The sequence below is a fragment of the Arvicola amphibius genome, chromosome 4 (assembly GCF_903992535.2).
Source record: "Arvicola amphibius chromosome 4, mArvAmp1.2, whole genome shotgun sequence".
Classification (NCBI taxonomy): Eukaryota; Metazoa; Chordata; class Mammalia; order Rodentia; family Cricetidae; genus Arvicola; species Arvicola amphibius.
In genome coordinates this window covers 67240437-67371963 of record NC_052050.1, presented here as the reverse complement: position 1 = coordinate 67371963, position 131527 = coordinate 67240437, and the positions used below count along the sequence as shown (strand labels likewise).

Below are 131527 nucleotides of genomic sequence, written 5' to 3'. Positions count from 1 at the left end.
AAGGCTGCATTTCTCCGATTGTAGCTAAGAATTTAACTGGGACTTTACAACTGAATAAAATTTTCTCAGAGTCTGATACCAATCTGAACAAAGAGGATATTGCCTAACCCAACCTAAAAGTGCCAGAGAGGCTGCAGAAGTCCTATGCTGGCCTCAACTTCTGATCTCCACCTAGAGTCTTGCCCCCACCCTCCACCCCCCACTGGCCAGAGGGCCTCCTGTTCTGTTAAGTTACCATACAGAATGGTTGGTTTCATTGTAGCATCCTGATGCTCAAACACCATCATGATGTGATTAATTAGCACTCCTCGCCTTCTCTCCTCCTTCATCCTTCCTCCAAATAGTCCTGGCTTGTGCTTCTCACAGGTCACCCCACCCCTGGAAGTCCCCCCTCCCTTAATTCCCTTTCACTTTACACATGTGCACACACTCTGAATACTCACAGATTTAAATCCAGATTATGCACAAAACGGAAAAATTTGTATCTGGCTTTATTTTGCTTAACATAATCTCGGGCTACATCTGCTTTCTGTAAACACCATGATTTCATTCTTCATGCCTAAGCATGGTCCCACTGTGTGTACGAACAGCATATCCTCATCTGTTTATCTGTCAGTAGATATCTTGGTTCCATATCTCCATGCTTGCACAGAGCTACAACGATCGTGAATGTACAGGCGTCCCTGTGGTGTGCTCACTCACAACCCTCCCGGCTCACAGTGAGTAACCAAAGCACGCGGGAGACCTGCGTCTAGTTCTTTGGGCACCTCCACACCAGTTTCCACAGTAGTGTCTAAGTGTCCTGGTTAAGTGTACCCTGGGACTGGGGAGATGGCGTAGTGGGTAAGGACACTTACGGGGTAGGCATGCTGACCTGAGTTCCCATCACCAGCACCCACACAGAAGCTGGGTATGGCAGCTCAAACCTGCCCAGAGCTAGGTGGAGACAGGTGGATCTGCACTCGCTAGCCAGACAATCTACCCTATAGGGTGAGCTTCAGGTTAAGTAAGATCCTGTTTCAAGAAGCAAGGTAGTCGGGGCGATGGTTCAGAGGGTAAAGGGGTTTGCTGTGCAAACCTGACAACCTGAGGTCAGTGTCTGGTACTGACCTAAAGGAGGGAGAGAGAACTGACTGTTCTTCAGCATGTATGCCATGCCACACAGGTACACACACACAGGCATGCACTCACACACTCGCATGCACACACATTCAGAAAAAGAAAGTGATTGAGAAAGACACATGAAATTGTCTGGCCTTCACATTGCAATGTAAAGTCACATGCCCATATGTACTTGTGTGTATGTGTGTGCACGCACACACACAGAGGCAGTCTGGAGAGCTAAGGTGGGAATGTCATGGTCTCAGGGTGGAAGACCAAGAGGGCTGGGGGTGCACCTCACAGTAAAGTACTCTACACAAGGCCCTGGGTTCAATTCCTAGTACAGCAGGAGGAGGACTCTTTTAAGCCTTTCTTTTCTATTTTAAGAGAGGCCAGTTCAAGAGATGTCAGCCATGACAGTTACTTAAGGGACTACAGTGCCCAAGAGTGGAACCCTACTTTGTGTTGAATAAATTAAACCTGCAAGTTAAGACATTGGGCCCCAAGACACGAGACAGCCCCTACCTGCCCTGGGTCGAGGTTGACAGAGCTGAGCCCCTGACCTGTGTGTTGAAGGCGCATGACATGCCTCTTCCACAAGGAAGCTGCATTTTGCTTTGAGCTGCCCCATCCTCGGAGAATCTTGATACTGTGGGATGCCACCTGAGAGGACAGGTGCAGGCAGACAAAGAAAAACCAAGGTCACAGGCAATGGTGCAAAGAGATCAGCGACAAAAAGAATTCCTCGACCATTTTTTAGATAACATTTATTTATTTGCATGTGCGCATGTGTGTGCGTGAGCACTTAGGGACACGTGTATGCAGCAGCACCTGTGGCAACCAGAGGACAGCTTGTGGAAGTCAGTTCTCCCCTCCTACCATGTCGATCCTGGGGACCAAACTCAGGTGTTGAAGCTGGGCCGTCTTGACTGGCACATCCCATGGCATTCTTATTAGAGGTCAACATTTCTTAACGCACCCCCAAAAATGCTGCACACAAGACACAGCTGTGTGGTTCTGTCAGGCATTTATCCACCAGGTACCGATTACCCACTGCCAAGAGCCAGTTAGAAATAACCTATCCAGTGGTTGAGGGCAAAGCAGCGATGATAGGGACGATGGGAGACAGCCGATGGCACCGTCTTCGCTGAGCAGGCGCTGGCTGTGGCTAGGTGGCCTTCGTATCTTCTCTGATCACAAGCCCCAAGGCTGGCACTTAATCCTGAAGTTTCTGCTCGCGTGCGTTTTATGTCTGTCCTTAGCTTGTGTTCTCCTCTTCTCTTGGTCCCATTGGAGGATCCAGAGTCCAGCCCCTCTGTCCGAATGCAAACAAGAATGTTAGTATGCCCTGACCATCTGAGCTCCCTGTGTGAGCGACTGGCCTAGAGCCGGTGTGTGTCCTGTGGTCTGATTTAGGTCTTTCCTTTATCATCCTGGCCTCATAGACCAAGTACAAACCCACAACTCATATCCTGTGGCAGACACGGCTCACGTTAGGTAGCACATGCAAATGAGTTTCAATCAAAGGAGTAAGGAAATTAAAATTGTCAGCGCGCATCTTCCCCGATTGGCCTTAGAAGCTTTTATTGCCCTTGGCACATTGGTATTTTATGTGGGCAGGGTGAAACTGACTGTGGTCAGGGTGAGATTTTAAGCTTTTGATTTGTTTCCCCTTATTTTGAAGGGGTTAAAAAGTTGGTATGTATTTTTGGTGTGATTTTAGTGCTGGTGTTAATTGTCGTCACATGCGTGTGACTGAGGGCCAAAAGAGTGCCAAGTCACTGTTACTAGACTCCTCTTCTTTCACAGAGTATCTTCCCAGGGGCAAGTTGGACGCCAGGGGCCTTAGCTAGTTTCCCTCCTCTCGCTTCCATTCCTTTAAAATAACAACGTTATTAAGATATGACCCTTGAGCCGGGCGGTGGTGGCGCACACCTTTAATCCCAGCACTCGGGAGGCAGAGGCAGGCGGATCTCTGAGTTCGAGGCCAGCCTGGTCTAATTCCAGGACAGGCTCTAGAAACTACAGGGAAACCCTGTCTCGAAAAACCAAAAAAAAAAAAAAAAAAAAAAAAAAAAAAAAAAAAAAAAAAAAAAAAAAAAGATATAACCCTTGCTCTTTTAAAAAATATATTTTACTGGGTGGTGGTGCACACACCTTTAATCCCAGAACTCAGAAGGCAGAGGCAGGTGGATCTCTGTGAGTTCGAGGCCAGCCTGGTCTACAGAGTGAGTTCCAGGACAGCCAGGGCTGTTACACAGAGAAACCCTGTCTTGAAAAAAAAAAGTGTGTGTGTTTGTGTATGTGTATGCACACACACATTTTATTCTGATTTTATGTGTGTTTTGCCTTCATGTATGTCTGCACAATGTGAAGGAGGCAATGTCTGTGAGTCCCTTAGAACTGAAGTTTCAGATGGTTGTGTGCTGCCACACATGTGCTAGGAATCAAACCTGGGTCACCAGAACGAAACACAGTATTGTCTCTTATGCACATGGGCAGGGTGTGCGCATGCGCGTGCGCACACACATATATATATATACACACACACACACACACACACACAGACTTAAAATGCACTGGCTGCCAGTAGCCACTCCAGCTCTGCTTCATCCCTCCTTAGCCTGATCACGGGTCCATCTTTCCCTTGTTTTTATTCTTCCGGTGGCCATCATCATAAATTCCAAGATCTCCTAACTCATTCTTTACTTTTCTTCTAGTTCTATAAAGAAAGCTCCACATGGAGCAAGGCAGTCCACCCTGTGGCCTCTCACAGCCATCACCAGCTCAGGACTAATCTCTAAATTTTTTTGAGATTTGTTCATTTTTATTTTGCATGTGTGAGTGTATGGTCCGCGTGCATGTTTGTGTTCTGCATGCAGTGCCAACAAATGTCAGAAAGGGCATCAGATGCCTTGAAACTGGAATTTTGGACAGTTGTGAGTCCCCATGTGGTGCTGGGACTTGAACCTGGGTCCTTTGGAAAAGGAGTCAGCACTCTTAACCACTGAGCCATCTCTCCAGCCCTCAATCATGACTACAATTTTCTCAATTATCAATTTTAGATGTTACATGTTTATTTCTTTATTGAAAAATTAAGACTTATTTCATGTTTTTGGAGGGTGCAGAGTTGAGGCAAAATCTCATTTATTCATGTTGGTCATAACTCACATTCTTTTAAAAAATATACTTTGCTTCTATTAAATTATGTGTAAATGTGTGTGTGTGCATGTGGATGTGTGCTTGTGAGTTCAGTGCCCCCAGAGACCAGAGCTGTCAGATCCCCTGGAGTTAGATAATTGTCATCCACCTTGTGGGTGCTGGGAGCCAACTTGGTCCCTATTCAAGAGCAGCAAGTGCTCTAACCACTGGGCAACCTCTTCTGCCCAGTAACATTTTATTTTTTATTTTTAGTTTTCTTTTCTTGCAACAGGGTTTCACTTTGTAGCTCTGGCTGGCCTGCAGCTCCTGTATGGGCCAGGCTGGCCTCAGGCTCACTGAGGTCACAGAGTCTCCTGTTTTTCTTTGTTATGATTGTGTACATACGATGCACTTGTAGAGGTCAGAGGGCAACTTTGCAGAGCTGGTTTTTTTCTCCTTCTGCTTTGATATGGGTTCTGGGGGTCGATTCTGGCCTGCCTCAGACTGGATTGTAGGTATGTGCTACCAATTTCCTGCCCTTTAAAAAAATTTTTTTTTAAATTTCTGGTTCTTGTTTGGTCAGCTGCAGGCTCTGCTGTCTCAGTGATTCCTCCTCTGGAAGGTGGAGTGTGGTGCCTCTTTGTTTCTGCTGCTTTATTTACTCTCTCTCTCTCTCTCTCTCTCTCTCTCTCTCTCTCTCTCTCTGTGTGTGTGTGTGTGTGTGTGTGAGGGGGGTTGAGTGTGAGTGTGTGTGTGGTAGGGGGGTTGAGTGTGTGTGTGGTAGGGAGTTTGAGTGTGTGAGCGTTGGGGGAGTAGGGGGTTTGTATGTGGGGGGGTAGGGGGTTTGAGTGTGTGTGTAGGACTTAGAGGATAATCCCATGGAGTCAATTCTTTCCTGCCTATGGATTCATCTTCCTGGCTATTCTATACTTATTTTATTATTTATTTATTTAATTAATTTATTTGTTTTTGTTTTTGTTTTTTTTCAAGACAGGGTTTCTCTGTAGCTTTGGAGCCTGTCCTGGAACCAGCTCTTGTAGACCAGTAAGGCCTTGAACTCACAGAGATCCGCCTGCTTCTGCCTCCTGAGTCCTGGGATTAAAGGCATGGACCACCACCGCCCGGCTATTTTATTTTATTTTTTATTTTATTTTGTTTTTATGTGTATGGGTATTTTGTCTACATACATGTAGTCTGTGTACCACATGCATGCCTCCAATAGGAGGCCAGAAGAGGGCATCAGATCCTCTGGGACTATAGTTACTGTTTTAAGGCCCCATGTGTGTGCTGGAGATGGAACCTGAGTCCTCTGGAAGAGCAACAAATACTCTTAGCCAGTGGACCATCTCTCCAGCCTCCTTTCTAATTATTTATTTATTTTTATTTTATGTGCATTGGTGTTTTGCCTGCATGTATGTCTGTGTGTGAGTGTCCGATCTTGGAGTTACAGACCATGTCAGCTGCCGTGTGAGTGCTGGGAATTGAACCCTGGTCCTCTGGAAGAGTAGTCAGTGCTCTTAACCGCTAAGCCATCCCTTCGGCCTCCTCCCGCCCCCCCCCACCCCACTGCTATCCTTTTTTTTTGTTTTGTTTTGTTTTGTTTTGTTTTGTTTTGTTTTGATTTTTCGAGACAGGGTTTCTCTGCAGCTTTTTTAGAGCCTGTCCTGGAACTAGCTCTTGTAGACCAGGCTGGCCTCGAACTCACAGAGATCCGCCTGCCTCTGCCTCCCGAGTGCTGGGATTAAAGGCGTGCGCCACCACTGACCGGCCCCACTGCTATCCTTTAATGATTTTGTATATTATGTCCTTGGCACAAGTGGAAACTCCTTGAGAAGGAAGCAGGCTTTCTGTGGTGTCCTCACACAAACTGTAGCGACTGTCAGTTAAACCAGCTTCTGTAACAGTATGAACTATGACCTCATTGCCAAATGAAGTGCTGCTAATTGTCATTGCTGTTAGATTATACATATTTTATTAATTATAAATATATAAATATTAAAAATAAAACCATTAAAAATTTATAAGTTAGGACGTGGAGCTCCCACACTGCCAGTATTTCCATTGCATGATCCTTTTTAGGCTTCCCAAGAAGTCTGTCAGTGTTGTGTGCGTGGACTCATTCACAGTGCAGTTTTTCTACAAAAGAAACGTTCATCGTGTGAGTACATGGGGTCTCCCTGGCAGGCCTGCGTGTTCGGTCAAGCCGACTCTGGTGTCCTCCAAAACAATGTTCAGACCAGGGCTTCCAGACTATCATGGAGCCAGCAAGATCTGGCCTGCGTTTTGGTATGCTCTATGGTCACTACTGGTCTGCCTTCGGGGTGCCACAGCCTCTGGAGTGGCGTGTCACCGACGGGATGCTGGAGGGGGTAACAGGACATGCAGGCTCAGATCTGGCTGTGTTATCACTCAGCCTAGGAAGCAAGATGCAAGTCTCGCTGCCCTCCTACCCCTCCAGCCGGTACATTTCATAGCGGGGGCAGTGACGTAACAAGGAGTCGCTGCAGTTTGGGTATCAGTGCCACCATTGTTACGTAGCTTGGACCAGCCACCTTGCTCATGAAAGCTTCAGTTCCCTCCCCTAGGGACTGTGAGGTGGCAGTGCTGAGTTTATCCATCAGTGACGATCCCTGTCCTGGCTGTGTGACAATGGCCCTCCATCGGGCTCTCTTTTTCTCCACTTGCTTCCATGTCCCCCTCCACCCAGGGGCCAGCGTGAACAAGTGTCACTTGGAGCACACCTGGGCTCCATCCTGACGGCAATTCTAGCTGCTTCCCTCCATCCCTGGGACAACATCCCAAGACTTATATGAGCCTAGCTGCTAAGCCTACTCCTTTGTTTTTGTTGGGTTTTTGGAGACAGGGTTTCTCTGTGTAGCCCTGACTATCCTGGAACTCACTCTGTAGATCAGGCTGGCCTCAAATTCGGAGACCTACCTGCCTCTGCCTCCCTAGTGCTGGGATTAAAAGCATGCGCCACCACCGCCTGGTTTAAACCTGCTTTCCTAACCTGATCCAGCCACACTAGAACACACGCGTTTCATTTGGGCATTTGTCCGTTAATCTCATAGCCTGCTTCCTCACTTAATTCAAATATCTGCTCAGAGAATCAGCCCCCTTCCCAGCCACCCACTCTGTTTAGCCCTATGTCTTTCTTCATAGCATGAACTCAACTGGGCATTCTAACCACTTCACTAGAACATTCCATGAGAGCCAAGAGCTCTCTGTCTGCTGGTCTTTCACGCTGCTTCCACAGCGCCAGGTCTTTTGCGAGCTGTTGTCCTGCCCTGCTTACCGGTGATGGAGACAGGCCGCGGATGCTCCTGATGAGTCTTTTCATGTCTTTGAGAAGCCCAGGATTGTTCGCCAAGCACAAAGTCTCATGTGGGATATAGAACTTGCGAAGCACCTGGGAAGCCTTGCAGATAAGTTCCGTCTCCATGGTGTTCTGCTAAGAGAAATGATACAGGAAGCTGTTGGCTGCTTGGCTTGGAACTTGAGCGGGAGATTTTCCTACCCCAGGGGTGGGTCTGCTAAGCTCGGGGTTTCTATGCAAGTGTTTCTGCAGAATTTCCCAGGTTCTTTTCCATGGAGGGCTTCATTGAAAGGGTTCCTTCAGTAAAGTCACCCACCTAGGTCAATGGCAGAGTGTGGAGCACCCGTCTGCATCCTCCGTCCCCATCTTTCTACCGTGTGGGCTCTCCTGTCTGCCCAAGGTGCCCACATGAGCTCTTAGCCAGCTGTGGCTCTTATTCCTCCATGGTCCTGGAGACTTCCATGTTTGCTGATGACTGAATGCCTGCTGGGAGCATATGGCCCTACCCAAGGAAAAAGCAGTATCTGGACAGGCTCATAGTCTCGATGGAGGGCTAAGGCATGTCCCCCAGAAAGCCAGAGATAGGAACCCAGTCGGTGGCCGGGAAGGGCTCCTGGGAGAGGTGCCATTGTCTTGGGCCTTGGTTGGGGCTTCTGAGAGGAGCCTTTGTTTGTCATTGGTAGACATAAGAGCTCTCGGCTCTTCCCAAGGACTCGGGTCTCAGAAGACAGAAGGCACCAGTGGGAAACCTGGGGGTGGGATGGGCTCTGTCCTTCCAGGCCTCATGTTTCCTCTGGCTTCCCCTGAAGCTCACACAGATCATGGAGAGTGTCAGCGTGAGTCAGTGTCTGTATCCCACCGAGAGAAACTGCCGCTACCTACACCGTGATGTGTGCACAACCCTGGCTACTCCGCAGCTTGCACCATGGTCTGACATCACCAGGAGCCTGGCAGTGATGCTCACGGCCCACTCTCAGCCCACTGAGTCAGGATGTACCCTGAGGACACCAGGCCATGCACTGCCCAGGCAGCTTCTAGCTGTTTTCACTTCTCACAGTTGCCTAATTTTTTCCCTGACTATTATGGTATACTTAACAAAAATGTATTCACTTATCCCACTAGCCAAAAGTAACTCTTCTACTGCTAATTTTTGGGAAATATCAGAAATGGGGATGAACTCAGTGGTAGGGTACTTGCCTAGTGTGTGTGAGGGCCAGGTTCAGTCTCCAATACAGAAAAAGAAAATACCAAATATCTTACTAGAGTTTTGTTGGGTTTGAGACAGGATCTCACTATGCACTCCTGGCTGGCCTAGAACTCACAGAGATGCATCTGCCTCTTCCTCCCGCACTGGGATTTAAAGGCGTGCACCACCACACCGGCTCATCAGTATGTAGTCTCTAAAAATAACTAAATTCAAAATGGAAAGAGACTGTGCAAGTGGGGGCAACTTCAAAAGCGCTGGTCTCAAAGGCAGCTTAGCCAGGGACCTTCGAGTTTTAGTTCCATCGATTTTGCATCCAAAGATGACACCCCACCCCACCTGCCTATTGTGTGTGTTTGCCTGAGAAAGTCCTGCCTGGCAGGTGTAGCTTCAGCTCAGGGAACACATGGTGACAGGCAGCCAGCCTTGCACCTTGCTCCTTACCACAAGTGAGTCTGTGGCTCACAAGAATGGCAGGAAACGGCTACCAAGGAGGCGTCTTTTGTGGCAGCAACTGTTTCAGGGTCCCCACCAGGTCTCCACCAGCCTTGGTTAGGCCCAAGAAAATCGAATCCTATCCCTGTTGCGTTCCTTTATCTCTAGCTGGGCCCAGATCTAATCAGCCAGCGCTTTAGATGAGGTAACCCTTTAAAGCAAACAAGTGGGACAGGAGGAGATGGCCCCAGTGGCTAGAGAGCTTGCCTGGCAAGTGTGAGGTCCCGGGTTCAGTCCTCAGAACCCATGCACTTTTTTAAAAGGCTGGATGTGGTAGTGTAGCTTAGTCATCCCAGGGCTGGAGAGCCAGGGACAGGAGGATCCCTGAGGTTCAGTGGGCAGCCAGTCTAGCCTACTTGCCAAGCTCCAGGCCAATGAGAATCTGTCTTTGAAAAAATGAAAAAGCAGCAATATTGAGGGTACTACATGCACGAACACACACATGCATCCACATGCATATATGCGAACACACACATGCATCCACATGCACATATGCGAACACACACATGCATCCACATGCATATATGTGAACACACACATGCATCCACATGCATATATGTGAACACACACGTGCATCCACATGCATATATGTGAACACACACGTGCATCCACATGCACATATGCGAACACACACATGCATCCACATGCACATATGCGAACACACACATGCATCCACGTGCGTATATGTGAACACACACATGCATCCACATGCGTATATGTGAACACACATGCATCCACATGCACATATGCGAACACACACATGCATCCACATGCAAATATGTGAACACACACATGCATCCACATGCATATATGTGAACACACACATGCTTGAATACACACACACACACACACATACACACTTTCAGAGCATCTCAAGGCCTTCTGTCTTTAATTTTGTTTTGTAAAGAAGAAATACCCAGCAGGGCGGTGGTGGCACACACCTTTAATCCCAGCACTTGGGAGGCAGAGGCAGACGGATCTCTGTGAGTTCGAGGCCAGCCTGGTCTATAAGAGCTAGTTCCAGGACAGGCACCAAAGCTACAGAGAAACCTTGCCTCAAAAAAAATAAAAAAGCAAAAAAGCAAAACAAAACAAGAAGAAATACCCCAGCCGCTGATGGGCCACCCAGAGGCCCTTCACAGAACACAGCTTGGTGCTGGTCTCTTGCTTTTCCCCAGGTGACCATCAGTGTTGTAGCCTTCAGTGGTGTCTGTGACACCAGGGGTCTATCTCGGAGCGGTCTCCCTACCACCAGCCACATGCTGCCCAGCTTAAAGAGGCTGCGAGCTTTGTTTCCCCCCAAAAGTTAAATTACTAGATTTTAGAAAGGTAGTCTCTTTGGGAACCCCAAAGAAGTAGTTCCCCTCAAACCGATTTTGTGAACTCTAGAGAATAACCTTTTCCTGATCAGAAATACCATACTCTAAAAGTAAGCAAGGCTGAGTCTTCAGGGGACAGACAAGAACGGGAGGAAGGGGAGCAAAACCAGGAGGCCTGAAGCATTTTGGGAAAGCCTATGAGACAGGCGTGCGACAGAAGTCAGGGAAGGCACTGAAGCATTTGGGGGGAGCCCATGAGGCAGGTGTGCGACCGAAGTCAGGGAAGGCTTGTTTTCAAGCACACAGAAGTGTGGGGCAGACTGAGGAAGAGCAAAGCCAGCATGAGGGTAGGGGTTGGAGCGGGGCACACAGTGGTCTAGGTGTGGCCTACAATGAGTAGGCCCAGCCTTGGAGCCATGGAGACTCGGCCGGCTGACAGCCTTCCTTAGACTTGTTGCTTCTCTGCAGCTGGGCTGTGCGCTTGGTCACACAAACACTTTCAGCTAAATTCCTAGAACTAGCCTCCACCCGGCCCTCATATGACCTTCAGAATCAACCTTTGTATCTCCACATGTGGATAGTGAGACTCCAACATATATGAAGATCTCCCAAAAGCCAAATGGCGAGTGAATGGCAGAACCGCAGCCGAAACCAAAGGTTCTCACACCCAGGCCTGGCACTCCCTTTAGGTCCAGTTCCTGGGAGCCCGTCCCTGCCCTGGGCTTCGCTAGGACAGTAGATTTGGCTCCTGGCTGGAAGGACTCAGAGAATCAATAAATACTTAAGGTTACGTAGCTACCAAACAATGAGATATATATGCACGCACACATATATAGATAGATAGACATGTAGATCACACATATATGCATGTGAATGTTTACATATATACATACATGTACATCTGTCCTTCAGAAACATCCTGGAGTAATCCTGAATAAAATGAGATTATCCAGACAAAGTTTCCTCGTGTGAATCAGGAGGAACCCTGGTCACGGCCTGGGTGCTGGCCCATGACCCTGACTACCCCAGAGCTGTGCTCCTGACCTCGCCCCCGTCCGGCACACGTGGGAAGCAGGCAGTAGGGAGACCACCGGTAAATCAAGGCTTTTGGGGCTTTCATTCTCACTTGTGTGTTTCCATGAAAACAGGAACTGAAGAGCACAGAGCTATTGATATGGAGGTAGCCAGTCATGTGTTTGTCAGAGAAAATGCACTATCAGCTGTCACATCTGTCCCCTCCCACTACAGATGGAGGGGTGGGGGTGAGGCAGTGAGGGAGGCAGAAAGGGGAGCTAGATGCCCAAGCAGAGCTGGGATGGTCAGACTCCAGCCAGTGGGCAGTTCCAGACTAGGCTGAGGGGGACTGGGGTGGGGCAGAGTGAGCTGAGGATCCACACAGAGGGCCACCGTCCCAGCTGGCTGTTAGGTGACCAGGCTGAGAAAGAGGAGATCTAGTGGTACCATAGGAAGTCTCTTAGACAAAGTGAAAAAGCCTTCTCAACCTGTAATCTCCCTATCTGTTTTTGAGAGAGTATTTGGTTTTTCAGAAATGCATGGGCCAAAGAAAGGGACAGAGAGAGAGAGGGAGGGAGAGAAAAAAAGAGAGAGGGAGAGAGAGAGAATTCTCAACATACACAGTTGTGAGCCTCCTATATTATAGATACTGCCCAAGACTGGGTAGGGCACTCCTGCACCCTGAGTTAGGAAGACATATCCACTCGTTCTATGACACTTTCAAAGTCTAGTCAAATCCGAAACTGCAAACTACACTGGAGCAAGAGCCTCCACGGTGTCTGTCTAAAAGTCCCTCCTTTGGGCCTGCCAGTTTTCTGTCACCGAAGTTTCTCATTCAGACTTGTGGGAAACCCTCCTCTCCCACCTCCCACAGATGCCGAAGCAGACCCCATGGCTCCACTCACCGTCCTCGCTGTAAGGACGTCTGATACGTTCATTCTGTCGGTGCATGGCGTCTTGACACAGACAAGATGGAAAGACAAGCGTTAAATCCAAGCAGGACAGAGAAATCATCCCTACACCTCTCACTCCCCTACCCCGAGGAAACTCCCCACTGCCTCGCAGGTGGAAGTAGCAGGATCTCCTGAAGTCTGGCTGTGTCCTTAGTCCTGCCCCAGCCACCAGCCACTGGCCTCTCTATCAACTCGGTTCTCCTAGCTTAGAACAGCCGGCAGCATCACCTGATCGTCTGGGGAGATGGTGCCAGATAGATACTCACCCCCTTTTCTGTGACCTGGTTCAAAATGTGGATGATCTCTTTCAAGGCTCTGCCGTTGCATCCGTGGGTAGAGTTCCCAGTACATGCTAGAAGGCAGAGCAAGATAGCAACTCCCTGGGGGCTGAGACCCATCAATAGATCTCCACTGTCAGTGATGGGAGACAATTAAGTTTATCAAGCGACGCTAACAATGCAATTCTGACAGAGATATCTCTATATATAGAGTTAAAGTTGCTGAAACCAAGGGAAAATGAGTTTACATTGGAAATTTTTGTACACCAGATTGTCAGTTATTGTGGGCCAATCAGCACCTCTCTTCCAGGAGAAAAAATGCCTCAGAGAAAACAGGTAAATTTTCCTGTGAAATCAGACCAATTGGAAAATGAAACCCTTTAAAAAAAAATCTACAAAGTTTCAGCATAGGAAATTACACCATCCTCGGCCCTGTAGATTAATCTTATCAGCGTGGGGTTGCCACTGGCTTTGCTTTTGCACAGAAGGAAGAGGTCGCAGGTGTCCAAGCGTGCTGGTGCCGTCCTGGGGAAAAGACATAGTAATATCAAGAAAGTCTGGCGTGCGTGGCATCTGGGTTTGGCTGCTTCCTGCTACGGGGGCACCTTGGAAACTCTGGTGTCTTGGGAAGGCTGACTCTGGGTTCTTCGCTGATAGAAGGGTGACCGAGGCTGAACTTCTCCTCTTCTAGTTCAGCTGGTCTTAAAAGTTTGAGGTCTTTGGGGACAGACAGGTGACATCAAGTAGGACCTTGTTTGGAACGAGCAGGACCATGAGGTCATTAACAATAAGGAGGTCCTGGGAAAGACTGACAATTACCCCTCCCGAGATAGAAGCTTGAGGAATGGTTGCTTTAGAAGAAAAAGTTTTAAGGAGGTACAGAGATGGCTAAATGATTAAGAGCACTGACTTGCTCTTCCCGAGGACCTAGGTTCAATTCCCAACACCTACATGGCAGCTCACAAGCATCTATAATTTTAAATTAAAACAAAACTAAAAAAACAATGATTGTTAAAATAAAAAAGTTGGGCTGGAGAGATGGCTCAGAGGTTAAGAGAACTGACTGCTGTTCCAGAGGTCCTGAGTTCAATTCCCAGCAACCACATGATGGCTCACACCCATCTGTAATAAGATCTGGTGCCCGGAACACTATATACATAATAAATAAATTTTTAAAAAAATTTAAAAAAGGAAAAAAAATTAAAAAGTTTAAGAAATAAAAACAAAAATAAAAATTTAAACACAGAGACACCCTGTCTCAAAAAAGAAAGTTTTAAAAATTAAGCATTTATTTTGTGTGCCTGCGTATCTGTGCATCCTACAGTGTGAGTGTGCAGGTCAGAGGGCGGCCTGGGGGGTAGTTTTCTCCTTCCACTGTGCAGGTCCTGGGAAGTGAATTCCCGTTTGCAGGCTTGGCGGCAAGTGCCTTTCCCTACTAAGCCGTCTCACTGGCCTGAGAATGGCTGGCTGCTTTTCAGGGAACTTAAACAAACACGTCCCGGCTAATCAGAAAACAGCCAGCTATGTCTCCCCACTTTCCCAGCTGTCTCCCACACCTCTGTCTTAATCTAATGCGTCTGGGCCCTGGTGAGGTGCCCATGGCCCACACCAGCAGTAAACACACTGACCCTGCAGTGTGTCTAGAAGTGAAGGTCTCTTTGCAGTGACCCCTTGGCTCCCATCTGCCGTAGAAGGGGCTCTTCCTACTCCCGTGCAGCGTCCCCCCAGTTCCTTACTCTGGGATTCCTGCCTCGGTTCAGAATTCCTGACTTCTAGAAGAGCATCTGGAAACATATGTTGCTGCAGTTGTTACTGCTGGGTTACTTTCCCATTATTTTTATTTAATTAATAAAAATTGAATATGTTTATAGTACACAAACCTTCCTATTTCTTCCCTTCCTTCTTTCTTTTTTTCTTTTCTTTTTTTTTAATTTTTAAAATAAAAATGTTTAAAGAGATCACACTGAAGCCCAGGCTAGCTTGGAAGTCATGTAGGTAAGGCTGGCCTCAGATTCATGGAAATTCTCCTGCTTCTACCTCCCAAGCATTGGGATTATCGGTATGAGCCACCACCACACCCATTGTTTAAAATGTACCTGTTGTTAAGCTGGACACAGCAACATGTTCCTGAAGTACTAAAGAAATATGGAAGGAGATCCATTAAAAAATAAAATAAATGCCAGGCAGCCGGGCAGTGCTGGCACATGCCTTTAATCCAAACACTCAGGAAGCAGAGGCAGGTGGATGGATCTCTGTGAGTTCAAGACCAGCTAGTTCCAGGACAGACTCCAAAGCTACAGAGAAACCCTGTCTCAAAAAAACAAATTAATAATAATAATAATAATAATAATAATAATAATAATAATAATAATAATGGCTGGAGAGATGGCTCAGAGGTTAAGAGCACTGGCTGTTCTTCCAGAGGTCCTGAGTTCAATTCTCAGCAACCACATGGTGGCTCACAACCATCTGTACTGAGATCTGGTGCCCTCCTCTGGTGTGCAGGCATACATCGAGGCAGAATGTTGAATACATAATAAATAAATAAATCTTTAAAAAAATAAAAAAAGAGAAAGAAAAAAGAAATGCCAGGCAGTGTTGGCACAGGCCTTTAACCCTAGCTCTCGGTGGCAGAGGCAGGTGGACAGCCAGGACTACACAGAGAAACCCTGTCTCAAAAAAGCCCAACCAAATAAATGAATTATTGCTCAGCACTGGTGTTTTTCCCTCCCACTTCTCTGTGCGTCCTAAGGCTACGCTCAGCCTCGTGGAGGCAAACCTGTCCCTGCTGAGCGTCCTGGCAGCTCTGAAGTTGATCGTCCACTGTGCAGATAGAGACGGGATCATCTCTGCTTCATTTTGTTTTTAGAATAATTCTTATGTTTTACGTGTCTGAGTATTTTGCTTTCATGTGTGTATGAAATGCATGCCTGGTGCCTGTTGGGACTTGAAGAGGGTGTTGGAACCCCTGGAACTGAAATTACAGATGGTTGTGAACCTCCTTGCTGGTGCCAGGAACTGAACCAGGGTCCTCTGGAAGAGCGGCGAGTGCTCTTAACCCAGGAGCCGTCACAAAAGGGTGGGGTTCTTTTTGTTTTATGTTTCGTTTTTCTAGACAGGGTTTCTCTGTGTATCAGTCCAAACAGTCCTGGAACTCACTTTGTAGACCAGGCTGGCCTCAAACGCACTGAGATCTGCCCGCCTCTGCCTCCCAGTGCTGGGATTAAAGGCGTGCGCCACCACCACCACCGCTAGGCCAAGAGTGGGATCCTTGAGAAGAGCATTTGGCAAGTTATCTCTAGGACAGCAGTTGTTCTGCTTGGGTTGAGGAGCTTGGCTGGGGTTGAACTTGCACGTGAACAGGGGTGGGGCATTGGGAAAATGGGACCCAGCAGGAGCTTGTCCTCCAGGACTGGAGGAACCCTGCTAAGGGATGCACTAGGACACTAGAAGGGCTATGAGAGAGCTGGATGGATCCCACAGTGTCCCTCTGAGCACTCGGCTGCTGTGGCCATGTGGGAAGGACAGGGAGTCAGAAAGGTACAATGTGGGAATTCTCCCCCCAGGAGCGAAGTTCATCTAGCTTGATTCAATGTTTGGATGAGGCCAGAGGGAAGAGGGTGAACTTCTCAAACACCAGCAAGTCTTCCCAAAGTCACCCCACGGTGACAGGTGGCTGTGAATGGAGCTGACAAGGTGGGAAAAGCTGGTGCTTGCCCTGTCTGGGACGAGGGAGAGTGGAAGATAGCAGCCTGCTGGAGTCGTGAGCACGACTGGACAGGGCAGGCAGGTGACTGTCATAGACCTTCTCCTGCCCTTCACATTAGCTGAGAGCCACTAAGCAAGACGTGCACCCTAGTGTGGAGTCCATCAGGCAGCTCCTTGTGACTGTGGCCATGGGAGAGCGTTGACTCTGGGCCTCAGTTTCCACAAAAGGGAGAGGAAGCTGCATGCCTCCTCCCTCCAGGGCTCCTTAGACCCTGTCATCCCATGAAGAGGTAGCCACAAGGGATGTGGCTAAGAAGGAAGACTCTGGGCTGGCTGCTCTGTGTCTTCACTTGTGGCCTTGGGCATACCCTCAGCCACGATCCCCAAACTGAAGAGCCGTACTTGGTTTTTGAGGTTGTCCGGAGTACTAAGTTCAGGTACTTAGATAAGCACCCAGGACACAGTGGGCTCTGAGTCAGGGTACTTTATAATTGATCATATTTTGATTGGGTGAATGACTATAGTACTCTTTATAGTACTCAAGTCTGGACATTCAAGCTTTGTCACCTGGACGTTGTCCACACCTGTCCCTCCCGCATGTATCCCCTTTTAAGTCTTTGAGCCCCTGTGCTTGTTTCTGAAGAGTTGGAGTGTCAACTCTTCAACTCCCAGATTTATGGACCTGCCTAGCGGAGGAAGCTGGTTCTGTCTTGCCATGGGCACTTCATTCAGTAAAGGGAGGTGGGTGCAGAGAAACCCTGTCTTGAAAAACAAAAACCAGAGAAATAAAAAAAGACCCAGAGTTGGGGGCTGGTGAGATAACTCAGTGGATCAGTCTGATGACCTGAGTTTAATCCCCAGGGCCCACACAGAAGAAGGAAACTGGCTCCCTGCAAGTTGTCCTCTGACTTCCACACACATCTATATGCACACACTTCTATACACACATGCATGTGCACACACATCTACACACATGCATATGCACACACATCTACACACATGCATATGCACACACATCTATAGACACGCATATGCATACACACCTATACACACATGCGTATGCACACACATCTATTCACACATGCATATGCACATACATCTATACACACGTGCATATGCACACACATATATACACACATGCGTATGCACACACATCTATATGCACATGCATGTATGTGCACACATATCTAAGAAAGACTCAAGTCAGCCTCCTCGGAATCCAGCTCCAGATGACTTTCTGAGTGATTTTGGGAAAGTTATTCTGTCTGGGTGTCCCGGTGAAGCCAGGCTGACAGTAGAGTAGGGTGTGGGAAAACTATATGTGGTAATAAAGTATCAAGAGTTGATGAGGTTCCTGACACATTAGGAGAAAAGCATACGCATAAACGCATATGAGAAGAAACCTAAAATAATCCCCAAGCCCAGCTGTGGTCATGCCGCAGCCGTGGTGGCAACATCACTTGAACTGAATGCACTTTGGTGTGAGCGAGGAGACAGCTGTAGGTGACCTGGGTTTCCGGCCCAGGGAACTGTCCTTCTGGGAGAGGATAGTTTAGAAGGTGCAAGATAGGGTCGGAGGTCGGCCATGCTAAACTGAGGGGCCTCTGTGGCTCTCCGATGGGGGAGTGTCCATCGACAGAGTTCTACTGGGTTGAGAAACGTGTGGGGATAAGAAGTGACCCACGAGTGACCTCCCAGTGATGCCGGAAGAGGGGTAGGAGTCCTGCACAGGCAGGGTCGGAAGCCCAGACCCAAGAAGCAGAAGTGAGGGGTCACGGTCACCATGGCCAGTGGAAGGTGATGGGAGATAAGAGCGAGGAACTGATAAAATGGTGACGGCAGCACGGTGGCTTCCCAGTGCAGGGGACAGAGGTAGAATGGAAGGGCCTAGATGGCATAGACGCTGTGGCGTGGCCTCACACCAGGAGGGCAGGCTGTGCCAGGCTCAGGCTTCAGGGAGGCACATGGCGTCCGTAATGCAGCTTTCATGGGATACACCTGAGCTCAGGACACACAGACTTCACCTGCTGCATCCAGCCCATCCCAGCCCCTGCTCGCACCTGGGTGGGTCATTGTCCATAGGGGAGTGAGGAGAACCGAGATGAGACCAAGATGGTGCCCACACGCTAACCACTGAGGTTGGTAATCGATACTAGAGTAGTACTTTCGTAAATATTTGAAATTTTCTATGTGTTCTTCTGTGTAGCCCTGGCTGTCCTAGAACTCTGTAGAGCTGGCTCCGTAGACCAGGCTGGCCTCAGACTCACAGAGATCCGCCTGCCTCTGCCTCCCAAGTGCTGGGATTAAAGGCGTGCACCACCACCACTCAGATTATAATACATTTCTTCGAGGGTGGAGAGGTGACTCAACAGTTGGTGACTCAGAGGTGTCTCAGCAGTTAAGAGCATGTACTGTGCTTTCAGAGAGGACCCAGTGAGGTTCCCAGCACCCACATCAGGTAACTTACAACCACCTGTAAGTAACTGCAGCCCCAGGGGATCAGATGCCCACTTCTGGCCTCCTGGGGGCAATGCATACACACACATTACATACATAACTTTTTAAAAGTTAAAGATTTAAAAAAAACTGATATGGGGTCCTGGACATGGTGGCTTATGCCTTTAATACCAATACTTGGGCAGTAGAGGCAGGAGGAGCTGAGAGTTCAAGGCCAGCTTAGTCTACACAGCAAACTCTAGGACAGCCAGGAGTATCTTGTCTCAGAAAACCAAACAAACAGACGCCAGAAACAAAACATGAATATGAGGCTCAGAGGTGTTGCTCCATGGTAGAACACTCGGTTAAAGTGTAAAGCCCTGGGTTTCACCTCTGGCTCTGCAGAAAAGTGTGTATGGATAATAATAAATTTAAATATATGAGGCTGGGGAGATGTCTCAAGGGTAAGAGAGTTTGCTGAGCAGGCATGAGGACCTGAGTTCAGCTCCCCAGAAGGTGTCCACCCCACACACAAATAGAAAATCATAAAAACCATATTTATGAGTCAGGCGGTAGTGGCACACACCTTTACTCCCAGCACTCAGGAGGCAAAGGCAGGCAAATCTCTGTGAGTTCAAGCCCAGTCTTGTCTACAGAGCGAATTCCAGGACAGGCTCCAAAGCTACACAGAGAAACCCTGTCTAGAAAAGCAAACAAACAAAAAGCCATATGTTTGTAGTAGCATGCAGTACATATTTTATGAATGTTTACTTTGTATAATATTGAGTATAACTATGTAATTTGCACACATATTGCTCACAAAACACGCCTCTCCAGAATTAGATCATCTCTTACTCCTCTGCTGATATTCTGCCTACCTTTCCCACCTGGGTCTCTACAGGAGCCGGGTAAGCAGTCTTCCTAGCCCCGCCCTCGTGCCCCCAATTTGCACAGCTGCCAGAATGGCTCTGTCAAAACCTGAATTAGAAAAACAAGCCTGAGTCAGGCCAGGCCACTGATGTGTACACCTTTGATTCCAGCATTTGGGGGGTAGAGGCAGGTGGGTCTGTGCATTTGAGGCCAGCCTGCTCTACAAAGCAAGTTCCAGAACACCCAGGACTACACAGAGAAACTCTATCTCAAACATACAAACACCAAAAACAAAACAAAACAAACAAATAAAGCCCCCAAAACTTGAATCAGATATTGCTGTGGGACAATGGTCTTGTCCCTGTAAAAGTTTATCAGTTGTTCTGGTTTAATAAAATGCTGATTGGCCAGTAGCCAGACAGGAAGTATAGGTGGGGCGACCAGAATAGGAGAATTGTGGGAAAAAGAAAGGTTCAGTTTGCAGTCTCATCCAGACACAGAGGAAGCAAAATGAGAACACCTCGCTGATAAAAGGTACCAAGCTACGTGGCTATCACAAACAAGAATTATGGGCTAATGTAGGGTGTAAGAATTAATAAGCCTGAGCTAATCGGCCAACCAGTTTATAATTAATGTAGACCTCTGTGTGTTTCTTTGAGACCGAATGGCTGTGGGACCAGACGGGACAGAAACCTCTGTCAACAAGATATGGCCTGGCCTGGAGCTCTTTCTCACAGCCCTCAAAATCCTGATCCTCCTTCCTCACCTCCTGAGTACCTGAGTTAGGTCTCAGCTTCATCTGGTTGAGACCTGGGCCCTTACAGTATCTCCTCCTAATGCAAAGAGTTTTTCTCACATGAACTCTGTCCAGCCAGACCTCTGTTTTCATCCTATTTCATGAGTGAGGTGCTCTTGGATTTCTGTGCTCTACCCCTGCTGCTGGGCTTCTCTCTGAGGCTTCAGAACTACCCCTGTGCTGTCTGCTTTGTTGTCTTCCTAGATTTGACCCTTGTTGTGCTCAGGAACCATATCAGTGGGAAGACTATGGTAAACCCTTGCTGACTGGATGGATGAATGGACAGATGGGTGGATGGATGGGTGGGTGGATGGATGAGTGGGTGGATGGATAGATAGATGGATGGATAATTGGATGGATAAATGGTTGGATGGATGGACAGTTGGACAGATGTATGTATGTATGTATGTATGTATGTATGGATGGATGGATAGGTAGGTGGGTGGGTGGATAGATGGATGGATGGATGGATGGATGGATGGATGGATGGATGGATGGATGGGTAGGTGGGTAGGTAGCTGGCTAGCTAATTGGCTGGGTAGGTGGATGGATGGATGGACAGATGGATGGTTGGGTGGTTGGATGGGATGGGTGGATGGGTGGGTGACTGAGTGGGTAGATGGATAGATGGACAGACAGATGGACAGATGGATGGATATGTGGGTGGATGAATGGATGGATGATTAGATGGGATAGATGAATGGATTGATGGGTGGATAGATGGACAGATGGATAGATGTTAGATGGTTGGATGGTTGGAAGGTTGGATTGTTGGTGGGTGGATGGATAGATGGGTGGATGGATATTTGGATGGATGGATGTATGGATAGGTAGATGTATGGATGTATGGATGATGGGTGGATGGATAAATGGTTGGATGGATGGGTGGGTGGGTGGAGCTCTGCTTTAGGGTGACACCTGAGACTTGGCCCAAGTAACAATTTATGTAATCAGGGACACCATGGAACTTGAAGTCAGAGTTAATTTAATCCTGAAGTCCTTGCCCTGAGCCCTTGGCTACATGTCTACCTATGTCCTCAAAAGGTCTGGATCAAAAGACCATGATCACAGACACAGAGGGGAATACCACCAAAGCGCAAAGCATGGGCACAAGAGAAGAGGGAAAGAAGGAACAACAGCAGCCACGTGTGTGGACAAGTGTCTGTGTGGGCTGTGGGCCCTGAGACAGCAGGGAAGAGTTCTCAAGAGAGAAAGCAAGGTTGTTGAAGCCAGCAGTGCTCCCCTCGGTCCTCAGGATCTTGGTGTCACTTCAGCGTCAGACTCAGCTAGGTGAGCGCCCCCTGGCACACTTTCCTTCTATGCCTTCACTACCCAACATGGATCTAAAGGCCTGGAGGCCTAGGAGAGCAGATGGCTCATCTGGCTAGGTTGCAGCCATGCCTTCCCAGACATGATCCCTCCTGAGAGAGCTTAGGGGACCAGGATGCTGTTAGTTCCTTCTCCAGCCCCAGTCCTGACTTGTCCCTTCCAGGAACCTCAGCAATGTTCTGCTTTCTATATGAGATGTGTCTTTGCCCCCGGCCCCACTAGGGAATGGATGTATGCTCATGATAAAAAGACATTTAGCAGACATGAGAAAACAGGCAAGTAAGTACATGAGAAGCTGCTTTATCTTCCTTGATGTCTCTTGAATTCCTCTAGTGTGAGTCTGAGTAGGGTCAGGGGTCACAGGCCTATGGGTCTAGGTAGCCGGTCCAGCAGGGGACAGCCTGGCTGTTTCCCCAAGAGGGTTTCAGGAAGAACTGTGCAGCCCCCACGCACTGGTCCACTATGATGCTCAGAGCAGAGATGACGAGATCTGCTATATTTAATTTTGGTGCCTGCGTCACCTCTGACCACACAACAGCCCAGGCAGGGCAGGACTGGGGGCGGGCATTTCTTCGGCAGTCACTCTGTGAGGGGGTCACTTTCCACTCGAGATGGCACTGTGGAGAGGAAGGGAGACAGAGAGCAACAGAAAGTGAGGTCGTAAGTAGAAAATTGGTTCTGGGATTTCGAACGGCTTCGTCACGTCACGGGGGGCCCTCCCTGGCTGCCGAGAAATCAGTTGATCTGAGAAAGTTCGTTGTAAGCCATACACTCTGTCACTTTTGGGTGGAGCTGAGAAATGAATGAAGATAGTGAAGCTTGGTGACTTTTAGTTTTCAGAGTAAGGGAGGGCAGTGTGGGGGAGGGGTGACCGTGGACACAGCATAAAGCATGGGACCATACAACCAGGGTGCCCCCAGCCAAGACACGACCAGCAGCACCTGTCACCATCCCATCAGGGAGAAGCAGGGCTAGCCGAGGTTGGTCTCCACTGACCAGCTCACTGCAGGATCAAAGCACTGACTGCCATATAAATGTGACAGCCGATGGCTGGACCAGCCCATCCTCCTAGCTGCCTTCAGTGCTAGGGGACAGACTCATCTTTTGCCTGGCTCCTCTTTGTCCTGAACACCTCAGGGACTGGCCCCAGAGAAGCCCTTGATGTGACTGTTTTCAACACCTTGCCTGAGTGGTACAAGTACTTGCTGTTGAGTTCAGCGGAAACAGAGTGCGTGTCTCACTTCTCATCTGAGCCCCTGTCCTGTCCCTCCCTCCTTCAGTGAAACCTCCTGAGGCTGGAGAGCTGAGGGGCCGCTTACCCCGTACCCTGACCAGCTCTGCCTCCCCCACTCCTCAAGGGCCCTTACCTCTTCTCAGCACCCTGTCTCTGGGCACTACTGAGAGTTGCCCTTATGTATGGGAGAAAGCTCCCAGCAGCTTTCCAGGAGTGCCATGGTCTCTCTAGGGCCTCGAGGTGATGCTCTCAAACTTACATTTCTCCTGCTTCTTCCTTCTTCTCTTGTTCCTGATTGGGCCATCTCCTTGCTGTCAGCTATGCCAGCTTCATTCTGTGGCAATGTAAGTCTCCTTTGTTCCCGAAGAGTCCAGTGTACCCTACTGAGGACCACAGGTCTGCCCTTGCCTGAGGCACACATCCCATCAGCCCATGTGAAGGATTTGGGCTGTGGTGGCTGAGGATGCAGCTAGCTGTGGACCCCTGGTGGCCAGAAAAGGCATGGAAGAGGGGAGAGGGGGGAGGGAGAAATGAAAGGGAGAGAGTGAGAAAGAGGCAGAGAGAGATACAGGAGAGAGACAGGGGAGAGAGGAGAGAGAGGGAGGGAGAAGAGAGAGGAAGGAGAGAGAAAGAGAAAGAGATTGATGTGTGTGTGTGTGTGTGTGTACATGTGAACACACATTTTTCTGTGCATGTGCACCTGTGCCACTGTGTACATGGAGGTCAAAGAACAATTTTTTGGTTCTTTCTTTCAACCTAAATTTTTTTTGAAGTTTTTCATTTTGTTTGTTTCTTGTGTTTTTTTCAAGACAGCATTTTTCTGTGTAGCTTTGGAGCCTGTTCTGGAACTTGCTCTGTAGATAAGGCTGGGCTTGAGCTCACAGAGATCCGCCTGCCTCTGCCTCCCGAATGCTGGGATTAAAGGTGTGCCTCACCATCCCCTACTGAGGTTTTATTTTTCTATTTTACGTGATACGGGCTTGTGTGTGTGCAGTGCCCACAGAGGCCAGAAGAGGGCATCAGATCTCCTGGTAATGGAGTTACAGTTGGTTGTGAGCCACTGTGTGAGTGGGGCCTAGGAATTGAACCTGGAGCTGCTGGAAGATCAGCCAGTGCTCTTAACCACGGACCATCTCTCCAGCCCTGTTATTCTGTCTCTTTTGGGAGTTTGCTGACCCATGAGCTTCTGGGCAATTCTCCTGTCTTCACCTCCCATATTACCATAAGAATCCTGGGGTTCCGGGTGCTACCACAGCGTCAGACCTTCTGCACAAGTTCCAGAGATGGAATTTAGGTCATCAGGATTGCATGGCAAGTTTTTTTTTTTTTTTTTTTTTGGTTTTTTTTTTTTTTTTTTTTTTTTTTCGAGACAGGGTTTTTCTGTAGCTTTAGAGCCTGTCCTGGAACTAGCTCTTGTAGACCAGGCTGGTCTCGAACTCACAGAGATCCGCCTGCCTCTGCCTCCCGAGTGCTGGGATTAAAGGCGTGCGCCACCGCCGCCCGGCTGGCAAGTTTTTTTTTTTTGTTTTTGTTTTTGTTTTGTTTGTTTGGTTTTTTGTTTTTTGAGACAAGGTTTCTTTGTAGCTTTAGAGGCTGTCCTGGGACTAGCTCTTGTAGACCAGGCTGGCCTCGAACTCACAGAGATCTGCCTACCTCTGCCTCCCGAGTGCTGGGATTAAAGGCGTGCGCCACCACTGCCCGGCACGGCGAGTGTTTTTATCCCCAGACCATCTCCCTTATTTTGGACAGACAGGCAACTCCTTGGTCAGTTAGAGAGGACCAGGGTAAAGCTGAAACCATATTGATGAGAGAATACACAGGAAATCATCATTCTTGGGGCCTGGGGAGAGGGATCAATGGGTAAATATTTGCTTTGGAAGCACGAGAAAGAGAGTGGAATGGGGCACACTTGTAACTTCAACTCTGGGAGACAGAGACCGAAGTATCTCTGGGGATTGTTGACCAGCCAGCATAGATAGCCTAACAGGCCAGTTCTAGACCAGTGAGTGAGAGACCTATATAGAAAAACAAGGTTCAGCCAGTGATGGTGGTACACACCTTTAATCACAACACTCAGGAAGCAGAGGCTGGAGGATCTCTGTGAGTTCAAGGCCAACCTGGTCTACAGGGTGAGTTTCAGGCAAACAAAAATACTAAGGTAGTTTACTCCTGAGGAACAACACCCAAAGTTGACTTCTAGCTTCTTATACACACACACACACACACAGAGAGTAATACACACATAAACATATACATATACACAGTCACACACATCATACAAATGTGTACACATGCACACTCATACATGCATACACATTTATACACATCTGTACACACACACACATACACGCACCACCCTTTTAAACAATCAACCAAGATGGTTGGTTGTAGCACACACCATTGATTCCAGCACTTGAGAGGCAGAGGCTGGTGAATCTCTGAGTTCGAGGCCAGCCTGGTCCACAGAGTGTTTTCCAGGACAGCCAGGGCTACACAGAGAAACCCTGTCTCAAAAAAAAAATCAACAAAACAAAACAATCCATCTATCTTTTTATTCTAGGTTATGGGTGGAGAAGGAGGCCAAGATCATTGCTCATGCCTGACTTTCCAGCAGTACCCTATCAGGGAGGATGGAGGAGAACATCCCCCCCAACACACACACCTTTGTAAGTCTGTCTCTTACTGCATCTTGCAGTCCCTGGTCTAGGTGGCTGGTACTGTGCCAGCCACAGATAGTCCCCAGGAAACATGATCCCTTTGGCACTACTGGGAGCCAGTCCTGCCCTGCTGCACACATCCCACACCCTCTGCAGGGATTCTCTCTCTCTCTTCCAGAGTGGCCGATTCCCAATGCTGCTGCTTGGCCTCTTCCCCTCTTTCCCTTGTTGGCAGTGAGGCGAGAAGGGAACACTGACTCCCCAAGAGTTGGCTGAGCTCCTGCCATGTCTTCTGGTGTTGCGTGGCTGACCCGTGGTTGTGAGCACCGGTTCCAGCCTGCCCCAGGAGGGTGCCTGCCTGCCTGCCTGTCAGAGTCTGAGTGGTCTCAACCCCACTTCACACCTGCTGCCAAAGTACCCTGCCCTTCTAGGCCCCTTTCTACTCTGGGTAGCATCTCCCAAGGATACTGCCAGACATCGTGTTAGCCAGGGCTTCCTGTTGCAGGTACTCTCACCAATCCAGCTTCTGGGCCAGCAAGGGGGAGGCAGTCCACCTGCCCTGGGGGTGCCGTCTTCCATGACCTTGTCTGTTTTCCTAGTCCCCCACATGTCAACTGATTCGTCCTGGCTTACAAAGCGGTAATGAGTGGGGTCCAGAAATTGAACAGGCTGTTGCTAAATGTAAGCAGTAAATGCCCTTTCAACAGTGGGCATCCACGTAGGCAGTATAGGGGAGAAGAGCCATGAATTTATGCAGGTGGCTTTTGAAAAGAGGCAGTGTGGGGCGTTCCCTCCTAGCATGTGCCTTGGGCAAGCCTCCGGCCCTCACCGTGTCTCAGACTCTTCTGTGACTCCCCCTGTGGCAAGGGAGACCTGAGACTGTGTGGGTGGTGCAGACACAGCTGGCCAGTCATCAGGAGATACCCAAGAGGTCCCCCGCCTGCTCTAGACATCCCCCCTGAACCCCAACTTCCTGGCCCAAGCTCCCTCTGTTCACCAACAGTAGACAGGGAGGGTACCCAATACTCCCCCTTCCCTCCAGCCCAGAGGGTTTGCTTTCAGTCTAGGTCTTTCCCTTTATCCCCCCTATTTCCTTTGAGAAGCCTGTCTTACACTGAGCTCCTCAGTTTGGAGCCCACACAGGTCAGCATCCCCAAGGATCAAAAGAGACAGCAAAAACAGACAGGGCTATCTGTCACCATCTTTATTTCTGGTTTCTAGTTTGACAGTCAATGAAAAAACATGTTCAATGACAACCCTTGCCCCATTCCCCACACATCACCTTAAGTGTAACAGACATTTCTTCTATATATTATTAACTCTTTGCTAACCTATTTAATATTTTAAATATAAGGATAAAACAATAAGTTACTTTATGACTGAGGGCTGGTTGCTGCCTGCTGGCAGACAGGAGTGTGGCTCTGGCCTTCCCTCCTGTCCCCAGCCTGAGGTGAGACCTGGAGGCCCCAGTGAGGTAGCAGAATTGTGTATACAGTGATTATTGCCAGGGACCCCAGAGCCCACTGGGGACAAAGGCAGCAAACCATTCCCCCACCCCAATACTGACAGACTCATTTAAATAACATACAACCATAATAAATAAGATCAAGAAGAAATGTGTCCAAGTTGCTCTCTGCCTCAGTTGGCCTGGGTGAAGCAGGGCCATAGGCACAGGGATGCGGGGACAGAGGAGGTTGCCAGGCTGAGCCCCCGGCACTAGGCAGGCAGCCTGAGGTCAAAGCTAAACCAATCTCATCCATTCCCAGCCCTCCTCCCGGCCTCCCCAAGAAAGGTCTGCTTTGAGCAAGCTCCACAACTGTGGCACCCAGGGCCTGCGTCTGTGCTTTTCTGTCTTCAGTGATAGGTGCCGTGGCGAAAACGTTCCCTGGAGTAGCTGAGCAGTTTTGTTATAAACTGGGCCACTTCAATTTTGGTGTCTGGAAGGTTGGAAATCTGTAAAACAGCAGAGAGGCCCACCCGTTAGCAGGACGTCAAGACCAGGGACTTTCCAAGGGCTGTGCCGAACAATGTTCCCAAAAGTCCCTGCCAGGTGGGTTCTGTTTTTGTCTCTGCTTTACAAATGTGGCTCAGGTAAAAGTTGGGAGCCCTTGAGCCCAGGACCTGTAAGTCCCCAAATCCGACACCCTGCTGCCATAGTGGTCCCGCTCCTGGGTGGACATATCCGTGGGATGCTCAGCAGGCTAGCAGGAGTGGGTGCCGGGGTGGAACAAGCCTTACCCCCGCTGAGGCCTTCCGGGTGCAGAGTCCATTCAGTATCCTCTGGGTCTTGTAGATGGGTTTGCAACTGGAGATGTTGGTCAGGGAATCCAGGGCTGCACAGAACTGTGGGAGAAGAGGGCAGGTGTTGGGCTGGCTCAGGTTACAGGAAAGCGGTTGGCTGGCCAGATGGGTATAGGGGGCAGGAGGAGCCTAGATTCTGAGGCGTGAGTGGGTAGCTCCTCAACCTGTGGGTCACGACCCCTTTGGGGTCCCATATCAGATATCCTGCAAATCAGATATTTACATTATGACTCATAACAGTAGCAAAGTTACAGTTATGGAATATCAACGAAAAGAATGTTCTGGCTGGCGGTCGCCACTCCGTGAGAAGCTGTATCACAGGGTCGCAGCATCAGGAAGGCTGAGAACCACTGAGCTAGAGTGTGCTTTTACCGTTGATTTCTGTGAGGCGGGATCTCACTCTGCAGCCCAGGCCAGCCTGGAACTTACTATATAGTAATATTCCTCATGGTAATCCTCCTGCCTCAACCTCTCAAATCCTGATAGTCCAGGTATGTCTTGCTCTGAATGTTGCTTGCAAAGCCCCGGCTGCATGAATAGGGTCTAGAGGAAAGGAACCCCAGGCTTCCAGCCGCCACCACATCCCTGAAGCCCAGGCTCCTTACCCCGCCAGTTCTCAGGTCCACGCTCCATACCATGCTGCCATTGCACAGGGGAGCCTGAGGAAGGAAAGACACCATGAGCAGATGGTAGAATAATCACTGGCCTGCCCCAGCCAGACCAGGTCCACAAGTACCCCTAGTGTAGCGTAGCATAGAGTCAGGCTTGACAATCCCCCAACACTGAGCGCCAATGTCTACTCAACAGAAGGACCTAGGGGCAGGGATTAGAGTCCTGGAGCTGAGAGAGGAACATTGAGTGGCTACTGGCTTCTTTGAAGCTTGCCACAGTCTGGGCAAGAGCAAGGGGGCCTATAGAGAAGGTCAGAGTGGGGTCAGGTAGAGGGATGGGAGAGGCTGCTGCTGGCCTGGTCAAGTCAGACCTGAGGCAGTAGGAGTCCGATGCATCCCTAGTTTGTTCTCTGAGTGGGGTGCTATGTTAGACACACACAAAGCTTCATACAATTCTTGCAAGGCCTGAGTCTAGACTCTGACATCGACTTCCCTGAACCTTGCCAAATGAAGCCACTGTGCTTGCCTGTAGAGGTACCAGCAGGGACAACACAGCATAACACCAGGCTTAGCAATCATCAACCGTCAGACAGTACAAGCAGAGACGGTGTAGGGATGCTACAAGTCCTGTCCAACTGCTTAACATCATGACTGGGACATCATGACTGGGACATGGCGCAGGAAACCCCATTGGGAGATGTCCTGTCCTGCTTTCCCCTGTGGAAGAATGTTGAGCTGGTGTGAGTGGAACCAGGCCCCTAGTGACCCTGCCAACATCTTCAAGGTCCATTTGTTAGCCATGGCACCGCCATTTTGAGAAATTCCTCCACTTTGGTTAAACAGGGACAGCTTCTGGAAACCACAGTAATCAGCCTTCCAGAGCTAAAGTCATCATCCCCCGGCCCCACTCCTACCCTTCCTCCTGCAGACCCCTGATGATGACTGGCTATCCCAGGGTTTTAAGGCTCCCCTGGCACTCTTTGGCTCACCGTTCTTTGATTATTCCTAGCAAGCTCTGGATCCACATCCCAACCCTTCCCTGTCCCCATCACTGCCCCTAGACTGTGAGAGTCGGAGAGCTGTCCGGTTTCCCAGCCAGAAACCTCTCTTCACCAGGCTTTCTTGGCATAAACCCGATCAGTTGTAAAGGTCTTTCTTTAAGGGTACACTTCACTAGCCACACTGCTGCCCCTCCCCAAGCTAGCTTCTCTTCTCCCTCACTTTTGAGCCTGGGGACTGGGGGCTTCTTCAGTCATACATGCAGGGCCAGCCTCAGCCTGTTCATGACATTTTCCAGGGAGGGGTGTGTGTGTTACTCACCCTCTGGTCTTGTGTGATGTTGATCAGCTCCTCAATAAGTTCCCTGAGGGGCACATCGGAAGGAGACCCGGGTCGCAGCACTGGGCCTGGGGCAGCGAGACCACCGAGGCAGGCGAGAGCCAGGACTGCCGTCAACCAGAGCGCCATGAAGCCCAGAGCCAACAAGAGAACCAAGGAGCAGAAGAAGCAAGCGTACGCTGACCTAAGCTGGTGGCTTGTGGCCTTAGCCTGTTGCAGCAGCTTTTATAGGCCCAAGGGGTGACGCCTCACCCCTGGTCGCTGCTTTATTGAGCATTATCTAAAAACCACATCTTTACTCATCTTGATTTTTTTTTTTCTTTTTGCTTTTTTGGAAAATCCAGTGCCGTCTAGAGTCTGATGTAGTGGATTGATTGAGAACGGTCTGGGGCAGAGTTTCCAAGATAGTGGTAGCTTATTTCCCAGGTGGGTATTAGAAAGCCGACTTCCGCCCCAGTAATTCTACCTGATGGCCGCCCTAAGCTTGTGGGCAGCTAGTCCAATACTGACCCCTTTGGGGCATTTAGTACCTGGCAGCCTCTGGGCACATGGCAATATCAGTCTACTGTGAGAATTGGGAATGTTTTCTTCCCTTTCTTTCCTTTCCTTCCTACTTAATTTCAACGAGCATATCTCATAAATCATCAAAGGCTACAGGATTCAAACAGGACTAAGAGAGTAAGGAAAATTCACTCCTGCCCACCCTGAGGCTCCTGGACTTCATAAGTAGGAGGGATTATAGAAGCTCAGAATGAGATGCAGTCAGCTCAGGTATTCCCCTGGCCTTTCTTTCTTTCTTTCTTTCTTTCTTTCTTTCTTTCTTCCTTCCTTCCTTTCTTTCTTTCTTTCTTCTTCCTCCTCCCTCTCTCTCTCTCTCTCTCTCTCTCTCTCTCTTTCTTTCTTCTCCCTCCCTCCCTCCCTCCCTCCCTCCCTCCCTCCCTCCCTCTCCCTCTCCCTCTTCTTTCCCCTCCCTCCCTCCCTCCCTCCCTCCCTCCTTCCCCCCCCCTCTCTCTCTCTCTCTCTCTTTCTTTCTTTCTTTCTTCTTTTTTTTTTCAGAGACAGGGTTTCTCTGTAGCTTTGGAGTCTATCCTGGAACTAGCTCTTGTAGACCAGGCTTGTCTCGAACTCACAGAGATTTGCCTTCCTCTGCCTCCTGAGTGCTGGGATTAAAGGCGTGCGCCACCACCGCCTGGCTCCCCTGACCTTTCAACTGTAAAATTGTTGTGATGCTAACCCTGCCAATGGGCAATCTCTCTTGGACATTCTCTGGGACACTAGAGCTCTCATGGGTGGGCAGGCTGCTCAGACTCCTGCCCAAGTCAGAGAGCGTGACGGCGCTGATATGGCGGAGACTGTGGCCCCCACACTTGCCTCCCAGTCTCCGCAGAAGCAGGGCTGACCCTCCGGGGCCTCAGATTTCCCAGAACGTTCAGATGATCCAAGGGCTCCTGGGCTGTCTCCTGCAGGCAGCCCTCAGAGGCAGGGGTGCCAGCACATGGCCTTTCCCCTACTCTTTCCTCATTCTCAACTACCCACCCTCTGCAGAGGCCACAGCATTTGCTTATTGGGTAGTGATGTCAAGATGCACCTTCACCCACTTCCTCCCTTAGGCCAACAGTGGCCCCTTCATGCCCCTCTCTTCTTCCTTAGACTCTTTCCCCACCCATTTCTTCCCCTCAGCCAGACTCCAATCTTCTCACAAGGGTCCTCAAGGGACTCTGGCGCCCTCACTCCTGCACCAGGCAGCCTCGCTCAGCTCTCTTCTCATTGGGAACAGCACTGGCAGCTCCCTGTCCACAATGGAGATGTCCCCGTCCCCCCCTCCCCTGTCCGTCTTCCAGCCCCCTCCAGTCTACAGACCTGGGAGCTATAAACCTGCCTCCGCCCCTGGCGGTCCTACAGGACTTGGGAGTGCTTTGTCTAGACAAGTGACCCCTGTAGGGCCTCAGTTTCTCAATCTGGACACACCATAGGACTTGGGAGTGCTTGCCTAGACTCGTGACCCCTATGGGGCTTCAGTTTCTTAATCTGGAGGGCAGGGTGGGTGGCAGATCCCTTGGAGGTCTCCTCCGTGGGGGAAGGCTAGGGGAAACACCTTAGGTGGTGCATGAATGAGTCAACGCGTCCTTGCCCCCTTAAGACACGCAGAAGGCTTGCGGGGAGCAGCGGGAGGCGCCCCCGCGCGTGGGAGAAGGCGCGCTGGCGCGGCGATGGCCCGCGGAGATAGCGGGCGCGGCCTTATGTAACGGGAGATGGGGTCGATAAGGGGACGCGCACGCCGCCTCCTCCGTGGTCTCCGGGAAGGCGCGGCCAAGAGCTGCCCCGCGGGGAAGCGGCCACCACCCTCCTTCCCCCGTGCGAAACAGAACGGGCCCGGCTGGACCAGGGTCCCCAGTGCCCTTGTGCACCCTGGAACATCGAGCGCCTGAGCCTGCCCCTGCCACCACCACCAGGAGAGGGGCCACGGCCCACAGGCCCGCTGCAGTGGAGGAAAACTGAGAACTTTTCTTGTTTTTTATTCCCCCGAGGCAGGGTTTCTCTGTGTAGCCCTGACTGTCCTGGAACTTACTATTTAGACCAGGCTGGCCTCGAATCTGGAAATTCTCCTCCCTCTGCCTCCTAAACGCTAGGATTAAAGGCGTGCACCACCGCCGCCCGACGCTTGCTTTATTTTTAACTTTTCATCTTTCAGTTTAAAGATGTGCGTTTGACTGCTTTCATAGTTGCAAGTTGCCGAAACTCCAGACCAGCCAGAGCTGCAAAACTAGACACTGTTTCAAAACACAGAAATCAAAAAAGCTGAGCAGTGGTGGCCTCGGCTTTATCCCAGCCGCTTGGGAGACAGAGGCAGGCAGATCTCTGAGTTCGAGGCCAGCATGGTCTGCAGAAGAGATACAGGACAACCAGGGCCACAAAAAGAAATCAATCAATAATTAAAAAAAAAAGTTACGTGTCTGTAACTTCATTGCTGTTCTTGAGTGTGAGCTTTGTAGACCACGATGTCAGACGGTTAGGTCCGTTTTAGACCAAGATGGCCGTGAAGTTGTGGCAAGTTTGCCTCTCTCTCCGGAGGGCTGGGATAAAGGCCAGGATTGGGCTTCATTTCCAGCCCGGTTCAATTACCCATTACACCATGAGAAACCAATTTACAGAGTGTGGCCTGTGCTTGGGGCCACTCAGGCCCATGGGCTGCAGCTGGGCGCTTTGCGGCTTCCCAGAAGTAACTTGGTGGGGGTAGGTTCCGGCCTGCCCCTCTGCTTGCTTTGGTACCAGCTGGAGTTTCAGGACCACGCTCAGTCTTTCTGGACTGCCGCAGGCTCTGGGTCTCTTTTGCAAAGAGTAGGTGACAGATTGGGAGAAGTGCGATTGTTGTGGTTGTTTTGGTAAGTACAACTGTTTATTTGATTCTTATGAAAGTTTTACTTGCCAGGAATTTCAGGAAAGATGTGGGGCAGTGTGGCTCTTGGTTCTCAACAGGGTCTCCCACACTTTCAAGTGAGCCCGTTGGGCTTAGCCTTTAAGGGCGTCTGCGCAGCACACGACACAAGAAGAGAGTCCATTATCCTCAGAGCAAAAGGCCAGGTCCTTAAACCAGGGCTTCCAGCTTCCCATTCCTCCCACGGTGTACTGGAGGGTCTGGCTCCCGGCACCCACCCTGCTTGGAGAAGCGGGGTGCCACCTGTTTGTGAGCAGGGAACACCTCTTCTGCTGGTATCTGCTAAACTGTGGCAGTGGCCCTCGATTTTGTAAGTAGTATAGAAATGTTGGGTGCTATAGGGCTTGTTGTTGTTACTATGTGTTTTTGGAGTCAAGGTCTCCCTGTGTAGACCTGGTTGACCTCAAACTGAGTGCCATCCTCCTGCCTCTGCCCCAAGTGATGGGGTTCTAGGTGTGGGGCACCAGGTAGTTTTCTCTGTTTTGTTTTATTTTCTCTCAGTGATTTAAGCCTAAATTCTCCTTCTCAGGAGTCTCCTATGGCCCTGATTGGGAACCGCTCTCTCTAACTTTCCAGACCACCTGGGACAGGGAGTTTGCTGTGCACACTCCACCCCCACCCCGTGCTCTCCTAATCCTTGTTCCCAGCTTTTCCTCTTTCTCAAGAAGATACCTGTAGTAACTTTCTTTTAGGTTGTGTTTTTTTAAACAGTTAATTTTAACTGATACACAAAATCATAGAAGTTGTGCATATTTTAATGGAGGAGCCATGTAATGTACGGTATGTGTGGACACCGTGGGATGCTTGAATCAGGTTGAACATTCATCTTGGTTTTGTCTTTTGTTGTCTAGTGTGTGTGTGTATGTGTGTGTGTGCATGGTCTTCTCTCTGTGTACGTATGTGAACATACAAGGCGTCTTGACTATAGATATCTACTCCTATCACTTGCTATTATTTCTTTGAGACAGGGTCTCTCACTGAAACGGGAGCTTGTTTCAGCCTGTCTGGTAAACCTGGGGCTATGGGTGTGCTCCACTGTGCCAGCCTTTATATGTGGATGTGGAGGATCCGAATCCGGGCCCTTATGCTTGCAGGGCAAGCATTTAACCCACATTAAGCCATCTCCCAAGCTCCTCCTGAGAGCATTCTATTGAAAGGCATGCAAGAAGTAAAGCTTTTGAGAACATGTGTATCTAAATATCCTTATTTTAATCTCAGATAAGTACACAGTTTAGCCAAGCATAAATTTTTATATTTGTAAACAGTTTCTTTTTTCTTTTTTTAAGATTTATTTACTTATTAAGTATACAGTTTTGCCTGCATGTACACCTGTAGGCACCAGATCTCATTACAGATGGTTATAAGCCACCATGTGGTTGCTAGGAATTGAACTCAGGACCTTTGGAAGAACAGTCAGTGCTCTTAACTGCTAGCCATCTCTCCAGCCTGGGAAACAGTTTCTTTCAGAATCTTAAAGGTTTGTCTGAGGCTGCAGAGCCCAAGTCCTTTTGAGCTTATGTCTTCTCTCAGCCTTTCTTTGGAAGGTGGATGGATTTTCTTAGTCATCATGCTCCAATTTCCAGTGATATGCTTTGGGTGGCCAATTTTATCTGTGATAGATATCCAGACCTCTGACAAAAACCAACCAAGCCCCCCTTTCTTTCTCTTTCTTTTGTCCTTCACAAGGCACATAGTTTAGAACCATTATGTGTGCATATAAACACACACACACACAATGAGAGCAGGAAGACTTTTCTTATTGGAACTGTTATAGATTTTCTTTGTGTTTTCTACTTCTTGGAGTCTGATCTTCAACTTTTTTTTCCATTGGACAAATTTCCCTCTGTTGGTGTATTTCCATAGCTTTACTTTTTTTTTTATTCCAAGAGTATTTTATTCTTTGGGACTAGGGGGAGGTGTGGGACTACCATGTTCTTTTTTCTTTAGTGAGTATCTTCTTGGCAATCCAAGAATTTGTGAATCGTTCATTTCCTTCTCCATACTTTATTAACTAAGTATTTCCTCCAGTATTGTTAGCTTGTTGACTAGTACTGGCCCTTGAACCAAGGCCTTTCTCATGCCAGGGAGGCACTCTGCCACTGAGCTGCACTCCAGGCCTCTTTTGTTTCGTTGTGTTAAAGGTTTCCCTTGGAGTGTAGGTAAGCATTCATTACTGGTTCCAATCGCTTCCCTCCCCACCCCCCCGAGTGTGTGTGTGTGTGGCTGTGTGTGTGTGTGTGTATGTGAGGTTTGCCTGTTTATATAGTGGTGTCTGAGTGCATGTGAGCTCACAGTTGTGAGTGGAGGGGTGGAGGCCAGAGGTTGATGACAGGAGTCTTCATCAAGCAATCTCTACCTTCGTTTTCTCAGGGTGGGCTTCCTTACTGAACCTGGGGCCAACTCCCTAGAATGGCTTCCAGCTAGCCCCAGAGGTAGTCCTGCTTCTGCCTCCCCAGTGCTTGATTACAGGCACACAGGGATGCGGCCAGTGTTTGATGTGGGTACTGTGGATCTCAACTCTAGTCCTTATGTTTGCATAGAAAGTACTTTACTAACTGAGCCATGCTCCAGCCCCTGGCCCAGTGTTAGGAATTATTGAAGGTTAGGTCCCTTTTTTTTTGGTTTGTTTGTTTGAGACAAAGTCTCAATGTGGAACCCTGGCTGACCTTGAACTCAACAGAGAACCACCTGCCTTCTATCTACCTCTGATGCACTAGAATCAAAGGTGTGTGCCACCACCCACAGAGAGGTCCTGTGATGATGATGACGATGACGATTTTGGATAAATTGAATGCTCTTTATTTAAAATTATTTTAATTTCCCAGCAGCAAGCCAGGTATAGGAGCCACACCTGTAACCTCGGCACTCAGATTTGAGTGAAGAACCATGAGTTTGAGGCTATCTTGTCCTACCTATACCTTTATTCTTTCCCCTCTGTCCTGAATCAGCTTCTTCAAGGTGCCTGGCTTGTTTCCTTGAAGGGATGTTCTGAGATCAAGACACAGCGCTCTGTGCATCATTACCAGCATGGGAGCACACCTTAGCCCTCAGCCGACAGAGCTGGGATGTAGGCACACTGAGCCACACTGACTGTACTTGTCTGCCTCTCCACTGCACTTCCATTAAACCGTGGCAACATACATATAAACCTTACCTTCTCCTATTATTTATTCAGTTTTGCCTTTATGAGACAGGATTTCTCTGTGTAGCTCTGGCTGTCCTGGAACTCAGAGATCCGTCTGTCTCTGCCACCCTGGGATTAAAGGCTTGAGCCACGGTTGCCTGGCTAATACCGTCTCCCATTTTAATGTGTTGAACTCAGGATTGCTAAGCATGCACTGCGCAGCTGAAGCCCAGACCTCTCCATCCTCAGAAACAGAGCCTGCGCTTTCCAGATCCCACTTTGCCCAGGCTCTGAGATCACTGTGGCTTTGATCTCTACAAACTTGACTGTTTTAGGTACCTCGTGCATGCGGACCAGTGCAGTAGTTTTCCTCTTGCGACTGGCTTTGTGCTTGGCCTATTGTCCCCAAGGCTCATCCATGCTGCTGTGTGCATCAGAACTTCCTTCCTTGGTAGGGCTACTATTTCACAGTATGAAGACCTTGTGAGTGTGTGGTTTACTGCCTCTTGGCTGCTGTGCCAATCATAGATCTTTGAGAGTGATTTCAGTTGCTTTGGGTATATTCCAGAAATGGAACCAATGAATCCTATGCTAATAAAAAGTTATTTGTATTTATGTGTCTCTCTCTGTGTGTGTGCCACATGCCTGTGGGCTACAAGGGGGTGTCAGATCCCCTGGAGCTGGAGTTACAAGTAGTTGTGAGGTGCCGTGTGGGTGCTGGGAACTGAATTTAGATCTAGATGAGCAGTACAGGTTCTTAACCACTGAGCCATCTCTCTCGCCCCTAGAATATAATTCCTAAGAATTTCTGCCTATAACTCCAGCTCCAGAGGGTCTGACACCTCTGGCCTCTTCTAAGTGAACTGCATTCATGTGCACATACCCACACACAAACATATGCACACACACATAATTGCAAATAAAATAGTGTTTAAATGGTTTAAAGGTTTCGCATTCCACTAATAGTACATGGGTATCTACACTCTCTAAATCTTGCTCACTGTATGTGCGGTGTGTGGTGTGTGTGTGTGTGTGTGTGTGACAGAGAGAGAGAGAGAGAGAGAAACAGAGACAGAGACAGAGACAGAGACAGAGTTAGCAGTCATCCTAACGGTTCTGAAAGTGTTGTGTTGTGGCTTTGCCTTCATATGTGGCTGTGTATCTTGCATACCTGGCTCCTATAGAGGTCAGAGAAAGCATCAGGTCTCACGAAACTGGAGTTACAGACAGTTGTGACCCTGCAGGTGGGTGCTGGGAACCAAACCTGGGTCCTCTGGAAGGGCAGCCAGTGCTGCTAACCACTGAGCCATCTCTCCAGAGATTTGCACATCTAGTATTTAAGGATGCTGAAAAATCACTTGTGGGTTTATTTGCCTATTTGGGTTTTTTGTTGTTGTTGTTTTTTTTTTTTTTTTTTTTTTTTTTTTTGGTTTTTCAAGACAGGATTTCTCTGTAGCTTTGGAGCCTGTCCTGAAACTAGCTCTTGTAGCCCAGATTGGCCTGGAACTCACAGAGATCCACCTGCCTCTGCCTCCTGAGTGCTGAGATTAAAGGCGTGCACCACCGCCTGGCTATTTGCCTATTTATTTAGACAGGGTCTCCTGTAGTCCAGCCTGCCCTTGAAATTACTATGTATCCCAGGCTGGCCCTGAATTACTACGAATCCTGCTGTTCCTATCTTCCAAGTGTTGGTGTTACAGGTATGAAGCACCTCGCGTGGTTTTTACCCACCCCCCCACACTTCTTTTGACAAATACATATTCAAGTTCTTTGCCTATTTTGAAATCGGTGTTTTTTTTTTATTCCACAGTGCTTTGTTTTCTTTCTTTCTTTCTCTTATTTATCTTTATCTTTATTTTATGTGCATTGGTGTGAAGGTGTCAGATCCCCTGGAACTGCATTTTCAGACAGTTGTGAGCTGCCATGTGGGTGCTGGGAATTGAACCCGGGTCCTCTGGAAGAGCAGTCAGTGCTCTTAACCACTGAGTCATTTCTCCAGCCCCTTGAAATCGGTTTTTACGAATTGCCACATTGTGGAGGCTAGAGATGGCTAAGCAGTTAAGAACACTAGGTGTTCTTGCAGAGGACCCAGCACCCGTAAGGAGGATTGCCATGGTCTGTAAGTTTAGTGCCGGTAGATCCAGTGCCTTCTGGTCTCCATGGGCACTTCATGGACATGGTGTACAGACATATAGAAAGACAAACACCCCTACCCATAAAGTAAAACTTCATTTAAAAATTTGCTGCATTGTAAGAGTTCTCTATCTACTTGGGCTATCACCTCCTATCATGTAGATGATTCACTGGTGTCTCTGTGTTACACATTCCCTTTCTGCCTGACTGACCGAGTCCTGCACTGCACTGATGCGGTTCAGTATACCTGCACTGTCTGTGGCTACCATGCTTCTGGTGCGTGTGCGCGTGCGTGTGTGTATTAGATATTTGTCTTGCTAGCCTGTTTGCATAAGATACTGCTCTGGAGGAGAAGAAAGGGTACTGGAATCTGAGATAAGAAAGCAGAAGTGGAGTGGCGGGGAAGGGAGGGGACCCTCCCCCAGGGCAAGGAACACAGGGGAGAGGATGGATTGAGGGGCAGTGCCACATGCAAAGTCCTGGCAACACCTTTACTGTTGGAGAGCCTGTAACTATAACAAAGAGTGATTGCTTTCTAGTTTCCTGGCTGCTATCAGTGTAATATTGACCTTGTAGAATGAACTCAGCTATATTCCTCTCTCCTTTCCTGTTCTTCAGAAGCAATTTAAAATGCTGAAATACTCTAAATGTCAGTCAGACATCACTCAGGAAGACATTGGCCCTGGGCCCTTCTTTGTGTGATGTGCTTAGCTATTTACTTTGAGACAGAGTCTCATGTATTCCAGGCTGCCCTAGAGCTATGTAGCTAAGGCTGACTTTGAATTTGTTGTTTTTTGAGACATGGTTTCTCTGTAGCTTAGGGTCTGTCTGGAACTCACTCTGTAGACCAGGCTGGCCTCAGACTCACAGAAATTCACCTGTCTCTGCCTCCTGAGTGCTGGGATTAAAGGTGTGTGCCACCACTGCCTGGCTCTGACTTTGAATTTCTGATCTTACCTCCACCACCTGAGGACTTAGAATACAGGCATGCACACACTGTCATGCCTGGTTTATTTATGGTGTTGAGGATGGAACCCAGGGCTCTATGAATGCTACGTAACATTCTACTGAGCGAGCTCTACCCCCAGCCATTTAACTCCCAGCTTAACATCATTACACGTTATAGGCTGTTCTATCTGCAGTGTGTTTGGCTTTCGCTTACATTAGCTGAGCACTGACTTGGGTTTTATAATTTTCTGACTTACTGATCATGCTAAAGCACTATAAGTATGTGAAGTAGAAGCCGTCCTTTTTAGATTTTATTTTTACATACTTACTGTGTGTGCATGCACACGCATGTGCCCATGTAGAGCTCAAAGATGACATTGTGGAGCTGATTCTCATCTACTTTTATGTGGATCTCAGGGATCGAACTCGGGCTGTCAGGCTTGTTGACAAGCGCCTTTGCCCACTGAGCCGTCTCACTGGCCCTAGAAATGACTTCTAATCTCGATTCTGAAGTTTTCCTAAGCCCAGCCACGCTATAAACTACGTTACAACGCTGGGCAGGGGCTCTGAGCCCACTCAGCTGCATGTCTAGATGTGGAAAGAGCTTTCACTGTGTGGCTGACCAGGACACCCGGTGGAGCAGGGGTACTTGTTGCCTCTCTGACTTCTATTTTCAGTTCCCGATGCGCTTATGGAGCTGCAAGTGCTGCCAGTTCAGGGCATTTGCATAGAAGCCATCTCAGAGCTGAGGCACACCTCCAAGATCTCTGGCTGCTGTGTGAACAGAACTGAGCTGGGCTCAGTCAATGTGGCAGCTAAGTGGTTCCTCAAACCATTCAGGCTAGAGATGCTGATGCTTGGACCAGAGCACTGCTGGCTTTGACAGTAAGGCATGGCCAGATCCTAGATTACTTTTTGGTTTGGTTTTTCGAGATAGGGTCTCTCTGTGTAGCCTTGGCTGTCCTGAAACTTACTCTGTAGACCAGGCTGGCTTTGAACTCAAAGATCTGCCTGCCTCTGTCTCCCAAGGGATGGCATTAAAGGTGCCCAGCTCTAGAGGACTTTTAAAAACACTTTAAAACCTAACTTGTAAAGCCGGGTGGTGGCGGCGCACGCCTTTAATCCCAGCACTAGGGAGGCAGAGGCAGGCGGATCTCTGAGTTCGAGGCCAGCCTGGTCTACAAGAGCTAGTTCCAGGACAGGCTCTAGAAACTACAGGGAAACCCTGTCTCGAAAAAACCAAAAAAAAAAAAAAAAAAAAAAAAAGTAAAATCTAACTTGTGGGAGTTGATTTTCTCTCTCCCACATGGGGCCCGGGGCCCAGCAGCAGACACCTCCACCAGCTGAGCCATCATGGTACTCTGGATCCCTTCTAAAGCTGAGCTTTAAGCTGAGGGGATGGATGTGAACTGTGAGTTAAACTGAAGGTGCCAGAGTTGCGGGAGGAATTGGAAGAATGTACTGTCATCATTTGGAGTTTCTGGAGGAGAAGTGGCCTGGGTCGTTTTAAGTTTCAGATGTTCGTTAGATAGCTGAATGTGTCTGGACGTCCAGCTGTCCGCAGGCTGCTGGGTGAGTCAGTTTAGAAGAGATCTGGACTGCAGACAAACACTGAGGGGCATCAGCATATAGGCCACTCTAGCAGGGGTTCTGGGCCTACCTACATGGGAGGATCTGCCCTGTGCCTGCTGCTGCCCAGTTAGGCTTGTTTGTAGCTTTTAACTGTGACTGCAGCTCTGGGGGTCCACAGAGCCAACTCCCCCTCTTCAGATAGCTTATTGATGTGCAATTTTACACCTCAAGTCTCTGTGGGATCAAGCTCCCACTGCCCACCGTGGTTAACTGCTTTACCAGGTGGCTCCCTACCCTGGTTGATTTCCACCTGAAAGTTTCAGGATGGGCTGGGGGAACACAACCCAAGAGACTAATTCTAAAGTTAGGAGGCTTGATGATATCAGGGGAGAAAGGAATGCAGAAAGGAGTTGCAGACAGGTTGAAGCCAGCAACAGCAGGTCTAGGGAACAAATAGCAAAGGGATCGGATGTTGGGGGACAGCTGGGCTTATCTAGGGCTAGGCAGCCAAGGGACAATGAGCATGGAGGACAGGCAACACAGCTAGGAGCTATGGCAGAGGGACCATGGAATATAAGCTGTTGTAAAGGGGGAAGTAAAGAGGATGGGAAGGTGGTAGAATCAATGGACCAAAACCGCAGTAGGATCTAGGACCGCTGGGGTCTCAGGGTACTCACTTAACTGGAAGCTAAAATCTTCACTGAGCAGGGGGTGGTACTGTTTTGTCTCTTTTGTCAGCTTTATACAAACTGAAGTCACCCAGCGCCTGGAAGAGAGGGCCTCCGTTGAGAGTGCCATCAGATTGGCTTATGGGGCATTTTCTGGATGATGGATATGGGAGAGTCCAGCCCACGTGGGTCGTGCCACCACTGGGCAGGTGGTCCTAGGTAGTGTAAGGAAGCAAAATGCACAAGCCAGTAAGCAGCACTCTTCCACGGTCTGTTTTAGTTCTTGCCTCAGGTTCGTGCCTCGAGCCCCTGCTCAGTTTCCCCCGATGATGGAAAGGCAAGCCAAAACCCCTTCCTTCCTAAAGTTGGTTTTGGTTAGTGTTTTAGCACAGCAGCAGCAGAGCAAGCTAAGACAGAGATTGGCACTGATGGTGCAGTACTCTGTGACAGAACCCACACCGTTTTAGAGAGGACTGTGGTGGCATCTGGGACTCTGGGCTGGAAAAATCCATCGAGTGTGCAGAGCTTTAGTGTGCTGAGAGTTTGGAAATGGAAATGTCAAGCAGTGCAGACAATGGAAGCAGACTACTGAGGCTGTTCATGTGATACTGTGAATTAAGAATCTGCTGTTCCAGGTCAGCTGAGGCTGAAGAACTGGCTGTGATAAGAAGCCAACACCTTTGAAGCAAAATCTTCTGGGTTCAACTGTGATTCAAAGAGGGCCTCAAGTTGGCAGTCAAATTTGGTTACCTTGTTTTCTTTTCTTCTTCATTTTATTTTTTGGTTTGTCAAGACAGGGTTTCCCTGTGTAAGTCCCAGCTGTCTTGAAACTAGCACTTGTAGACCAGGCTGGCCTTGAACTCACAGGGATTCACCTGCCTCTGCCTCCCGAGTGCTGGGATTTTAGGTGTGTGCCACCACCGCCTGGCCTCCTTTTCTTTTTTACTTTTTGCTTTTTGGTCTTTTTTGTTATTTTGCTGCCCCCCCCCCCCCCCACCTCCTGAGCTAAGGACGAAACCCAGGGCCTTTTATGCTTGCTAGGCAAGCACTCTATCACTGAGCTAAATCCCCAACCTCTGCGGCCAAATTTGGTAATGTGTAAGACTCTGGTGTGGCATTGGTTTTGAAGGCATGAGGGATATCGTTGAAGAGTTAGAGCATCTGCAAAGAGGCCTGTGAAGGTGGCCTCACTTGCAGGTGGAGACTCCAGCTTGCTGGACATACCAGGGCCGTGCAGCTTCTAAAAAGTTGGACTGATTTATATTGTGATATTGTGAGATTGTAGGAATAAAAAAGAAAAAGTTATAGCTTAATGGTGACAAGGTGACAAGGTATCTATTGTGCCTGTTGGTTCCCTCCCCCCAATACAAACCAATAATCAAGAGGGGTCCTCAGTTGAGAAACTACCTCCTTCAGATTGGCCCATGGGCAAGTCTGTGAGAGGCATTTTCTTGACTGATGATTGATGTGTAAGAACCCAGCTCACTGTGGGTGGTGCCATCCCTGGCAGGGAAAGCAAACTGAACAAGTCATGGGCCCAAGCCGGTAAACAGTGTTTGTTCCTCTGTGGCCTCTGCCTCAGCTCCAGTCTTGAGTTCCTGTTCCAGCTTCTCGATGACAGGCTGTGACTCTGAACGCTAAGTCAAAATAAACCCTTTCTTTTCCAAGTTGGTTGTGTCTTATCCCAAAAATAAAAAGGAACTAGGACAGACGGCCAAACTCTGCAAGACCAGACAGATGAACGAGGACTTCCATGCCAATGCACAGCTGGTACTGCCTATTTGTTCTGTGTATGCTTACAAATATGAAATCATTTATCCTTTGGAATGACCCTACAATACAAACATTATTCCTCCCTTCACAGGTGAGTGTCATAGGCCAGGGACCACCTCCCCAGGGATCCTCAGTCAGCAAATGGTGGTGTTGAGATTTAAGCCCAGGTACTCTGCCCCACTGTGATGCCTGTTTGTCACATGAGTGGGGAAGGGCAGCATTTAGTGAAAAATGGCTAAAAGCAGTGACGAGAAAGGCACCTACCTATCCCACTTCAAAGATTGCTAGTATGGGGGTTGAGTGAAAGCAGCTCTCAAAGCGGCTGAAAGGGAAGCCGTGTCCTGTGCGCGCCTACCAGATCTGAAACTGGGGCTGCTTCTCATTTCATACTTAGCTTGTACTGTCTTTTTTCTTTTAAGGCAGGTTTTTTTCTCTCTCTCCCTAGTCTTGGTTGTCCTGGAACTCACTATGTAGACCAGGCTGGCTCGAACTCAGAGACCTACCTGCCTCTGCCTTCTTAGCACTGGGATTAAAGGCGTGCGCCAGCACATCCGGCTTTTGCCTTTCCCTAGTCACTGCAGACAGGGCTCCACAGCTTACTGGTGGTCACTGCAGACAGGGCTCCACAGCTTACTGGTAGTCACTGCAGACGGGGCTCCACAGCTTACTGGTGGTCACTGCAGACGGGGCTCCACAGCTTACTGGTGGGCACCACCTGGTTTGTGCTCTATTATACGCCATTGTCTTTAAATTCCATCTTCATGACAAGAAAATATTTATGCTAGAGGTCTCCCCAGTGCATCTGCCTCTGACTTCGCTAAGGTGGTAAGGGGCAGGCTGACTTTCTGAACCCTCTTGTGTTCTTGGGATAGAAATCCTGGTCAGCAATTAGTGTAGCATGCAACTAGAATAGGAGTGCTCTTCTGGACTTCAGGAAGTGAATCTTTACTGAGAATGGCCTGCTGTTCTTTCCTCCTGAAACCTTTGTCAGTGTTACAAAGTTGAGTGGATGAACCTTGTCATGAGAGGCCTTGGAACAGAGAGGGCTCAGACAGCTAGAGGGGTGGCCCTGTTGTATGGCTCTCCTGGGCCTGGGTGAGGACTGGGACCCTATTTTCTCATCCAGGCTTGACTGGTTTAAGACACGTGCCATCAGGACCCATCCTTTTGTAGGCTCTGTGGAATGAAATGTTTCTTTGCCCTTTTTGGCTCCTAGCAGCTTTATCACCAAGGGCATGGTTCCACCCTGCATCCACACAAGGCTTTCTCTCCACATCCCACCTTCCCGCCACCATTTTATTAGGAGACTCAAAATCATACTGGGACCTTTCAGGGCAATCTCCCTAAGGTAGGATGTTTAACAGTCATCACTTCTGCAAAGACTCCTTTGCCATGCAAAGTAACTCAGCTCTGAGAATGATGATCTGAGTATCGTGGGGACTGAGACCTTACAGAAGGCAGTCTATACCTCAGCTGCCTCCCTCTCCCTCTCTCTCCCCCCTTTCTCTCTGAGACAGAGTTTCACTGTGTCCTGGAATTCACTCTGTAGATCAGGCTGGTCTTGAACTCAGAGAGACCTGCCTGCCTCTGCTTCCCAAGTGCTGAGATTAAACATGTGCCACTATGCCTAGCTTATAGCTCAGCTTCTTAAATATGGGCCACAACCCCAGAATATGAGGGTCACCAAAAATCTGACAACTTCAAGAGGATTTTGGACATGTGACAACCAAAAGTCCAGAATCTGATGTCTGACGAGCCCAGGGTGTTTTCAGCAGTGCTTGCCCACACGGCAGCCCCGGCTGTGAACACATCATATACATTCTGTAGGTGTGGAGCTACAGCACACATCAGCAACAGGCAGTGCATACAGCACACTGGCTCTGACTCAAGACTACTGCAGGGTAAGTATTAGCATTCTTACTCTACACACTTGCACTTTGCCGCTGAATTATAGAAAATAAAGATGTTCCTCCCATCATTCTTCAGTTGCTTCAAAGGTCTCCCACGATTCCCAGTGTACTCTCTGCCTCCTGGTTGAGATGTGAGCACTCAGCTGTTCCTGCTGCCATGCCTTTGCTCTGAAATCAGACTCTAATCCCCTGGAACTGTAAGCCCAACTAAATGTTTTCTGTTCTAACTCGCCTTGGTCATGGTGTCTTATCACAGCATTAGAAAAGTAGCTAAGGAAGCAAACATCAATTTGCTTTGGCCGTGCTTTCTTAGAATACTTGATTTTTAAAATTTTTGAGTTGTTGATTTCAGTTTCATAGAGTAATCAATCATTAAACAATTTGGGGCCAGTGATGTAGCCCAGTCAATAGAGTGCTTGCCTAGCAGGCATGAAAGCCTGGGTTCAATCCCCAGCACCACATAAACCAGGATCAGTGCATGCACATTGTAATCTAAGCACTTGGAAGGCAGAGGATCAGCAGCTCGAGGCCATCCTTGGCTACACTAAGTTCAAGATTAGCCTGGATTGGAGGCCCCTTTTCACAGTAAACGAATTTTGGTTTGGGAGTAACAGAATTTCCAAAAATGTTAAGAATGGATATAAACATTCCCCTGCATTTTATACCTGTATCTGTGAAAAGTATTTGTTTTCTGAGACAAGGTCTTGCTATGCATACGCAGCTGGCATTGAATTCACAGAGACCTTCCTGCCTCTGCTAGGAGATCACACCTGGCTATGAGAAGCAACTTTAAAAATTGATTATAAAATCAAACTACCAATCGACTATCAAAATGCTGAAGACGGCCGGGTAGTGGTGGTGCACGCCTTTAATCCTAACACTTGGGAGCAGAGGCAGGCGGATCTCTGTGAGTTCAAGGCCAACCTGGTCTACAGAGTGAGTGCCAGGACAGGCTCCAAAGCTACACAAAGAAATCCTATCTCGAAAAACAGAAGTTGAAGATGTTTCATGTCCTTCTGAAGTATCAAAATATTCCATCAAGATTTAACTACTTCCATATGCAAAACAAACAAGTACATCCATGCCATTAGTATACAATATTTGCTTTTTTCTTTAATAAATGATAAAGCTGTACATATACCGAAGAATTGTTTTAAACTAGTTTTCCTTATCTATTTTCAGTTGCATTTTATTTATGCATCTGTTTTATATACTTGAAGGAAAAGGTTGTGTGGAAGAAATGGCCCTGTTCTAAAGATCTGCAGACAGCGCAGAGCAGGCCTGAGCAAGCTCAGTGATAGAACTGGACCACTGCAAGCATGGGACTTTGCTGTACCTTGTCTACAGAAAATATCCACAGAAGGCTTCAGCTGGAAATCCCATGGAAATGTGGGCTGGACTTCAGCAGGATCGGCCTCTGGAGTGAAAATGAGGTTTGCCCTTGCCTGTTCATGGGGAGCAGGCCCCAGCTGTGGGCAAGCCTAGCTTCCCACCCACATGGGAACCTGCTGTTGGGATTAATGGCCAGGGTCAAGTGGACACATGACAGACAGAAGAGTGGCAGGCCAGGGCAGGAGTGGGGAGTTTCCTCTGGCAATCCACGGAGAGAACTGGGTATTTATTCTATCAGATGATCACCTCTGCTTCTGCCCCACAGCCAGCCTCCACTCAATGACTACAGTTTTAGTTAGGGAGACATAGGCTCAGATAGACAGTTTATATACATGGATTCATGTTAAAGCGGAGTCAGTCATTATTTCTCACTTCAAAGCTTCAGAGAAAATACTAACGTTTTTAAATGCTTACCGCATAAATCACCAAGGCAACAACCCCCCACCAAGTCAGCCCTGCTCTGAGAAGTGTCATTCATTTGGATGACCTTCAGTTGGCAGGATGAAGGGCTGAGCAGAACGGGGAGGTTGCTAAGCCTGTGGGGACTGTGTTCAGGCATCAGTTCAGTCTTCATTGAGACAGCCTCAACCTCCTCACGTGATTTACTTCCCTACCAAAACACGTTAGTGAACGTAAGAGACCAGGGAGTTAATGTTGCATGTCACAATCTCCGAGCACTGGTCCATGTTCTTCCTCACCCTGTAGAATTTCTCCACGTACTCAGATCGCCCTAAGAGCTCCACAAAATCTTCATCATGAGTGATTACCAGAAGCTGGAAGTTACGCTGCTGCGAGCGACTTTTTATGATCCTGAAACAATACATTGAGATTTGGAAAAACCACTGGAAATCTTGTCAGATAAAAAGAACAGCTGTGTGCCAACCAAGCTTTTCCTGTGCCACAAGTGACAGGGCCTTTGGCTGCCCTGCAGGAAAGGGGGGAGGGCTGGGGCCTTCAACGTAGGCAGGTAGGAGCCTATCTCCTTCCCACACAGTGGGATGCAGGGATGCATCGCCTCATTACCCACCCATCTGGCCAAGAACCAGGTCAAGAATTTGGACCAGTCCCCCAAGATCCTAAGTTGCTAATCATGCAGGAGAAAGTCTTCTAGGAAAAGCTAAACTATTCACAGCCAAAAGAGCCCAGCTCGTTCCTCCGCCTAGACTCTCCTGAGCTGCTGCTAGACTTCTCTGAAAGTCTAAAAGTAATTCAGGCAGACAACATGTAGGGGAATAACACTGCCTTCTGAAGAGCTGGGTCTACTTAGAATTCTGCCACCACCAGTCACTAGATGCATCAGTGCTGTGACACACAGAGGCCTGAGTGGGTGTACTGGGGACATTTTTGCTCATCAGCAGCTGAGGTATCAGCTCTGAGTGAGATGCAACAAGACTTTTAACTCACACTTGTTTATCACCTGCCTGGGGCTGGATGCACTTCATGTTTTGATACCACAACCCCCTCCTTCCTTGCTGGTCCCCCAGAACTATGAAGAGCTGGCTAGAGGAGATACCTGTGCTGTCAGAGTTCTTCTGAGGTCGCTCTGACATTGGGGAATGGGGCACACAAGGACAATTTAGCCTGTCATCATCTACTTACTTACCAGTATGCTTCTTCCATAAAATCTCACCCTCCACAGTAATCATGCGACATGTGACAGACAGTCCCAGCTCCACTACACCAGTTCTAAGTGTCTGGCCAGGGCACATATGGTCTCCTGTGCTTGCCATGGGGGCATTCACAGGAGACCTAGAGGAAGCCCAGAACTGCTCACCCTTTCCTGCCCTATGAACACCCGAGGAGAGGCAGATCATGCCTGTCTCAATACTCTCATTCCTTTTATTTTACATGCATTGGTGTTTTGTTTGCATGTATGTGATGGTGTCAGATCCCCTGGAACTGGAGTTAGACACAGCTATGAGCTGTCATGTGGGTACTGGGAATTGAACCCTGGTCCTCTGGAAAAACAGTCAAGTGTTCTTATCCCTTGAGCCATCTCTCCAAAGACATTAGTTTCTTTTCAAGAAAATCTGGAGAATTACTATTGAAAGGCAAAGTGCAAAGCCTGGTCTCAACTGAATTCTTTTTATTTTTTAAGGGTGTCCCACTGACTAGCCTGGAACTCACAATGTGACAAGGTTGGCCCTGAACTCACAGAGATCCGCCTGCCTCTGCCTTCAAGTGCTGGAATTAAAGGTGTGCATCATTACACCCAGCTCTGCTATTGGTATTTAGAAAAAAATTGCAATCTGCCCTGAACTTGAATTGAAATACTTACTCAACCAAAGCATGTGCAAGAGATTCAATGTTCTCTCGGTCAAGATTTGTCGTCGGCTCATCCAAGGCAAGGATGCCACAGTTCAGACAGAAGGTTTCAGCCAGCGCCAAGCGGATAATGAGAGAGGCTAGCACCTGGAGAAAAGTTGCACAGCAGACTTCTTTAGAAGGGTATGGGGAAATGAACTGAGTAGGGTGGCTGCACCTTTGTTCCCAGCAATCAAGAGGCAAAAGCAGGTAGATACCTGAGTTTTAGGCCAACCCAAGCTACACAGGAAGACTGTCACCAAAATCAAGAGGGTAGTAGAAGGTGAGAAAGGTCAGAGGTCACCGATGTTAGGGACAGTTCAGTGGAGACCACTGCTTTTCTGAAAGGTGGGCCATCACCTACATTCTCTCAGCCTATCATCTGCACTGACATAAAACACCGAGGAAGCTCTGCCAGCATTCCAGTGCTATTAAAAACTGACATCACAGGCTAAGGAGCAATGCATTACAATTTATCAATACAAGTCTAAGATTCACCTAGAACTCACTATGTAGACCAGGCTGGCACCAAACTCTGAGAGACCAGCCTGTCTCTGCCTTCTGAGCACTGGGACTAAAAGGTATGTGTCATCACACTTAACCTTAAGACTTTCTGATCTGGCCCTTATAGCTTCTCAGTGATGAAACTTGTTGAAAAACATTACATTTCCTTGAGCCTCACAGGGACTCTGACTGCATGTTCTCTGGCTCAAAAGAGAAACCAGGCAGTGTGTTCTACATCACACTGAAGAGTATGTTTTTGTAACTGACAATGAGAAAGAAAGTTAACAGAGCACAGCTCTATTTGTACTTACCTCTAGGAGGCCACTGAGTCCATTCATGGACTAAAAACCAAACATTCAAGCCCTCAGGCTCAGTCCTAGTCTTCTCAGGGCTGTGTCCTAGGGACACAGCAGCTACTCAGACTGTCCTGAGAGGGCAGAATGCTTTTGTGTGAGTGCTACTCTCAGGGCCTGCTGAAGTCCTGGGCTTCTGAGTGCAGGGCAGTGCACACCTTCCTTCTGATGTCCAGGGCAGGCCAGCAGATTGCAGAAGCTGGGTGCCCCTTTGGGGGACAGACATTTCCTTCCTGCCTTTGAACCCTACTCCTGCCAGTCTAGCAGCACCCACTTACATGCAGGCTGCAGGTTGGCCCACAACCACCAAACCATTCATCTGACACCTCTCCCTCCACTAGGAAGAAAGTACTGCCAGTTTTCACAATCTAAGAGCAGCTACAGGAAACTTGTCTTTTTGCTCAGAGACCATGTTTCAAATAATTATAATGAATATTACACATCGCCAAACAAGCAAGCAGGGATACTGTTTATAGAGCACAAACTAGTCATTTCTTCAGACTATGACTGTGATAGTAATCTGCATTGTCTGAAATTGGTGTTAGCTGTCTGGGCTAGCAATAACTGGGATAACTGTGTGACTAATGTGACATCCTTTCCTAAGCCTGTGAAATTTTATGAAAAATCTGCTTTACTATGAAGGCTCAGAATCTGCACTCTTGTGTATCAACACTCAGGACTTCCCAGTGCTCTGGGATGCAGGTCTCACGTTCCAGCCTTATTGAAACATTTCTCATTCTGATTTCCCCAGTGCTCCAAGCCTACCTCCTCCAGGAGCCTCATGTAGGGCCACTGGCCTGATCTAGCTATTGGTCTAGAGCCCAGCACAAAGGCTACGTGAGGTGCTGGTGATGGGAGTCAGTCCTGTGCAGAGTCTATATTCTTAACGACACAGACCAGAATCCCTCATTTGGTTCAACTCCGGCTCTAGTTTGCTAGTGTTCTTTGTTCATTTGAGATAGGGTCTTGTGTACCTCAGGCTGGCCTCAAACTCAGTCTATAGCCAAGGATGACTTTGAACTTCTGATTCTCTTGCCTACACCACCCCTAGTGCTGGGATGATAGGCATGTTTTGGTGGTGGTGAGGGGCAAGCACTCTACCAACTGAGCCACATTCCTCCCCCTGCTAGTATTATTTATGACTGGCAGTATATTTACTATTTTGAGATGTTCCTGCCCATTTTGATACCAGAATGCATCTCTGGGGGCCCATGAAGAACGTCCTTCCTCTGAGAAGGAGTGCTGTTGAAGTGAAATGGGTTTGAGTAACTTTGACCCTTTTTCTTGTTGTCTTCAGAGCGCTACGGGGCATATTAGCCAGCAGCAGGATGGGGCCATGATATAGCTATGTCTGTCTACTTCCCAAGGTGACAAGGAAGGTGTGAGGAGCTTCTCCTTCACTTAAGGGAGTCTAAGCCTTCCACAACACGGGGCCCATCTTCAGTTCTTTAGCTGGCTCCGTAGGTTGCTGAGATACCTGCCTTCTGTCCAGCACTACATCGTCCCCGCATGTCCAAGGCTGTATCGCCCTTCAGCATCACCACTCGGTAGTTGTAATTCCGCCTTTTGTCAGAAGCAGATACGTTTTCATCAGCATCTGATCGAATTTCTATGTATTCAATATCTGATACAGAAAGCAGAGTATTTTAGAGGACCCACACTGCACCTCTGTCACTTATATACATCGTTCACAAAGTCTGGGGACAACAGTGAGTCTGATGGCTTTGAACGCATTGGCTGCCTTGCAAGCTATCTGGCCAGGAGGACTTAGGAGCCACGTGGTCTACCAAGATGCAGCCTGGACGGCCCGCCCCTTTTCTGAGTTTCCTTTGGGTACTTTTCTTATCACATTTGGGCCTCTCCCTATCTGCGCTTTCACAGAAACCATTATGTCACCAGCTCATTGTGTCTGCTACAGACAGTAGGAGTCCTACAAGGCTCTGGAACAGAAACTTTGCGTTTTTGTTATAAGATATTTCAAAGATAAGAATTCTTAGAAAAATCTTAAAGAAATGCTCAGGAAGGGGTTTGAGAAGGTAACACTGACATGGTAAGGTCACACAAGAGAAGCTGTGGACAGAGCTTTGGAACAAGCATTTGGGACACACCATATTAATTACCTTGTCCACGATAAGTACTCCGCCAAAGATCACGAATAATTTTGTTGATTTCTTCCATTTTCATACTGTGAAATTTCATTATTGCTCTGGAAAAGGAAGCCACTTTTACTTGATACAATATATACTCTTTATATGAAAGACACGGCAGTGATGCAGTAGTTTATGCTAAATTGATTAAATATGTAATATAGTAATAATAAAAACATCATTGCCCCAGTACTTTCAATTATAAAAGCTGAATGAAAAGTGCTGCTTTCCTGGTACTAGACTGCTAGGCATATGCCAGGCCCAAGTCCTCATACGGCTCCGTTTTTACTGTGGGATCCAAGTACTTCTGTAAGTGCTCAGAAACTGCAGAGTTGAGTGTGGCAGCGCACACCTTTAATCCCACACCTTTAATCCTAGCACTCAGGAGGCAGAGGCAGGCAGATATCCATAAATTTGAGGTCAATTTGATCTACACACCAAGTTCCCCAAAGCTACACAGTAAGACTCTATCTCAAAACAAACAAACCCCAAAAAACTTTCAGAAAAGTTGTCTCTAACAGGCTTCTTTCTTAGGCCCTGAGAGCAAAGGGCCTGGAGAGGCAGCTTCCCCGGCACCAGCGGGAGGCTGCTGCAGAGAAGACCCAAGATGTGCTTAAGCTGAGGGCGCAGCTAAGCCAAGGGCCCTTGTTACACAGCAGAAGCAAGTCTCTAAAATTGTTGTCTGGCCCTGTTAGAATTTTTTTAATTTTTATTTTTTTGGAGATAGGGTCTCCACATAGCTCTGGGCTGTTCTGTAGACCAGGCTGGCCTCGGAGTCAGAGATCCACCTGCCTCTGCCTCCTGAGTGCTGGGACTAAAGGCGTGCGCCACCATTGCCCAACTCCTTCTAGAATTGTTCAAAAGCCATCCCCTTATGTTCTTTTATTCCTCAGATCAGTGAGAATATCTACCCAAAGGCAGCGTTGGCTCAAAAGGATAACTTAGTTAGAAGTCTGACCCTTTACTCCGTCACAGTCCTAGCCTAGTACGCTGACCTCCACATACATGCCCTTACTCCCAATTCTCTTGTAAGCAGCAGTCTCTAGACATTGAAGGACATGTTTGTGAAAGCCAGAGCTGCCTGTTAAAGTTGAATGCCATGTGTGCCCCAGCTACCTCAGATGTGGATGCAGGACCATGAGCACAAGTCGCTGCCACGGTAAGAAGGCAAGTTTCACGGCTACCACCATGCAAGGATGTGAGCGGACTCCCTTCCACTTACAGGCCTCTTATCTGATATATACAAAAAAAGAAACTAAACGTAATGCCGCTGCCTCTGTACAATCATTTTGTGATCTTCTGATCATCAGCTACAGAGAAAGAAATGACTCAACATAAATAAGTCTAAATATCAGATGGGGAGCTGCTGAAGTAGTGAAGCCTGGAAACACACTGCTCCACCAAGTCTCCATTTTCTAATTCATGCTCACCTCAGCCGAGCATTTTATGTTTGTTTCATAGAGTAGACAAACCAGCTATCATTTTCTTCAAAAAGGAAAACCACAACAAAATACTACCTCATACAATGTTCTGGGGACCAATCGTGTGAAGACTACCTTTTCATAGCTTTATACACTATGATCCTAATTTTATAAAAGACTTCTTAAAAATGTTATTTTTTTTCAAATTGGTAATATAAAGAGCACGTGAATGGAGAATATACACCAGGTGGGAAAGGACTGTGCAGTCTCTGCTGAGACCCAGAGCGGTGGGAGAGAGCTCCAGTCCACAACGCCAGTCCGCTCAGGGTGTCACAGAGAGCTGACTCCGGCTACTACAGGCTGGCCCAGCAGTTAAGATCTGTCTCTCTGGGAGTTACAGCACATCAGGCAACCTCTGGGGATGACAGAGGTGAGTAGTAGCCCACCTGAGGGAGTAGCACCGACATGAGTGGTTACCAATGAGCGTCACCTTCTGAAAGACAATCCACACGCAAAGTCACACATTCTCTCTCCAACCCCCAGTTACTATACAACAGATCCTATGGAAATTTGCCCGGGATACAGAAAGTGACTAGGATACTTTGGTTAGGATAGTTTTTTAAGGCTGTGAGCAGACAAGACGGTTTTCTGAGTATTATCAAATCCTCAAGGTGTACCCACCTTCTGGGTATACAAAGTATTATGGAGCAGGGAGAGACTGAACAGAGGGCAAAAACTTTTGGGCCTGTTTTACCTATCACGACAGAAATCAGCATCCTAAATAAAACTGAGTTTAGTTTAAGGGCACTGAACAGAATACATAACTGCTGGGTATAGAACCCAGGGTTGAGCACATCTTAGGCAAGCATACCATCTCAGGTTACTACTGACTGGTATTTGTCCCTAGAAAGCAAGAAGAGCACAACAGGAATAAAGTTGTCCAAGGTAACTTACTGCATACCAAGCTAAAGAAAAACAGATTGGGGGTGGGGGAGTCATGGTGCAAGCCTTTAATCCCAGCAGGTGGATCTGTTAGTCTGAGGCCTGCCTGGTCTACAAGATGAGTTCCAGGAGAGCCAGGGCTACGCAGAGAAATCCTGCCTTGAAAAATCTAAAACAGAGTAACCCTGTCTCAAAAAAAACAAAAGCAGGCCGGGCAGTGGTGGCTCATGCCTTTAATCTCAGCACTCAGGAGGCAGAGGCAGAGGCAGGCGGATCTCTGAGTTCGAGACCAGCCTGGTCTACAAGAGCTAGTTCCAGGACAGGCTCCAAAGCTTCAGAGAAACCCTGCATCAAAGCAAGGTCTTACAGACCAAGTGACCTCTGCGTGAGTGCTGTGACACATGTGTCTCTGTCTCCCTCACACAACCTGCTGTTCGGGAGGCTGGTCAGGAAGACCACGGAGAATATCCAGAAGAGAAGTATTTCTGTAGTCTCTGCACTGAGAAGCTCTGAATAAGGCACAGTGGATGGACGTGTGATGAACCAGATACTAAAATGATAGACAAGTGTCAATTTTAACCAGGGCATTTCCATGCAGCAGTGGTCATGATGACACAGACATGGAGATGTTATGTTCATACACTATAAGTGGAAATGCTTTATAAGTGCTTTTGGGAGCCAATCTAGCATTAACAAGTTAGAGATGATCATACCCTCTGACCTAGTAGCTTCATTTCTAAGAAGTTATCTTTCTGGTCTATCTGCATAAGCATACAAAGACATACATACAGCACCATCAGTGGTAACCAAATCTTAAAGCTTCCTAATATCAAAGGTTGAAATAGGCAAAATATTTTATGAATTATATAGACATTAAAAGTAATAAAGCACACACCTCTATTAACACAAAAGAATTAGTTACATGAAAAAAAAAAAAAAAACAGAGTAAGCCAGGCAGTGGTGGTGCACCCCTTCTAATCACAGTACTTTGGAGGCAGAGGCAGCTCCAGGACAGCTAGGGCTACACAGGGGTTAGTGATACAGGAGTACCTTGTTGAGTATTAGGCAATATCACCAGGTGAATCTTGGCCTGTCCTAACACGTGTTCTGTGACTTGTAGACGTGAAGTATGGAGAAGCAGAAATTACCTGTAACACATGTGGTACCAATAATATGGACTGAAAGGGAGGAACAATCATGTCTACTTGGGAAAGGCTTCAGGGAACATTTCAAAGAGGAAAAACAACACAGGAAAACTTGGTGTTAAGAGAACAAAAAGTGTTCAGCTTGGTGAGGGGCACTGTGGGATCAAATGGGGAAGGCAAGGATGGAAGTCTTTCCTATTATGACAACAGGAACCACTTATTAACCTAGCAGAGAAACAATGGGGCATGCAGGAGTGAGACTGATATGAGAGCAGAAGTGGGGACGGCCCCACAGTAGCAGGTGAGTGACAGGCTCAAGTTGATGGAAGGGAAGCCGCTCTGAAGCAGTCAGTGCAAACTGAAGCTGTCAATGGCCCGAGTCACACCACTCTCTCCAGCACTTGTTCCAGGTACTCAACACTAGGTATAAAGAACGACCCAGAGGAACTGGGGATGTGGCTCTATGGAAGAACACTTGCTTACCATGCACAAAACCCTGGGTTTGATTGCCAGCACTGCATAAAGCCATGAGTTGTAGTGTGTGTCTGTAATCCTGGCATGGGGGTGTGGTGGAAATAGGAGAATCAGTTCAAGACCAGCCTTGGCCACACAGCAAGTTGAAGGCCAGCTAGGGTTACAGCATACATGAAACCCTATCCCTAAAACAAATAAAAGGATGACCCTAAACATCCATGATTTCTCCTAAGGCAACAATTTAAATGTCACAGGCTTCAGACAGTTGAGGACAGTGGTTGTCTGGCAAATATATAGTCCTGCTGTGGCCTAGAGTGCTGTCTATCAGCTAAATCCACAATAACACATGTGAATCAGCACACGTTTTCTTGTAAAAATTGGTTCTCAAAAGATAAGAATTGCTAAGATCGAAGAAAACAACAAACAATTTATAAACTTAGTCTTATAATTAAATATTCACTAACAGCTTGAAAAGAATTCCTTAAGAATTCTCCAATACTCAATTGCATTTTGTGATGATGAATGGTAATTCTGGTGGTTCTGAGACTTGGAATGTGATCTTCCAAATTACAGATATTCCCATGTGAAAGGCAGTGTCACGTGGCCATAAAGCCAAGTCTTGTGCTAATGAAGCTACTGTGGCGGGAGGCATATCTTAAAGACCGTTCACGCTGCAGAATGCACAGCACCAACTGTGAATGGATGCACACCACACTCTGGATGGCAGTGCCATCAACACAGGCTCATGGCTAGCTCCAGGGGAGGAAGCAGATGGTGGACGCAGCTGTGCCTGGATGGGCGCTGTTGGGATGTAAGAAATCTCTGTAATGTAAGAAATCTTTCTGCTCAATTTTGTTACAGACCTAAAACTGTCCTAAAAAATAATTAAAGGAGAAAACGAACCAACCCCAGAGGTGTCAATGTAGCGTGTGGAGCTGTTCTTGCAAACGCCCCCTGCTTCTTCACAAAAGCAGACTTTAGGTGCCAGGGCTGTACTGCCTGCCACTCCAGCACCTGTGTTCCAGAGCTTCTGCCCCAGCAGGGAAAAGCCAGCCAACTGCCTCCCACACTCGCTCTTTCATCAAGGGGCTTCTGAGAGCCCGAGTTACCCTCTTCACTAGCACACACTGCTTCCAGCCTGATGCCACAAGTGGAGCAGCACACCAGGTCTCCTGCTGTTGCTTTAAAGGCTACTTTCCACCTCAGCATCTGACCAATAGCACAGAATCAAATGCTTAAGATGCAGCCATGAAAAACCAGGTGCCTAAGAGGTTAGAGCAGCAGCATCTATGAGGCCCAAGTTTCTCCTCCCTCAAGGCCCATTCAGTTCTTGCTTCCTTCCCTCTTCAACCCATCTACAGGATTCAAGCAAAGAAGACAAGCAATCAATGCAAAATCTGGATTACTGCTCAAAATAGCAAGTATACAAACAAAGGCAAGCCCTGACCCAGATTTCCCCATACCTCAAGCTGTCTCTCTGACTAATAACTAGAAAGACCAATACATACGGACTTTTTTGTAATTATTATTCTAATATGGAAGCATAAAAGCTAAGTTAATGAAAATTGAGCTTAAAAAAAGCAGTAAAGATACTTTCAAAGGCATTTTCCAAAATACACTATTTTCATCTTTGCATTTAAAACTGTGCTAAACTTGATACATAGGTTGCCAAAAACTGGCTAGGCTTTATTAGGCTTAAAAATACTTTTTATGTTTAATTATGTGTATATGTCTGTGTGAGCATATGTACATTAATGTAGGTGCCCAAGGAGCCCAGATGCATAGGATCTCCTGGAGCTGGAGTTACAGGCAGTTCTAAGTCTCCTGATATGGGTGCAGGGAACTGAACTCAGTTCTGCAGGAACAATACATGCTCTTAACTGCTGAACTGTCTCTCCAGCCTCCATGATTAGCTTTTTTTAATGCTGACTAATATTCCTACTGCCCCAGAACTCCATACCAGGAGAACTTCCTGCCTCCCTACATTTGGGCAGCAGAAGTCCTCTTGCCCAACAGAACAGTGTTGTGAGTGCTATGTTCCAAATGAATTAGGATTTCTTCTCGCTGAACTCAAAATTCTTAATTTGGAAAATTTAAGTGACTTTTTTCCAAGTTAAAATTATTATGACTTTATTAAACTCATTTCCTTTAGCCAGCCTCCTAAATCAGCTCTTAACATAGGCAATGGTTTAACCATTATCACAAGATGAACAAAACAACGACCCTGCAATAGATGTGAAATGCCATTGGCTATCTTTGGGTTTGTAATCAATCCCTTACAGGATGCTACTATATGAAACCATAATGCACTATGGTCAGCGCAGGATGAGTCCTGAATAAAGTTCTCAACCAGAGTTCCCCTTGAAGGCCCAGACCCATCCTCTCTACAGCCTGGCAAGGAGCTGGCTGCCTCAGATACAAAGCTATGGGAGTTGTATGCTTCATCAGTCTCAGAAGCAATATGATATAACACACAATGTTTCACACTTGGGAAACAGAATACCAAACAGCATTTTGGGCAAGTGACTTATGCCAGTTTCATTTAAACTGTGGTGCTGTGGCTGGATGGTGGTGGCGCACACCTTTAATCCCAGCACTTGGCAGGCAGATCTCTACGAGTTCAAGACCAGTGTATTCTACAAGAGCTAGTTCCAGGACAGGCTCCAAAGCTACTGAGAAACCCGTCTTGAAAAATGAAAAAACAAAAAACCAAACTGTGATGCTGTGTGTGGGGCCGCACATCCTAAGCCATGCATGTTTCCTACTAATGACCAGTGTTTCTGCCAAAGCCTCTGCTTACTGCTGCTTCAGATGATTACTAATAACAGATGTTAATCAGCTCTTCTCGAAAATGCACTGCTAGTTTCCTGTGTTACCTTAAATAGCCCACTGTGCAACAATGACACCGACAGCATTCTTGATCCTTTTTTTGGCAGGGGGAAAAGGCAAACTTAGGGATCACAACATAAATCTTGAGATCTCCTCTGTTTGCAGGACAAACCCCCAGACTCCACTTGGAGGGAATTTTACCACTACTTTTCGTATTCGGAAGACTACATCTGATGAGCAGATAAAGACCTTACTGAGCAGTCTGGCTTTGCTTCTGAAGGAGCTAAATTTACAGAAGGAAAGCACCCCTGCATCTCCTCACCTCCGCCTACTCCTGGCTGGCTTCATAGAGCTCCCAGCTCCTCCTGGCATACGCAGTGCAATACCTCACGTTCCTCTGCGGAAACGCCCTGCCTTCCCCAGGCCAGACAGCTTGGCAAACCTACCAAGACATCCATTCCGCTGGCTGACTCAGCAGTTTAGGGACAGGACAGGTTATGGCAGTCCTCTATGACCTTTTTAATGTACGTATAACCACGTGGTGCCTCACTGGGTGATGGCCAGAGGGCTCCTGGACAGAATAGTCTAACAGCACACACAAAACCCAGGTCTGTCAGCCACATACTGTAGGCAAGGACTGGGTTCACAGCAGCCCCTCCCACCCAGTTCCTCTAGATGTGATCCCAATGTGCTATTGAGCTATTGCCATCTCTTCCCTATCATTTTCTCCTCACTCAACTACAACTAGACTTTAGTTTCAACTGTTGGCTTTCCAGTCATAAACCTCCAATCTGTCAAACTCAAGGTCACCTTTCAGGTTGTCTTATTCTTATTCAACATCTTAGGAGTTAATGACTCTCATAATGTTTGCTTCACTTGGGCTGCAAGTTACTGCAACCTTTAACAACTTGTGGTGTAGGAGGTCCTTCTGTTTGTGTGTTACTTTCATTGGTTAATGAATAAAGAAACTGCCTTGGCCTTTTGATAGGACAAAACTTAGGTAGGTGGGGAAAACAGAACTGAATGCTGGGAGGAATAAGGGCAGGGTCAGAGAAGCCATGGATCCTCCACCTGAGATGGACGCTGGTTAGAATCTCCGGTAAGCCACTGCCACGTGGCAATACACAGATTAATGGAGATGGGTTAAACTAATATGTAAGAGTTAGCCAATAAGAAGTTAGAGCTAATGGCCAAGCAGTGTTTTAATTAATACAATTTCTGTGTGGTTATTTCGGGGCTAAGCTAGCCGGGCAGCAGGGATGGACAAGCGTCCCTCTCCCTTGCAACAAACTTGCCCACTGCACCGGCTTCTGATTCACTTGTAAACTAGTCTCTGTACCCTTCTCTGTAGCCACACCCTTTCCATATGCAACAAAAACCACAAGCATGCTCTAGACCCTGGATTCTGTATTTAACTCCCTGATTGAATTCTTTATTTGGAAGTCTACACAAGCATTAAAGTACCCAGTACAGAACTCTTCCTTTCCTCTCCCAAACCATGCATGTTTCAGGAATAGCACCTTGTTCCCTGAGAGCCTGCTGCATAAGTGAGAAAATACAGACGCACTCCTCAAGCCTTCTCTTCCCTCAGCTCCATCGGTATCGCTGTTCCCCATTTCCATAGCTACCCTCAAGTCTTCCACTGCTATCTCTTTGGTCACCATGTCAGTCTTTTCTCATTGGCCTTGTAGCTTCTGATCCTAAGTATTATAATCCATTCTCCACACACCAGGCAGTATGACTGTCATGCTTTGCAATGGACTTTCAGGAACCAAACTGTTCACCAGGACTATTGAGCACAGCATTCTTAGCCTGTCATCTGTTTCACCAGATGGCCTGCTTCTCCTGCTCTTGGGGCTATAGTATTCACTATTGTGTACCTGGTACGGCTGTCTCCCCACCGTGCACACCTTGCTCCCTCAGTTACTTACACTGCTCATTTTCACAGTAGCACCCACCAATACTTGCTATTTTCTTGCCTTCTTTTGTTTTTTTGTTTGTTTTTTTTTTTTTCTCGAATTCACAGCTATCCAGCTGCCTCTGCCTCCTAAATGCTGGGATATGTGTGCCACTACACCCAGCTGTTTCTTTTTCTTAATTTTTCTTTATTTGTATATACTTTATCTAAAATATATAGACAGATAAAGAATATCTATATCAGCAAACAAAAGCTTAATATAAATTAATATAAATGACAATTTTGTATTTCATGTAGACATCCACCTAAGGAGTTATAAAATAAAGCAAACTTAGTCAAGTATCATGGCTATTAGATTGAGTTAGGGCCACATTTATACAATATAAACATGTCTACAAGTACAAATTATGTAAGTGCAGGCTTTTCCTTTAAAGGTTTTAAAAGGGCTATCATGTTAGCAGCTTGGCAATACCGGAATAGAAAGTCCCTGTTTCTGAAGTCTAATCTTATCTCTGCTAGTTACTTAGGTAATCTTGGGCAGGCTGCTTAATCTCTCTAGTAAATACAGTATGTGATACTCTGTCTTTTACAGATGAACAAAAAGAATTTGATTATGGCCAACATAGTAAATACTCAGAATTTGGTCTCTCCTCTGCAAAGCTTCCAACGTTGGGACATTTAATCTCCAAAAGTACTAAAATAATAGCAATGGAAACCTATGTTTCCTTAACAGAGTTAATTTTTTTGGTGTGTGTGTGTGTGTTTCAGAACAGGGTTTCTCTGTAGTTTTGGAGCCTGTCCTGGAACTAGCTCTTATAGACCAGGCTGGCCTTGAACTCACAGAGATCTGCCTGCCTCTGCCACCTGAGTGCTGAGATTAAAGATGTGAGCCACCACAGCCTAGCTCAGAGTTAGGTCCTGAAAGTCAGCAGAGAACAGAGAGTTTAGGAACTTCAACACTGGAGCACAGAGCCAGAAATGGCTCAGACCCAGAATTCTTTGGGTCTTGAGAGATCCAGGGAGGAAGACTAGTATAAATTCCTGGGCTACATAGTGGAAGGTTCAAGAAAACCTGAGTATGTGTGAAATCCTGTCTCCAAACACACACACACACACACACACACACACACACACACACACACACACACACACACACACACAAAAGAGGAAGGGAAGGGAAGGACAGGAGAAAGAAAAATGCCGTGGAAGCTGGATTAATTCTACATTGTCTTGGAGTTTGTCCTGTAATTATCTCTATAGTGAATGTTAGTATATATTTTTAAATCCCCATTTTATAGATGAAGAAACAGAAGATTGTGGTAAATAGTTACCTAATACAACAGGGTTAAAATTCTTTTTCCAGAGACAGTACTTTTAGCTACATGTTATAGGTTTGGCAGGACTGGTGAAGACCAAGTTTGTCAACTTTTGGAGAACGTCTACCCTGCTAAGTTACCCCAGTTTTATGTTCCATGTTATCTTTGACTGTAATCCACATGGTAGCTTCTTATTGACAATCTGTCCTGAGCCGTTTCAACACCCTTGCCAGCAGAATCCTGTTCCTTACTGCAAAACGAAAGCTGGTGCGAGGGCTACTAGATCCACAGCACCTGTTGTTAAAGAACTAAACGAAACAAGCAGAAGAACACAACACCCTCCTAAGGCATACAGGAAGTAGCGGGGAGGACAGAGAATTATTCAAGGAAGCAGACAAATGAACATAGTCTACTGGGCAAGGGCTCTCTAATAGTTGGTCTGTTTAAAGACCTTAATGAGATTTTTTTTTAAAGATTTATTTATTTATTTTATGTACAATATTCTGCCTGCATGTATCCCTGCGGGCCAGAAGAGAGCACTAGACTCCATTACAGATGGTTGTGAGCCACCATGTGGTTGCTGGGAATTGAACTCAGGACCTTTGGAAGAGCAGCCAGTGCTCTTAACCTCTGAGCCATCTCTCCAGCCCCCTTAATTAGATTCTAATTAGAGTTGTGGCAGACAAGATTGTTTACTAAGTTTCTGTTGTGATCAAATCCCTGAGATAAAAAACTCAAGGGAGAAGTGATTATTTGGTTCAGTTTCACTCCATGGTCAGCTGACACCATGGTTTGTCAAGTCCACGGCAAGGCAGAAACACAGAGGCAAGGCATGAAGAAGCTAATTCACTTCGTGGTAGTCAGGCAGCAAAGAAAAGTAACGAGAGGAGGCCAGGCGCAGACACTGTCTTCCAAGGCATGCTCTTAGTGACCCACTTCCTTCAGGAAGGCCTTGAGTTCTATCACTTTCCAAAGATTCTTGAGTCAATGTCTCTTGAAGCTTAGGGTAGCCTTAAGTCACTATGTGGCTAGAGCTGATCCTCCTGCCTCCACCTCTTAAGTGCCGGGATTAATAGAGTGCACTATTATCTCTGGCTTCAAATTCTGAATGGATTAAACGAATGTTTATTAGAATAGAGCCTTGATATCTATCTGCCTGTAGAAATACTCTCACGGACACACTGGTGTGCTTTACCAATCTAGGTGCTTCTTTTGTATTTGTGTTCGTATTCCTGCACACATATGCGCACATGTGCATGTGTAGCCAAAGGTCAATGCTAGGTGTTTTCTCTATGAAACCATCTTTATCTTGGAAGGAGGTCTCTCCTGAACTCAGAGCTCATGGTTCTGTTAGACTGGCATATAGCAAGTCCCAGGGATATTCCTATGTCGCTCTCCCTAATGTTGGAGTTACAGACACATACTACTGTGTCAGCTTTTTTTTTTTTTTGGGGGGGGGGTTCTGATGATATGAACTCATATCCTCATGATTGCAAGATAAGTACTTTATCAACTGAACAATCTCTTGGCCTCCTCTTAGGTGCTTCTTTAAAAAAAATTTACGTGTGTGCGTGTGTACACATGTACATGTACACACGCTAGCTTGCTTGCCTGCCTATGCCACAGAGTATGTGGAGGACAGAGGATAACTTACGGGAGTTGGTGCTACCCTTCAACCATGAAGATTCTGGGGACTGAACTAAGATAGCCTTTTTATTTATTTATTTATTTTTAAAGATAGCGTCTATACATACCTGGCTGCCTCAAACTCACAGAGATGTGACTGCCTCCAAAATCTGGGATTAAAGGCATGAGCCACCACACCCAGCTCCAAGATTCCAAGATGCTTCTAAATGCAGTCAGGTTGACAAGATCACAGAGTATCATCAAAAGTATCAACATATCAGTTTTTCATATATTAACTACAAATTGTATGAAAACAACCTCATTTACAACAGCTATAGAAACAAAAACCTGGGAATATTTTTAAATAAAGAGGATGATCACTATGAAAAACTATAAACAACAACAACAGAACTCAAAGAGAACACAAGAGTAGAAAGACAGCCCATGTTCATATTCATAGACTGGGCGTAAGTATTGCTGAATTGTCCCCTTGCTTTTCCAACTGACACAGATTTAGTGCAGTTCAAAGCAAAGTATCAAAGACATCCTTCAGATAACTAGGGAAAAAGTCCTCGATTAATATGGACCTATAAAACAAGAAATCAAGCAGACAAAACCCAAGTAGTCAAAGCAATCTTGAACAAAACGGACAACAGAGAATAGTCTAAAAGCTACAGCAATCTGAATAGCACAGAAGTGACAGAGAGATAGATACCAGATCAGTAAAATGGAACAGAGAGTCTAGGAATATAATACACATGTCTCTACCGTTAGCTGGTCTTCAATGACAGTGCTAACAACAGACAGTGGGCAAAGGACCGGGAAAGCTGGGAATCGATGCAGAGTATGAACTAGACCTGTTTCTTCCTACATACGATAATCAACAACAGAAAACATTTAACACCTGAAACTCAGACTGCAGGAGGAAGCACAAGGGGCACTGCTTTACAACTCTGCAAAAGGCAAGGGTTTGTTTTTGGGACAAGATACTAAAAGTACCAAGAACAAAAACAAAATTAAGCAAAAATTACATCCAATCAAAAAGCCCAGCAAAGGAAAGAATCAATAAAGAGTCTACAGAATGGGAAAAAATTATGTTACCCATTCATCTGGCAGGGTAAACATCCAGAACATATGTGGAACTTAAAAACGAGCAGTCTGCTGAGTGGTGGGGATACACAGCTTTAATCCCAGCACTCAGGAGGCAGGGGAAGGCAGATTTCTGAGTTCAAGGTTATCCTGATTTACATAGTGAATTCCAGAAACAGTCAGAGCTGCACAGAAAAACCATTTCTCAAACAACAACAAAAATGAGTGATTCAATAAACTAAAGAAGGGGCAAATGGCAGAGGCAGGCGGATCTCTGTGAGTTCGAGACCAGTCTGGTCTACAAGAGCTAGTTCCAGGACAGGCTCTAAAGCTGCAGAGAAACCCTGTCTCGAAAACAAACAAACAAACAAACAAAAAAAAACAAAAAAACAAAAAAAGGGCAAATGAGCTACATACACACCTCTCAAAATACAAATGATCAGCAAACATGAAAACACACAGCTATCATTTGCCATCAGTGAAACACACGCGGTCCACACGTGAGAGACCGGCTCACTCCAGTTAGAATGACTCCCATAAAATGAGCACAGACGAGGATGCAGGAGATCAGTTTGAAGATTCTCCAAGACACACCTTTAATCCTAGAAGTCAATTCTCTGTTAGTCTAAGGATCACACACTGCACAAGCCTGATGGCCTGCACTCAGTCAGAGGAACCTGTGCAAAGATAGGCGAGAACCACTCCACAAAGGTGCTATGGCTCCTGCACGCGCGCACACACACACACATACAACAGAAATACGTATATTTGAAGTTTAAAAATAAAACCCCCAAACACACCAAGAGATAGACTGACCATACTACCAAGCTATGTCACTCCCAGGTGATAGCAGCAGAAAGGCAAGTATTACGTGCTCCCTCCTACACAGTGTTGAAGTGTCCTGAAGAGGTTGAGCATGGTGGCGCATGCATTTAATCTCAGACCTTGGAAGGCAGATCTCCGAATTTGAGGACAGTCTGGTCTACATATCAAAGTTCCAGGCTAGTCAGGAATGAGAGATCAACTCCCCATTAAATCCTGAAACTAGAACACTCATAACTAGAGGAGATATAACCCATGCATATCATATACATATGTGGAAATTATCATACTGACCCCATTAATGTCCACGATTAACCCTGTCTTGAAAAACCAAAACCAAAAACAATTTTAAATACTTTTTTTTTTTTTTTGAGGGGGATGGGGGTTAAGGTAGAAACGGTTTCTCTGTGTACCCCTGGCTGTCCCGAAACTCACTTTGTAGGCCAGGTTGGCCTCAAACTCAGAGATCCATCTACCTCAGCCTCCTGACTGCTGAAATTTGAAATTAAAGTCCCGGCCACAAAAATACTCTTATTCTTTTTTTTTTTTTTGGTTTTTCGAGACAGGGTTTCTCTGTAGCTTTGGAGCCTGTCCTGGAACTAGCTCTTGTAGACCAGGTTGGCCTCGAACTCACAAAGATTCGTCTGCCTCTGCCTCCCGAGTGCTGGGATTAAAGATGTGCGCCACCACCGCCCCGCCCAAAAATACTCTATTATTTAAAAAAATTAATAAACAGTAAAAAATAAATGAGAGGACTGTCCACAAGGTCACAACTGTTTCTCATTTTAAACCCATTACATTAAACTCAGAAATTCACTTGCTACAGCCTATTACCTACTGGGATTATAGGCAACTGAGCCACCATTTTGGGCTAGTAAAACCATAAAAAAGAAATACAGCGTTCTGTAAAAATCAAGCATATCCTACAACTCACTGCCACATGTATAGCTTTAGTCTATCTCTTTGTCAGAAAATGTCATAGAGTGTCCTACAGTGAGGTTTGTGTTAGGAAAGACCCCAAGATATAAGCCTGGGAGACGGGACACAGCAGTGATTCATGGCAGGACTCTGTACACGACAGCATGGATGAACTACAGCCGTATCAAAACGGACAAAACCAAAACAGCAACTCCTGGAAGAGTACCTGGAATGGGATGCCATTTCTGAAAGCCTGAACACAACACATGTGTATTAACCTGGTTTCTAAGAGCAGAGAAAGCAGACATCTTTGTCCCTGAGATGAGGGACTGAAGGGGAGAGCATCTAATGGACGCCAGTCAGTAGTGAGCAGCGGAGTTTTGGGGTGACTAGGGGAGGATGCTCAAGGATTTTTCATTCCATGGCATATATGAAATGTCATATACTGAAAACACAAAAGCAGGAAGAAAGACGGGCACAGTGCGCCACCTGCCACCACTGCAGTGAGCACAAGCACCAAGGACTTACTGGTCCAGAGTCTTGTAGTAGATGTCCAGGTCCTTGTTCGCCAGCTCTGTGGTTCTCATGACAATCATCATTTCTCTATACTTCTCCTCGGCATCCCGAAACTGAGGTTCTCGGAGCTCCTTCTTAAAGTGAAGAATTTCTTCTTCATAGCCCTTCTGTCGCCCCAATGCCACACTGTGGTTTCGTTTTATAGTGTCTATGTTCTCTTCCAACTTCTGATGCTCACTAGAAAAGGGGAAATGATTAGTGAGAACCACTGTTCAGCTTTTGGCAACCTAAGCAGAAAGTCCCTAAGCCAGGTGTCATTCTCAATGATGAGCACACAGCAGAGGCTCCGGGCTTCCTAAGGCTTTAGAGCTAGTTCTTTTCCTTTCAAACTTCTGCAGTATTTAGGTTTCTGAAGAAGTTAATTTTTATGCGCTGAATAAGGAATCCTCACAACATGTGAGCATCATAACAGCCCCTGGGTTCTAGATGCTGACAATGTAAAGCACTGCTGGGGATTCACACAACAAAATCACACACTCTGCATTAGAGAGATCTAAGGAGGCAACAACCACCAACTGCCAATAATGAGAAGGTAGTGGTAGCAGGTTTCATTCAGTTTTACTCACAAATGTCAAAGTGTCAAAGACACAGTACAATTTTATCTGCAATAAACTAGTCATTTTCTACAGTAAAATGCATTAAAAATTCTGTTTCTGTTGCAAAAGTATAAAAAAAAAATCACAATTCTGACCAAAAAGTACTCAAAATTTCCTATTACCCTGGTAGATTATACAGACCTTAATATATGCCTTACGTTTCTTCATGTTCTGTGCTAGATCATTATATAGTTTATCTATTTGGTTGATGGTTTTGCCACTTCCTAGTAGTGGAAGATTTGTTATGGAATAGATAAATTATGTAGTCTGAAGCATGTTCAGCCAGGTATGGTGGTGTACACCTTGAACCTTGTACACATGGGAGGTAAAAGTAGGTGGATCTCTGTGAATTCAAGGCCTGTCAGGTCCATATAGTGAGTTCCAGGACAGTCAGGGGATAGTCAGTGAGAACCTGTCTTTAAAAATTGCTAAGCTTAATCATAAAAGTATTTTTAAAAAAATCTATCTTGGGCTGGAGAGATGGCTCAGCAGTTCAGAGCACTGGCTGCTCTTCCAGAGGCTTGGTTTAACTCCCAGGACTCCACATGGTGGCTCGCAATCACCTAACGCCAGTTCCAGGGAATCCAACACCATCTATTCGCCTTTACATGCACTATATAAATGTGGCACACATACATACATGTGGGCAAAATACTCATAAAATAAATAAATTAAAAAGAAAATCTGAGTTGAGATGAAGTCCCAGCCCTGAGAAAATTAAATGAACACCAAGTTCCACTCCTAACCAAGAAGCTATTAGCAATAGATACCGGCCGGCAACAGGAGAATCAGTTTTCTACAATGAAGTGTCACTGGGGATATCAACCATATTCCAGGGCAGGCTTCATGCCCAGGAGTAGCTGGCCAACCCAAAAGAACTTCACGGTTTTCTGTTGTTGCTGTTGTTTTGAAATAGGGTCTCTTTATGTAGACCAGGCTGTCCTAGAACTCATAGAAATCCACCTACCTCTGCCTCCTGGTTACTGGGATTAAAGATCAGTGCCACCACCGTCTGGCTTTGGTGGGTTTTGGTTTCATTTTGGTTTGGTATTTTTTAACTTATTGGTCTTTTGTTTTTATTTTCGTGTGTGTATGTGTGTGGGTTCCAAAAAAAATATTTTTTTTTTTTAAAGAGGAAGAACATAATATTGGGGGAAAGGATATGGGAGGACGCTCCATTGTAGAAAAGTGGGTCCTGGGAATCTAACCCGGGTCCCCTAGAAGAGCAGCCAGTATTCTTAACTACTAAGCCATCTCTCCAGCTCCTGGTTTCTTTTTTTTTTTTTTTCTTTTTTCTTTTTTTTTTTTTTTGGTTTTTCGACAGGGTTTCTCTGCAGCTTTTTTAGAGCCTGTCCTGGAACTAGCTCTTGTAGACCAGGCTGGCCTCGAACTCACAGAGATCCGCCTGCCTCTGCCTCCCGAGTGCTGGGTTTAAAGGTGTGTGTCACCACCGCCCGGCTTTCCTGGTTTCTTTATAATCATAACAGTAAAAACCTTCACTGAAACAAAAGCACTATTTTGTGTTGAGTGCGGTGATCATGGACATAATTTTAGCTCTTGAGTGGTAAAGGCAGGAACACCATGAGTTTGGGACCAGCCTGGGCTGTTTAAGGAGACCTCAAAAATAAACAATAAACACTATTTACTGAAACATACTTTTTCATTTGTAAAACTTGCATTTGTCCCATCTCCTTCAAATGTTGTTTTCTTTCTTCTTCAACTTCTTTTAGTTCCTCTTTTCTTTTCCTTAGTGTAAGGTTATCCTGTAGCCACCTTTCTTGTATCTAGACATAAACACTGTGTCAGTCAACAAAAATAAACAAGCTAACAGGCAGGTGCTGACAGACAGGGATACCCTGCCTTCTCTACAATCACGTTAAACTGACCAGAAGGAGACTCAACCAGTGGGACAGAAGGGGCAGGAAGGAGAGCAGCTTGCACTGCCCCTTCATGACGATGATGCAAGAACTCTTCTTCGGCAGAGGTAAGCCTCTTAATAACTGAGTAGAGCATGTATTTTTGTGTACTTATTTATAAAATACTGATATATTTGGTAAAAAGTCATTAAACGTGATCATTTTATATACACAAAATGGATAGTGGAAAAATTCACCAGATGTTATTTTCTTCTTGTCTCAAACTGCTGGGATAAAGGTGTGTATCACCACACCAGGCCCAGACATATTTCATGCCTACAACCTTGATCATCTTCCCCAGGAACCCTGCTATATAGCCTGCTGATCTAGAGTATACGACTTCATTAACATGTATAATATTTATGTTCCTATGGTATAAAAATAAAACTTCAACAAATCAAGAGATCAGTATAAACTGTTGGAGTCTCCCCTGCGCTATCCCCAGTCTTATTCGTGTCCTCCAGCGTGTCCGGACCACCAGACACTTTAGAGTGTGCATCAGACACAGTCTCGGCCTCCAGGCTGGCAAACACAGCTGAGTGCTCCTACTCTGAACACCTAAAATCCTCAATGGGTTTGGCAGCATTTCAGATTTTTGGGTTAGGGATGCTCAACTGGTAGAGTCTATGTAATTATTACAAAATCTGAAGAAATACAAGATGGAAAACACTGCTAAGGCCAAGCACTTTGAATGAGGGCTACTTCACCCACAATCTCACAAGGGAGTGGGAGTAACACAGCTGTGAATCTGAGATGTTTCTGCCTGTTGACCTGCAAGAGTAAGAAACAGGCTGTTGCTAGGTGGTGCACATCTTTAGTCCCAGTACTTAGGAGGCAGAGACAGGCAGATGGATCTCTGTGAGTTTAAGGCCACCCGGGGCTACAGAGCAGGAAAGCCAGAGCAGTTACACAGAGAAACCCTGTCTCAAAAAGAAATAAACAAAAGAAAGAAAAAGGAAAAAAAGAAAGAAAGAAAAAGAAAAAAAGGAAAGAAAAAGAAAGAGAGAGAAGAGAGAGAAAGAAAGAGAAACTGGCTGTTGATGCTGAGATGCTGAGTGGTCTTAATCCTTAAGAAGACATTCTGTTACCTGGCAAGAATGAGAAACAACTATCTTGATAGTTTTCCTAGTGAATTACAAGAGACACACATTAGGAGACAATTTAGAAGCCGACACTGGAATTTAGGGGAAAAAGTCTTGCAGAAACTCAGTGCTGGAGGAGCAGGAGGGAAAGTTTTGACACTACCTTGCTTCCAACCGTGAAGTATCTGGGTGGTAGGAGACAGGGCTTTCTCTCACGTGTTAAAGGTTCAAATCAAACTGTGCTCCCAAGAAACACTATTTTTAGTTTTAAAAAAATTATTATTATTTTTATTTTTTCAAGACAGGGTTTCTCTGTAGCTTTGGAGTCTGCTCTGCCCTGGAACTAGCTCTTGTAGACCAGGCTAGCCTCGAACTCAGAGATCCACGTGCCTCTGCCTTCCGAGTGCTGGGATTAAGGGCGTGCGCCACCACCGCCAAGCTTTTAAGAAATTATTAAGAAGAATGGTAAAACTGAGTGTGGTAGTGCACACCTTTAATCACAGCACTTGGGAGGCAGAGGCGAGAACATTTCTGTGAGTTCAAGATCAGTCTGGTCGGGGCTGGAGAGATGGCTCAGAGGTTAAGAGCATTGCCCGCTCTTCCGGAGGTCCTGAGTTCAATTCCCAGCAACCGCATGGTGGCTCACAACCATCTGTAATGGGGTATGGTGCCCTCTTCTGGCCTGCAGGCTTACACACATATTCAGAATATTGTATACATAATAAATAAATAAATATTTAAAAAAAAAAAAAAAAAAGATCAGTCTGGTCTACATCATGAGTTCTAGGTCAGCCAGAGAGAAAGGGAAAAGTGAAGGCTACCACTGCGCAAACTCATGAAAGGTATTAATGTAAACAGCTAAAGGCAGCCAAGGTGACATGGCTGTGAAGGTTCAGTGGCTGAGGCAACGCAAGACACGCTGAAGACAGCTGTGCTCGCTGAAGCCTTACCATGGAGAACCGAGCTTTTATCCTTATAAGGAACATGGAAAGGCTGCTTTCATTTGGTGTGATCTAACATTTGAACTTTCATGACAGCATGGAAGGGTTCTTTATAAAAAGCCATCACACACTGTAGTTAAAACGGATTCTTATGCAACATTCCCAATCTGACTGCACACAATCATCAGACAAGTATTTCTTTTAGGTTAGCTTCCATTCTTACTTTAGTTTGCGTGGACTATGGTGATAATGCCACCGACTGTAAAGTGTCGTTGTGGAGACTAAGTCAGAACAGTACTTGGCTCAGTAGCTGGTTGTAAAAAGCTGTGGGGTCCAATTTTCCTTTGGAATTCTAATTGTAGCTCACAAAATATAAAGAATAAGATAAAGAAAGGGAAAAAATAGGTTACTTAAAAGTTCTTCTTTGTTAGGCTCTATTTGATGGTTTCTGGGTGTGTGTCACACACATCTATATGTATGTGTGGCAGCCAAGAAAACTTTGAGTGTCACTCCTCACAATCTACTTCAGTATTTTTTGTTTGCTTGTTTTTGAGGCATGTTCTCTCAGGGACACTGGAACTCAACAGTGAGCACTAGGCACAGCCATTCACTGCCTCCCCAGCACTGTGATTCTAAGTGTGTGCCACTATGCTTGCTGCTCACCAGTAAGATCGGCTCTACTTCCCCCTTCATATATATGCCTTCATTGAAAAAAGGGAGGCAGATTTCAAATTACTCCTCTCCCCCAAGATTTATTTAGTATATATACAGTGTTCTGCCTAAAGAGGGCACCGGCTCTCATTACAGATGGTTGTGAGCCACCATGTGGTTGCTGGGAATTGAACTCAGGACCTCTGGAAGAGCAGCCAGTGCTCTTAAACACTAAGCCATCTCTCCAGCCCCTCAAATTACTTAAGATAAAACTTGACTGGACTTAAACTAGCACATAAATCAGTGAGTTCCCAGTCACAGAGTTCAGCTGATACAGCAATGCACACAGTTGGCCATGGTGACTTCCAGAGAGACAGAGCCCATAGGACACAGATGGGGGGATTCGTTAGGACAGCTGACCCTACAATTACAGAGGGTAATAAAGCTCATTACCAGCGGTCTGCAAACTCAGCAATTCCAGGATGCGAGAAACACAGTGCAGTGACAAGCTGAGAACCTGAGGGGCCACTAGTCTAAGTTCTGGACTCTTTCTTTCTCCCGCTTCTACCACTCTAGTGCAGGAATTACAGTGTGTGACATCATGCAGTTTATGCAGTGCTAGTGATCAGATCCAAGCCCCTTGTGTGCTACATCTCTAGCCAAAGAGCCTGGAGTTCTGATGTCCAAGAGCAAAAGCAGTGTGTCCTAAAAGGCTGGAAAGATGGTCTAGCAGTTAAGAACAAGAGCTGTTCGGGAGGCAGAGGCAGGCGGATCTCTGTGAGTTCGAGACCAGCCTGGTCTACAAGAGCTAGGTTCAGGACAGGCTCTAGAAACTACAGGGAAACCCTGTCTCGAAAAATCAAAAAAAAAAAAAAAAAAAGAACAAGAGCTGCTCTTGAAGAGGATGGAGTTTGGTTCCTGGCACCCATACTGATTAGCTCACAACCATCTGTAACTCCAGAGCCAATGAATCTAAAGTCTTCTTCTGGCCCCGGCAGGCATATACACTCTCATGCATATACATATATAATAATGTATCTTAGCTCAAGAGACAGAGATGACATCCTTTTCTGTCCTATCCAGGCTCCCAGCCAATTGGAAGGCTCACCCTGCAGGCAGACATTCCAGATATATGTATTAGGTCAGGCAGATAAGCCTTGTATTGGTATTTCATTTTTGAAATGCCTGGGAGTGATTGTGTGTACCTATAATCGTAGGACTTGGGACATGAAGACGGGGTGGGGGAGGTGGGAGAAGATGTCAGGAGTTCAAGGTGCCCAGCAATACAACTGGTTATAGGTCAGCCTGGACTGCAAGACTTTGTTTCAAAGAAACAAACAATAAAAAATTCTTGGTGATACAGCCAGACACATAGAAGAAAGCTGATCTGGCTAATCCTTAAAAGGTAAGGGGTTTTTTTGTTGTTTTTGTTTTTTAAGTTTTTTGAGACAGGGTTTCTTCTCTGTGTAGAAGAAACCTGGCTGTTCTGTCCTTGCTCTGGCTCTGTAGACCAGGCTGGCTTAGAAATCCAACTGCCTCTGCCTCTGCTGGGATTAAAGGCTTGGGCTACTGGCAAAGATAACATCTCAATCTAATCTTACTGTAGAAATTAATTTTAATAGAGAAAATGACACAAATCAACTCTAAAATGAACATTCTATTTTCCTTATAGATAACTTTTAAGGATACACTGAACTAAGGCCCTATGCCTAGCTTACATAATGAGATCTATCTAAAACTTAAAAAAAAAAGCCTATGAGTTAATATGTAAGTTCAAAATATATTAGCTGAAAAGACAGAAAATAATTCAAATGTAAGAAATACATATAAACTTAAGTATAAATACACATAAACCTACACTTATATACAGACTGATACAGAAATAAAACACATCTTTAAGATCAAACAAGAATCTAATAGTAGCAACATTTAGGAAGGAGACTGGAAATAGGAGGGGGTATTTAATTTTTTATCTTTATCTTTGTTTTGTTTTTAATAGACAGGATCTCACTATGTAGCCGTAGCTGACCTGCAACTCACACAGATCCAACTGCCTCTCCCTTCTGAGTGCTAGAACTAAAGACTAGATCTACCATGCCTGGCCTTTTATATGTTTAAACTTTTACTACTGAGAGCCCTTTGTTGAAAATAAAAATGAGCCAGGTGGTGGTGGTGCACGCCTTTAATCCCAGCACTTGGGAGGCAGAGGCAGGCGGATCTCTGTGAGTTGGGGGTCAGCGTGATCTACAGAGTGAGTTCCACGACAGTCAGGACTACACAGAGAAACCGTCTCAAAAAAAATCAAAAGAGAAAGGAAAAAGCAAACAAACAACAAGAAAAAAAAATGTATTTTCCCATTTGCATTTCCATCTAATTTATCTTCTATTATAAAAAACTTATTGCAGTAACAGCGCTGTGCTACCATAGCAGAAGCCCTACCTTCTGTGTGTCAATATCTTGCCTCATGGTTCCCATTTCTTTATTTATCTTTTCTTTGTGTCTGTCACAGTCATTTAGTTGAACTACAACTTCATTAAGTTCGGTTTCCTTTTGCTAAAAAAGAAAAAAGATTCATTAAGTGCATGAAAATAAAAACAAACAAATAATAATTTTGTTCTAAATTACCTTTTTATAGTCATCTTTTCCATCTTGAATATAATTCTCTATGTCTTTCATGTAACCATTAATATTTTTAACCTTCTCTTTGATATCATTGATCTGTGGGAAGACATTTATTAAATTTATACATGTACACACAAAGCCAAAACAACTTCTACACTAGATGAGTTAGGAATAGTAGTTCCTGTCCATAATCCTAGTACTTGGGAGGGAGAATCACTATGACTCCATGGCCAGCCTGGTCTACATATCAAGTGCCCAGGCTACATACTGAGACTCTGTCTCAAGAAAACAAACAAGTAAATAAATAATTTAAAAAATCACCAGGATCTGACAAAGGGCATGAGTAGGAGAGCATAATGGAACACTGGTTTGGAAATCAGAAACCAGAGGCAGTCAGTTTTCTCTAAGGATGGGGCTCCTGGTAGGTGAACTATACCCTAGAGGATGGCCCCACATGTGTCAGCACATGACTGGTGCAAACTGGATTTGGTGGGTCACAATGGAAAGAAAAGGAGGACATGAAGTTTGAAGGGAGAAGGAAAAGGAGTGGATCTAGGAGGAATTCTAGTAGAAGGAGTGGGAAGTTAAAAGTGGGAAGATAAATATGATCAAAATGTATTACATGATATACAAATACTCAAAGAGTAAAATTTGCTTTTAAAAAAGAACTCTGAAACCAAGTGTTCCATTTAATCATCAATAGAAATGGATTCATCTCAATTTTTTTTTTTTTTGAGTACCTCATCTTAATCCTCCCCCCCACCCAGGGTTTCTCTGTGTAGCTTTTTTTTTTTTTTTTTTTTTGAGGCAGGGTTTCCCTGTAGTTTCTAGAACCTGTCCTGGAACTAGCTCTTGTAGACCAGGCTGGCCTCGAACTCAGAGATCTGCCTGCCTCTGCCTCCCGAGTGCTGGGATTAAAGGCGTGCGCCACCACCGCCCGGCTCTGTGTAGCTTTGGTACCTGTCCTGGAAATAGCTCTTGTAGACCAGACTGGCCTCAAACTCACAGAGATCTGCCTGCCTCTGCCTCCTGAGTGCTGGTAAGTTGAATCTTTTCTCAAGAATTTTCTAAATCCAAAATTATAACATGGCTCAGTGGGTAAGAACACTTGCTATACTTGCCTGAGGACCCAACTTCAAATTCCCAGCAACCATGTGAAAAAAAAGAAAAAACAACAACTAGGCATGGCTAGTGACCTCAGCATTGGGGGTGGGACGGAACGGGGGACAGCAGCTCCTGGAAGCTCACCAGGCAGCTCCAGTGAGGCTCAGGTTCAGTAAGAGACTGCCTCAAGGAGACAAGCTGGAGAGTGACAGAAGACCTCCAGCTCTGTTCTGTGTATACATGCATGGCACGCACACAGGAATACTCATGTGGCACACACACACACACGTCATGAGGGCAAGGGGTGTAGCTTGGTGATAAGTGTGCTACTCTAGCATTCACAAGGCCCTGAGTTTAATGTCCAGCATTGCAAAAACAGAAATAGTATCACAAACCTGAAAATACTATTTACCTTATCTAGTTATTTAATTTATGAAAATAATAGTGCTGTAAATGGTTAACACAGGCATTGGGTAAACAAAATATATAAACAAGAACTTACTTTATCCTGAGCCATTTTGTTGCTTGTATGTTTTCTGTGGATTAATTCTTCTTTTTCCTGCTGGAACTTTTCCAGTGCTGTCTCCAAAGGGTTTATTTGCTCTTTAGCATCCTGAGCACACACAAAGCCAGACCAGTCACTTCATTACCTTATTTCAGATGCCAGGCTCCACAGCCCCAGGAAAACACATCCCAGGTGTCAGGCTTTAACTTATTTGCATCTCTTGACAGGGTTGTGAAGATGGCACTGATATTTTTATCCACATGCTTCAGAGAAGCAAACAAACAATAACTTGTTCAAGGTCACAAAGTAAATGTAGTAGCCAAGAGTCTAACCTAGCCCAGCTCCAGAAATGACTCTCTACTAAAATGACTACATTTTTCATCTAGCCATGATTCCAATTATACCATATAGCTTATGCATGGATCTTCAAGAGTTCAACAGGGAACTATGTCAGCTCTATGTGATCAAAGACGAGGAAGGTTTGCTCAGTGTGGCATTCTTCTTTACATGTCAGCTAAGCAGTTATTTTCATGGTAGTAACAGCATACTGATTGATGATGATTTTCTGGAAGAAAGGGGACTTTCAAATGACAAACTATTATACTAATCAGAAGTCCCTTGTGACATTGCGTTGAACATAAACACATGATAACCACAGTTTAAAAAATGAACCTTGAACTCTTAAAGCATGTTCTGAACCTAAAAGACACAGGAAGACACAGACATTTGTGACTTCAACACTGGTGTGTTTTCTCATTCAGGGAGATGGTGGTGTGGTAGAGAGCCAAGTACTTTCCCATCAGAAGACCTTTCTGACAACCAACCTTGCTTCCTCTGGACAGCCATGGGCATTCTGAAATCCCAGTTTCTTTTTTCCACAAAGAAACTTTTTTTTTTTTTTTAAATCTATCTCAACAGGGCTGGGAGATACTCAATATTTTAAGTAAAAATCATTTATAACCAGTCAACACTAGTGCAAAGTAATACTACTTTGTAGTATAAATCCAAATTACTTAATCCAGAATTATTTAAGAAATAAAGGAGCATTTATAGCAATTACTGCTAAATAGACTGGGTAACTTGTATAGTGCCTACTGAATGAGTGACTGTAATCATGAAAACCGGGATTAGGACCTTTGCTTTGATGCACTGAGATAAAGCCAGCAGGTGCATTCCAGGGCCTGCAGTACCCCATGCCCATTCACTGTACTGGCAAGCAGTCTGAAATCACATGTGGGACTGAATGGAGCAGTGCTAACATACGGGTGTCTGTCATAGATACAACACTTGGGGACAAGAATTCATATGTAATTATAGCCAGTCACAATCTGACCACTTCTAGTCACATGAAATTCACTATCTAACCAGATACTTGGTTCTTCTTTACACGACCCAATTCTTTCTTGCAAATCTTTCTGCCACTCAAAAATCACATGAAGCCGGGCGGTGGTGGCGCATGCCTTTAATCCCAGCACTCGGGAGGCAGAGGCAGGCGGATCTCTGTGAGTTCAAGACCAGCCAGGTCTACAAGAGCTAGTTCCAGGACAGGCTCCAGAGCCACAGAGAAACCCTGCCTTGAAACCCCCACCCCCCAAAAAAACCCCACACATGAAGAATCATCGTAACACTTTCACTTGAGTCTCACAGCAACCACAGTTATGTCTCTTAACACCAATAAAGGGAATTTTGTGTCTGGACTAAGTTACAAAACATGTATGTGCATTCCTACCTTTATCTCTCTGTATAAAGACTGAACTTCAGTGGACAATTCCACAGTTTGCTCCTCCATTTGCTGACGACGTTGCAAATTTGTGGATATCTGCAGTTTCTCTGATTTCAGCTCATTTGTTTTACTTTTCAGGCACTGAATTTGCTCCTGTTGGTCCTGTATAAGCTTACGGTTCAATTCAATCTTACTGGAAACTGAACAGAAACATATGGATGGGTACAGAAGGCACTTATCACCCTCTGAGTTCTTACAGTGTAAAGAATTCAGAGGCTGAAATGCAGTGGGCTCTAACATGCAACAAGGGTGCCCTGCTTGCTATCCCCACCCAGTCACAGGGCAGGCACCACTGAGAAAGAGCACAGCTCATCAGGCTCAACAATTCCAGGTCTGTTGCACAAGGAAAAGAAACAGAAATGACACTTGGAAAGGAGAGGGAGAATGAATGCATGTGGGGTGTGAGCAAACACTCATTACCTGTATCCACTTTGTGTTGTTTTTCTTGTTTTTCCTGGTTAACCTGCTGGACAGTTCGATCCAAGTCTACCCCTTGCAGCTTAGCTGCCTGCTGTGCAATTTTCCTTTCAACATCTTTCAGCTCCATCTTAAGAACAGAACAGTTACTTCTAAGAGACTTACTGCATTATCATGATTCAAGCCCTTTTAAAGCCAAGTTTAACAGGATAAAAAGTGAAATTAAGGTCTGGTACTTCAAATAAGGTAAATGAATTATGCCTCAATATCCATAGTTTATAAATACTTTAAGCCTAGGAATCTATACAAATTAGTTAATCAGTTATCTGTACCTGAAAATTAGCTACTGTGGAGAGAGGGAGAAAGAAAGAGAGAGAGAAGAGAGAAGAGAGAGAGAGAGAGAGAGAGAGAGAGAGAGAGAGAGAGAGAGAGAGAGAGAGTGTGTGCCTCACTGTGTAGCCGTGACTGGCCTGGCACTTGCTATGTAGACCAGGCTGGTTACTGAACTTAAAAAAATCCACCTGCCTCTGCCTCCCCAGTGCTGGCAGGGCTGGGATTAAAGGTGTTAAGCCATCATGCCCAGCTACTGCTTTTTATTGTGTTGGGTTTTTTTGTTTGTTTGTTTGTTTGTTTTTAAAGAGAAGAGTTTCTCTGTGTAGCCCTGATTGTTCTGGAATCTGATCTGTGGACCAGGCTGGTCTCGACCTCACAGAAATCTGCTTGCCTCTATCCCCAGAGTGCTGAGACTAAGAGTATGCCACCACTGTCCAGGGCTCCACCTACTGTTTCTAACACATTCACATTTCACATTCAAGCCCCACAGGTCAATTTTTCTACTTTAAGCTGCAGTAAGCTTACCTGGAGCCTCTCCATAATTGTAACATCTGTGAGGCATACTTTAGCACTTTCTTCTTCAGGCATTATTGTTCCCAAGAGTGTTTCCTGTTCTTCTATGCCAGTCTTCAGGTTCTGTATGTCTCCGCTGACACTCTGCAGTTTGTTTCTTAATCCTGGTATTTCCTTCTCCTTCAAATCAATTATGCTTTCCCTTAAGAGAAAACACAATGAAAATCAATCTAGCTGCCATTCTTCATAATGAAAGTGAGGTTATTATGCTAGCCCTTTCCAGGACATCCTGTCAGTAGCTCAATGATGTCAGCATGCTTATTATTTGTGAGGTCTACCTTATTCACTTGATCAGAATGGTGTTAGCCATCCATGTTTTTCCACTGTAAAATGCCTTATTTTTTCTTTCTTTTTTGGTTTTTCAAGACAGCGTTTCTCTGTGGCTTTGCAGCCTGTCCTGGAACTAGCTCTTGTAGACCAGGCTGGCCTCGAACTCACAGAGATCCGCCTGCCTCTGCCACCCGAGTGCTGGGATTAAAGGCATGCACCACCACCGCCTGGCTTTACTTTTTTCTTTGTATTAAAAAAAAATCTCTTAAAAGAAATACACTTAGAATAGGTGAATATCCTTGTTTTTCAAACATCTGTCTACTGATGCCAGTAGCCATTGATAACTTTGCAGTATTATTATGGGAATGTTGCCAAGCAGAGATATTTTACAAACTGACTGATTGTACCCATCAAAAGCTTCATCAAGGCCACAAAAGAGACCAAAGGCTAACACACTGTTGCTGCACACAGACTGTAGGAATCTATGGGGAAAGAACTAAATGCCGTGTAGGATCCTAAGAACAGGGATGAGAAGACTAACGAAATAGCACTGTTGCTGAGTTCAGTTCCCAGCACCCACATATCTTTAACTCCAGCTCCCAGGGTATTCAATGCCTATGGCCTCTATGGGTGTATGCATATGCCCCCTCAACATGTATACTGAAATAAAAACAACAAAAATATAAGTCCTTGAAAATGAGAGATGCCGGGCGGTGGTGGCGCACGCCTTTACTTCCAGCACTCGGGAGACAGAGGCAGGCGGATCTCTGCGAGTTTGAGGCCAACCTGGTCTATAAGAGCTAGCTCCATGACAGGCTCCAAAGCTAAGAGAAACTCTGTCTCAAACAACAACAACAAAAGAGAGAGAGAGAGAGAGAGAGAGAGAGAGAGAGAGAGAGAGAGAGAGAGAGAGAGAGAGAGAGAGAGAGAGAGAGACTTCACAAAGCATCAGCTTCCCATCTCTTGGTATAATTGTACTTGATTACCCAGCCGTACTGCTGACCAAAGCCCAGGACACACGCAGAGACCATGTGAAAGCATGCTGTATGACATCCCTCAGCTGGGTTCCTGGCCAGCAGTCAGGATCAGCCATCCTGAATGTCCAGCACCAGCAAACCATAGATGACTGCTGCTTCCTGCAAGACCCAGATGACAGCCATCCTACAGAACCACGAGGAAGGACAGTAGGTCCTCCCTGTTATTTAGTGACACAGCAGTGACTAGAATAAATGGTACCATCCTTCATTCAGCAAAGTAACCAATCACAGGACATGGCAATGATTAAGAAATGCTATTCTGAAAAGGGGAGTTGTGCCAGGAGCCCTGCAATATAACAAGCATGTTACCTTGTACCATTTGAAATGTTTCAGTATGATAGAACAACTTCATATTTTCTCGTGTGCACTTTCTATCAGCTTTAAGTTTTATCTTTAATTTATCTTTTTTTCTAGATATTACCTTTTCTTCCTTTTCAATCGCAAGTTACTGCTGTATGTTCTTATCACCTTCTCTGTGGCTCTAACAGTCTGGTTTTTCTCTCTTGATGCATATAGTAGTTATCTATTGTTGCATAATAAAGTACCCCCAAACCAAGCAGCTTTAAAAAAAAAGAGTACCAGTTACTGCTCACAGATAAGAGGATCAGGAGGTCTGCTTCTGACACAGTCTTTCAGGGAGGTGGAGCCAAGCTATTTGGCCAGGGCTACAGTCATCTCAAGATCAAGCTACAAATTCTGCTTCCACACTCACTATTCAGTAGGAAGGCCTCCAGTCCCCACCATGCAGACTTCTCCACAGAGCTACGTGAACACGGCAGACTAGAATGGTTGAAAGCCATAGTACCTTAGGTAACATAATCTTACAAGGACAGGCTATCACTTCTGTCTGTCTTATTGATTGATTGTGACAAGTCCCTTGTAGTTCAATTTGGCACTGACCTTACTATGCAGAGGATGGCCCTGAATTTTGCTGCCTTCACCTGTGAAGTGCTGTGACTACAGGTATGAACCACCAGGTAAAGCTACTTCTGGCCTTTCTCAGTTCACACAGACCAATCTTGCCACATATGAAAGGGAACTACACATGAGCACCGAGAGACTATGGGGCCCACTTTAGAAGCTGGCTGCCATAAAGCAATCTCCTTAGACTTTCCTCATTTTCCTGAAACTCTTCTGTAGTTTTTCTGGACAACAGATTGTGGCTTCTCAGCTTCCAGAGATTTTCTCACCCTGATCTATTCAACATATTAATAAACACAATCAAGACTTTAGGGTGGCTCCTTATCTAGCAGTAGTTACAGCAGGTGTGAACATAATACAGCCCCATCTTTCCAACTTATAGGAACCAGGCATAAAAATCACGCCTCAATCCTGAGATAACACTTTGGATGTGGTCTAAGGCAAGTTCCTCTCTTGTTTGTACATGGTTCAAATTCCCCTATTATTGCCCTGATAACTAAGTCACACAAACTTCTCGAGGCTTTACACCCCCTTTCCTGCCATGTTTTCAAAAAGCTTATCTCACTCTTACACCCCCAGGCTCCTTTCTTCTGAACTAGCACTTCTGTCTGCACCATTTTCAAGTGCTTCTATTAAGCCCAGCTCTGTCTAATTCTGAGAGCTTGCCTCCTTGATTAGACCACCAGCTCCTGTGTACGTGTCTTACTGGTTTTGAACTCTATGTTCTAGGAGACACCAGGATAGGAATCATGTATTTCCTCATGAGATTTTACTTAACAGACTATTGCCTAAATTTCTAGTATATATGAAAGACACAGTAACAACAGAAATAATCTGTTCTTCTTCAAAAGTGGGAACGACATAAAACATATTCTAAAGCTGTCTTTGGGCGCTGATGAGACTGATTGGTGGGTAAAAGTGCCATCAAGCCTAACGGTTTACGTCTGACCCCAGGACTCACATGGCGGAAGTCTGAACAGACTTCTCAATGCTGTCCTCTGACTTCCACACAAATGGCAAGGTACACCCATACCCATACCAAATAACTGAAATATAATTTTAAAAAATTGGGTTTTTTTTTTGGGGGGGGGGGGGCGTGAGGTGGAGAGATGGCTTAGCAGTTAAGAGCACTGGCTGCTATTCCAGAAGACCAGGATTTAGTTCCCAGCCCTCATATGGCAGCTCCAGTCTGAGGGGACCTAATACCCTCTTCTGGCTTCTGTGGGCACCAGGCACATATGTGGTGCACATGCATATACGCAGGTAAAATATCCACACGTACTTAAAAAAAAAAAAACTTTTAAAGTTATCTTTTGGAAGAACTTTTCATATTTTGTACGTGAGGTTTGGAAAATGCCATCAGTAACCAGTTTAAAAGCTGTCACAACTTATGGCCCGAGCCAAGTCTCAGGAATGCCCCGAGAAAAGGCTACACCAGCCCCATGACTTTAGGTTTACCTCATGGGCACAAGCCTAAGCATTTCATCACGGCGCCGCTCTTTTTTCTTTAGTTCTGATTCCGTTGACTTGAGCTTATCGGGAGCAAGCCTCAGCTTGGACTGCAAGTCACTGATGACTTCTTGTAACTCAGCCTCTGTCTGAAATACTCTCTGACAGACTGGGCAACAGGACTGGTTTTCATCTGTCAGCTGAGTAATGAACTGGGAGTAAACGGCTGTGGCTCCAGCCAGCATGGCTATTTAAAAAATAAAGAAATCTCCAGTCAGACATACATATATTTTCTTATATAATCATTTTTCTTACAATTTTTTGGTATCATACAAAAGGCATAACAACATTTTACTGAAATCTTTCTATATGTCAGGCATTTCTTACACACATAATTTCATCTACTCTTTTTAATTTTTTTAAATTAATCCATTTCTATTAATCTGTGTATCACTAGGCTGATACACAGACTAGGTAAGGTTCTTGCATCTCTCTCCTTCAGCAGCTACATGGCATCTGACTTTGACTTTTTTTCTTAATACTTTTTATGGTTTATTCAACTTTATTTTATGTACATTGGTGTGAAGGTGTCAGATCCCCTGCAAATGGATCTTCAGACAGTTGTGAGCTGCCATGTGGGTGCTGGGAATTGAACCTGGGTCCTCTGGAAGGAGCAGTCAGTGCTCTCAACCACTGAGCCATCTCTCCAGCCCCCATTTACTCCTTTTTAACATTCTACATGGTTTATAGCTTTGTTTGCGTTTTATAGATGATAAATCTGATTCAGTAAGCCCAAAGCCACAACTCACATAGTGAGCTGCACAGTCAGAATGAGCTCAAGTCAGGATCCATAACAAAGTTATAAAACCTCCTGTCCTTGCCAGGAGGTGGTGGTAGTGGTACACACCATTAGTCCCAGCACTCAGGAGGCAGAGGCAGGAGGATCTCCGAGTTCAAGATCTGCCTGGTCTACAAAGTGATTTCCAGGGTTACACAGGGAAACTCTTGTCTCAAAAAACCTAAACAAACAAATAAAATAAAATCTCCTATCCTATAGGAGTGGGCCATGGGGTGGCTCAGCAGTTAAGAGCACTTTGGTACGCTGAGCACTTAGCCTGGACAGCTCACAGTCACTTGCAACTCTACCTCCAGGGGAGATTGGACACCTCTGTCTTTTGTGGATACCCGACTCACATGCACATACACACAAATAAAAATAATTTGAAAAATAAACCTTAAAACCTCTGACCCTCAGCAGTTACCTATAAAATGTCCAAAAGGCAAAGAGCCTTGAAAATAGAAACTGTGACAACTTACCTCGCTGTTTTGAGGACTTTTCAATGTCTTCTTTAAGCCGGTCTAAATCACTTTCAAAATCCTGGCTACCACAAACATCAAACAACTTATATTCATAACTGGACAACTGTTCTTCCTTTTTCTTCAGCTCATTAGTTGTATGGTTTTTATTCTGTTCAGCTGAAGCTAGTTCTTTGCTAAAATAAAAACAAATGTAGGCTATTTGAAAATTTTAAAATTTTTTTTAGATTTAGTTTGTGTATTAATGTTTTGCCTCCATGTATGCATGTGCACCATATACATGCTTTCTACCCAAAGAAGTCAGAAAGGGGTGTCAAATGCCTTGGAACTAGAGTTAGAGGTGGTTGTGAGCCACCGTGTATATGCTGGGTACTACACCCAGGTCCAATACAAGAGCAACCAGTGCTCTTAACCATTGAGCTCTCTCCAGCTTCCTAGAAATATGAAAAATTTGATAAAGGAGATACAAAATAAATTTTGCCAAAAATCATTTAAAGGAGTTAGGTATTACCAAATACTTACACACACACACACACACACACACACACACACACACACACACACGGTTTATTTATGTATTATGTATACAGTGCTCTGTCTGCATGTATGCTGGCAGACCAGAAGAGCGCACCAGATCTCACGGTAGATGGTTGTGAGCCACCATGTGATTGCTGGGAATTGAACTCAGGACCTCTAGAAGAACAGGCAGTGTTCTAAACCACTGAGCCATCTCTCCAGCCCCTATAAATCTTTCTTTATTATGTACAGTGCTTTGTACTGTGTGTCTGCAGGCCAGAAGAGGGCGCCAGATCTCATTATAGATGGTTATGAGTCACCATGTGTTTGCTGGGAATTGAATCCAGGACCTCTGAGCCATCTATTCAGTCCTCTTTCCTGTATCTTTTATAGTTTTGTGCCGGAGATAGAACTCAGGACCTCAAGCATGCTCTACCACTGAGCTATACTCCAGTCACACCCTGATGCTCTAATTGAATCTTCTGGTTGAATGTTCCCTTTAGGACACTGACCCATTTGCCAATCCTGAGCATGGACCCACTCCCAGATAAACATATAGGAGCAGAATTGTGCTGTATTTCTGGGGCTCACTGTCTTAAATTCTAGATTATAGGCCTGAGCAAGTGGAAGCCACCTGCTGGCTCTAAGGAGAAACAGAAAAGATGAGCAAAGCACTTCCCCTCCACTGGGTCTCCTTCAGAGTACTCCTGACTTGCCTCTAAATGCCTGCTTTGCCTTTCTTGTTGCTGTCATCTCCTTGCCCTTGCTCACTCATTCCCCCTCATTCATCAAAATTTTGTTTACTAAGCTAGGCGGTGATGGCACATGCTTTTAAGCCCAGCACTTGGGAGGCAGAGGCAGGTGGATCTCTGTGAGTTCGAGGCCAACATAGTCTACAAGAGCTAGTTCCTGGACAGGCTCCAAAGCTACAGAGAAACCCTGTCTCGAAAAACCAAAAAAAAAAAAAAAATTGTTTACTAATAAACTCAGTAGTATCTCAACTCTTAATCATCATCCTAGTCAATTTCAACGCTCATGTGTTGGAGATTTTAGCTTTCTAAGTCATGACGCACAAGAGTCTCGAAATTCTGTGTGTTGTATTTACCATATTCTTTAAAACCAGTGGGAAAGAACACAACAGAACAGATGGAACTTAGCGCTGTCCATTGTGAGTCACTGCAAGCTCTGCACAAAAAGGACTACAGAAGACGCTTCTGTCACACAAATAACCTAAGGCCAAGTGCAGCCTTCAAACTATCCGGTCTCCAGGAAGCACCAAATACTGCTAACCTCTCCTTGAGGAAACATCTTCCCAGGGCACCCCAGACACCACTCCTGCTGGCTCATCTGTGTTCCCCAAATAGCCACTGCTTTCATTGCTAGCTTCCTTTCCTTAGCTGGCCAAAGGCGATTATTCCTAGTATTTAGCTGTACCCCCCTTCTTTTGTCATTGTGGGGAGCATGCATGTGAGGTCAGAGGACAACCTGCAGGAATCAGTTTTCTCCCACCATGTGGGTCCCTGGGATGGAACCGAGGTCTTGAGACTTGGCAGTAAGGGTACCCTATGAGACATTACTTGCCCCTTTTTTGTACAATTCTTTCAAGGTGACATGACTTATACCAATTACTTTGGTTATCCTTTCTAACAAACTGCAACAACTTACAATTTCCTGAACTTAAATATTCTATTCACTAAAAGACTCTTCCAAAGATACAAATTTGAGCCAGACACTGTGATATATACCTTATAATTTCAATACTCCAAAGCTGAGGCCAGAGGACCTCAAGTTGGAGATCAGCTTTGGCTACATTGTAAGACCCTGTTCAAACAAAAAAAGGGAAAACACCATAAACTTAATATAGCCAAAATTAAATCCACTATCTCCCCAGAAATTTTATGAGAAATATTGTTACCTAGCAACCACTTACTGGAACATCTGAGGAAGTCTCAGCAATGTGCTGTTCAGAGACAGAATGCAACTTTCAGGTGTCGATTCTTCTCTACAGTTTTAAGAGACAAGAGGCCCCATCTACTCCTATTATATTTTATTTAAATTGCCAGAAGAAGAAAAAGTCAACTGAATATATCACTTCATAATAATGAATGTTGAAAACAATTAAAAATAAAAGCACAAAATAAGGAGATTTATATCAATGGCAATGTTTTAGCAACTCACTTCAGGCTGGCAAGTCTGTCCCTGGTCTGATTGATTTCTTTGGATTTAGAATGAAGCCAGTCTTCAAGCTGTTTCTTGTTAGGAAAATACCCCAACAGGGAAGTCAGTTCACTGCTGTGCCTAGACTTTATTTTTCTGATCTGTTCATCTTTGTCAGTCTATAATGAAAATATAAAACAAGCAAATCAACTTTAAAAAGTCAAGCCTGTATCTCCACATTTTATTAAGAACATAAAAAATTCTGGGGATTGGCATAATGGCTCAGCAGGTCAAAACATTTGCACAAAAGCCTGAGGACCTGATTTCATCCCTGATACCCACATGAAGGAAGGAGAGAGCCAACTTCAAACACTGTCTATCTTTCTTTTTAACTTTTTTTGAGACAGAGAATCACTCAGTAGTGCTGACTGGCCTGGAACTCATTATATAGACTGGGCTGACCAGCAACTCACAGAGATCTGTCTATTTCTGCTGCTGGAGTTAAAGGTGTGCACCATAACAGGGGGCTACAAAGCAAGTGTGTGTTCAGAAACACATACTAAATAATAAGTAGAATTTTAAAAATGAATTACATTGAATAAATAAATTCTGGAATGAGTAAGGTTCCTGATTTAAAAATGAAAAGTATAAAAATTCAAGCAGAAAATACAAAACTTCTTAAAGACTTGGAGTGATGACTGTCTTTTTAAAAAAAAAAAAAATTGTAGGGGGCTGGAGAGATGGCTCAGGGGTTAAGAGCACTGATTGTTCTTCCAGAGGTCCTCAGTTCAATTCCCAGCAACCATTTGGTGACTCACAACCATCTGTAATGAGATCTGGTGCCCTCTTCTGGCCTGCAGGCATACATGCAGACAGAACACTGCAAACAAACTAAATAAATCTTTTAAAAAAATAAATAAAAAACAAAAAAATTGTATGCACACGTGGAGATCAGAGGACAACTCTGGAGTTGGCTCTTTCCTTCTATTGTGTGAGTTCCAGGATTAAATTCAGGTGTGAATACTTGGTAGCATGTGTCTTTACCTTCAAGTCACCTCCCAGGTCCCAGGATGGTCTTTTTAAGCCAGAACAACAATTCTAATGTCATAAAAATTTTAAACATCTGCATGTTAAAAGTTACCAACAATGAACACATTTTTGTGTTTGTATTTCTGGGCTTTCTGTTATTAAGACATATATAGGTAATGGCATATGCTTATATTCCCAGTTAGGAAGCTGAGGCAGGAGAATTACTTGAGTCCACAGTTAGAGGCCAGCAAGGACAACAGGACAGGCTACAGCTCATCTCAAAAACAGTGACAACAACTGAAAAGAAAAACAAAAGTTTTAAGTTTAAAAGTCTATTTTAGCCAGGAAGTGGTGGCGTGTGCCGTTTATCCCAGCACTCGGGAGGCAAGGCCAGTCTGGTCTACAGAGCAAGTTTCAGGACAGGCTTTAAAAGCTACAGAGAAACCCTGTCTTGAAAAACCAAAAGAAAAAAAGTCTATTTTATAAGCCCATTTTTATAACCTATAAATACAAAGCCAATACCAAATCAATACTTCACAGAAGATGAGCTATTTTAAACACCAATTAGTATAGCGAACACAGAAGGAAAATCATACTTTGTTTTTGGACAGCATCTCCATCTGCGTGAGTGTTGTTGTATGGTGATTTAACTGCTCCATCTCCTGGTCCAGCTTCCGCAAGCTTCTGTCCAGGTCAGCTTTCTCATTTTGGAGGCTTATTACCTCTGCTTTTAGGGCTTCTACATTGCTATTTTTCTCAGCCTTGCTTAGTTCACGTTCCTAATCAATAATTGAAGCACACGCACATTTACATATTTTGCGCCAGAATTAAGATAAATGACAAAGTTAAAGGGAATCACTTCTCAGGGTCACCTGCTTTGAAGCAGCTCTTTCCACTTTTGGAGGATGTGTGGTTCTTTCTTTTAATAAGCCTTCAGTTTTCCCACTAAAACCAAAAGTCATTCCTAAGAGCATCAAAATACTACTTCCTGCTTATTACCAAAAGAGGGAAAAAAAACCTTAAATACGCTTTGGGAAAACACTTATTCAGGTTACTGTATGAACTTGAATGACAGAGAATTAGTAAATAAACCAAAAGGGTCTAACAGAAAGGAGAAATGAAAATTAGAAAAAAAAAAAAATAGGAGGGGTTAGAGAAATGGCTGGGTGGTTAAGAGCATATCCTCCTTTTCCAGAGGACCCGAGTTCAATTCCCAGAACCCAGGTCAGGCAGCTCGCAGTGACAGATCCAAAGCCTTTGACCTCGTTCAGTACCTGGACTCCCTTGCACATACCCACACAAATATACGCATAACAAAAAATAAATCTTTTAAAAAAGAAAAGAATTAGGAGAAATGTATCCACAAAGATGGGTTAGTAACTTAGTCACTATTTAGGTGTTCATTAAGTCCCTATGGCGCTCACTACATTGCTCGGCATGTAGAAACCACAAATATTGGGATGTGGCCCCTCACTGGCACTTCCCCATCCTGACAACACTGTGATATACTTCAAACTGAAAAAAATGTACACTGCAGTAGCCAGTTACACAGACACAGCAGTTCACTCAAGTCACGGAGGGGGGACCCAGAGCTCTGACATGCAATTAGGATGTTTACTCTGAAGAGAAACGGGGATGTGACAGAAGAGGACAGGATCAAGGAAGAAAACTCAAAACTCGCAAGAAAATGGCCAGGTAAATTTGTTTACCATAGAAAAAGCAGTAGCAAGTTAATCACATAAAATCTCAGTGTGGAAACTAATTGAAAAAAAAGTACCCAATCTTTAACTCAGGTCAAATACTGAGGACTTGTAATAATTACCTCACTTGGTTGTGTTTGGAACATCTCTCAAACACACCCAAAGAAGACTTTGATTTTGAGAATCTAAAGCTTGAAAGTCTGAACACAAGTATTTTTTAAAGTTTTCTTGCTGATCCTCATTTTTAACCCACCAGTTTCTAGAATCAAAGAGCTGATGACCAAGATATTTAAATAAGTTCATTTATGTGGATTATTAACTGAAAGGGCACAATCCCAGGGCGAGCGATAGAAGACACTTCAGAGTGGAAGATTCCAGGTTTCTTAGACCTGAGACTGCTCAGGGGCCATTGGGTCACTTGGACAGCTTACCGCTTTTGTGAGCTCCTGGTCCAGCTCCAGAATCCTGTCCGATGAGCCCTCCAGCCGCTGCAGCTCATTCTTCACATTCCTCAGCTCGCTCTGTTTCTTGGTGAGGAGCTCTGTTTTCAGCTCGATCACTCTTCCCAGTCCACTCTTCTTGTCCCTTATCTCATCAATCTGCTTCTGCTTCAAAGTTTCTTTCTCTGTAAGGTCATTCTAAATGCCAAGAGCACACATTAGTAAGTCTTTCATTAAGCAACTAAGGAAACTTCCCTTTAAAGTAACATAAAAAACACAAGAAATAATTTCTAACACCGTGAAAGGCACTACCCAGAAGTGACCATCAGTAACTGTGAGCCAAGGTTTTTGTAGTTATCCTCAAAAATAAATTTTACTTAAAAAATCATAGCTCTACACTTTGATCCTATTTATAGCCTTATGAATTAATTAAATGTTTCTAAAACTTTTCTTTTCTACTTAATAGTCAAACACTCACCTAAAAATGTGACAAAGTCAGGTTCACTTAAAAAGTTTATCAAATCACACAGGTGTGGTGGCACACACCTTTAATTCCAGCACAGGCAGGCAGATTTCTTGAGTTTGAGGTCAGCCTGATCTACAGAGCGAGTGCCAGGACAGCCAGGACTACACAGAGAAACCCTGTTTCAAAAAACAAACAAATAACAAAAAGTTTATCAAATCACCTATGGAACCTGGATTTTAAGATATTTACCAAGAGCTGGCTGGCAGTTTTAGCTTCTCTTTCCTGTTTCTCTCTCACAAGTTCATGAAAATTTATAATCTGTCTTTCACTAAAGGGTCCATGCTCAAAACCATCCAATTCAAGATGTGTTGCCAAAGACTGGATTAATGAATCTCTGGCTCGGATATGCTCTTGATGGCGATCTGCCTGTTGTTGTAGACGACCTTTATTTAAAAAAAAAAGAACAAAAGAAAAACAAAAAAAAACTCCTTTTAGTTGTTTTTAACTTTTTAAGTTTTTTAATTTAACAGTAAATTCATATGTACTTGTAAAAAAAATCTCTGCCCACTTTGCTCTAATGAAAAGTGTAAAACTGTTGTATAAAGTCTAAACTGTATACTGACATTGTTGAACCATTAGGTCTATCTTTATCCCCAGTGTTATTTGTATTCATTTGTGTGTATGCACTGTTTCATGTAACTTTTTAAAAAGATTTAAATTCTTTGTTGATGTCTATGTGTGTCTGTGCCACACACGTGTGAGTGCCCATGGAGACAAGAGGGCACTAGATCCTCGGAATCAGAGTTATAGGTGCCTGTAAGCCACCCAATGTGGGTCTCTGGAAAAGCAGTAAGTGCTCTTAACCACTGAACCGTCTAAGCCCAAATTCTATTTAATTTTATCCCATGTCAGTTTACATATCCAAACAGCAGTGCAGATACTAAACAGTTTCAACACCATAAGAACCTTCTTAGCGTCTCTCTCCTCCAGCCCGGCAAGATGCAAGGGAAAGAAGGCCAAGGGGAAGAAGGTGGCCCCGGCCCCCGCCGTCGTGAAGAAGCAGGAGGCGAAGAAGGTGGTGAATCCTTTGTTTGAGAAGAGGCCTAAGAACTTTGGCATTGGGCAGGACATCCAGCCCAAGAGAGATCTCACACGCTTCGTCAAATGGCCCCGCTACATCAGGCTGCAGCGGCAGAGGGCCATCCTCTATAAGCGGCTCAAAGTTCCTCCTGCCATTAACCAGTTCACCCAGGCCCTGGACCGGCAAACAGCTAGCCAGTTGCTTAAACTTGCCCACAAGTACAGGCCAGAGACCAAGCAGGAGAAGAAGCAAAGGCTGCTGGCCCGTGCTGAGAAGAAAGCTGCTGGCAAAGGGGATGTGCCAACTAAGAGACCACCTGTCCTTCGAGCGGGCGTCAATACAGTCACCACTTTGGTAGAGAACAAGAAGGCTCAGCTGGTGGTGATTGCCCACGATGTAGACCCCATTGAGCTGGTGGTCTTCCTGCCCACCCTGTGTCGGAAGATGGGGGTCCCCTACTGCATCATCAAGGGAAAGGCCAGGCTGGGGCGGTTGGTCCATAGGAAGACGTGCACCACTGTTGCCTTCACACAAGTTAACTCGGAAGACAAGGGTGCTCTGGCCAAGCTGGTGGAAGCTATTAGGACCAACTACAACGACAGATATGATGAGATCCGCCACCACTGGGGAGGCAACGTCCTGGGTCCTAAATCTGTGGCTCGAATTGCCAAGCTGGAAAAGGCAAAGGCCAAAGAACTCGCCACTAAACTGGGTTAAATGTACTGCTGAGTTTTCTGTACATAAATATAATTACAAAACTTCCAAAAAAAAAAAAGAACCTTCTTAGCCGGGCGGTGGTGGCGCACGCCTTTAATTCCAGCACTCGGGAGGCAGAGGCAGGCGGATCTCTGAGTTCGAGGCCAGCCTGGTCTACAAGAGCTAGTTCCAGGACAGGCTCTAGAAACTACAGGGAAACCCTGTCTCGAAAAACCATAAAAAAAACAAAACAAAAAAAAAAAAAAAACAAGAACCTTCTTATTCTGTAGCCATAAGCACACCCAGCTTCTCCTGTCCCTTCTCTCCACCAGCCTTAGCAACCACGTGTTTTGGTTGCTGTGTCCTATGTCCTCAACTTTAACATTTCAGAATACTATAGAAATGAAGCCCACCAAACAGCCTTTTGAGACTGAATGCTGTGGAGAGTCTGCACTCCTGCAGGAAATGAATGTGCTAGAAGGTCTGTGCCTCACCCTGCTCCACCAGCAGCTCCTCTCTCTCCTGGCTGAGGAGCCGGGCTTCTTTATTCAGCTTCTCCAATTCGCGCTGACAGTCTACCAAGCGCCTTTCTTTCTCCCTCACTGTTCTCTGGTGGTTGTGATACAAATCATTCAGTTGCTCATCTGTCCCTTGGAAAACCTGTGTCAAACCAAAATAGACGGCGTACTGTGTTACTATAACAACCACCCTGACACATCAAATATAAACAAATTTTAGTCAATATCCATTTTAGTAGAGGTATCACAAACATCAAGATTCAGGCTTACATTTTCCCCAAAATGTGGAGATGAAAGGGTTTATCAATGCAATTCATTATGATAGTCCCTGATTTTCAAACAGAACAAAACTTAGGAGCACAAACCTTTTCCATTTTCTGTTCTAATTCACTATTATCTTTCTCCATTTGTTTCTTTCGGCTATCCAAGGCTTTAATTTCATTGTCAAGTCTCATGATTTTAGAAAGGTTGTGTTCAATTTCTTTCAAACGATTCTGCAAATAAAGACAAATTTTACATGAATGACTCCATTGTGGTTTCCATCACTGAGAAATGGACGTAAGTTTTATGCAAGGACCATTTAATAAGACACCACCATTTAGGGCTAATGCTATGTGAAGTGCTCAGAACACCATAAAGCCCATACCCTGCTTTCATCAACTCCCACATGAGTCATTTGCTCCTAAGGTATGACAGTTACAGTCTGTAAAATGCCACATTTTAACTATTTTTGCTACCCTGATAAGAACAGATACTATACTTTCTCCTAATCAAAAGACCAAGAAGTGATTTGTTATTAATTATGTATACATGTATGTGTGTTTGTGTACATCCCAAGCATGTCAGACAGGGGTTAGATCCCCTGGAGCTAGAGTTACAGGCAATTGTGAGCTATCTGATATGAATGTCGGGAACTGAACTTGGATCTTCTACAAGAACAGTGAGCCATCGTAACTGCTAAGCCTTCAATCCAGCCTCTGAAATAATACATTTTAAGAAGAGAATTCTCAAATGTCTAGCGATGATGGTGATGATGAAGTGCTGAGGCTTGGTCTAGAGCTTCATACATAACAGGCAAGCATTTTAACACTGAGCTATAGTTCCAGCCCTTCTTGTTGTTGTTAGGCAGGGAAAACTAAACTGAATGCTGGGAGAAAGAAGGACATAGTCAGAGAGAAGCCATGTAGCCCTGCCGGAGCCAAATGGAATTGGTAAGCCACTGCCACGTGGCAATACACAGATTAATAGAGATGGGTTAAATTAATATGTAAGAGTTAGCCAATAAGAAGCTAGAGCTACTGGGCCAACCAGTGTTTTAAATAATACAGTTTCTGTGTGATTATTTTGGTTCTGGGCAGCCGGGACAAAGGAGCCCTCCTTACCACATTGTTCTAGTTTACATAGGATCTCATGTAGCCCATACTGGTTTTAAAGTGACTATGTAGCCAAAGATGACCTTAAATTCGCAATCTTTCTGCCTCCACACATCAAGTGCACCAGGCATAACTGTGCTGCACAGATATACATACAGGCAAAATACTCACACACATAAAATATAAGGAACAAAATAAATCATGCTAGTAATATATCTTATATTCTATATACTAATGGATAGTCTGTAATTGATGGAGGAGTGTCTATGTGTTACTTTCATTGATTAATAAAGAAACTGCCTTGGCCCCTTTAATAGGACAGAAAATTAGGTAGGCAGAGTAGACAGAACAGAATTGTGGGACAAAGAAAGCCGAGTCAGGCAGACGCTTCAGGCAGTCGCCATAGGCAGTTGCCATGTTTCTCCTCTCCAAGACAGATGCAGGTTAAGATCTCTCCTGGTAAGCGACCACCTCGTGGTGCTACACAGATTACTAAATATGAGTTTAAGGAAGATGTGAGAATTAACCAATAAGAGGCTGAAACTAATGGACCAGGCAGTATTTAAATAAATACAGTTTCCATGTAATTATTTCGGGTATAAAGCTAGCCGGGTGGCGGACGCAGCCCTTCCTCCATCTACATGTAATCACCATACAAACAGGAGCTTCCTTTATGTTGTTGCCTCCTATACCCCAAATGTTTATTGTTAGCTAAGAGAAAGGTCTGAACAAAGTAATCTTACAAATAATAATAGCCATATCACCGATTAAAGCCTACTGTGTTCCAGACACTACTAGGTAAGAACACATGCTAAGCAGCAGTCAGAAGACTTGAGCAACTTGGACAAAGCTGCGGACCAGGCTGGAATCAGGCATGGTGGTGGACACCTGTCTGTCGTGGCTGACAATATGACAAGACCAGGAAGTAAGACTGGAATGCAAGTCCGCCTTGAGTTTGCAGACTGAAGCATGGATATCTGGCACACAGGAAGCACTGGGTAAATATTCCCAAAGACATGCATTTCCTGAAGTCCTTTCTTATAAGCCACAGCCTTCAGCTGCTGCCCTCATCCAGGCTCTGAAAGGACATGGGAAAAGGATCCCTTGATCCTAGCCCAGGAGTTTAACCAAGGTCAGCTTGGGCAAATGGCTAAGATCCTGTCTCAGAGATAAATACTTAAACACAAAAGAGGGTAGGAAGAAGGAACAACGAAAGCCACGTATGCATGAAAATGTGGTAAGGAAACCTGCTAATCTGTAAACTGCCTAAACAACAACAAACAGAGCCTAGAAAGGTATACTAATTTGTATATATGTTATGGATGAATTCCAAATTTCGTACAAATGTCAAGAACACCTTTAAAATTACAAAAATTCTCTACAAAGACCTGTCAATTTGAAAATCTCCAAAGAGAGAAAGCAATTATAAAGTCCACTAGCTACGCTTAACAGCTAGGACCAGTGCCAACCACTCAATCACGATCTACTTGCTCTCAAATCCAACCTCATCAGGAAATTTAAAGACCAACTGTCTAAGCTGGGCATGGTAGCAGAGGCAGGCAGAGGCCAGCAGAGGCCACCCTGGTAAACAGAGTGAGTTCTAGGACACCCAGGGCTACATAGAAAAAGCCTGTACTAAAAAAACCTAAGTAAGTAAATAAGAATGACTGACTGTCTAACACAGACCTAAGACTCTGAACAGAACTGAGCTTCTGGTAATTTTAAAGACATATACATGCTCCTGAAGGCCATATTAAGATGCAGGGCTTTATGGGGTAGAGACATGGCTTCGAAGGTAAAAGCAGCTTGATTCCCATCACTCACACGGCAACTCATAATGTCTGTGACTCCAGTTCCAGCGGATTAGACACCCTTCTCTGGCCTCCACCAGCACTGCATGCACACAGTGCACAGACACACATGCAGGAAAAACACTGATATACTTAAAATAAAAATAAAAATAAAAATAAAAATAAATAAAAGGTACTTTAGGCTGAAAGATGGTGACACACAACTTTAATCTCAGTACTTGAGAAGCAGAGGGAAATGGATCCCTGAGTTCAAGGCCAGCCTGGTCTATAGAGTGAGTTCCGAGAGAGTCAGGGCTGGCTATACAGGGAAACCCTGTCTCAAAAAACCGAAATAAAGAAATAAATAAAAGTACTTTAAGGGTAAATGATATCCTAGTGGGGGAGAGGGATTTCTTAGCATGCTAGATAACAGTAATTGCCACCATGGAAAATACAATCATAACTAATTGTTGCGTAAACTGCTGAGAAAATAAATCTTAAGAGCTCCTACCAACACAAAATTTTAAGAGATATGGCATAACACAATGTTAATTAGCTGGCTTTACCCATCCCTACAGGAAAATACTCACATGAGATCATATTAATGTCACAAATACACAAAATTTTAATCTGCCCATATGAAAAACATTAGTTACCTTCAGCGGCTCAAGTTCATTCTCATAGGACTTGACAATTTCCTGTGAAGACTTTAACTGGGCTTCCTTACTAGTGATCTGATCGCGAATCTCACAAGCTTTTTCCTTATTTTGTTTCAGATATTTCAATTCTGCTTGACACTCTTTTACCTTCTGACCTTGAGTCTGACGTACCTGTCGAAGTGTATCTAAGGCTTTAATGTACCTTTGAAGATATGAAATAAAAGTAAAATTTTTGGCTGAGTAAATTACAATAGAGTATTAGGCAAACATTAACATCACATTTAGAGTTAATAACCTGGAAAATGGTTATGACATCATGGCATTTATTCTATCAGATAAACATACGTAACAAGAAAATGAAAGGAAGTACAGCCAGTGGCTACCACGTGGTAGAGTACTGCATGCTGACCCTTTTTGCTTTTCAAATTTTTTCTTTTATAAAAGAACATCAAGGTGGACACAGCAGCACCCAAAGCTCCAGACGCTGAGGGAGCACAAAAATTTGAGGGCAGCCTGGGCAATAAAACCAACAGGAGCACCTACCCAGACTGGGGATCTAACTCCGGTGAAACACAGGTATTGGCATGAGGACCTGAATCAAGCACAGCCTCACAAAACACAACATGTCTCAATAATTCCACAGCTACAAAGTTCACAGTTACAAACCTTGTTGCAGAAAAAATCTCATCAAACTTTTGCTTCAGGGCCTTTCCTTCACTTAAAGGCCAGTTGGAGTCTTCTTGGTGACAGAAAATGACATTATTTAGCACAGCCTTGGAAACCCCAAGACAGCTTATCATTTCTCGGTCGATTTCTGCACATTTGGAGCTCAGACTGACATTTTCACCATGCCTACAAAGTTGAGAATCAGGGCTATCAGTGAAACAACCTTTGGAGGTACCTCCTCTTCTATTTAATCCCCCTCCCCACCGAGACAGGGTTTCTCTGTAGCTTTGGAGTCTGTCCTGGAACTAGCTCTTATAGACCAGGCTGGCCTCAAACTCACAGAGATCTGCATGCCTCTGCCTCCTGAGTGCTGGGATTAAAGGCATGTGCCATCACTGCCTGGCCTGTTTAATCTTATAAACCCTTTTCTTGAGGTCTCATCTACCTGAGACTGGCCTCAAATTCAGTGTGTAGCTAAGAACAATCTAACTACCCCCAAACCCCAAGTGCTAGGATTACAAGGGTCTGCCACCACACTCAGTCAATATGGTGATGGGCATCAAGCTGAAGACTGTATACTAGGCAAATATTCTACTAATTGAGCCACACCTTCAACACGTGCTATTCTTTACACTTTATCTGTCCCATTAAAACAGTGTCCTCCTGCTAAGAAAACTCATGAAGCAAGGGTGGATTGGCTGCTTGTCGTGCAAGCATCAGGACTGGAGTCCAATCCCCAGCACATTGTACAGAAAGTTCAGGTGGTGGGATGCACTTATAGTCTCAGTGCTGAGGAGGCAAAGACAGAACTCCTGGCCGGGACTCACAGGCTGGCTAATTAGCAAGCAAGCTCCAGATCAATAAATGAAAAAAAAAAAAAAAAAAAAAAAAGAGGTGAGTGGCTGAACTCTGGCTTCTTCAAACACAAGCACACCTGCAGACATACCACAGAAATAGACATAGACACACACCCACACCCACACACACACACACACACACACACACACACACGGTATAAAAAAGCTAACTCTTCATGGTCAAAAGTTCACAGATGAGGTTATATAAATCAGGTACTGCAAGAAAGAAGGTAAGAATTTTTAAAAGACATAGTAGGGCTTTTTGGGGTCTATGTGTCTGTTTTTGTGTGTAACGTCTGTGTGGCTACAGGACAAAGCCAGCTGTCCTTCTCAATTAATTTCTACTTTTCTTCTGAGACAGAGAATCTTGCCACTAAATCTGGAGTACACTGATTCAGCTGACTGAGTAGCCAGCAAGTCCCAAGATCCTCCTGTCTCTGCTTCCCCAGAGCTGGAATTATGAGCATACATGATCACATCTGGTTTTCCACGGGTACTGAGAATCAAACTTGGTTGTTCATTCTTCTTTGGCAAATATCTTCCCATATTTTAAATTTTGAACAACGAATTTAAAATAGTCCAAGTGTACATACTTGTGGGTGCCAGCAGATGGTATCAGACCCTCGGGAGCTGAAGTTATAGGTGACTCTGAGTGACCTGATGCAGGTGCTGAGAACCAAACTCGTGTCCTCTGGAGAATGCAAGTGCTCTTAATCACTGAGTCCTCTCTCTGGCCCCAATAACAATTTCCTACACTTGATCTTAGTCAAAAGGCTGAGAAGTGATGAAACCCATTTCCTAACCCACATTATTTGTGCTTCTGTTTATTCACCTTTCCCTGTCTGCTACTGATGATCATATTCTATTTTATTCACTTCAGTCTCTTGTGTTTCTAGTCCTGGGGATGGAAGAATAAATAATTCCTATCTAATATATGAACTATTTCAAATTATCATACTTAAAAATCCAGGTATGTGACTGGCTGTGGTGGCTCACATCTGTGATCTGAGCATTAGGGAGGCTAAGGCAGGCAGACTACTGTGAGTCTGAGGCCAGCCTGGGCTGTCACAAACTGTGCTAGAAGTAGTAGGACAAGCCTATAATCTCTTCTTAGGAGGTGGAAGCAGAAAGCCCAGGAGTTCAAGTCATCCTTGGCTACATAGGAAGTTTCAAACCACTACATGAGACCCTTATCTCATAAAACAAAACAAATCCCAGATATATAAAGCAAGCTTCTGACATTCTTTTCTGATAAAGCCTACCTTCCAAATCTATACCAATTATCAACTCTAACACACTGATAATGGTCAAAAGGGATAAGTTATTGGTCTTCCCTACTTGTTTACTTTCGCCTCACCCATCTCTGTACATGAAAACAGCATTTTTTTCAACCTGTGCTCAGATAGTTACACACTCTCAATTATAACAACCATTCATACATGACAATAATAAGGCAATGGAATATTACTGATAAATCTTTAACAAGATCATTCTATTTCTGGGCTGGAGAGGCAGCTCAGTGGTTTAGAGCATTCATTGTTCTTGCAGAGGACATGGTGGCTCACAACCATCTAAAACTCCAGCTCCAGGAGATCTGACGCTTTCTTCTAACCTACTGTACATACATACATGGAGGCAAAATATTCATACATACTATATATATATAAATGTAAAAAGAAATCGAAAAAAAACCATTTTATTTCAAGATAAATAGTACCAAAAAAAAAAAAAAAAACTAAATGTTAACAGTGGCTGAGACTTTGTACATGTAGAGGCATGGAACAGATGGGAGCTCTACTCTGTATTCAATTACACTGTAACTACAAAATTACTCTAAAGGCCTGAGGTCAGGTGTGGAGATGTATGCCTATAACCCCAGCACTCACAAGGCTGAGGCACAAGCATCCTTTTGAGTTTGAGGCCACTCTGGGTGACACAGCGAGTTCCAGGTCAGGCTGAGCTTCAGTATAAGCCCTTATCGCAAAAATTAAAAAAAAAAAAAAAAAAAGAAGACTATACCAAAAAGGAAAACAAAATCCTGCTGAAAGAAAGTTAATGCACTCTCCTAAAAGAAAACAGTAGTGAGAGAAGGCTTCCGGGCCAGGAGACGATGTGAGCGGCTCTCCAAAACAAGCTGAGTACCTACTTCCTTCTAGTAATGATTCCTTCCAGGGTTTTAAATTCGGTTTTTTTGCTTTTCTGACTACAAAGCATAGACCTCTGCACAGCCACCACCTCTCCATTGACATCTCGAAACTGCAGGCGAATCTGGGCTCGCACATCTGTTTCTTGAGCAACCTTTGAAGGTAAACAGAAAAGCACAGTCATAAGAAGTACCAGCATGTCCCTATCAAGAAAGGAAAGAGCATTAACATCTTGCTTATCCAAAAATGAGAGGGAAGCCACTAAAAGGCCTCACTCAAAATGAGCCACTTTTACACTTTTTCAAAATATGAGAAGTATACTATTTAACTTATTTTTTCATTAGCTGTCTCTTTTGTTCAGTATTCATCCCCTCTACTCACTGGTCTATACACTAGCACATCCCACTCTTTAGACACTAATAACAATAGCCAATGAAAAACCCTTATCACGAAAAACTCTTGCCAGGTAGTGGTGGCGCATGCCTTTTAATCCCAGCACTCAGAAGGCAAGGACAGGTGAATCTCTGTGATTCAAGGCCAACCTGGTCTACAAAGCAAATTCTAGGATAGCCAGGGATAAACAGAGAAACCCTATCTTTAAAAAACCAAACCAAAAAAAAGAAAAGAACAAGAAAAATTCTCTAGCTATTGCCCACTGAAGCTGCCTTTGTCAAGAGGAGCAAATGGCTCCATATATCCAAACACCCTTTCACTAACGGTTAACATAGTGAAGTTGAGGGTCTGCTCCTTCACTAACTGCTGACTTCCTCTTCCCAGTCTATAAACACATCAGCTCTAGAGCTCTAGCTTCAGGTCCTTCTCTTTTATTAATTTCCTACCTGATGTCCTCAGGCCTGAGATATTAACTGTACTCAACTATGTGTCTATCAATAATTCCTAATTTTCCTCTGTAACTCTCAACCTCTCCATGGGTGGTGTTTTTTTTTTGTTTTGTTTTGTTTTGTTTTGGCAACTGGATATTTACTTTGGAAATCTACCAAATATATCAAGCTTATATATGTAAACCATACCCACCCAAATTCCCTTTTTGAGTACTTCTATGACATTAAAAGGCAAAACGATCTCTTTTATGTTTTTGAAACAGGGTCTCACTGTGTAGCCTTGGCTGTCCTGGAACTCTCTTAGTAGAACAGGCTAGCCTCGAACTCACAGGGATCTGCCAACCTCTGCCTCCCGAGAGCTAAATCAAAGGTGTGCTCAGCTACCACCTGGCTGGAAAAAATAACTAACAACTTGTTCAAGGAAAAAGCCTTAGGCTATGCTTCTGCTTTTCTCAATATCATTATCAACAACATTAGCTAATACGTTTGTTGGTTCTATTCTTAGTCACACCCCAAATCTGTCTCTCACCACTTCTACTACCTTAACTAGGCCATCAATATGGCCTCTCAGTCCTTCTCCTTCCTTTGCCATTTACAGTCTCTGTCAGCAACAGACTGATCCTTTAACACTTAGCTCAGACTATATGTTTTCTTTGCTCAAGAGCTTCTAAATGTCTGTTTAAGAGCTGGGCTGAGGCTAAAGGTCAGCAGAGAAGCACTCGCCCAGCATGCCGAGGCCCCACTGAACCCAGTGTCTTCTAACTCTGACTTGGCTGTCTATGTCTGCCCTCACCACTTTGCTCCCCCGAGTCTTTGAGCACACTCAGCGTGTTTCCATTTCAGGGACTCTGCACTCAGTATTAACAGTGAATGGAACCATCTTCCCCAGACTTTAAGCAACCCTCTTCCACTTGAACAAATATTTACAGGGGTTGCTTGCTATGTAAAAGAAAAAAATTTGTGTCTTGTTTGACTGTTTTTGAGACTGGGTCTCTCTATGTAGCCCTGGATGGTCTGGAACTTACTTCAAGAATGCAGGCAAGGAAACAACTTAGGGGATCACTGATAGCTCATATCACAGCTGGTGGTGGCTTATACCTAAGCAGCGGTGACAGAATGGAGAGAAAAAATCCTGGATACATTTTAAGGAGCAGCAAAGACTGGCTTGTGAACTGGAAATGGGGTAAGACAAAGAAATCAATTCATTAAGGCCAATCCACAGTTTTTTTGTTTGGCTGGTTTTTCAAGACAGGGTTTCTTTGTGTGTAACAGCTCTGGTTGTCCTAGAACCTGTTTGTAGAACAAGCTGGCCTCAAACTCACTGAGATCAGCCTGCCTCCGCCTCCTGAGTGCTGAACTTAAGGCATGTGCTACCACTGCTTGGCCTCAACACACAAGTTTTGGTATAGAAAAAAAAATGTGTGGACAATGCTATCATTTACTTAAACTGGAGTTTCAGAGGTAGAACCAGGACTGAAAACAAGGGAACGATGTGAGTACAGGTAAGTATAGGGAATTAGTCATAATTTATACTAAACACAATGAACAGTATTGACACACATGTAGGGTAGGTAGCTCGGTGGATTTTTGTTAAAAATTGAAGGAATTTTCATCTGATCCCTCCATCAATAAAGTAAAAGCCAAAAGCACTAACTGAGCAGAGTAGATTATAAATTTAGGAAAGAGAAGGTCTGAGCAGCCAGTCAGTTTAGAGGGCTCAGTAAAAGTGTACTTACTAGCACTATGACTATTTCCAAGATGAAATTCACAAATGTTTTCATAATTCCAGCATTACCTTTAGTCACATCAAAGTTTAAAGTCACATTAGGAGTGTTTTGATAAAACACTGACGAAAACCATTTTGGGGAAGTTTATTTGGCTTCCAAGTTTTGTCTCGGGAAGCAGGGCAGGAGCTCAAGCTAGGAATTGTAGTAGCAGACTGATTGTCTGCTGGCCGCCCAGACTCCCAAAATAACCACACAGAAAGTATATTAACTAAATCACTGCTTGGCCAATCACTATAGCATATTCCTTGCAAGCTCTTCCATATTAAATTAACCCATTTCTATTATTTTATATTAGGCTCATGGCCTACGGCAAGGTTCTAGCTGGCAGCTCACGTCTTTCCCCTCTGGTGGCTCCATGGAGTCTCCTGACTCTGCCTTCTTTCTCCCAGCATTCAGTTTAGTCCTATCCTGTGTCCTCTCCCCCCTTCCCAGCTACCCTATCACAGCCAAGGCAGATTCTTTATTCATTAACCAATAAAAGCATATATACATAACATATATACAGAAGGACTTCCCACAGCAAGGAATCTGGAGGCAGGAACTGCAGCAGAGACCATGGAGGAGTGCTGTTTATTGGCTTTCTTTCATAGCTCAGGCTCACCTGCCTAAGGATGGTATTACTCACAATGGGCTGGGCCCTCCCATACCAATCAGCAATCAAAAAAATGCCCCACAGATAGGTTCACAGCCCAATCTGATGTAGGCAATTCCTCAATTGAGGTTCCCTTATTCCCAAGTATGTCTAGGATGTTTTGTTCATTTGAGACAAGGTCTCATGCAGCCCAATCTGTACTCAATCTCCTGATCCTCCTATCTCCATTTCCAGAGTACTGGATTAATGGTATGTGGCAGCATATCATGCTTAAAGTTTAAGGTTGCATTTAAAGATACAACTTAAATAACAGGTGTTGGTTAAATAAACTAGGCCTGGTAGTAGTGGCACGTGTCCTTAATTCAGAAGGCAAAGGCAAGTTAATCTGTTAAATTCAAGGCCAGTCTGGTTACGTAGCTAGTTTCAGGTCAGCCAAGACTACACAGTGAGACTTTGTCTTAAAGTAAACAAACAATAACCCTATAGGACATAAACTCAACAGAGTATTCATGGAAACTAAAAACAGCAAGTGTGTCTATGTTATTAACATGTATAGCACACCACTAACCTAACTTGTATGAAAAAATTTCTAGAGATACACTAAAATATAAATATGCAAGTGTATTTATAAACACACAAAGACATGGTTTTACAAGTACAGAAAAAATTTAAGAATAAACTCTTAACTTATTGAGATTTAATGGGACTAAATAAATTCATATTCTTGCTATACATAGAGATATGCAATAAGAAAAACCTATAGGCCAAACACAATGTCCTATATACACACTAGTAATAAAATTCCTGCAATTCAAGCAAAGCTTCACAAAGATTTTCATGAAGGTAGAACAAAAGGGAAAAACTAAAGCAATCGAAATGCAAACAATAAAGCAAATACTAACGCTATTTATACAGCATCACAAATTTTAAATAAAGACTTCAGCTAAAAAAAAAAGTACAAAGACTGAAAACACATCCCAAATACCAATATTTTTTGTTACTTTGTATGTGATGTGCAAATGGGCATGTCTGTGTGTGGGCACATGTGTAGAGGTCAGAGGACAACTCTGTGGCACCCATTCTCTCCTTCCACCTTCACAAGTCTGCCTTGCATGGCAAGTGCATTGACCTGCTGAACCCGTGTCAGTCCTAGTGTTTTAGTAAGCTCACACTGTACGGCAACGCTCAGTGGGGAAAACCTGGATGCACCATTACACAGAACCATGATCTCTGCTCTGCAAAACATTACACATAAGGAGAAAAATTACTAAAAATACCAAAAAGGTTATCACGGGGTGCTTAGACTATAGACGACCTTCCTCTCTTCATACTCTCCATTGTTAAGTCCTCTCCAATAAGCAACTAGTACTTTTATAATTATAAATATTTCATTTTTTTAAAATATGAAACTTTATAAACATCATTACCTTGGGATCATGAACAAATGTATTTCCTTTGGTTCCAGGAGGGAAATCTCCAGTACAAATATACTTTAGACATTCAATGATGGTCTAAAGAAATAGAAAATTGTGTTATTTAGTTTCAAAGAGAACCACAGAAGTTTATGACAAATATTAATTCACATCCAGGTGTGGTGATGCATGCCTACAATTCCAACACTTAGGCTGAAGGCAGGAAAGATCAAGCAAGCGTTCAAGGTCAGGCTAAGCTACGTGGGATGCTGTCTCCAAAATAAACAAATAAAATAATAACAACATACACATTTATACAGCTAGTGAGTATAAACGCTTTGCTAGGTCTTTCTTCGAGGAGACTAATGCTTGGCTGCAGCGGGTACGTTAAGAACATAATAGGTATTCACCACACATTTCCATATAAAGGTCCACCCCCAGGCCTTCAACACCCAACGTGGCATTTCTGGCTAGCCTGCAACTCACAAAAATGGGCATGCCTCTGCCAATCTAGGATTAAAGGTATGTGTCACAATGCACAGTCCAAATTTTTAGTAGCATGGTAACAAAAGTTTTCCAGTTTAAGGCTCACTCCATCAGTTCATCCTGATAGTAAACCATTTATTTTTCATTCGTTATGCTTTACTAGTAGACATGTTTTGAAACTCTAGGTTACGTATTTCTCACATTTTATACCTTTGCGGCGGCGGAGGCGGGGGTAGGGTGTGGGGAAAAACTCACGCGGAGTGACAGCTAAGCTTCGGGAATATGGGGGCGGGACAGGAGAGCACGGACGCGGGTGGCCTTCCACGGTAATAAGGACCAAGCCCAAAAGTGGCTGGGCAAAGTCGGCTCCGGGGTCGCTGAGGTCCACGCGCCATGCAAAGCGGCACCCCAAGCACCTTCTGGGGCCCTCGCCTCAGGACTTACCGTCTTCCCCGCCCCATTGGGTCCAACCAAAATTGTGAGGGGGCTGAAGAAAGTGATAATTTGCTTATCTTTATCCTCTATCCCAAAACTCCGCACGCCCAGAATGCTCATCTTTTCGATCCGGGACATGTTTGCACCACGTTTCGTATCAGAGCGCCAGGGGTAAAATTAAGCTTAGGCGGAAGCTGGGCAAGCCAGGAGGCGGACGCCACGGGAGGCCCGGAAAGTTCGGAACACACGCTGCGAGCTGCGGGCGGGAGCACTTCCGGTCTCGCGGGCTTCCTTCCCGGAGGGCACGGGCCAGTTCAGGGGTGCAGACCCACGGCTGAAGAAAGCCAAGCGACTCAGCGACAGCAAGCTCGCAGATTCCCGCTCCGCTTGACCTGGGGTCACGTGGGAAACGCGCGCCCTTGGCCACGCCTCTCGCACGCCCGGGGCATGCCGGGAAGTGGGAAGCCTACGGTTCGCTAGAAGGGCTCCCCGGGGCGGCTCCTTAAAAGGCTGGGCGGTCTTTTGACTTTCCGGCCTTTCTGTTTAGTTTGGTTTGCTTTGGTGTTTTGAGACAGGCGCTCTCTGTAGGCCATGTTGACTTTCGAAATCGGAACTCGCCTGCCTCACCCTTTCGAGTGTTACGGTTTGGAAAGAGTAACTTTTTAAGTGGAAAAGGCCGAGACTTGACTCTCTGCACTTGGATCCCTGGACTGCAAGAATGGGGTGCTTTTGGAGAAGTGTTTTGACATCTGCGTTACTGACAATACTGTTTAATTATATTTTCACTGTCACTTTCTGTAAACAGAGACTGCTCGTTCATTTTTCCCTGCTGTCCAGACCCAAATAATGGCAAGTAGTTTCTCGTGATCACACGATCATGATGCCATCACAACCGACGGTATCTATATATTTGTGCTTTAGAATAAATCAGTTTTAATTCCTAGTAAGATGTACTATTGCTAGTTAATGCTTACACTAAAAGTTTGTATTGAGATCCTTGCAGGGGCCTTTTGTGTACTGGGCAAAGGCTTTGTGGCTCAGCAGTTAAGGGCACTTGCTCTTTGCAGAGGACCTGGGTTCAGTTCGCAGCACCCACATGGTGCCTCCCAACCATCTGTAACTCCAGTTCAAGGGGATCTGACACCCTCTTCTGACCTCCCCAGGTACCAGGCATAGACAGGCTGCACATACATGCAAGCAAAACACACATAAAATACATATATGTGGATTTTTTTAAAGCTTTGTCACTGAGTTATCAATAATATACGTTTACCTCTACCCTCAGCAGTGTTTAAGAGTACAAAAGGATGTTTAAAACAAAACACAAGTCTGGGGACTGCTACTGTAGACTCAAAACTGGGTGCTGTTATGAAAGGTAGGAATTGATTGTTTTCAAAATAAGAGAAAGGGCTTGTTGTGAAGGCTCGGGCCTGTAATTCCAGCACTTAAGTGACCGAGGCAGGAGGATCGTCTCTAACCATCAGCCTGAACAAAGAGTGAAACACTGTCTCATAATAAATGAATAAATAAAAGCCTTGCTGGGTGGTGATGGCACACACCTTTAATCCCAGCACTTGAGGGGAAGAAGCAGGTGGATCTTTGTGAGTTCAAGGCCAGTCTGGTCTACCCAGTGAGTGCCAGGACAGGCTTCAAAGCTACACAGAGAGACCCTGTCTCAAGAAACAAACAAAAAAAAAACTGGCCCTGAGTGCCCAGCTCCAGTTCATATAGCCACAGCACAACTCCTGCACCTAAGGCTCGGGGAACCTCAGAAAAGGGGACAAAAAGATTGTAAGAGCCAGAGGACCAAGACACCTGTGAGATGTGTCTCCTAGAAACGACATGGAAGCTTCACACATGATACCTTAGCAATATGGCTGCCTAAACAAGACCAGAATAAGTCCAATATCAATAGACATGCTAACATGGAAGAGGGAAACTGAAAAAAAGACCTAGAAGGCAGTTAAGGACTCTGAGAGCAGAAGAAATAGTCTTCTCTGGGGAGGAGCCCCTAGTTGGCTATCCAATATATCCAATACCAAGTGGTTAGCCCTGAAATCATGTACGTCCAAATAACAATAAATGGACTCTGTGTGTGTGTGTGTGTGTGTGTGTGTGTGTATAAGTAAGAACTGTTAGGAATTTTCCTAACGCAAGCTCTCTGCTGATGCAAAAATCCCAATCAAGCCAGGTTTAATGGGATTCCTGCACTTTCGGGTGGCTCCAAGGGAACCGGGAAGCCGCAAATGCAACAGGTGGGGGAGGCTCCGGGGAGGGGTCAAGGCTTGGCGGGCAAAGGGACCGGGCCTTCAAAGATGTAGGCCAGAGACTAGGACTTCAAGAGCAACAACATAGAGGCCAGGAATTTGATAGCACAGGGAAGCAGTACATGGAGAGGGGTTATAGGGAGGAAAGGGAAGGGGAAATGATGTAGTTGTTATGATAAAAATAAAATGGCACCATTCCCCCAAGTGGCAGCAGTGGGCAGCGGGCCATGAGGAGCAGCAAGTCCCAGGCAGGGAGCCATGTGGAGGGTGAGAGATGGAGACAGATAGGCATATCGTGCAGAGTGAGGTTGGATATTTATTTAATGGGTTATGGAAGGGAAGGGAAGATGGGAGAGGAAGGGAGGGGGAAGGGGAGAAGTGGGGAGAAGGGAGAGAAGCAGAAGCTGCCTCAGAGAGAGGAGAGAGGAGAGGGAGAGGGGGAGGGAGAGAGAGAGAGAGAGAGAGAGAGAGAGAGAGAGAGAGAGAGGAAAAGGAAGAGACTTAGGCTGGAAGCTGAAGGACAATCTGCTTGCCTCAGTGGACCTGGGGGGAGTGGGCGGGGCTTCTCTCTTAAAGGGACAGAACAGACCCCATTACAGGAATTATATTTTCGTTCTCCTGTTGTGATTTCATGACATGATCTCATCATGTAATTCTGGCTGCCTGGAATTCAGTATGTAGACCAGGCTAGCTTCAAACTCAGAGGTGGCCTGCCTCTGCCTCCCAAGTGCGAGGCTCAAAGGTGTATGCCACCCACACCTGACTTTATGTTTAAATTCAGAAGGAGAAGGTGAAGAGGAAGAAAAGAAGAAAGGAGGAGGAGCAGCAGCAACAACAGCCCCATCAGCCAGGCCTTGTGAGCCAGGCCTGTAATCCCTATTCTAGGGAAGCTGAGGCAGGAAAATCATTCCAAGTTCCGACCTAACCATGGCTAAAACAATGTGTGACCTTGTCTCAAAAAACAAAAAGTGAAGGAACTTTAAGGGACTTGGGGAATTCTAAATGTAGACTAGAAATTAGGTGTCAAAAATGCTTATTAAGTAATATTTATGTAATGATAATATTTATAATTTTTAAAAATGAATTTTGAGATTCACATGTATTAGTGACAGTGCCATGCTATTTATAATATCTTTTTTTTTTTTTTTGGTTTTTCGAGACAGGGTTTCTCTGTGGCTTTGGAGCCTGTCCTGGAACTAGCTCTTGTAGACCAGGCTGGTCTCGAACTCACAGAGCTCCGCCTGCCTCTGCCTCCCGAGTGCTGGGATTAAAGGCGTGCGCCACCACCGCCCGGCTTATAATATCTTATTAATCTTATATGTATGTGAGAGTATGTGTACATGTGTAGGACTGAAAATTGTGTTTAGTGCCTTGGAGCTGGGCGCCTGATGTGGGTGCTAGGAACTGAATTCTGGTCCAGTCTAGTACTCCAGAAGAGCAGCGGGTGAACCTCATGTAAGCATGCACACACACACACACACACACACACACACACACACATTTTGAAAAACCACCTCAGAAAAAAAAATAATGGACATGTCATGGTAGTTACATTCCATTACAAAAAAGAATTCCATCTTGTAATAATAGAAACTATAAATCTAAGAAGAAAGACTGAGGGATTAGGACAAGCAAGAAAACAAAACATTAAGACTCAAAGGACCGATCGGTCAAGTCCCTAATTCTCAGCAAAGTGCCTCTGGGAAATATTTTGTCTTACTTGGACCAAAATGAGTGCGATAAAAGCCCAAGCTCCCAAGAGATGCTGTCTTCTGTCCACCGAACCTCTGCATCCTTGTAGTGCTCTCTGGCCAGTTGTCTTCATGGATCCTGGGCAGTGACCTCTCTTGGCTCACAGTTCTCAGTCTTATTTGTCACTTGCATTGTGTATCCCTTGAAAACAGCCGATAAATGACTTTAATGCAGTTTCACACTGTGTGCCTTTTAACAGGTGAGTTTAGCTTGTCTGAGATTAGATCCCCTGGCTTCTGGGCCATTTGGATTTTCCCTGTCTCATTCTGTGCTTTGGGTCTCTCTTACTCTTTACGTGTTCTAGATTGGTTGAACGTCCTTATTCTTTTGTTTTAGTACCTGACTTAGAAAATCTTTTTTTCCTATTATTTTAGAAATTCTACTAGAATTTCTAGAAATTTCACATGGCTTTTTTGTGTTCAAAGTTAATCATTTTAGGACCCTTGTGAACATCACGACACCTAGGATGTACTGATTCCTCTCACCTCCTCTATCGCCATATGACTCTTTGGAGTTCTTGTTCTAAGTGCCTTGACTGTGGGGCCCCCGGAGCTAACTGCGCACACTGCTGTGTGGGTTTCCTAGTGGTGATGAGACTCTAGTCACCGCTACTGCTTGCATGGCTCCTCCTTCAGAGATCTTCCCACTCAGCAAGTGAGCAAAACTCTTTTTAAAAAATTCCTGCTAGGGGCTAGGGATGTCTCAAAGTTGCTAGTGTGATTATTTCATGCACACAAAACCCCAGGTTCAATCCTTATTGCCACATAGGCCAGATATGGTGTGCACACCTGTAATTCCAGCACTCAGGAGGCAAAGGCAGGAGGATCAGTAGCAGCATGGCTACATAATGAGTAATAACCTGGGCTCCATGTAGTCTTGTCTTAAGAGAAAAAAACAAAACTAACAAAATAAAAAGCTAGTGTTAGCTAAAAAAAAAAAAAAAAAAAAAAAAAAAAAAAAAAAAAAAAAGATTCTCTTTAAGTTCTGATATCAGAATTAAAGCTATTTCTGTGGAAATGCTTTATGGGTTATGAAATATTAAGAACATGAGGGAGGAGAATGAGTAGAAGCAAAGTTTATTGGAGTGTGAGTGCAAAAAAGCCAAGACAACTTTACTTGTATGCTAAATTTTAAAACATTGAAGGTATAAGAGATTTCTTCTTTGTGCACAGAATATTTTCAAAGGCCAATGTGGTAAAATGCATCAACACTTATGAAAATGATCTTATCCACTCATCAGCATAAGGAAATGGGTTTTTTTGTTTTTTAAACTCTACGAAGAATTGTGGGGCATGGTAGTACATGCTTTTAAAACTAACACTGAGCTGGGCGGCGCACACACCTTTAATTCCAGCACTTGGGAGGCAGAGGCAGACAGATCTCTGTGAGTTCGAGACCAGCTTGGTCACAAAGCAAATTCCAGGACAGCCAGGGCTACACAGAGAAACCCTGTCTCAAAAAAAAAAAAAAAAAAAAAAGAGTAACCCTGGGGAAGCAGAGGCAGGAGGATTGCTGTTGGAGATCAGTCTGGGATTTACAAGGAGACTCTGCCTCAAAACAAATAGCTGAACTCAATAGACTAGGGATGCTCGTGATTTTAGCACTGGGGTGGGGAATGGGGGGAACAGAGGCAGAGGCAAGAGGATTGCTGCATGTTTGAAGCCAACCTGGTCTACACAGCAAATTCCAGCCCATCCCAGGCCACATCTGAAAACACCCTGGCTATGTAGAGAGTTTATCTCATATATCCAGCTTAGGATATATGACAGCAAAACAAACAAGCACGAGTTCTTTTTTTTAACTAATTCATTTTTATTACATGTGCATTGGTGTTATGCCTGCAGGTACGTCCATGTGAGGGAGCTGGAGCAGCTAGGATGGAGTTACAGACAGTTGTCAAGCACAAATTCTACAAGGAGGTTTCCGATGGAATTATTTAAGACTGGGAAATCCTGGAGGCAAGTGTAACAGCAGAAATCTGGGAAACAGTGAGGCAAATGGAGATACCACTTTCATATCATATGAGATGAGCTTTAAACTATTAAGAAAATGACACAGAAATATGAACAGAAAACAATAGGCAGGAAATATTAACATAAACTTTACATATTCATTGATAACCATCCCTTAAATTGTCCATAAGTTAGTAAAGACCAGGGGAAATCACCAAAAAACTGATTGTTGCTCCTGCCAAGGGAACCTCTCTCTCTCTCTCTCTCTCTCTCTCTCTCTCTCTCTCTCTCTCTCTCTCTCACACACACACACACACACACACACACACACACACTCATTTTAAAGCTAGGTTTAGGGATGGAAGGCTAAAGGTTAAAATGGAGTCAAGAGACAATTTGCACTTCGTCACTGCAGAAACTTCAGAGGATCATGCCCAGTTGATTGATTAGAATCAGCTCCTGGAAAAGTCATCTGAAATGCTATCATAGTGAAAACCACAATTGTTGAAAGACCGTTGCCAATCTATAACCCATCAAAGGAGATAAAGGGCTTAGGGTAGAAAGGATGAATGCCACCCTCGAGTGTGCCCTTTCAAATGTGTGTTCCTACACACATGCACAGTTAAGTAACTATTAACTTTGTTCTTTCTATTTCAATGTTTAGTGTCATTATGATGATAGCATTCATTGCCTTTTTGTGTAGTCACCAGTTCTTAAAGATTCAGATTACTGACTGGTAATTTATTTCTGTAGATTATATGTATAATACTATAGATTATAAACTGGATGTGGTAGTGAACACTTTCAACGCAGCACTTGGGAGGTAGAGGCAGGCAGATCTCTGTGAGATTGAGGCCAGCCTGGTCTACACATAAAGTTCCAGGACAGCCAGGATTACACAGTGAGACCCTGCATCAAAAAATAAAATGGATTATTTTATGGATTTTTTTTTCTTTGTTTTTGAAACAGTTTACGTAGCTCAGGTTGGCTCACCCTTATTCTGTGGCTAAATTTGGCCTTGAATCTCTGCCTCCACCTCTGAAGTGGTAGGATTCCGGTTGCACCACCATGCTTGGGTCAATAACACAGGTTTTAAAATTTTTTTCAGTTTCCCTTGGCTTGGTCATGATAGTCGACCCCTACAGTTCGACTTTGCCTTCTTGCCAATACTCTTCCCAAACTTGTTCTTGTTCAGTCTCCCAACTGTAGGCAATAGACGCTAAGAATCTCTACAACGTTCACACTAATTTGTCCGACTAATACCATCTTCAATCAAAAGCCTGCCTATTCAGCTATTTATTCGGTAAATATTGAGTGCCTACAACAGAATCTCACGATGTAGCCCTGGTTGGCCTGGAGCTCACTATGCAGACCCTGCTGGCCTCCAACTCCGAGTTTCAACTGCTTCTGCCCCCAGAATGCTAAGATTAAAAGTGTGCACTACATGCCTGACCCTCAGCCCTTCGTTTTATTTTGAGCCAGGACCTCACTAAATAATCCAGGGAAGCCTTGAATTTATGTCCTCCCGCCTTGGTGTCTCACTTAACTGGCATTTAATTTTGTTTGTGCCATTAGGCCCCTCCTTTTTAAAAAAATACATTTATTTATTTATTTCTGTTGTGTGTGTGGATGTGGGCATGCACGTGGCATGTTGCATGTATGGAGGTTAAAGGACAACCTTCAGAGGAGACTCTGCCTCCTCTGTGTGGATTCCAGGGATAGAAGTCATGTGGTCATGTTTGGCAGCAAGAGTCTTTACCTCCAGAGCCAGCTCACTGGCCCACATAATCTTTTTAGCAGTAAAAGTAAAAATGTTCATTAATTTTTTCAACTGGCATTTATTTTTATATGACTTTGAAAAACAGTCTGAGGTTTACAGAAAAGCGATAAGGGTATTGTGGAGAATGCGGGTCTGCCCTGGGAACAGAGTCCATCCATCCATCACAAGAGGAGAACCAAGACTGTACACTGCTGGACTCGGGTGCTTTCTGGATGCTGTTTTGCTTGCATTCCTGGATCTGAACCAGGGCAGTACATCCCGAGTACTTCCTGTGTCTCGCAGATACCACGGGCTGTGACCGTGTCTGAGTCTGTCCTTGTATATGATGACATTAATGGCTTTGGGTGAGCACTGGCCAGGTACTGTGTCTTTCCATTCGGGTATGTGTGGTATCTTGCTCATGGTTAAGCAGAAGTCATGGTTTGGAGGAGGAAGACCACAGAGATAATATGTCACTCTTATCGAGTCATATCAAAGGTTCGTATTATACTATGACTGATCACTGTCAGGTTGGTCATTACCCAGTCAAGGCTTGTCTTCATCAGATTTCTTCACTCTAGTTTTTTCTCTTATCTTCGTCTTTCTAGACTAATCTTTATTTTCGTTTGGGACGCTTAGTGTTTTGAGGTAGGGTCTCATGTAGGCCAGGCTAGACTAGAAACTTCTGTATAGCTTCTGCCTTCTCAGGGCAAGACAGAGTCGCATTTTATATCCTATTTGGCCTGAAACTCAAAAGGTAGCCTAGGCTGGCCTCAATTTTGTAGAAATCTCCCTGCCTCAGCTTCCTAATTGCTAGACTTTTAGGCATATGCCACCACCATCGGCTCTCATAGCAATCTTATAAATAAAAACAGTATGTGCAATCAATCAGCACTTAAGGAAAAGGATTGCCGGCCATCTCTTCGAGAATGGAGTCCCTAGGTAATTTATTTAAAATTGTCCTACGTGGGAGATTAAAATAATTAATCTGGATGCTGGTGAGATGGCCCAGTGACCTAAGGTGTGCTTACTACCCAGTCTGATGACCCGACTTTCAACCCAGAGATGCACATGGCAGAAGGAGAGAACCAGCTCCTGAAAGCTGTCCTCTGACATCCATATGAGATGGCTCACCTATTAAGGTGCTTGCTACCAAGCCTGATGACCTGAGTTTATTACCTGAACACACATGGTAGAAGGAAAGAATTGCCTCCCACAAGCTCTACTCTGATCTCAACCCACATACCTTAGCATGCTCAAGTTCACACACCTCCATACACGCAAACATGCACACAAACATGCACACATAGACACACACACACACAGGCAATGGTAATAAATACTCTGCCTACTCAAAGAAAGCTTGCAATCGCTGAGGAGAGTAAACTCGCAGAGAAAAGTTAGTAACATTGCTTTCTGAGAAATGTGATTCTGAACTGGGGTGGTGCACACTTGTAATCTGTACCCCCAATATTGAGATGCTAAAGCTGGGAGGTTGAGAGTTTGAGGCCCGTCTGGGCTATTTTGCCAGAGTCTCCATCTCAAATGAAAAGAGAGGGGAGGTGAGAGGTGGGAAGGAATGTGGTACAGTGATGTCTACCTGTAATCCCAGCACTTGGAAGATGGAGGCAGGATGATCAGGTCAAGATCATCCTTAGCTATGTAATGAGGAGAAAGCTAGGGTAGCATATGCAAGACTCTATATCTGAAAAAGAGAAGAAAAATATTTTACACACATACATGCACAGCAGTCAAGAGAGGAAAGAGGGGCCAGAGAGATGCCTGGGACTGGAGAGATGGCTCAGTGGTTAAGAGCATTTGATGTTTTTAAAGAGGACCCAGGTTCAGTTCCCAACACCCATGTCAAGCGGATGACAACTTCCTGTAATTCCAGTTTCAAGGAAGCTGATATCCTCTTCCAGGCTCTAAGAGAACCTGAAAACATGTGGTGCACAACACATATTCAGACACACACACTCATGTATGCACATGAAATAAATTTAAAAAAAAAAGAGGGAAGAAACTTGAGCATCCATCAGCAGAAAGATGGACAAGCAACAGGATCGGAGTGTTATTTAGCAGGGCAGATAATTCTCACACGTGCTAGAACACTGATGGACTCTAAAGTCAGATGCACTAGAGTCACAAAAGACAACAGTGTATGATCTGTATGAACAGTGTATGGGCCGCAGTGGAGCCCAGGGAATCAGAAAGCAGAGGGGTGACTGGCAGGGCTGGAAGGATTTCTGACAACAGATACAGAGTTTCTTCTGTTTTGCAAGATGACAAGTCTGTTTTGTTTTGCTTTTGTTTTTGCATATGATGCTACTGGACCCAATACTTACTAACTAAGATGAAACATTTCAAGTTACAGTGTATTTCTTTACAATTTAAAAAAAATTAAAGAGCCAGGCGGTGGTGGCGCACGCCTTTAATCCCAGCACTCGGTTGGCAGAGGCAGGCGGATCTCTGTGAGTTCGAGGCCAGCCTGGTCTACAAAAGCTAGTTCCAGGACAGGCTCCAAAGCCACAGAGAAACTCTGTCTCAAAAAACCAAAAAAAAAAAAAATTAAAGAAATGGAGTGTTGAGCCCACAAGACAGCACACACCTGTCATTCAAGCACTCGGCAGACGGAGACAGGGATCAGGAGTTCAAGGAATACACAGCAAGTTCACAATCAGTCTGGGATATCTCAAACAAACAAATGAGCAAAAAATACAGTTTTGAACAGGAAATATTTTTCCTAAGTAGGGAATCAGCATATGCATAGTAAGTGAGGTTTTAGGTTTTTGGTGTTTTTGTTTGTTTGGTTGGTTGGTTTTGTTTTCTCAAGAACAGTTCTCTGTGGAACAGCTCTGGCTGTCCTGGAATTAGCTCTTGTAGATCAGGCTGGCCTCAAACTCAGAGATCCGCCTGTCTCTGACTCCCGAGTGCTGGGATTAAAGGTGTGTACCACCACCACCCAGCTTGAGTTTCTTTTTAAAACTGAGTGTCTGGAAACATGAACCCATGGAAATCTTATGGCAATAGCTGAGCTGCAGCTGAGGGTCCACTTCGAGATGGATGACCTGTGCCATTCTTCTGTGTAGACCTTACCACCTTCATTCTGTAAATATAGCCTTTCCCTCACCACCCTTCTCAAAGCCAGCTAATATTAACTTCCCTCAAGACGGTGAGCTGTTGCTGTGTTTTCCCTTTACTTTACGGCTAGCGTGTGGACTCTTCAATCTGCTACTCCCTTCACAGCCTGTGCAACTCTATCATGGGCTTGAATCACTCAGAAACCTTATCGAAGTTGCTACAATTACAAATTATTTGGCAATTCCCCCGAAGCCTTCATCTAAGCCCACACTTTCTCAGTGCAGTCAGAAGGGAAATAAAATTATTGTCTCATGACCTCTGGGGGAAGTCAGGGCCTGAGAGAGCTAAGCTTGAGATCATCATTTTAGGCCCACCGTGGTCCCTACTTCACTGCTAACAGGTTTGATGAAGTGAGCTGGTATCTCTCCCACAACACAAGGAAAATATCTCTCAAGTGTTCCCCTCAGACATGTCTAGCCAAGAGCCAAACCTCAGTATATACATGAAAATGCACCACACACACACACACAGAGAGAGAGAGAGAGAGAAAGAGAGAGAGAGAGAGAGAGAGAGAGAGAGAGAGAGAGAGAGAGAGAGAGAGAGAGAGAGAGAGAGAGAGTGCACAGGTGGCTACATGCTACTTTGAAAAAGGATCCTGCCTAAGAATTTGTGTTTGGGGCTGGAGAGATGGCTCAATGGTGAAGAGCACGTGTTGCTCTTCCAGAGGACCCAGGTTCGATTCCCAGCATCCAAATGGCAGCTCATACCTGTCTGTAATTCCAAAATTAGGCACAGAAACACATCAGGCAAAACACCAGTACACACAAAATAAAAATAATTTTTTTAAAAAAGAATTTGTGTTTGATTCTGGGATTACAGATCTAAGCCTAAAAATCAAAAGACTAATTCCCCTGATGACACATATTCATGCACAGCCAACCTTCAATATGAAAGGACCTCTCAGCCTTGGGGGACATACAGGAGAGGCGATGCCCACACGTTGTCTGTTTGTGATATATTTGCTTCTTTCCCAGCATCTACATACCTCTTACAATGGACCTGAGCTACCATGATGCTCAGCTGTGTGGTTTAGACGGGATGATGTCTGCTTCTCGCTCAGGAAGAACAAGCAGTGTGTCCCATAGGCTTAGTCACAGGTCCATGGTGAACACATACCCATCCTTTCCAAGTTTCTTCCTTTATTTCATTGCTGGATGTTAATTGTATAAAATAAGGGTTTTGTTGTGATATTTTCTTTTCTTTTCTTTCTTTCTTTCTTTTTTGTTGTTTTTTTTTTTTGTTTGTTTGTTTTTTTGAGACAAGTTTCTCTGTGGCTTTAGTGCCTGTCCTGGAACTAGCTCTTGTAGACCAGGCAGGCCTCAAACTCACAGAGATCCGCCTGCCTCTGCCTCCCAAGTGCTGGGATTAAAGGCGTGCACCACAACCGCCCGGATCGTTGTGATATTTTCTTACGTGTTTATAAAGTTCTTGATCATCTGTACGTCTTCCTTTCCCATCCCCTTCCTTCTTCTGGCTAGTTCCCTTCTCTTTCCAAACAGAGGCTGGGTTGTTTGAATGTTATTGATATTTAGATTTTGGGCTTTTGGGGTTTAGACAGAGCCTTGTGTAATCTACACAGGCCTCAAATTCCCTATGTAGCTAAGGTTGGCCTTGAATTCCTGATCCTCCTGATTCAAATTCCTAAATGCCAGGGTTATAGACCTTAGGCACCATGTTTTGCTAGAGGCTGAACTTTTTTTTTTTTTTTTTTTTTTTTTTTTTTTTTTTTTTTTTTTTTTTTTTTTTTAGTTTTTCGAGACAGGCTTTCTCTGTAGCTTTGGAGCCTATCCTGGAACTAGCTCTTGTAGACCAGGCTGGCCTCGAACTCACAGAAATCCACCTGTCTCTGCCTCCCGAGTGCTGGGATTAAAGGCGTGCGCCACCACTGCTCGGTGAGGCTGAACTTTTTTTTGTTGTTTTAAATCCATATTGCTGTTAGCATTAACCAGTTATACACAGTAATGGATTTCATTATGACATTTTTATACATATAGATGATGCATCAGCCAAACTCACCCCATTTCCCTTGTTCCCAATCCTCTCCCCTTTTCAAACAACACTCCTTCCTGTCTTCTGGTTTCCTTCTGGTGATAGTCTTTCTTTAGGGCTGTTAACGGGATCACGGGGACCTGACCAGAGGTGATATCACTGAAGAACTCAGTTCTTCCAGACCCATCAGCCACTAACTGCAACTGCGTCTACACCCTCAGGTGCTACACCCTCAGGTGCGGCCCCGGAGCCTCTTTCTCCTCCACAATAGGATGTTGATGTACCCAGCCTGGTGCAGGTGATCACTACAGCTACATAATGCCCAGACATCAGCATTCCACACAGCTTCTACCACTTCCTCAAACGCTCGCGTTTTGTCCATTCCTTCTTGTCCGTTCCTGCAGTGTTTCCTGAGCATTGGGGGCCATGATATAGATCCCCCTTTGGGGAATGAACATTCAACAGTCATTCATTTTCAGCACCTTGACCAGTTATGGGTCTCTATAATTACAACTGGCCACTTTAATGAGAAGTGTCCCTGACCAGCCTGACAGCAGCACTGACCTATGGGATACACATAGCTACTCAGAAGACAATTTGACAGGTATATCATATCCATTTAACAAAACAACAGCACCGCTTTCCCTGCTCAGACCTATGACCCAGCTGTAAGCTTCAGACCAGGCTTCCCGTGCATGCCTTCCCGGGGAGGGTCCTCAAATCTACTCACGAAGCCGGTTGCTTCCGTAATAGACTTACCCACTGGTGCGCCAGAGGGTACAACTTCCTTGGTCAGTTGGCCTGTGCAAACAGGACCCATCAGTAAGACCGTTGCTACAACTCTCCCGCAGGAGCCAACAGAATACTTTCTAGTCCTATGAGTGCTAGCCAGCTGGGAGAAAGTTTTCAACTTGATTCCAGTTTGATTTCTCTGCACTTTGAAACCAGGGAGCGCAGCCCAGACTGAATTGTTTTGATTGAACAAGGAGAAAAAGAACCACTGGAGGCAGGTACAGCGGGGCATGCCTGACACAGGGCTCGGGAGGCTGAGGCCACAGGAGCAGGTGGTCATCGACAGTTTTTGGGCCACATAGTCGGGTTGGTCAGGGACACTTCTCTTTAAAGTGGCCAGTTCTAATTGTAGAGAGCCATAACTGGTCAAGGCGCTGAGAATGAATGACTGTTGAACGCTCATTCCCCAAAGGGAGATCTATATCATGACCTACAATGCTCAAGAAACACTGCGGGAATGGACAATAAACCCACACCACACACGAAAGAAAGAAGGAAAGGAAAGGCAAGGCAAAGCTTGATTCTTCCTGCTGCATGTGACAAGAGAGAGAGAGAGAGAGAGAGAGAGAGAGAGAGAGAGAGAGAGAGAGAGAGAGAGAGAGAGAGAGAGAGAGAGAGAGAGAAGAGTCCTGATGTCACCCTGGGACCCCCACAGAGAGTTGCTTGAAAACTGGGTCAAGGTTGAGCCACCAGAGCAGCACAGGAAGGAGCCTCTGCCCTGCACTGTCTGTTATAGGAACCAACAAGCCCTCTGCTTATCTTCCCCCCCCCCCCCGGGTGGAGTTAGACTTTTGGTTATCGAGAACACACAGAATGTTGATCAAAAGCCGACACTATGTAGCTTCACTTTGCCGGACTCTAATCCACGTCTTCCCCAGAAGTATTTCCAGTTCTGAAGCACGGATAATTCCAGCTTCAGCCAATGGAGTTTAGTTAAACTGAGAAGATCCCCTCCTCTCCCTTTGCTCTTCGGTGGTTTGAAATAGGGTCTCACGTGTTCCAGCCTGACCTCACATTTGCTGGGCAGCCAAGGAGGCCCCTCACCTCCTGATCCTCCTGACTGTACCCCCCACACCTGCTGGTGTGCACCATCACACTCAGGGAGACATTCCCAATATTCCTATCAGTGTGGATTGAGGTCATAGAAACTAATTTTCTTTTGTTATAGAAAATGCTTTTTTAAACAGGGGTAGGGGTAGAGATGTTGACTAGTTCGAGAAAAAAAAATGCATTTTTCTCTGAAGACCCAAGGAAGGAATTGGAAACAATGAGTTTCGCTACTTGCCTTTATTAGGTATCGTCTATCTGATTGTTAGAAATTATTCATTTCCTCAAAGAGAGAATAAATTGCTGGGGATGCAGCCCTGCTCTGCACTCTTCCTTTGCTAAAGGCCAACGCTGAAGGCTTCAGAATCATGAGGGTGCTTCTGCACTGCAGCCTTCTAATGCTCGCCTGTGTCTGGGCCATCGCTCTGGAGATTCCCATGAGCACGGTGGTCAAAGAGACCTTGATACAACTGTCCATGCACCGAGCTCTCCTAACAAGCAATGAGGTAAAGTACGACTTTTATTTCTGCAGTTTGGTTTGTTTTTCAAGATAGAGACTTGCTATGCAGCCCTGACTGACCTCAAACTTGCTGTGTAGACCAAACTGTCCCAGTTCCTAGGAGATCCTCTTGCCTCTGTCTCCCGCCTCTACGGGGTCTTTAAAAATGCTTAATAGCTGGGTGTGGTGGTGGCCGCCTTTAATGCCAGCACTCAGAGGCAGAGGCAGGTGGATCTTTGTGATTTCAAGGCCAGTTTGGTCTACACAGCAAGCTCTGGTCCAGCCAGAGCTACACAGTGAGACTCTAACTAAAAAAAAAAAAATTTCTTTTTAAAAAAGCATTAATAATTTATGGCAGTTCATTCCCACACATAAAGATCTGCTATAAATAATGCAATCATGAATGTGTTCGTGCACAGGGGATTACAGTGTCAGAGCAAGCACAGATTTAAAACTGCCACAAATGCTTTAGAAATAACCTGATGCCCTTTCCATTGCAGACGGTGAGGCTTCCTGTTCCTACTCATAAAAATGTAAGTTAAGTTATGTTTCAGTGCCATGACTGCATGAATAAGTCCACTCCACACACTAATCTACATGGCATTTGCTTCTTGCTTTGTGGTGTTGTGTGTCTGGGTGGGCATCTCACCAGGTTCCAAGCTCCGGGATTTGAGTGATCCTCTTGCCCCGGCACCAGTAACTGGGACACAGGCCTGGGCCACCACACCTAGCTAATCGTTCGTTTTCACTTAAAACTGTCTAATTTCCTTTGACATTTGTTATGTGGGTGAATGTGGAGGCATGTTCTTATAAATATGAAGAACGGCAAATGATGTAATCCCAGTACTTGAGAGCTGAGGGAAGGGCAGCATGAGTCTGAGGCCAGCTTGGGCTATATAAATTCAAAACCTACCTGGATTACACAACCAGAAGCTGTATCAAAAACAAATAAACAAACAAAGAAACACAAGAGGGTTGGAGGTATAGCTCCATTGATAGAGTGTCTAATATACACAAAGCTTTGGGTTCATTCTTCAGCACCCCATAAACTAGGCATGGTCGTGCATGTCTGTAATCTCAGCAATTGGAAAATGGGAGCAGAAGGACCAGAGGTTCAAGGTCATTCACAGCCAGATATTAAGCTAGAGGCCAGCCTGGGCTATGAGACATCCAAAAGCCGTTAGCCAATCAATATCAGGTATGGCTTTGAGCTAGGGGAATCTGTTATGTATGTGGTCAAGTGAAGCTGCCAGCCCTCCATCTAGCTAAGCCTCACATCAAAGATTCTCTGCGCGATTCTACACTTGGCAAGAGGTCCTGCTAGGCTCTGTTTGGTTCTGCCTATGACTTTATTCACCCCAGTGCCTTGCTTTATTTTCCTTTTCTGGCTTTGTACTACTGAGGCTCAGCCCAGGGCCTATGTGCAGGATAAGCACTCTACCAGTGAGTTCCAGACCCAGCCCACTCTAATATCTTTCTGAAAGATAACTCAGAGATATAACTTAGGGTTAGATTCCTTTTATTTATTTTTATTTTACATGTATGAATATTTTGCCTGCATATATGTATGTGTTCCACACATGTGTCTGGTGTCCCCGAAAGCTAAAAGAGGGCATCGGGTCACCTGGGACTGGAACTACAGATGGTTGTGAGTCACCATGTGGGTGCTGGGAACTGAACCTGCGCCCTCAGCAAGAGCATCAAGTGCTCTTAACCACTCGCCAGCTCAGAGGGCTATATTCTTAGGTAATGATTGGTAAACATAAAAAGTATAACGAATCCCTCTATTAGTAACTTCTACATGGTTAAATGAATATGACTATGTAATGATATTGTATACATTTATGTATATATATTATTCTAGTGTAATATATATTATTTCATTATTCTAAATAGAAAGGAATTACCAGCCTTTCTAGGAATTCAAAAGAAATATTGGGCTGGGTGTGGGGCCACTCACCTTTAGTCCCAGGACTCAGATGGTTGTGAGTCACCACAAGGGTGCTGGGAACTAAACCCAGGTCATCTGCAAGAGCAATCAATGACTGTAACCCCTGAGCCATCTCTCCAGATCAAAGCCTAACTTTGGTTTTGATTTTTCTTTTTGAAACAGACCCAACAGCACTGGCTGTCCTCGAACTCTGCGTATCAGGGGCTAGCCTTGGTCTTGATCCTCTTACCTCCACCTCCTGAATGCTGGGATTACAGATAAACCCCACTATGTCTCGGATGATCTGCTTTCTTTTCTTTTTTTTTTTTAACACTGATGCATTTTAGTTGCATGCATTCCTTGCATATAGCATGATATTTGGAAGTATGTGTACTTTGTGGGCTGGCTGATACAGCTAGTGCTTCCCCTTGCTCCACTTGGCTTTTGATAACCTTCCTCTTTCAGCACCAGCTGTGCATTGGCGAAATCTTCCAGGGGTTAGACGTGCTGAAGAATCAGACTGTCCGTGGTGGGACCGTGGAGACACTATTCCAAAACTTGTCGTTAATAAAGAAATACATTGACCGCCAGAAAGTAAGTTTCCCGGCATCCCTGCGGGCCTGTCGGCACCTGCTTCCCCAGGAGCTGATGACGGTCTTCTGTTCTTTTCACAGGAGCGATGTGGCGAGGAGAGGCGGAGAACACGGCAGTTCCTGGATTACCTGCAGGAGTTTCTTGGTGTGCTGAGTACAGAGTGGACAATGGAAGACTGAGATAGGACTCCGGAAGACAGGAATTCAGATTTGATTGCAGTTAATTATTTTTTAACTGATGCATAAAAGCCACAAGATTGGACAAATTAAGGGTTACCACACACTGTTTCCACTCATAATTACATCATGTAGTCAAGTTAAACCTATCTATGTTCTCAAATACTGATCATTTGCATATAACCAAATATCTAACATTCTTTTCGTATATGTGTAACAGAAACTGGTGTAGTTCAGGCCGGGCTCAACTGAGCTACTTTCCCTAGCCCTCACCCCTTTTCTGGAGACTCCATGTATAGTCAAGGTGACTCTGATCCATTCAGAAGCAGGAGGATCACACCCGCACACACTCCAACATCCTTTCTCCTTGCCGTCTGCGATAGACTGTAGCTCTGTTGATGGGGACTACCACACCAGGGCTTCCTGCCACACCAGGGCTTCCTGCTCCTGTCTAACTTCATGGTAGTACCCACTAGCTAGCCTCTCCTCAACTCCCTGCTCTTCTCTCCAGTCTCCAGCAACCCCACTTCTACTCTCAATTTCTATGAGAATTTCTTATGTTCTTACGTATTGTGTCAAGATCATCTTTCTGTGCCTGGAGTAGCCAGATACTGAAGAAGGAAAAGGCCACCTCAGTGCAGTAAGAATGAGAACCAACCACATGTTGGACCTTACTTTTCGGTGTAACTGAACTTTAGAAGCAAAGTAAACACTTTGTGTATACTGCAACTTTACTAGCAAAAAGCACCAAATGCTTGCGATGTGATTCAGGCTTCTGGGTCACTGAAGAAGCCTCCTCTAGTTTACTCCAGGAAAAATAGATGTTTGCCTTTATTTAATTCTGTAAGATGTCCATATTATTTATGATGTGTTTAAGGATTCAGTAAGTTAATATTTATTGCAATTTATGCGATATTCTAATAAAGCGAAAGGTGTAACTCTCAATCAGTTTGCTACTGGTCTTTTCTAATGCTAGAGGCTTACAGTGTCCCTGCATGGTGTTCAGAGGAGGGTCTGAGGACATGCTGGCTGAGCACCCTAGCTCCTTAGAGTTTCTGGGAGTTCCAAAGGTGGAAGCAGGACTTGGTAGAGATATTAGGAGCAGGGACAGGGGCTGGGTTTGAGCCTGGATCTCCCTGTGCAAACTGTATCACTAGATGAGTTGAGTCTAATAGCAAAGGAATGAATGAGAGGATGAACGAATGGGGAAATGGCTCCACTGGTGAAGTACCTGCTGAGCACACATTGCAGAAAGGAAGGTATGGTGGGGGCACGCCTGTAATCCCAGCTCTGGGAGGCAGAGATGGGCGCATCCCTGGGGCTCTCTAGTCTTCCAACCTAGATGAATTGGTGAGTTCTGGATCAATGAGAGATCCTGTCTCACAAAGCAAGGTGGGTGGTATCCTGAGGAAGGACACCTGAGGTTGATGTCTGGCCTCCCCAAGACTGGATCTAGAATTAAAATGTGTGTTAAAGCTTACCCTGAGACGGGGCGGGTTTGGGAACCCATAGCTTAATTTCTCCCAACTACTGAGAATTTGGCTGATCAGTTTCAAGCCCAGTTCTCGAAGGAAACTAGAAATGTTTTTGTTGGTGGCTTTGTGCCCAGGGGAAGTTCTCTCTCCCCTCAAAGCTGAATGTCATGTCTCCCCAACTCCGGCTACAAGAGTCACTGTGTCCCCATGTCACTGCTGGGCATAAAAACTTCTGTGGCCTAATACTGTTCAAGCTCCTTCCCAGGCCATATGATGGTGAACTCTGCCCAGGAGCCTCGTTCTTTTTCTTTCAAATAGGAACATTTTTGTGTATTATATCTCAACTCCAGCTCTTCATCCCACTTCTTACAGCACGAAATGTCTGAGCATGCATGTTGTATGTATATGGGCCTGTGGGGGCCGGAGGAAGATGCTGGTGTTGCTCTCTGTCTTTCCACCTCCATCCTTTGAGATAGAGTCTCTTGCTGAGCATGGAGTTTCCCATTTTTGGCTAGACTGGCAGCCAGCAAGCCCCAGTGAGCCCTCTTTCTCTGCTCAATTAGCCCCTTTTGTTGTTACAGGCAGGCATGGCCTTGTCTGGCTTTTTATGCCGTTGCTAGAGACTCAAACTCTGGTCCTCAGGATTACCCGGCAAGCACCCTTACCCACAGAAGCAATTCCCAGCTCCTTAGTATTTTTTTTTCAAGCATGTACTTGGTTTTTTAAATTGTGATAAAATAAAGGTATGTTTATTTATATGCTTACTTACATGTTCAATTTTATTTTTCTTTTTTTTTTTTTTTTTTTTTTTTTTTTGGTTTTTCGAGACAGGGTTTCTCTGCAGCTTTAGAGCCTGTCCTGGAGCTAGCTCTTGTAGACCAAGCTGGTCTCGAACTCACAGAGATCCGCCTGCCTCTGCCTCCCGAGTTCAATTTTATTTTTCAATATAATATTTTTCCTTGAGAATTTCATACCTCTGTGTAATATATTTGGGTCACATCTACTCCCGCTCAGACTCCTCCTGGGCTCCCCCGTATGTCCTCCTCCCAATTTCAAATATTCCCCCTCTTCTTTTATAACCCACTGAGTCCAGTTAGTGCTGCCCCCATGCTCACAGGTGCAAGGCATCCACTCAAGCATGGACCGCCTACCCGTGGCCACATCCCCAAAGAAAACTCGCTCTCCCTCCCCCAGCAGCCACCAACAGACCCTGGTCTAGGAGAGGAGCCTTGCGAGTTTCCCTCCTCACTCATGCTGAAACTCTGGCTCGATCGTGTGCAGATAACCCACTCCCGCCGTGAGGTCGAGGACGCTGGCCATGTCATATCCAGAAGAGAACATTTCCCTGTACTCCTCCACAGTCTCCGGCTCTCACATTCTTGCCACCCCCTCTTTCATCTTGTTCCTTGAGCTTTGTGTGTGTGTGTGTGTGTGTGTGTGTGTGTGTGTGTGTGTGTGTGTTACAGGTGTCTCATTCAGGGATGAACACACACAGCCACTTATTCTCAGCACATTGAGCAGTTAGGGACCCTCTGCATTACTACAAGAAAAGAGCTTGTCCGATGATAGATAAAAACAGCACTACTCTATGGTAGAAACATACATACAAGCATAGAAGGCAGTTTGACAAAGTGACCATTTAGTAAAACAACAGAAGGTTCCCTGGAGGGTCTATGACTTCTGGAGTCCATGCGCTTCTGACTAGATTTACAGTGCCAAACAATGCGTTCTCCCCTGTAGAGCATGCCTTAAATATGATCAGAAACCACGGCTGGTTACCATCCCTCCAAAAAAGTCATGCTACTATTGCATCAATGGGACCACCTGGCCGGGCAGGTTGGTATTTTAGTATGCAGGGTCCAGGGTACTTTTTGGACTTGGTCTCAAAGTCATGATTCTCCTGCCTTGGATTCCCAAGTTGTTAGAATTAAAAGCATGAACCACCATGCTCCATTAAAGAGGTAATGCTTAAAGCAATGCTTCCTGATCATGAGTAGCAAGTGTGGTTGTTGCTTTGTTTATATAATATGCTACATGTCCTCTAGCTGATATTCAGAACCTCTCCAGGTGTGTGTGTGTGTGTGTGTGTGTGTGTGTGTGTGTGTGGAGAGAGAGAGAGAGAGAGAGAGAGAGAGAGAGAGAATTCTGATGTGCTATTCACTATTTGCTTGCTTTTCCTTGCACACCTCAGACACGTTCAATCACTAAGCTATATTCCCAGCTCTCTTTTTAATTTCTTATTTTGTGAGTGTCTTATAAGTTGTTTTATGAAATTTTATAAAAATGTTATAAAGAAATTATTATTTCTTATTTTAATTTCTTAAGACAATGTCACACTAAATTGCCCAGGCTACCTTTGAACTCACTGTGTAGTTCAGACAGGTCTTGAAATAGCCATCTTTCTGTCTCAGGCTTCTGGTACCTGGGTCACAGGCCTGCCTTATCAAGAGGAGCGATTGTACTGAGGATGAACCTAAAGACTTGAGGTTGGTTTTTCTGTTGTTACTGTAATAAATACCAGAGGTAACTAACTTTACAACTGAAGTGTTTAGTTAGGGTCGCAGTTTTGCAGGCATTAGTCCTTGCATGATTGACCCTGTTGTTTGGGTCTGTAGTGAGGCACAACATGGTAGCAGTGCACGGGAGAAGAAACTGTTTACCTCATGGTGGCAGGGAAACAGAGAAAGAGGAAGAAGGGTGGGATTCTACAATCCTCTTCAACAACAAGCCTGCAGTAATCCAACTTCCTCCAATAGTTCCCGCCTTTGGAAAGTCCCAAAATGTCCTAATAGCACCACAGGCCTCTGGGTGGACATTTTAAGTCCAAACTATAGCAAGTTTTCTCCATTGACTGCCTTTATTCTTTCTTTTTTTTTTTTTTTTGGTTTTTTTTTCGAGACAGGGTTTCTCTGCAGCTTTAGAGCCTGTCCTGGAACTAGCTCTTGTAGACCAGGCTGGCCTCGAACTCACAGAGATCCGCCTGCCTCTGCCTCCCGAGTGCTGGGATTAAAGGCGTGCGCCACCACCGCCCGGCTTGCCTTTATTCTTTCATTTAAAAAGGCGAACTGTTAGCTAGGCATGGTGGCACACACTTGGAAAGCTGAGATAGGAAGATGACTTCAAGTTTAAAGCAGCCTAAGATATATGAAGAGACCCATCTCAAAGACACAAACCAGGGTCTGAAGTGAAGGCTTAGTGGTTAGGAGCACTCGTGCCGGCAGAGGACCTGAGTTCCGGTCCATGTGGCTCACAGCCATCCCTAACTCCAGGTTGGAGGTTGCCAGAAAATGGTTTGCTTGCAAGGATTAAGCACATTAGTGAGTAACTCTGAGTCACCAACGAAGTATCAGGATCACATTAATGAAAGAAACAAAAAGAGCTTCCTCTGGGAGTCATGTGACCAAGAATGAGTACTGAGTTAAATTCCCTACTTCTTCATCTCTGTATCTTCCATCTCCTGCCTGTTGCATGAGTCTGACCTGTGCCTGCCTAAGGACTGACTTGTGAATCTGTCCCTGCATCTGTTGTGTGTCTGTCCCTAACAAAGATCTTCATTCGGTCTTGTTTTTCTCCCTGAAACAGGGCTTCTCTGTCTAGCCCTGGTTGTCCTGGAACTCCCTCTGTAGACCAGGCTATCCTCAGACTCAAAGATCTGCCTGCCTCTACCTCTCAAGTACTGGGATTAAAGGTGTGTGCCACCATTCCCTGCTAGCAGACTTAAGTCTTAAGTGACTTCAGGGTGTATTATTAGCTCAGCTGTGAGGCCCAGCAAAAGTCCCAGTCTCTTAGAATGTAAGAGATGTCTTCCTCATACTGGATCACCACATTTTCTGTCCTTGGTAGGCACCAGGAATGCATGTGGTGCACACTCACACACAAGCAAGAATTTCATACACGTAAAATAAATAAATATAAAAGAATTTAAAGAAACGAAGCAACAGTTTGCAGTATTAGATGGGAGACATGGCACATGCCTGTTATTTCACTCAGGGGGCTAAGGAGGGAAGACTGAAATTTAGGTCAGTCTGAGCTACACAGTGAGTTTGAGGCCAACCTAAATTACATCATGAAGCTTTGTCTCAAAAAAGTAATATTTTGGGAAGATAAATATATCTCTCGGGGGGCTGTCGAGATGGCTCAGAGGATAAGAGCACTGGCTGCTCTTCCAAAGGTCCTGAGTTCAATTCCCGGCAACCACATGGTGGCTCACACCATCCGTAATGAGATCTGGTGCCCTCTTCTGGCCCACAGGGATACATGCAGTCAGAATATCATATATATAATAAATAAATTAATTAATTAATCAATCAATCAATAAAAAATATATATCTCTCAAAAAATTTTAATGAAAAAGCACCTATGGATAAACACTCTAGTTAGAAAATAGTTATTTGAAGAATTATTGTTCAGCAGGAATAATGACTCTTTCTAGAACACCCCATGAATTTTCCTATCTCTGACTTTTTTTAAAAATGTGTTCTCATGTAGCCCAGGCTAGCCTCAAGTTCTTTTTTTAATTTTATTTATTTATATTCTATGTATGAGTACTCTGTATGTATGCCTGCAGGCCAGAAGAGGACATTAGAATCTACTATAGATGGTTGAAGCCACCATGTTGTTGATGAGAATTGAACTCAGGACCTCTGAAAGAGCAGCCAGTGCTTTTAACTACTGAGCCATCATCTCTCTAGCCCTCGAATTCTTAATATAGCTAAGGGCAACCTTGAATTACTGATCCACCTTCTGAGCGCGGAGACCCCTGAGACCATCACACCTGGTTCATGGCATGCTAGGAACTGAACCCAGGGCTCCAGGCATGCTAGGCAAACACTCTACCAACCACACTGCATCTCCTGATCCCTTTGTGCCTTTTGTATACTGTTCTAGCTGTTCTGGAACAGCTGTCTTTTTTAAATGTGCATTTTATTTTTTATGTGTGCCTTGTCTCCACGTTATGTATACCTGATGCCCACAGAGGCCAGAAGAGGGTGTCAGATCCCCTTGGAACCTGAGTTACGGACAGTTGAGAATTGCCGTGTTGGTGCTAGGAATCGAACCCAGGTCCTCTGCAAAAGGTTAAGAGGGCCTCTTAACCACTGAGTCATCTCTCCAGCCACAAGATGTTTCTTTCGTATTCATGTATATGTTATGTGTCTGTGTAAGGGTAGGTGTGCTGAAGTGTAGGTGCCAACAGAGGCTGGAAGATTCCATCAGATTCCAGGAGCGGAGTTAGGGGTGGTTGTGAAACACCTAATGTGGTGCTGGGAACCAGACTCGGGTCCCCTGTACGATCAGCAATCTTTCTTAACAGCTAAGCCTTCTCCCCAGCCCTGGTAGTTGTATTTTCCTACCTACTGTCAACTTTTGACCCAACATTGACCCATAATTAACACTCCAAGTTCATAGTTTACTATGTCCCTCTGGGTGGTGTACATTCCATGGGTAGAGAGACCCACAATGTGTAATAATAGATTACCACTGCTGTGATCACAGCCAGTCATTTCATTGACCCAGAAACCTCCTGTGCCCTGCCTACTCATTCCTGCCTGT

The 131527-nt window shown here is 45.0% G+C and overlaps 5 protein-coding genes across 5 annotated transcripts; 2 read left to right on the top strand and 3 right to left on the bottom strand.

Annotated features, from left to right (window-relative positions):
• Positions 1-6267: 6267 nt before the first annotated feature.
• On the bottom strand, positions 6268-12941 carry Il4 (interleukin 4). Its single transcript, XM_038324689.1, has 4 exons — positions 12810-12941; positions 12496-12546; positions 7538-7690; positions 6268-6378 (listed from the first exon to the last, which is right to left on the bottom strand). Exons 1-4 carry the CDS (start codon positions 12939-12941, stop codon positions 6268-6270), a joined length of 447 nt encoding a protein of 148 aa, XP_038180617.1.
• Positions 12942-27705: 14764 nt separating this feature from the next.
• On the bottom strand, positions 27706-30245 carry Il13 (interleukin 13). Its single transcript, XM_038324626.1, has 4 exons — positions 30084-30245; positions 28758-28811; positions 28090-28194; positions 27706-27804 (listed from the first exon to the last, which is right to left on the bottom strand). The coding sequence occupies exons 1-4, from the start codon at positions 30228-30230 to the stop codon at positions 27706-27708; spliced, it is 405 nt and encodes a 134-aa protein (XP_038180554.1). The 5' UTR covers positions 30231-30245.
• A 16513-nt stretch (positions 30246-46758) lies between these two features.
• On the bottom strand, positions 46759-107000 carry Rad50 (RAD50 double strand break repair protein). The gene is made up of 25 exons (XM_038326978.1): positions 106614-107000; positions 105699-105782; positions 101053-101204; positions 98050-98235; positions 97381-97585; positions 93927-94055; positions 93538-93703; positions 91516-91709; positions 90792-90998; positions 89257-89439; positions 87653-87810; positions 84959-85134; positions 83651-83888; positions 79917-80106; positions 79062-79188; positions 78588-78781; positions 76856-76966; positions 75253-75345; positions 75067-75180; positions 69694-69821; positions 67394-67618; positions 52339-52424; positions 51700-51842; positions 49336-49469; positions 46759-47867 (listed from the first exon to the last, which is right to left on the bottom strand). Exons 1-25 carry the CDS (start codon positions 106740-106742, stop codon positions 47681-47683), a joined length of 3939 nt encoding a protein of 1312 aa, XP_038182906.1. The 5' UTR covers positions 106743-107000; the 3' UTR covers positions 46759-47680.
• Positions 92001-93079, top strand: LOC119813551 (60S ribosomal protein L7a-like). Its single transcript, XM_038328903.1, has 2 exons — positions 92001-92023; positions 92257-93079. The coding sequence occupies exons 1-2, from the start codon at positions 92001-92003 to the stop codon at positions 93062-93064; spliced, it is 831 nt and encodes a 276-aa protein (XP_038184831.1). The 3' UTR covers positions 93065-93079.
• Positions 107001-121671: 14671 nt separating the features above from the next.
• On the top strand, positions 121672-124505 carry Il5 (interleukin 5). Its single transcript, XM_038325418.1, has 4 exons — positions 121672-121809; positions 122303-122335; positions 124198-124326; positions 124407-124505. The coding sequence occupies exons 1-4, from the start codon at positions 121672-121674 to the stop codon at positions 124503-124505; spliced, it is 399 nt and encodes a 132-aa protein (XP_038181346.1).
• The last annotated feature ends 7022 nt before the right edge of the window (positions 124506-131527 follow it).

What these genes read in the sequence shown, in the direction of transcription:
- Il4 (XM_038324689.1), bottom strand. Translation starts at nt 12,941, where the DNA reads ATGGGTCTCAGCCCCCAGGGAGTTGCTATCTTGCTCTGCCTTCTAGCA. An exon ending in ACCAGGTCACAGAAAAGGGG is followed by an intron (nt 12,547 to 12,809) that starts GTGAGTATCTAT and finishes GTCTGTGTCAAG; the next exon opens with ACGCCATGCACCGACAGAAT. An exon ending in ACGTCCTTACAGCGAGGACG is followed by an intron (nt 7,691 to 12,495) that starts GTGAGTGGAGCC and finishes TTCTCTTAGCAG; the next exon opens with AACACCATGGAGACGGAACT.
- Il13 (XM_038324626.1), bottom strand. Translation starts at nt 30,230, where the DNA reads ATGGCGCTCTGGTTGACGGCAGTCCTGGCTCTCGCCTGCCTCGGTGGT. An exon ending in ACATCACACAAGACCAGAGG is followed by an intron (nt 28,812 to 30,083) that starts GTGAGTAACACA and finishes TTCCTTCCTCAG; the next exon opens with GCTCCCCTGTGCAATGGCAG. An exon ending in TGGACCTGAGAACTGGCGGG is followed by an intron (nt 28,195 to 28,757) that starts GTAAGGAGCCTG and finishes CTTCTCCCACAG; the next exon opens with TTCTGTGCAGCCCTGGATTC.
- LOC119813551 (XM_038328903.1), top strand. Translation starts at nt 92,001, where the DNA reads ATGTGTGTCTGTGCCACACACGT. An exon ending in TGTGTCTGTGCCACACACGT is followed by an intron (nt 92,024 to 92,256) that starts GTGAGTGCCCAT and finishes TCTCTCCTCCAG; the next exon opens with CCCGGCAAGATGCAAGGGAA.
- Rad50 (XM_038326978.1), bottom strand. Translation starts at nt 106,742, where the DNA reads ATGTCCCGGATCGAAAAGATGAGCATTCTGGGCGTGCGGAGTTTTGGG. An exon ending in ATGAACTTGAGCCGCTGAAG is followed by an intron (nt 94,056 to 97,380) that starts GTAACTAATGTT and finishes CTTTATTTGCAG; the next exon opens with AATCGTTTGAAAGAAATTGA. An exon ending in ACCAGGAGCTCACAAAAGCG is followed by an intron (nt 89,440 to 90,791) that starts GTAAGCTGTCCA and finishes ATTATTGATTAG; the next exon opens with GAACGTGAACTAAGCAAGGC.
- Il5 (XM_038325418.1), top strand. Translation starts at nt 121,672, where the DNA reads ATGAGGGTGCTTCTGCACTGCAGCCTTCTAATGCTCGCCTGTGTCTGG. An exon ending in CTGTTCCTACTCATAAAAAT is followed by an intron (nt 122,336 to 124,197) that starts GTAAGTTAAGTT and finishes TTCCTCTTTCAG; the next exon opens with CACCAGCTGTGCATTGGCGA. An exon ending in AATACATTGACCGCCAGAAA is followed by an intron (nt 124,327 to 124,406) that starts GTAAGTTTCCCG and finishes TTCTTTTCACAG; the next exon opens with GAGCGATGTGGCGAGGAGAG.